Source organism: Parasteatoda tepidariorum, chromosome 3, assembly GCF_043381705.1.
Source record: "Parasteatoda tepidariorum isolate YZ-2023 chromosome 3, CAS_Ptep_4.0, whole genome shotgun sequence".
Classification (NCBI taxonomy): Eukaryota; Metazoa; Arthropoda; class Arachnida; order Araneae; family Theridiidae; genus Parasteatoda; species Parasteatoda tepidariorum.
Genome location: NC_092206.1, coordinates 22,350,097 through 22,494,275, shown reverse-complemented (window position 1 = coordinate 22,494,275; position 144,179 = coordinate 22,350,097). Strand labels below are relative to the sequence as shown.

Here is a 144,179-nt window from a genome sequence, read left to right as displayed (position 1 = left end):
GCTTAGGTAATATACATAAATACTAGTAATAACTTATTTATCAAATGCGTGTATCAAAGATAAGACAAAGAATTAGAACATTAAAAAATAGTAATTTTGCTTTTTGAAAAACTTCGAAATAATATAGTTATAAACGTGCATAAACAAGCATTTTATAATTCAAATTCTTAGGTGTTGTTTCTATTTTTTAATCGTGGGCAAAAAAATATTTTTTTGCTGAATCTGTTTCTCTTGTTAAAAGAAAATACTTTTTAATATGTATAAGGAAATGTCTAGAAATTGTATATGAAACATTCTTTTTCATTTGAAAATTCTCTCTTTTAATAAACATGTTCGAAATTTGCAACTAAAAGTAATATGTTCATAAATTCAGAAACAATGATGTTTTGATGTTTTCATACAGCATTTACTAAGTTTTTCAGTTGTTTACTTTGATTTACTTTGTTTATAATGGATTTTAACGTGTAAAAACAATATAAATATTCTAAAAGTTACAAGTAGGATTCAGTATTATTTTCATTTCTTGAACAAAATTTTTAACTATTATATTATCAATACTTTTTACCGTAGTTTGCTCCATTTTTACTAAATCTGAACATATATTACTTAAATAATTACTTGTAATTTAAATTTGTATTAAAAGCGCGTTTCAGAAGGGTGTAGATAACTGTTTTATAGAAAATATGAAGTAATGTGTGTATGTTAGTATTTAGTAATATGTTAGTATAATGCTGTGCTGATAAAAAATAAATGTTTAATGTCCTTAGAAAAGGTAAAAAATAGTTTTAAGCAAAAATTTTATTACTCAAAAGTATTTGTGATTCTATTTTTCTTTTTCTTAAACAATGTATATATTTTTATAAACTGAATTACTTTCTTTTGTTCAAAATTATAAAAAAAATCATGTTAATGCTTATATACAAAAATATATTCAATTAATAGCAATAATTGAGGGGAAATAGTTTAGGGAACAGATATATGAGTTGTTTCAAGCTTATACAGAAATTCATTCAAATGAAAAGTAAATATATTTTTAACTGCTGTATAGATTTTCTCTAACAAAAAAAAGCTAATAGAAATTTAAAAAGAAATACTTAAATAAGTAAAAATAAATAATGCTTTAAGATTTAAAAAAAATCTTAAAACTAGCCTGGACGTTTTTATTGATGTTGAATAAGCACTTCTGAATCAATAACTGAATTTTCTATTTCAATTTTTTTTAATTTTAAGCTTAAATAAAATCTTAGTTATTTTCCTAGATAAGACACAAAAATAGGTTGTTTAAATTTTTTCTTTTGAGGTTGATAAATAAAATTGGACGATAGACTTTTTAAATCTCAAAGAGGAACTTTTTTATTTTTAATATTTTACTATAATTATTAAAGCTTCAAGAAAATGTGCGGAGATTATAAAGATTTTAAAGATTATTAAGGAATTACTTAATAAAATCACTTAATTACATGTAATTAAAAATGTCCCTTGCACGAGATTTTTTTCACAAATAAAATTTAGAGCTAATGTTACATGAACGAAATTTTTTATTTACAATTTGAAACATTGTATAAAAGTGCGCCCACTTGAAAAAATCTTTTTAAAAAAATATGTTATTTTTCATCCACATAAACATGTATTCTTTAATACATTTAAAGTAATATTTTTGTTCCGAAACTTATTTGTGACTGAGGTTTGAAAAATACAATTTATTTTTCAAAAATTTGTAGCGCAACGAGCTTTTTTAATTAGGTGTAATTATTTACTATCTTTGTCATTTTTTTAATATTTATCTTTTGAAAGTTGGTATAGTTTATATTCAAAGATGCCACACAAAAAATTCTGTTTCTAGCATTAAAACTGAGAATAATATTTCCTGTTCTCTTAACATTCACAAATATTATTTTCGAAATTTATATTTGATCAAAACTTTATTTTTGATAAAGGTCCTTGGAATTACTCAGATTCCAAGAAAAAACTTCAACTTTTTTAATTTAAAACTCTTTGAATTTATTTCTTTATTTTTTTCCTTAAAAAATCTACATCGTTTAATATTATAGTTTAAACTATAACACAATTTTTATTTTGGTGAAAATTTTTCGTTGATTATTTTAGTATAATCAATTTAGATATTCATTTGATTTTTTAAAACTATTTTGTACCTCTAAATCTTTTAACATTTAGGACATTTATTTTACATCGTGATTTCACTTTAATAAGACAAAGGAATAACGAAATAGAGAAATATTTAAACAAATACTAAAGCGAGGAAAAATGAACAATTTGAATGAATAAAATCGTGTATTTCTAAACTCTTAAAATTTTTGAAGATTCCCACAAAATCGAAATTATTAGCTTAAAAAAAATAATTTCGGCACCCTTCTATCTTGCTGCCGAATTGAACAAGGCCTGACCCTTGATTTACGATTGCCCCTATGTCTATAAGTACATATTTACCCTTACTTACTGTTTTGGTTGCTTTTTGTCATTTTGAATTAATAATTGAATATTTGTCTTCTTAAAATATGTTTTATTAATACTTTTTAATTTTTTTTCTATTTTAAATAATAAAAGAAATATTTCAAGCTTTTACTTAGTTATTTTGAGTTTTAAGAGTATGAAACAATGCAAATTTTTTTGTTATTTTTATTAGCAGATTAAATGTGCGTTAAACATTTAAATGACAGCAGATATACTTTTCTGAAAGTGTGATGTCCTTGTCTCATTTTAAATTTTATTTTCGATTTAACAGGATTCACTATTGATCAAGACAATGTTTTAATATATTTTAAACCTAGAAAAAATTTTCACCAACCTTATATTTCAATTCCATTTATGTAAATATTTTTTGAGTGAACAGAAATATTATTTAAAAGTTAGAAATTTTTTATAAATTAGCCAAAGTAGCTAAAAATTAAGTCACTTCCATATTACTTAATTTATATTTGCATGCAAATCTTATCTTGTTTTTTTTTATCTCTCATTATAGTTACTCTCCTTTAAATCTTAAAAACATGCCTTGTGGATCCTGCGGACCAAATTGCACCTGCGAAAAATGCCGATGCTGTGGAGCAGGACAGTCAAAGTGTAGTACCGGATGCACCTGCAGTAACTGTAAATGCTGCAATAAAGCACGCAATTGCCGTTGTGGTGATTGCAAATGCTGCGGAGCGTCATCATGCTGAAATTCTCTTTCTGTTTGATTTCAAATATTTTCTCGCTGAATGTTAATTATTTTATCTATTAATCTGGAATTATTTTACACTTCGTAAAATTTCTTGTTTTATTTTCGCTGATGATGTTTGAAATCAACGTGTAATTTTATTTTTATTTAAGTATATAGTTTGTGTAAACCTTTCAAAAAACGAGCAAAACATTGGTTTATTTTATGTTAAGAAAATCGTGTGTTTTAAATTTTTGAAAATTTGCATATTTTTTAAACTCATAGTAAAAATATTACATGTTAAAATTATGAATTTTATATCAATGTAACACATTTTTCTTATTTAATAAAATTTATAAAAACCATAAAATGTATCTCAATTCTATTTACTGCTTATTTTTTAGTTTCATTTCAAAATTGCTCATAGCATCATTATTTGAATAAATATGTTATTAGAATAAATGTTGTAAAATGCGACTGTTTAAAAAGAGTCTTAAGCGAATGGTAATGAAATGCATTAATGAAGTTCTAAGTGATTATTGACCAGTTTTCAGACAGTTATTTTAACAAAAGCAAATTTCAATTTAAAAATATTTTTACAGATAGAATAAGAGCAAAACAGATTTTATTTTAGAACAAATTTATCAGAATCTTTCGTAACATCAAAAAAAAATTTAGAGTGACCCAATTCAAGTAGACGGTTTATTTTTATATTTTTTATTCATTGTGCAGATAATAATGTTATCTCTCTATATATATTTTTAAAAAATAATTGTAGTCTTACCATTTCATGAATAGAAAAATCTAATAATATGGTCATTACTAAACAAAGACGATCTGTGGCTAAAACCAGCATAAAAGCCATTTTACTTTTATGAATTTTTACCATAAGTAATTTATTTATCCCTTGTTCAACAGTATTTACTAGGAATATTTCATTATCATCCCTTTCTAGTAGATAGAAAAAGCATTCACAGAACAGCCCACTGTGGCTAGAGGGATGAGGCAGATAAAGGCTTTAGAATTTTGAGACGTGTGTTGGTTCAAGCCATCACAGGGAATCGAATCCCAGCACTTCACAATGTCAGCTCAGTTACTTTACCTATTTAGCTTTCACAGTTCTATAGTCAGCAATTATAATCTCCGTAATTATTATAATTTTTGTTTTAATTATTGTTTGAAATGAAAAGCTTAGAATTGCAAATGTTCCTCATTTTAACATAAACTAATTGCATTATATTACCTGAACATGCAGCATATTATGATAAAGCATATTGTGATAACATGCAGCATATGATAAAGATGTTAAGTTACTGTTTTACAATTATTACTCTGTAAATAAGTTGTATTTACGTTTCAGTTAAATTTTTAAATAAAGCTTTTTTCAGTCAACCAATGCAAATTTAAAAGGGAAAAAAACATTCCGACTTTAAAATGACTAGTTTAACTAAATAATCTTCTTTAAAAATTCTAAATTACTCTTGTCCTCATAAAAATTTGTACTTTTCTTATTTCTAAGCAACTGCCTTGCGCTATTTTATAAAAATGATTCAAAAATCAGGTAAATTTTTCTATTAAATTTTGTGGATGCTCCTCTTGCAATTATAATATTGCTATTTCGTAATTAAAAATCTTTAAAAACCTGGAAAAAAAGGCATTAAAAGTAAACCAATTGCGAAATTCGTTAGCAGAAATCGATAAAAAAAAACAGGCGATCCAATATCTTTTCAATACATTGCAACAGCTTTAAGAGATCTTTTTTCATAACTATCCAATGAATATAAATGTACACTCTCAGAAGATTCGGTTCATTAGACGTTAGATTAGATATAATAGATTATATATATAGATTAGGTAACAAAGCGTTAGATTTAATTGTTTTTGCATTCTAGTTGAACTGTAGTTTTGAGTAATCGAGTTAACCCTTTCAAGACTAATTTTTCATTTTCCAATAACAGGACAAATTACGACTTTAATAGATCAAATAAGATTTTTAAAAAAATAATAATTTTCTGGCAAAATAAAATAAAAAAGTAACTATTTGGGCAATTGTGGGAACGGGACATATATGTCCTACTGGGTTTCTAAGACGGGACACATATGTTCCAGTGGAATTTTTTAAGTTGAAAATATGTCCAGGTGGGATCGAAAGGATTAAAAACGGCTAATTTTTACGATAATATGTTAAAAATTGGAATCTTATTTAGATTGTAGCAAACTTAAGAGACACCACGGTTTAGGAGACTTCAAACTTTTAAGCAGTATAGCATCATTTGAAGACAGCTCTGGTTATATTTGTGTAATATATCATCAATTACAACTAATTTCAAAAATTTAATTAATAACTTTATGGTATCAAGTAAATAAAAAAATAAAAGAATATTTTTTTAAACAGCGTACAAACATTTCCTTAAAAATCAATTGGATATTTTATGCAAGCAAAGTCTTCGTTGCTCTTGTTTTATTTCGAACTATTTAATGATTCGCTAAAGTTTAATACCCTGAACATGAAAGGACAGGAATGGAAGTATTTGGAGCTGAATGCTCTTCTCAAATACAACAGATACTCAATTTTAATCTCGAGGGATCATGAACAAAAGGTTCACCCGTATAATCCTTATTAGATGCCAGACTCTTAATGTTGTCCCGATGCAAGGATTATACGTAACGTTATCTATGCATTATTCACTAGGAAATTTTCGACAGTCTTCAGAATAATTACCCATCCACCAGAGATTATAAGACCATAATTTTCACTCCCCTCATTGGTTAGCCGCTTCTGCCAGTGCACGACCTTTGAAGAATTGCAACGTATAATTGTGCTTGTATTTGAGGATTAAAAATGGAAGCATGTAGAAAAATTTAATTATTCCACTTTAATATGATAGAATGCGAAAATTAATTTTTTAAGCAATGTTCATTCCAGAAAATAAATATATTATAATTATTACTATGGAAGATGCCAATGATATTTACATTAGTACAAATGATTGATTTTTTGCTTAACTGGAGTTAGAATTTTTTCTTTAAAGAAATGAAAACTGGCAACAAACCACTCTGTGTCAAACTAAAGTATAAATCGGGAAATCAACATAAAAATTGCAAAAATCGGTATCATTACAAAATTTACAAAAAAAATATTACCACATTTTTGTTACACAATAAATCTAAATTTAGTATCTCTTAATATTTTTAATTGCATTTTTTCACATGGTCCTTGCATTGAGAAAAAAAGTATGATCGAAAGATCCAGAATATGGTAAATTTTACCGTATTTCTGTCTCTATGGGAACACCAAATAACTCGGTATTTTTTAAAGAAGTGCTTTGGTAAAATTAACAATAAAATATGGTTTTATCATATGTGATAGCATACGGTAAAATGTGGTAATTTTATCATGATACCTTAGAGCGTGGCATAGAAACCATTTATTTACTTTTCAGTTTTGTACTTTTTACTAAGCGTGTGGTAGTAATTTTGAAAACCAGAATCCGGTAAACCGTTACCATATGAAAAGGATTGCCAACTGAATGGTTTATGTACCATATATTTTTATTCTTTTAACTAGCAGTATATTTTTTTTCTAATCTGAAATATTCCCACACAATACGGTAATCTTAATTAATCTCAATCTTAATTAACCAGAATCATGGTGTCTTTTACTAAACATGCCATTACCATAGAGTACAGTAATTTCAGATTTTTTTCTACATGTGTATATTAAGAATCGACATCAGTAATTTTATCTATATTATAATGTATTAAATATTTTGAAGATATGATTTTCAAAATGTCGGTATTAGGTATTACACGGAGAAAAAAATTCTAGTTAAATTACCATAGTCTATGGTAATAACATTTCTAGCAAAAAAAAAACAAAATTGTGGTAAAAAAATATATGGAATTTAAACCATTTATTTAGTAATTTTTTGTTCAGACATGTTCTTATTACCTCACAATTAGTAAATATACTAAACTAGAAAGTAAGTTGAGACGAATAAATGGTTTTTCATCCCATGATCTAAGGCTGTAGTTCCCCAATGTTGCTCAGCGGAACCCTAGGGTTCCGCGTACGAGGTAAACGGGTTCCAAGAGTTAGGAAGTTTTTTCAATTCCCTTAACATTTTCTAAACACATAATTATATTTTAATCCAATCAATAGCCCATTATTTACTTAATAATTTGGTTGCTTTTACAATATTATTTAAAATAAAATGCGCATTTTTTTGGAAAAAAATACACAATTTTTCAAATAACATTGTATTAAATAAATTATGAAAAGGACATGCATTCATAAAATAATACATTCATACTTCCTATCACGCTTTTCAAACCAAAATAAAGCAACTAGATTGAAATAAAATAAGGAAATATGTTTCCCTACTATAAATTTTCAACATTTGCAGCAGCTCTTTTTAGTTTTCATTACGACGAAAACCATAATTCCGATAATTTCATTCATTTTTAACTTATATTTAAACACCAAAAATAAATTCACAACAAAACTAGATTCAACCCTTGGATTATGACTTCTACTGTCGGATAAGAAAACTAATTTTAGATTATTAATGATAAAACGATGAAAAAATATCATATTCTTCGAATTAAATATTTTCAAACTAAAGCAGTTGCTTTTAGATTAATGCGTTTATTGTCTTTATATAAAGTCGGGGTTCCGTCAAAAGAATGTTGATCATTTAAGGTTACGTAGCCGGAAAAAAATGGGAACTGCTGCGAACTGCTAAGGTATTATTACGAAATTACCAAATTTTACCATATTTACCAAATTTTAACACAGGTAGCAAAATGATATTTCACAGTTAATTTTCCCAAAATTATTACTAAAGTGCATCGGTAAAAATTACCAAAGTTTTTGGTGTTTCCATAGAGCCAGAAACACGGTAAATTTTACCATATTTATTCTGGTAGTTCTGACCATACTTTTTTTCTCAGTGTACAAATCTACAGCAAACACTTAATACAAAATGCCAAATCAATCTTCAATAATCAATCAGAATTAAATTTTCGCGCACTATACAGGGTGTTCTAAAAATCTCTCTCAATATACATTTTAAAAAACCTTAGCAAGCTATTAAAACAAAAAAGTATAAACATCGAATTATTATTAAAGCAGGGATAAACAAAAATCGTATCAAAGTCTGACAAATCATAGTAGATATTAATGAAAGTAATTAGCGCAAAAATAGCTTTAGTTTGAGGTTGAAACTTAAAGATGTTTACAATAATCATTCTTTCCTTTCTTCTTTCCTTCCAACAATCAAACCTGTTTTGTTGTTCATTACACTCGCCTTCCTGTATAGTCAGATTTTCATGCAATTCATATTTTTAATCGGTTGGATGATATTTAATGGCCCTCAAAATGTTTTTTCTTTTGTTGCTTTGATTTTTGATAAGCATTCGAAAAATACACAATACTTGAAATACATATTAAGGGCAGTCTTTACGAAGAACCCTGTATAGTTGTTTCCGGCATATTTAGCCAGGGTTTAAAACTATTTGTATTAAGAGTGATCATTATGGAACACCTTGTATTTATGAATTATTTTACATGCAATTTAGAATAATATTTTCACTGTGTAATTTTTTTATTAATTGAGCATCATACACTTTCATCTCAGTGCTAAAAAAATATAATAAATATTTTAGTTTACTTTTTTTAATAAAACATGCATTGCTCTTTTTTCTTTCGTTATATGAGAACACTTGAAACATAGAAATACTTAATTTCAATAGAAATACTTAGTTCTTAACAAAAGTACCAGTATCTAATTTATATTAACTAATAACTTATAAAGGTTTTGATAACTTTTATTTATCAACATCAATAAATAAAGTAAAATAATATCAACATAAATATCTTTAATTTATAATTTAGACTGACTCATTTTAAAACTAAAGCAACAACATGAATACGAAAATGCTAAATTAGGTATATGTTTAAATAGTAATAAATGTGGAGTAGAATTTTCTAATATGAGCAACTAAAAATGCAGTTGCAGCTGTCAGTGGCATTCTAAATTCTCAGGCAAACTAAATTCTTATCACGCAACCTCAAGCCAATGCAGACAATGAAAAGTAAATGTGTTGCAGTAAAGTCTTATCTAAACAATAGTTTGGTGAGTAATGGGCTCGTCAATCAAGCAAATTGTTTTAATAAAAAATAATAAATTACTTTTAACTAATGAAATAATTGTTAGAGTAATGATAAGTGATAATTAACTAAAATTTTAAGTTATGAATACATAAGAAGAAAGAAACTGAATAAATTAAAGGCAACAACAGCGCAAATAATGTCACATAAGCATACATGCTATTGGCTCTGTGCTATATTGAAGCATTTTTTTCAGTGTCGGAGCACAGATATGTGTCTTGGCACTGAAATCTCGGTATTTTTTATATCATTATAAATGATTTTAGTGTCATTATAGATCATTATAGTATCGAAACAATTGTATGTCTGCTTATGTGATATTATTTTTGCTCTTTTTATGTGGCATTATTTGTGTCGAAATGCAAATCTGTATTTCCATACAGATTTTCATTAGTACTTCATTATAGTATTAATAATCACATAAACAATAGTGTGTCTATTTATGTGATATTATTAGTGCTTTTTTTAAGTGGCTTAATTTGTGTTAAAATTCAACTTTGCATTTTGATACTGGAGAGAATGCTTCCTTACAGTGAAATGCAACTCTGTATTAGCAATCACATAAACAATCGTGTGCTTATGCAACTCTGAAATGCAATCGAAATGAAATGCAACTCTGTATTTTATTAAAGAGAATTCTTCATTATGGTATTGTGGGAATAGCAGCTTTCGACCATGTCAACCTTCATCCATGAAAAAGTACCCCATGATTGAATCAAGCTAGCATGTCTTATATACCACTGAATTGATGTTTTAATTTTCGTAGTGGTAGTTGCGCCACAATACTGTGGGGGGGGGGTTATCAACCATGCCAACCTTCATCTATCAAAAGGTACCTCATGATTGAATCAAGGTAGCATGTCTTATATACCAGTGAATTGATGTCTTAATTTTCCTAGTGGTAGTTACGCCACGGTATTAACAATCACATAAACAATCGTGTGTTTATGCGACTCTGAAATGCACCTCTGTATTTTAATACTGAAGAGAAAGCTTCATTATAGTATCAACAATCATGTAAACAATCCTGTGTCTATTTATGTGATATTATTAGAGCTCCTTTTACGTGGCTTAATTTGTGTTAAAATTCAACTTCGTATTTTGATACTGAAGAGAAGGCTGCATTACAGTATCGAAACAATCTGTCTGCTTATGGGACACTATTTGTGTCCCTTTTAATTTGTTTTAACTTTCCTCGTATACAGTATTTAAAAAAATGTAATGGCAGCATAAAAAATAAAAGTTATTTACTCCAACCGTATTTGACTAACAGTTATTAACAAAAAGTAAGTGAAAGAATTGTTACAGTAAAAATAATTAGTATTAAGCATTTAGAGGATATTTTGTAGATCCAGGAATGTTTTGAGAAAGGAAATAGTTGTGAAGAACCACGGCCCTGATTTAGAACTTTCCTCTCAACAGCGACACCTATCTGGAAATATTTCTACTATTCATTTTAATAAATCATGAGAGCGTGGTATTAATTATCTATGATGCAAACTTTATACTATTATATAGTATGCAAAACCTTCAGAAAACTGGAAATTTAATTAAAAGATGCCTGAATTTAAAAAGATTTAGCTTTTTTAAATGAAATATTATCTCAACTTTCAATTACTTTTAAAATTTATATTAATCTAAATTATATTACCCTCAGTAATTAATACAATTAAAAATTTACCTTCATACTACACAGAGAAAAAAGGTATCATCAAAGTTACCACATTATGGTAAAATTTATCGTGTTTCTGAATCAAAAGAAACACAAAAATGATGGTTTTTTCCAAAGCGCTTTGGTAAGGATTTTGGTAACAATTAAATATGGTTTTATAAGATGTGAATAAATTTGGTAAATGTGGTTAAATTTAGTAATTCTAATTTAATACCGTAAACCATGATATGAAAAAAAAACATTTATTAAGTTAAATGTAATTTTCATCTTTGTATTTTTTATTAAATGTAGGGTATAATAAGAACTATAACAAAGTTGTTTTCAAGACATTATTTTGAAAACCTATTATTTTAAGAAACATTTACATTTTATGAACATTATTAATTTACTGAACATTAGAACATAAATGAGCAAACACAACTTTGAACTTAAAATCTTAATCAAATAAATTTATTAATGCTAAAATTGAAATATTACTTGATTCGAACAGTTTTATGCTCCCATAAACTACGTTTCTTGTTATTTCTTTCAACTTCAATTCTATTATTTAAATAAAGAATATTCACATCCCTTGCTAAAGTAAACTAATTTAAACTTTAAATTTCACCGAAAGCACAGAAAGAGCAATAAATTGGTGTTTGGGTGGCGTAAATCTTCTATCCCTTCCACAAATTCTAAGATTTTTAAGACTTTGAAATATTAAAGCAAATAATAGTAAATTACTTTGAGGAAATAAATTTTAGTATGAACGCTCACAAAAGTTTCTCGGGTGTTACAAATGACGCTCGAGAAAATTCCAAAGTGTGTTTAATCAAGTGCGAAAGATCTCATAGAACATACAGAGACCATGACGAAGTATTGCAATATTCTTTCCAGTAATTTATGAGAAAGTTGTAAATCAAGCGTGATTCGCATTCAAAGAATACAGTTATATGATTTATGTAGGTATTCTCTCTCTTTCGTTTAAGAACTTCAACACTTGAAGCATTTCCGGAAAATTATGAAAAATTGCTCATTATATTCATGGAAAAAGTTTTTAAGATTCATTTCTCGCAGAAATCCGTTTAACGATTGATATTATATGTAAGTATTTGCATATTGTAAGATATTTTTACAGTATATTTACTCTCATTTTGGTAATGAAATAAATAATCTCTACTCAAATAATAAAGTTTTCATATAAAATTAAATAGTCCAGATGGTTACTTAAGTTGAGTTTCTTCCAGCTACGCGAAAATATGAAAGAAAAAGAAACGCTAAAGTGAGAAAAATCAAAAAATCAAACTGCATTCGTTTGACTACTTTTTGACCACAAATGACCATCTTTTAATTTTTTTTGACCACCTTTATTTTGGACATAATCCTAAAAATTAATTTCGGGGGCTAATTTTGCATTTTTACGCCAAATAAATAAAATCCAATTTTTATATTGTATTCGTTTGACCACTTTTTGACCACAAATGACCACCATTTAATTTTTTTTTACCACCCTTATTTTGAACATAATCCTGAAAATTAAATTCGGGGCTAATTTCGCATTTTTACACCAAATAAATAAAATCCAATTTTTATATCAAATTATATTTTCAAATTCAAAATCCATTTATAAAGGTATGTAAATAGAAAAATAAATCTAAAATATTATTTTGAAGATATAAAACTGTACCGAATATTGCCCAATATATTCGACGCTGGGTCTCTCACAGATTAAAGGGAATATCAGTGATAAAATGTTAGAATATGCATATTTTTCACATATTTTGTCACACGAAGAAAAAGCCCTAGTAAAATTACCGTATTGTATGGTAATGACATTTCTGGTAAAAAAAAACTATGATTCCGCTTAATAAAACCAAAATAAACGGTATTATACCATTCTTTTTCGAATTTTTCGGTTCATATTGTAACGGTTTGCCGGAAATTCTGGATTTCAAAATTTTAGTTCCTATTACTGCACTTTTCGTATATTTACTAAGAAATTCAAAGCTGAACCTTGCTCTAAGACATCATGTCAAAATTTAACAAATTGAACCCCTTTCACCTAATTTTTTTCACATATTATAAAACCATATTTTATTGTTAGTTTTACCAAAATCATCACCAATACCCTTCGGTAAAAATTACCACCTTATTAGTGTTCCCATACACAGTGAAAAATTCCAGATCAAATTGCTGTAGAAGCATTGGCACCCTAAGTGCAACATCCGTGAGATTCATTTTTCGTGAAATTCATTTTTATCGTAAAATATTATACTGTAATTTTTACAGTGGTATTTGTTTAATTACAGTGAATCAGTGAGTTCACAATAAATATTGCTATAAATATTACGGTAAAGCAGATTTTTTATTCGACAAAATTTTACAGTAAAAGTGAATTTTAGGGCACATAGTCCCGACATTGTGAGTTCTTTTTACTGTAATTTTTTACAATGGAGAGCCAAAAACATGGTAAACGTTGCTATAATCTGGTGGTTTTGACAAGACTTTTTTTCTCAGTACATGATACAAATGTGATTGTATTTAATATTTGTAAGCATAATCTCTAACTCAGATAAACCCTAAATTAACAACGCATTGTATAATTATTGAGGAAAATGTCAAATATCTAAAAAAATTCTCATCGAATTAAATATCAAAACAAATAAAAGTAAATTACTTTGAGAAAATAAATTTTAATCTGAGCTCTCGCAGAAGTTTCTCGGGTGTTACAAATCACGCTAGAAATAATTCCAAAGTTTATTTGATCAAATACGAAAGATCTCATAAGACAAACAGATTTTAAAATTTTTTTAGGTCTGTACAAGCAAAATAAAGGTACATTGTGATAAAAAGGACTTGTTCGGAAGATATCTTGTTTTTCCCGGAAGGGAAAAAACGTGAGATTTTTGTGTTACGAGTTTTTGAGTTTTGTGTTAATTGCAATTTTAAGCTTTTAGATTTAAATTGCACGTAGTATATAAATGCTCGATAACGTAGTATATAAAAACTCCAATCGTAGTATATAAAGGCTCCATTTGGTGTTAACTTGGTGTTTGGTGTTTGTATTGTCTTTTGTCTGATGTGTGCTTCTCGATATATTTGATTGTTTTTCAAGCAAAATAAGGCATTTTCTTTATTACCCAAGGATTATGAAACTTACTTAATTTTGTTCTTTAATTTTATAACCATGATTTCCAATGCACTTTTGATTCAGTATTTGATATAAACTTATTTTTAGCAGTTGTTTTGACCATTAAATTCAAAAAGATTTGAAACTCAGCATTCTTTAACTTCTGTAAAAAATTAAACCAAAAGTGAGAATAAAACAGGTAAATTGAATAAGCTATAAATGCATTAAAATTATTGAGTAAATGAAGTTTTAGACATCCGTCATGCATATTAAATAGTTGCGCATAAAAAAAATGCTTATATCAAACGATTGTTCTTTCTTTCGCTCATTAGGCAGAAATAAGCTTGACTCTAGAGAATTACCTATCATTGATGCACGTAAGTCGAATATTTACTTTAACTTTCCGATTTTATTTTTTTTCGCGAGCAAATGTCAATAAACTACGCTGCTGTCTGTAAGATATTAATAAATGTAACTAAAGAAGTATACAACAAAAAAATTATTATTTTGAAGACTTTAAATTTAAAGAAATTTTTTGGTCCGAATAGTCATGTTTAAAAAGAATCACCCACATACCATACGTTTTCCTTAATATAAAATCGTTATTATGTATTAATTTTTTAACAAAATAAAGATTCTAGTTTTTACTATATATTTAGCAAAAAGGAGGATTAGTTTAAATTACGTTGTTGAATTATTACACAGTTAGGAATATTGGAGCGTGTTGAAATATAGCGTGTTTCAAATTTGTTACTACCATAGCATAGTGTCCCTCCCCAACATTATTCTTAAAATTAAATCAATCTGATAGGATAAACTAGGATTTGTATTAAAATGTATTAATTGTTAGCTTTGATGCAAAAAATATTGCTTCGTTATAAAAGAAATCTTAAACTGGTATAATATTGATTAAAACTTTTAACCTGACTTAATAAGATAAATTACAATTAGCTTTAAAAAGAACAAAACAATAACTTTTACGCGAAAAAAAATATTTGTGATTTATTGAAATCTTAAAATAATAATATAACGTAAGAATACTAAGTCAATATACTGCAATAGGTGTTTATCAACTATGAAAAACTAAGAAAATTTTAAAAACTGAATGAAATAAGGCTTTTTACGCAAAAAAAAATATTACTACTTAATTGAAAAAATCTTAAAATCTAATTATAATGTTACCAATTTTCTGGGCAACCTAGTAAGAAAAGATTGATTTACCCTTACATATAACTTATTATTATGCTTTTTTTTAGTTTTTTAAAATTTTTAGTTCTTAAGTCAATTTTGTTTTTGTTTTGTTTTTAATACCGAACTCTTTAAACTTTTTAAAAAATTCTCTTCCCTTCTAAAATACTGTTTTGCGAACTTCTACAGGTTTTATCAGCTTTCTACCAGGGTAAATTAGAACAAATCCCTAGTATTGGTCATTAGACAGTTTACTGTCTCAACTTTGTAATGTATACAATAGAGAACAAAAGTTTTGAGACCTTACGTTTTTCTGCTCTAACTTTTTCTGTAAGTCCTTTGTATATAGGTAAAAGAAATTCATTATATTTTAAGAGTTCATGAAGACAAAAATAATAATAGATTAAAAAGTAATTATTTCATGATGAATTCATATTATTTTATGAATTTTGACCCTGTTTTTTACCTTGTTGAATGAGTCAAATTTTGTGGTAACTAAGCAGCATTTATGTTTCTGCTTTAATTTAAAGAAAAGTGCAGCTGACGCGTATCGAATGCTTGTAGAAGTTTATGGTGACAATGCTCCAACTGATAAATCATGTAGGTAATGGTTTGGACGTTTCAAGAATGGTGAAAGGTGAATGAAGAATCGTATACTATGAGCTGCTACAACCTGGCTATTCCATTACGGGTGTATGGGCTACAATTGATTCGTTTGAGCCGTGCATTACAAGAAAAATGGTCAGAATACGAGCAAAGACATGACAAAGTTATTTTTCTGCCTGATAACTCTCGGCCTCATGTCGTAAAAGTCGTAAAAAACTGTTTGGGAACTCTCAAGTGGGATATTTTACCACACCCACCGTATTCACCGGACATTGCTCCTTCTGATTACAGGTTGTTCCGACGGATGTAGCACGATTTTGCAGGTCACAGGTTCACTTCTTTCGCAGAAATCGAAAATTGGCTCCTAACTTGAATCGCCTCAAAAGATGAGACATTGTTTCCAGATGGAATTCAAAAATTGCCTGAGAGGAGGAAAAAGTAGTAGCCAGCGATGGACAATACTTTGATTAATCTGTTCAATCATTTTATTCTGAAATAAATGCATTTTTGACCACAAAATGCGGACTGAACTAATTTGTACTCCCAATAAATGGTAAAAAATACATATTTTTACCCTTTTTGATCTATTTTTCTATTAAATTATTACAAAATTATACTTTTAACGTTAAAAAATTTATTACAGTTTAAATGTGGATGATAAATGAAATAAAAGTAACAATACAAAGTATTTTAAAATTTTTATAGAACTTACTACTTTTGATCCTGGTGTCTATAAATATTGTGAATAAATTATGATTCCAAAGTAGAAAATACATCACAGTTTAAGTTTCCATGAAATAACAAAATTGTTTTTAAATAGTGAGAAATAACGGATCATACCATTTTTGATGCATTCCTTCCTTATTTTCAGAAAGAAAAAAAAACTTCTTGTTTAATAAGATATTTCAGAATTGTTGGCAGGCATGGCTTCACTTTTCAATGGAAACTAAAAAATACTTCTTTTCTTCAACAAAAAAAAAAGCAGGAATCCGATGCAATAAAAAAATAAATACAAGAAATTTATTAGATACATCGCTTTAGTCAATATGTTCCTGTTATTTGTGACCTACTTCAGACTTGAAGGACTTTTCAATTTTTCATGATTTCAGTTCTCGAGATTTTGTTTCTTGGCTTCTGCGTTTAGAGAGCCTGAAATCAATTTTCCCCTTACGCCGAGATATTTTCTATTTCGAACTCAAGAGTAAAATACTATTCTTTTTTCTCTGAAATTTATGAACTTTTGCAAGGAGTGAGAACATTATAAAATATTTTTTATCTTGTACATAAAATAAGTCTCTGCACATTAAACCGGAAATGCACTTCGTAGTAGTATTCAGACAAATAAATTGATACATACTTGGATTTATGACGGACTGTCTGAGGGAAATTAAACCATTTTTGCGTTAACGGGAAAATAAAAAATAAAAACCTCACACGTCCAGCTCGACTACGAGTGAAAGAAAATATTTTAACAGAAATTCAAGTAATACTAGCCTATTTCAAAGGACTAAATTCACGGTGACCATCGATGAAAGGGCGACTAAATACAACAAATGGCGATTAAAAAATTGTATACCAGTCGCCACCCGATTGCTTTTTTCAACAAAAATTTACTCCATGTGCATAGTATTATTTTCTTAGTAAGGGCTAAGATCATTATGAAGATTTTATAACATTTGAAAAATATTCAATTTTACGGTTGTTTATTGGAATTTTTCTTCATTTTAAAAATGAACCCCGTTGTGTTTACCATATTTAGCCTAATACTTCAAAAGAATATCGACAGTTTTTTTAATCGTCAAAAATTTTAAATTTTTTAAAAGAGAATCATTATTAAAAAGGCTACAACTGGCCTTACAGCAGCTTGAATCATAATTTTATCCTATTTACTTAGAAGCCTCATATGAGAATTTACTCGCGAAACTTTACGCTTACTCATATGTAAGGATATCCTACGCTTAATACCCTCGTAACTTGAATGCAAATCTTCATACAAATAGAATTCCTACATTATAGGAATAAGCATACTTCTATGAAGAATATATAGTTTAAATTAACTTGCATTTATGAGGCATTTGAGAGAAAATATGGAATACACTCAGTTTGGCCACAGTAGAACTCTAAACTTATAAGTCGTACACTATTCTTTACTCATTGTGACAAAACCAGTGTGAGACTATAAATAAGCTCCTTTTCTAAATATAAAATGCTGAACATTGTTTAATAAAAATAGGTAATACACTATTAAATAAAGATAGGAGAAAAAGACTGCTTAATAAACAAAATTATTAAATACTGCTTGATTTAGATGAGTGAAAGATAAGCATGATTTTTTTATAATAAAGATAAGCATGAAACACTTTTTCTCACTTTCTGAATATAAGATGTTGAATATTGTTTCGTAAAGATAGGTGAAGCACTATTAAATAAAGATAAGTGAGAGAGGTTGCTTAATAAAAAAGATATTAAACACTGTTTGATTTAGATGAGTGAAAGATTCTTTTAATAAAGATGAGCATGAAACACTTTTTCTCACTTTCTAAATAAGATGTTAAATATTGTTTCGTAAAGATAGGTGAAGCACTATTAAATAAATATAGGTGAGAAAGGCTGCTTAATAAAGAAAGGAATTAAGCACTGTTTGATTTAGATGAGAGAAACACTTCTTAAACAAAAATAAGCATGAAACACTTTTTCTCACTTTCTAATTATAAGATGCTGAACATTGTTTAATAAAGATAGGTGAAACACTATTAAATAAAGATAGGTGAGAACGGCTGCTTAATTAAGAAGGATATTAAGCACTGATTGATTAAGATGAGTGAAACGCTTTTGAAATAAAGATAAGCATGAAACACTTTTTTTAATAAAGTTACACTATAAGGAAATTCCTTAAAGATTACGATAAAAAATACCAGTACTAAGGGTATCAGCTTTTCTAACATGCAATTTTATGCCATAATCTTTTCAGTAATATTTATATGTCTGTTTCGTTGTATTCAGTTTTATAAATTCCATGTGATTTTAGTAAGAAAAATTTGTAGTATGCATTTACCTAAGATTTATTTCAAAACTGTTTGTTTGGAGCTTTCGTGTCCTTTTGTGGACTTTGTGCCATTAAATTCTACATTCAATTCAATTCAATTCAATTCAACATTAATATTTAGTGAATACAGTGATTCAATAAACAATTCTGAAAAAATTACTGTTAACCAGGTTTTTTGCTTCGCAAAAATAGATTTGAAGGTAAAAAGTGAGTACCAGTACTTTTAACGGTAATTTTTCTAGATTTTCTTTTTACAATATAGGCATAGAACACNACTTCCAGTCTGTAATGAATTTCAAGCCAGGTGATGTAAAGATAATTTTGGAACACCCTGTATTTAGTGAATACAATGATTCAATAAACAATTCTGAAAAAATTACTGTTAACCAGGTTTTTTGCTTCGTAAAAATAGATTTGAAGGTAAAAAGTGAGTACCAGTACTTTTAACGGTAATTTTTCTAGATTTTCTTTTTACAATATAGGCATAGAACACGTTTCAATTAGAATAGGAGAGTGAAACACTCTTCAATAATTATTTTTAATAATTTCAGAAATTATTTTTTTTTTTTTGTCATTTTAATTATAAAATCTTTTTTGTTTTTGTTTTATTAGTAATAAAAATTCTTTAACAAAACTAAAAGAACATTGAAAAAATTATAGAATACTATAATGAGAAAGACAAAAGGAAGCAACTTTGATTAAAATCCTCAAAAATAAGTGCTGCTATTTTCCAAGTGAAGAGAATCTTAAATATTTGAATGATTTCTTACAGTTTTTTAAGCTCAACTTACAAAATAGACTTAGAAATTTCTAAAAATTTCGAAACTGCCTCAAATAAACTAAGATAGAATTTCTGCGAAACTAGACACTTTTCGCAAGCATTTAAGAAAAAAAAGGTTATAAACGTAGGAGTTTTCACAACATTTGAATAACAATACTTTGCTCCAAGATTTCCAAAACACGAGAGCAAGCTTCCTGAATATATATGTTCATACGAGAAATAAAAGTTTTGTCAGAAAAATTCTTTTCCTCATGTAAATCAGTTTCTACCTATAGAAATATTCTCTTAAAAGGTAGGAAGAAAATGTAAACTAAATTTTTGAGGAAAAAATATGCAAAACCAGTCGGTAAATTCAATTTTATTAAATTCATTTAAGAATCTTAATGTAACATTGGTTCTCTTACCTTATCTCTCAATCACAAAAATCCGTTCTTGATACATAACTAAAGTAATTTTTTTATATTATCAGTTTTGAAATACTAATATTTTTGTTAAATGTTTTTATTATACGAAGAAAATAATTTTTTCCAACAAAATACTATATATCATTCCTAGTTTTTTATCATTTTACCATGATGCATTCATTCAATATAGTTTTAAGGAGTATTGCTTATGAACAACTTTGTAATTTAATACTGTAAACTGAAAACACACAAGGGCTCGTTGTTTCATTAATAATTAATAAATGCATGAAGGATTAGATAACTTTAATTTTTTTAATGATAACAAACTTTTTTCTGGAATAATTATTCTTCATAACTTGGATTGAACGAAATCAACCAACTGAAGGTAATATGGAGCAGGTAAAAGAGTGATTCACAAAATCGTGACAATATTTTTTAAAACGAAAACGAGCTAGGAAATGTTATCCATCTTGTTATTTTTTAATATTGAACTTGTCTAAAATGAATTAAACGATTTTGTTAAGAATGAGATTTTTTTTTCTTTTGGCTGTCAGGAAATTTCAAATTTTAAAACCTTTCATTTTTCGTAAATGTTTTTAAGTAAAGACAAAATTGAAAATTTTCTTACAAAAAAATTTTTTTTACTGCACATTTCAACATTTTTGAGCATCCTTCTTTAAAACGATGTACTTTACTGTCCGAAAAGAAATTTATGATATTTTGATAAATATAACTAAAAAGTTTAAAATTAAATAAAGCCTTAAATTTATTTAAATTTTCTCATTTTCTAGCACGTAAATTATTCTTAATTTTTCATACATTTATTTTCCTACTTTCAATTAATTCACACAGCTTTAAGAAATGTTGCTTTTTGACAAGTTTAAAATTTAATATTATAAACTGAAAGCACGCAATAGAACACATTACTATAACAACAATAGAATATTACGAGTAATGTTAGATTTTATTTTTTTATTTATAAAATTTTTCTAAGCCTGGAAAAATGTTTTTCATGATTTGTTGAATAGAATGATATCAATTAATTAAAAGTGATATGGCGAAGTTAAGGAATGATTGACAAAATCATGGCAATATTTTGAGGAGCGCAGACCAATTTGAAAATGTTAACAATTTTATCTTAAAGTAATGAAATATTTTTTTCCTAAGAATGGGTTCCTTTTTTTTCTTCTTCAAGTAAACTTTCAGTAAGTTCCACGATTTTAGATGCTTACAATTTTATATGCTGCTTTTAAGAGTATCTGCCAGATCGAAAATAAAAGAAAAAACTTTTTAAAAAAATTACACATTTCACAATTTTTAATGTGTTTTTTATTGAGGTGTACTTTGCAAAGCAAACTATTTATCTCCGAATGTATTTCTTTTAAAGTAACCTTTCATTATATTTTAATTCAGGGAACATCCTATAAATTCAGAGTGTTTCGTCAAAAACGTTCGTAATGTACAGTTTAGCTATAAAAAATGAAGTCATGAGGCTGTTCGCATTGTATGTCGAAAATTAATATTTAATCAAAGGGAAACCAAAATTGTTATTAAATCTGACAAATTACAATTAAAAATTGCTGATGTTCATTCCAAACATCAAAACAACTTTGTTTGCTGATTTGGTTAAAACTTAAAAGGTGTTTCTAATAAATCGTTTCTTAACATATCCTGTTTCAGCCTACAATAAAACAGGTTTAAGTGTCGCCTTCACCTACCTTCAACGACTGTAATTTGTCAGATTTTATTAAAACATTTGTATTTCTTACTTAAATATTAATTTACAAGCCCCAATGTATAATTTTTTTATTTATAAATATTCTAAAAATAAGAACGTAAAAGTTTTTAAGGAATCTACAGTATATGAAATTAAATTGAAGCTCTAAGCTATTTTTTTAATAATGTTAAAAAGAACTTAAACGAAGTTTTATATATTTCATTCTATTAAAATAAGCATATAAGTGGCAAGAGTTTGGAAAGTACAAATGTTAGAGAATTTATTGTTCCTCAAATATTTTTTATGGAAAGGAAAAAAAACAATTGAATTATGTAAATGTCTTGTTAAAATGTATTCGTATAGCAGCTCACACTGCATATTAAAATATAGAAATAAAACTTTTAGACATTTTAAGACATAAACATTTAGGGTTAGCTTAATAATTTTGGTTATTATGACACAAATCTATTAGAATGTAACTCGTTTTTCTAAAAGGTACCCAAAATATTTATTTTTAGGGTTATATTGAATAACTACAGAGAGAAAAAAATTTGATAAAATCACCAGACAGTATAGTAAATACAATTCTGGTAAAAAAAACATAGTTCTGGTAATAAAAACCAATGTATACGATATATAAACCTTTCATTTGGTAATTTTTCAGTTCATTTGGTAACGATTTACCGGAAATTCTGGTTTTCAAGATTATAATTCTTATTACATCATATTTATTAAAAGCTACAAAATAGAAAAGTAAATTTAACCATTTTATTAATATATTTATTATCAGATAAATACATTAATACAAATTAATACATTTTACCCCATTTAACAAGTTTTATCACATAATTTAAAATCTTATTTTATTGTTAATTTTACCAAAATTATTACCAAAGCACTTCGGTAAAGTTTACAGAGCGTTTTGGTGCTTCCATACAGCCAAAACCACGGTAAATTTTACCATATTCTGATAGTTTTGACCATACTCTTTTTCTCAGTGTAGTATAAAGGTAATTTTTTAATTGTATTAATTACTGAGGATCTATGAAGAACCTTTTTAATTATTTTTTATTTGTAAATAAACAAAATTATAGTTTAGTTAACTTATGAATAACTTTCTTTTTTTCTGTTTTAAGAATACATCGCATGCATACATAATCTTATATTCTTTTTTAAGTATTCTAACGCTCGCTTTCTATTTTTAAAAATAACCCTTTCAAATTTCTATCTTCCATTATAGACTTCCATTATTAGAACAAACGGGAAAATATTCATTGCTCTTCAAAATTAAGTAATTAAGGAAAAACGATTTTACTAGTTAGTACTAAGTGAACTAGTGAGTCATTAAAATGACAAAAAAAAATGTGTCTTTTATTGCCTTTGGGAAAATGTTTGTTTTATAAATGTAAAACAGTAAAACAAATTTCGTTCGCTTAATCTAATCTTATGTATTTTTGACAAGAACAAATAACTACGCACATCATAATAATAAAAATAATCTACTTCAAATATGTTAGGAACAGTTTTTATTTTTTTAAATAAATACACACGCATTAAACAAAAAATAATCTTCCATAAAAGCAATTATATGAAATGTGGCGAGTCTTATAGCAATATTTAAAAGCCATTAAGACATTAGTTTTTGAGTTAAATATATTTTTTCTTTTAAATGGTTTTAGTTCAAATAGTTACAAGAGAATAAAGATATTCCAAAAAATAAAAATATATTTAAAGATAATTTAATTTATGCTGATTTAAAATGTTAAAGCTCTTCATATTAACTCAACACTCCAATGCATGAAGTAAATTTTTCTGCAATTAATATTTTTCATTATTTAAATTTTCAATAAAGTGCGATAAAAAGTACTGCGTTTTTTAAATTGACTAAAAGGAAGAAAATAATTTTAATTGGGCGTAAAACAATTTTTCTTCTTTTTAGTTTTTTGTCTGGTAGTTTGTTTAAGTAGTCTAAACTTTGATTGGCTATAAAATTGCGATAAAATTTGCTTGCACCATTTACAAAATATTCGGAGCTTCACTCTAAAAAATTTCAGTTAAACTTGGAGAGTTGACCGTTAACTTATGTGATCAACTCCTTTCCTTGAGGATAAAAGCCTGGTACCCGTGATTGTAATGAACTTCATAAATATTTATAGTGCTGACCAATAATTCAAATGGTTTTAACATGAAACTTCCAAAGCACGCCTTTTATTTAAGGCATCAGGCTACAGTAAAAAAGGTCCCAGGCTCAAACCCAGCTGAGCATACGGAACTCACTCCTCAATATAAAGCAGCACTACAATATTTCTCCTCGTTTCATGGTTCCCATTGATTTTACGAACAAAACGCTTGGTTCTCAAATATAATATAATAAATTCTCAAATGTAATATAACTTTTACGAGCATAACTTTAAATTACGGTCAGTCGCCATATATTTTACGAATAAAAAAAATGAAGGGAAACCTGTACTTTTATGGTCATGATAGCTTCACGGGCATAGGGTTAAGAACACTGTGACTGGAATATATTTTACCAGTTGCTGACCGTAATCTTGTAAATTTTTTTAGAGTGTTGCATTGACCTCGCGTACAGTCAAAATGTGAAAGCATCAGCTAGTCCGAAATCAGACAAGCTACTTGATTGGCGATAAATTTCCAATTGGTGATAAATCCTGCTAATAGCATTCACAAAACCAATTGACATTTAAGATTGTCACAGGCACAAAGTTTCAGAGGAGATTTAAGACCTCTAGTTTGTAGGAATTTTAATAGAGGATAAATTCTGAGTGGCGATAAGATGACATTAAATTCCAAACAAAATATGACTGTTCAGAAAACGAGTGAATCTTGCATTACTAATACTAAATTCTGAATAAACTAGAGCTAAATGCTAATTCCAAATCTGATTTCTAAAGCCAAAATTAATGGTAAACAAAATGCTGCGACTAAGCGTAAATATTACGTTGTTTTGTATATTACAAAATAAAGGTCACTTTATGCAGATTTAAACATTGAAATTTTAGAAAATTAATTAAAAGCATTTGAATCCAAAACAGCTATTTTTTTAATTTGAACACCATTGCAAAAAATTTTCATTAAATATCATTACGAAGTGTTTAAGAATTTTCTAATTCCGCAATTTTAAAGGCGTAAGAGAAATCACGATCCAGAGAATATAACTGAAATATTCAATGACGTGAAACATTACTTTTTGTCCGATACAACTTGACGTCAGAGCGAAAACTTTCCGTCACAAAGTATTGAAATTCAATAAATTTATGAACCTCCGTTTTCATAAAAGCCGTGATTTAAAACTGAAACTTTCCTCCATTTAACCTTTTGATATATTTTACAGTCGATTCAAAGATTTAATCATAATTCTATTGGTTATTCTATCGAGAAAATTTTCAAAATTGTTATAGATAATTTGTGGAGGAAACTGCAATAACGATTTTCATAAAAATAGACTGATAAAAAAATGAACTAACTCATGTTTATTATGAATTTTAGTGCATAAGTAAGAGATTATATTTTAAGTTTGAACTTGCTTTGAAAACTGTTAATTATTTCTTCAAAAAAATATTTTACTTTATATGATTTATTAGGAAACTCCACTGCTTTCTTAATTTCTTTAACTTAAATTTTTAATTATTATTAATTTTCCCATAAAAATAGTATACTATAAATGTTTGTATTTTTTGCATATTTTAGAATGTTTTTTAAACCTGAAAAAAAATCCATTACATTTATATAATAAAATATAAATCCGCCATAAAATTGTTCAAAATGTTAAATGAATCAAATTTCTTACCTTTATTTAATTCTAAAACCGTCGTTAAACAGCCGTCCTAATTTTGAGGTAACTGTCAATATTCAACTCCATAGTCTTGTAATTTTGAACCCAACCCAGAAGACAAGGGAACTCCAGGATTAAGCTTCAGGACAAACAAACCTTTCGTGGAGGATCATTTGATGGAGCTAATCCGCATTTGCGTTACATGCGGAAAAGAACCACGAAAACCTCCCACGGAAAGTACAATGTGCAAACAAAATTTAAGTGTTTAATAACGTCAATTCTTCTATTGAATGAAACAAAAGCTGTAAATCCAAAGAAAATTTATAAATATGCTCTAAACTTCAAAGAGCAAATTAATTTGAATCTTTAACAAATCTAGACAATTCTTTTTTCCAAATTCAAAAGTTTTTGATATAAATTAGCAATTAATTGGAACAAATGCAGCTCAATACTCGAATATAATAGTTGGCAATATATATGTGGTAGTTTATCAATTTGAGATTCATTAGTGTTGTATTGAACTCTAGAAATTGCATGCGTCTATGAATGTATATCACAGTAATAGATTTATGCGTATTTGTTACGCTGAAGATTACCAATAGGGTGATCAGTTAAAGTGCCAAAAAAATTTTAATTTCTCAAATGACCTAGGTAATCTGTAAACTACCTAGATATCCTGCGCATTAAAGAGAAAATAAAACCTTTGCTGGAACATCAACGGTTTAATACGATTAAATTAACACAATGTAATTTTTATAATTTTCTCTACCTAAAAACCAAATTACTACAACCAAACACATTAGTTGATAGAATCACTTTAAAAAAATAAAAAACAGAGAGTCAAACAGCTTAAAATATTGCAATTAGGGAAATTAACATGAAGTCATTGATTTATTTTTCGAAATCTGAAGAATCAAGTCAAAACAATCAGCAAATTAATTGAGAGAATAAGAGAAACAAAATTTTTGACTTCGATGATACGGAAGACCTTGACGTGTACATTACCTAGGTTAAAAGCAAGGAAAAACCCTTGATTCCGAACTTCAAAGGCGAAAATCTGTTAATTTGCAAATTAGCTAGGTAATTTGCACGTTAAAGGCTTTAGAAATTTAGTTATAACATTTTACAAAATGTTCTGTAAATACCGCTATTAATATAGTTTTAGAAATCTATAGTCCCGGTTTACTTCATTGGGAGGCGAACGCACTATCCCCTGAGCCACCATGACTTCCTCCAAAATATTTTATTTTACTTTATAACCGTCGCTGAACAGTCGACCCAATTTTATGGGCTTACAACTACTAATGTTCAACTCCGTAACCTTGTAATTTTGAACCCAATCCAGAAGACAAGGGAACTCCTGGATCGAGTATTGGGAGAAATTTGCTTTAGTGGAGGAATTTTCGATGGAGCTAACCCGCATTTAAGTTACATGGAGAGGAAGACCATGAGAACCTCCCACGGTTAGCCTGACGGCAAGGAGACTCTACCCCATGATCCATTTACCACTGAGGATATTTTACGTCAGCACTGTGATCGGTGCAAGCCGGATGCGAAATTTGTATCGATCAGCCATCGCCAGGATCGAACCCCGGTTCACCTCATTGGAAGGCGAACGCTCTACCCCCTGAGCCATCGCAGCTCTCCTCCAAAATATAGTGGGTATCCGCAATCTAGGAAATATGATCTCAATAATTTGATTAGAAGACTCCTTAATGTTGATACTGCGTATTTCGCCATATCTTGAGAACTTTTTACGCTAATTGAAATAAATTTTTCACACAATTATAAATTCGCTTAGACGAAAAGATCGTTTCTGGCAGAAAATAACTTTTAGTAAATATTCATTATACATCATATTAAAGAATGCTGTTTGCAAAATGCAAAATTTGAGCGAAATCGGTCGAATAGTTCCTGAGTAATCGAAATTTAAATTTACAACTTTTTTTTTTAATTTGATTTCTCTAGAACTGTTCAGCCAAATTTGCTCAAAGTTAGCATTTTGCCATATGAAATTACAATCTTTAAAATGATCTAAAAAAATTTTAATTTTCAAAATTTTTTCGTCTATTATTAAATAAGATAATAAATATTTACTAAAAGTTATTTTTTGAAAGAAATTATTTTTTCGGATAAGCGAGGATTTTGGATAAGCGAGGAATTCTTTTTGAATTTTATTATGAGTACGAAACTTTTTTTTCTCAATTTTTTGAGGTATAGCAGACTGCGCGGAAAGTAAAATGATGTGTATGATATTATGAGTTCCAAACTTTAAGCCACACTTCTAAAAACATTGGGACTATATTTTTAACTTGCGGCTCCCCTGTTTATGTTTGGGAAGAAGAATCCAAATTCATAGAAAAAATATAAGTTTAATCAGAGAAAGTAAGTTTGGTATCTGATTTCATATCCAAAAATATCATCGTCACAAGTAACTTACCATATTTGAGGTTACCGCGGTAAACCAAGAAGTTAGAGTCCTAGCACGTTAAAATTCAATCATTAGAACAAAAGTTATTCAGGATGTTTAATTTTATCAATTACGCTCTAAGCTACATATTAAATACAAATCGTAGATTCTGTCAGCATTTAAAACTTGATTCTCTGGTGGATATATAAAGTGTGATGATTACAGAACACCGCCTATTTTTAACTTTCACAAAAATCAAATTATTGCTCTAGAATTTTGTTTATTGTTTTAAATTTCTGTAGGTTGTTGTTTTAAATTTTAAATTTGTTATTTAAAAAAAATTAAATAAAAAAAGGTATTGTATCGAAAAGATAAAATAGGAATTGAAAACCTGAAAGAAAGTTTAAATTCTTGAGTTCAAATAACCAGAAAATTCTGAAATTCTGTTAAAGTAAAGGAAAGACAAATCAGAAAAGTTTTAAGATAAACAGTAGAAGTCTTTGAAGTTAAGGAAATGTAAATTTATTCTGATGTCATCCTTCACATTACTCGAATAGGATAATGATATGTTTGCTTAAAATGTTATGGAATAAAAGTGTTTGCACGAAAAATATTAGAAAATTAAAATATATTTATACAAATTCTTTAGGTTGAAATAGTTCAACCTAATATTACCGCTAAATAAAGTATGAATATTCAAGATTTTATCTGAACCACAAAGTTATAATTCAATATGATTTTAAAAAAATATTATTAATATTCGTGTTATAACAGATAATAAGTAAACCACAAAACTAGTTATTCAATATAATTTAAACAAATTATTAATTTTCCAGATTAAACCTAAATTACAAAACTAATAATTCAATATAGTTTAAATAAATTATTAATATTGGAGATTTTGTCTGAACGGCAAAAGTCATAATTCAATATGATTTAATAAATTATTAATTTTCTTGAAAAAAATGATAATATCAGAATCGCAAAACTACACTATTAGAAATTTCCTGAAAAAAAGGTTAAATGACAGTTTATTTAACTGTTAGTTTGCCTTTTTTTTACCAAATTATCAAATAAACATAAAAAAGATGGTATTTCAACTGTTAATTGTGATAAAAAATTTTTAATAACTATTTTCAACTAATGCTGTCAAACAACCGGAATTTTTTCCCGCACCAACTAGGCCCACGACCAGTGAAAATTAAAATCGAATGCCAAATAATCTTTCAATAATAATTGCAGGATGAACATCTTATGAAGCCAATTAGTTCCTTTGAGCTGGGTACATACTTTAACCGAGAGGGTTTATCTGTAAATATCATGACCGACAGCAAAAAGATCCGAATCCCAGCCTCGACACCACAATATTTCCTGATTTTCTTATGCATATGAGAAATCTCCAGAGTCCTGCACTCCTTAATTGGTGATCTTGGACTATTGGAATACATAACTTTCCTTCACGCATAGATGTCAAGGTCACAGAGCTGCTTAATACAAAAAAAGTCTAGTATTTCCCATCTCTCACTATGGATGACACCACTAGATAAACTAATTAAGACACATTCCCGCAGTTCACTTAAGAAAACACAACTCAACCACTTCCTAACTACAATGTGCATTACTTAGCAAAAACTCTAATACAACCTAATTCCTATGTCAAGTTAAATTTCATTTTTACGGTTTTAAAACCGTAAAAATGGTGCTAGTTGTAATTGGCTAAAAATGACAAATGCTGGTTGCAAATGGTTTGAAAACCGAATACATAACTTAATTAAAAATAGATGTAAAGACTATAAATTAGATGTAAAGACTTAAATTAGATGTAAAGACGGTAAATTAGATGTAAAGACTGCTGCCAGTTATTTTACTTTAACATTCGAATGAAAATTCTAACAGTGTATGTTTACAGTTGCTAGGGTGTATTTTAAAATTTTAAGCATTGCATTTCAGGTTGCAATTTATGATCGAATATGCCTTACAAATAAATTAAATTAAAACCAAATAAAATAAGTTGCGTTTTTACATTGTAGATTAGATTTACGTATATGCGACACACTTTAAATAGCCGTCAAGAAATAACTTGATCAAATGTAAGGAGATGGTTTCCTTAGAATGTCTGTAAAAATTTAATGATAAATCCCCCAAGACCTTAACCTCTAAATTCATGTTTGTAATTAATCCAGAAGAAAGAGATTTGTTGTCAATGGTACTTTGTTTGATGAATGGTATTTGCCGTTATCTGATCCAACATCGATGTCTTGCCAAACAATTTCGAATGGAACGATATATTTTTCTTCTACGGTATCTACTTATCACAGAGTTTGGCCTGACCGCTATTTATAAATATCTCCGAAGGAAGGAATTCTTCTGTCGGTAAAATGGCTAAAAATCCTCACCTGCTATTCAACGACCATATCGAACAGGAAAAGTTCCATTAAGGAAAGTGGCAACAGTTAAGTGTGACGGAAAAGCTCCAAACGATTTGGGAATTTTTAGATAAGAAGTTTAATGGCAGTTTGGCGTCTAAATGATAACTTTACCGCGAGTCTTAGTTTAAAACTAAAATAGCCTGTCTTAGTTAAAGCTCTCATCTCGGATGTTTTAGTTTTCAGTAGTTTTGTCGTTGTTAACAATGGTCATCAAAATTAATCTTTTTGTCGATTTACTTTTATTTCCAAATATATTTAACGCACTTATTTGAACTTTCAATATCGCATGCATATTTCAAATGAATCTTTCATTACAATTGTGCTATATATAATAAACTGTTAAAAAGACTAAAAAAATATGTTCTAAGAAATTCGGTAAAATTTAACACTCCCGAGATTGCCAACTTTTTGCATGACGTGCACCATCATTACTTAACATTCATAACTACTAAAAATTCTATTTTTGCATGGAATTATTTTTGGTAAAATAAGTTTTAGAACTGTATATAATATTGTTTGCATCTATTTCAATAGTTCCAGAGACGTGGAGAAACAAGCAAAAAGTGGGATTAAATTTACGTTAAGAGGCTCAAACTGTCCAACGTTTTATCGAAACAGTTCTTGGAAATATATTTTCCAGATTGCAATTGTCCTTCATATTATGAGTATAGAAAATGCAACCTATGGAACAAAAGGTATAGGTATTGGTTCAGAGAAGGTACGCTTTCGGGTCTGATTTAGTAACTTAAAACGCCGGCCAGGTGGCCGAGCGGTCAGCGTGCCTGACTGTGAAGCCAATGGTTACGGGTTCGAATCCCGCTCAGGACATGGATGTTTCTCTCTGTGTGAGTTCACTATTGTGTGATGTGTGAATGTGGCCCACCCTATAAACGGGTATGTGGCAGTGTGGCATGGGTAATGTTGCTCGCCTCCGTGACTTGGGTTCACAGGTGCCCACTGGGTAATGTTAAATGAGTAACAACTCCGGCATCTCCCTAGGTGAAGAACGAAAGTTCGGTGCCTGCCGTTAAAAAATAAAAAGTAACTTAAAACGTCTGCACGTCTGTTCGAATTAATTAGCAAGTTTACGGTTAGCCCCATTACTCCATTGAGATTGAATTATTTAGTACATGACAATCGGATTATTTGATCAAAAATCATTAAGGTGTTTCGTTGCGTAACTTCCAAATATTTCGATATCACCTGCAACGCCTCTTCTCTGAATGGGTTAATGGCTCGCCACATGCTTTTTCCAAAAACATGAAAATTAAGTGTAACTAGGATAACGTACTTCTGACTACAAGGAGTTCATGCTGGAGGCTAGCATAACTGAACGTAAATCCAGACGCGGGACGCTTACACTAATTCAAACAAGATTTTAACGATTCACTCCCTTTTTCATAAATGCATGACAAAAGGGATAACTCATAAAGTAAATATGATATGATGACAAGAACCAGGCTTTAACTAGATCGCGTTAGTGGTTACAACAATACTCCATAAACAGAAGTAGTACGTTGACGGCATAAGCAATAAGCATTGTGATAAGCCCATGTAACTCTCTCATGATTTACACAATGTTGATGCCACCATACCTTTAACAAAAAAAACTATTATTATTACATCTCTTTTTTTATATATCCGGCGCTGAACAGCTGACCCAATTCGGAATTTACGACTACCGAAGTTCAACTCCGTATCCTTGTAATTTTGAACCCAATCCAGAAGGCAAGGAAACTTCTAGATCGAACACTGGAACAAACTAGAATTCGTTCAGGATTTTCTAATGGAACTAACCCGCATTTGCGTTACATGGCAAGGAAAACAACGAAACTCTCCCAAGGATTCTAATCCACTGAGCATATTTTACATCAGTATTGTGTTCAGTACGAGCCGGAAACAGAATTCGTAGGAAGGAATCACCACTGGGATTCGAACCTGGGTAACGTCATTTGGAGGTTACCGTTCTATCCCCTGAGACTCCATAGCTCTATTGCATCTTTTTCAGAAAACATTTGCAAATTCTGCAAATTTGGCATCGTCGATCGACGAAACGTTACACGTTCTAATATAAAGAGTTTCACTTGAAGTATTGTCATACTGTTATAAATGTTAGTATAGTTTAGATTTGTGATTTTTTATCTTCTTTTAAGAAATTCACTTTTGAGAACTTTATGTCAACAAATATTCGAATTAGAAAGTTTTATAAGTCTTCCACTAAACACAAAGCTCGTACAACGTGAGTTTAAATAAGCTATCCTCTGTAATTTATCAACTAAGGTAAAAAAGCAAATTTAATCTAGAAAATGAACCACAAAATAATTTATGATCTTTTTTTAATTATTATTCAGAAATAAAAAAAGAAATGTAAAACCATTCTTTAAGAATAATTATTCTTTTAAGTGTTTTTCAGATCCGAAAGTCATTATAACCTAATAAAGTCATCTAGATAAGAACAAAGAAATGGATTTTAAAGCTTAGCATCACGGTGGGCTTAGTCATTAATCAAAACTGTTAAGAAAGTATTAAAAAATATTTTTTTTAAATATTATTTTTAGAATGCGCAAATCCTAATTTTTCAAAAGATTTATTTCCGATAGTACCGCTTTATATTACAAGTATACATCAGAGTAATATTCCATTATTATATTTAGAGCTCAGGGTCTTACGTGACCTAAAATTGCTCTGATAATAGCAAAAAATACCCTTCAAAATACCAAAAAAATGCCCTGAAAAACATCAGTTTTTTTTTAAAAGTTAGAAAAATTCCCTTTATAGTTAGACAAGAAAGAATGGCAATCTGAAACTTAGCTATATTTTTTTGAAATTTTTTAATTAATTTATCAAAAAACAGTTTATCAAAGTGCAGTTTTTGTTAAAATTTCAGATTTCAGAAATTTTTAAACTTACTTAATAAAAACCAAAAAAGTAATAAAATATTATTTCAAATATTATTTATAATAACATTTAAAATATTATTCAATAACAAAATAATCTAATAAAATATGAGCAAAACTGAAAAAAAAATCTCTGAAATTAAAAAGGAACTCTAAAATCTCGAAAAATACCGCAATAAAGAGTAAATGCTAATGTCACTAAAATCCGTTGCTAAAAAAATATTAGGGAATATTTATCTGATTTGAAACAATATTATAAAAATACTCTGTAACTATAATATCAAAATGTAGAAAAAATTATTTGAAAAGATATTATTCACCTGAAAATAATATTAAAAAATATTATTCACCTGAAAATAATTTTAAAAATATTTTTTTCATCTAAAATATGATGTAAAAATAATATTTAATAAAAATTTTACTTACCTGGAAAGATATACTGACAAAAAAATTCTAAATGTCAAAGACATAAAGTTCCAAAAAAAATTATTAAAATCTAAAACAAAAAGTGTTCTTATAATTTTAAATATAAAAAATTTTTTAAATGCAAGTAGTAACTAAACTTGTTATCCCTTTTCTTTTTGACATTACAAAGAAATGCTTTTCAGTCTGACTCGAAACTACAAAGTGTACGTACAATTTATAAAAAGAGCAACTAAAAATAATTTACGTACATTTTTCGTTTTCAGAAAAAAATAGTTTCTGTGGGCTGACGGTGTACGTTTAAAACTTTCCTTAAAATTGTTTAAGAAATAGAAGTGTCCAAAGACACGCTCAAGTCAATGGCTATTATCATTCAACCAATTGGATACCTACAAGTGACGTCATGCGTGGGTAAATCGTGAGCATTTGCTTATGCCACGATTCAGCAACCAATCAAGTTCAAAACACATGCGTGACATGGCTTTCAGGTATCCAATTAAATCTGATCTGAAAATCAATTCAGTGTGATAATAAACCAATCAATACTTAGAAATGAAACGTATTCCAATCGGTTGCTGCTTGTAACTGGTTGATAAAAAATTTTCAGTAAGCAGGTAAGTGAGGTGACGTCAGCTTAGACATCTGTATATTTTGCGAACTATTATTATTCTACTTAAAAGTAAAAACACAAAAAAAATTTCAAAAAATTTATCATTTTAGCTTGAAATTCGATAATTTCATTAACGTTAGTCTGAGAAGGCTTTTTCCTTCAACGAAATAATGCACTTTTAAGAGAATAACTAGCTACTTTTATAACTGGTGTGAAATCGTAACAGTTATTCATGACTGTTGATTTTTGTCAGTCTTTAAGCAACCTAGTATTTGTTTGCTGATAATGGAAATGGTGCAAAACTTTACGATGAAGGAAAACCATAATAAGAAAATAAACCATAAAAATGAAAAGAGTTTATAAAGTTTTTTTAAAGCGGAAAAGTGGCTTTAACTTTTCAATCCCTGAGTTCAAAAAGTATACAAAGTATTAGAATTATTCATTAATTTTTTATTAGAAATCTCATTCGAATCAATAGCTGTTAGATTAAGTTTTGCACCTCTTTACTATGCTAATAATGAAAATGGTTAAAAATGCAAATAATAAAAAAAACCACTGTTTAGTGAGAACTCAAAGCGTTTGTGTTGTAAATATTTTTTTAAAAATTCAGAAATTATTCAAATGCTGCTTTGTTTGCATTCATCAAAATAAGCAAAAAGTTGAGAATTATTCGGTTGTTATCACTTAATAATCATTTAAAATGTCATCAAATCGGAAATGTTTTATAGAGTTTAATATTTATTTCAAGCTTCGTGCCTGTTTTAATTTTTAAACTATTCCTTTCAGGAAGATAGTCTAAATAGTTTAAAATTAGCACTTTGCTTAAAATTCCAGCTGTTTCTTTCTTTTAACTTCCTTGGCGAAATTCAATAAAAAAAACTCTCAACTAATTCAAAAACATATCGCCAAAATGGTGATATTTTTTAAAAAACTTTAATGCTTTTTAAATATTTAAACATTTTACCCCATATAAACCAAGATAACTCTCAACTAAATAGTACTGGCAGCATTTCAATCCAACTATAAACCAAGACGACGCAAGGGAAGTAATTTTAAGGAACTCTAGCTGTAAAATTTTTATTTTCGTTTTCGAAAAATTCAAAAAACTCCCTTGGCGACATTTACAGATTTAATGATATGTAAACATTATTTCTAATTACAGTTTTAAAAAAATTTTATTTTCGAAGTATTCAAAATATGTATTTATAGAAGTACCATAATGCACACTTTTAGAAAAACTAATAATCTTAAAATATGTGTTTACTTTTACAATATATAAATATACAATAAGAAGCTATTGGATATTTAAATATTCTTTATGCTTCCAAACTGTCTAATAGAATTAATTTGTTTTCAAATGTGATCCTCGTTACGATTCAAAATTCATGGAAGGTAATTATATTACTCAATGGATAATTATCAGGCAAGAGATAAGGACTATTAGAAGCATTAGCAACTCTCCTGAATTTGCTTTAACTGTTTCCGGATCAATGATTTCGATTCTACTTAAGTAATGGAAATGAAAATAGCTTTAGGGAGAATCCATCTTCCTTTAAAGGATAAATTAAGTAAGTAAGCTTTTACAAACTTAACTGCATATTATTCTACTTAAAACATAGCTACTAAACCCCTTAAAATCCAAACATTTTCCTTTAAAGTATCGAAATTGAAAACTCAATATTTTCTATTGCAGTACGTTATTTGTAATTGTCCTTTAAATGTAAATCAAAGAGAAAATTATTTTTCTTAATTTTATATTCTGTTAAGTGCTTTTTTAACACTAGAAAGACGGAAAATTGGTATATACCTATGTTGCCCAAAAGCAGTCAAAATGACTGGATTGTAAAAGAATAAATAATGTGTGAAGAAATTTATTTAAAATTAGTTTTTTATATTTTTTATGTTATTTACAGTTATTTAACAAGTTATTAGCAAATATTAACAATAAAAAAATTATATGTTGTACAAAATTCTAAAAAATTGTGTCATTATATACATAATTGTTTTTCTAATTGAAATTAAAAGCAGTCAAAATGACTTCCTTAGGCAATCTAGTGTTAATATATAATAAAGTAGAGGGAAATAATCTTATTTGTGTTTTTGACAAAAAATTTGCCAGTTTCCAATTTGTTCAAAATTATATATAATAACTGTATCTTGTTTATAGTACTCATGTATCTGAATTAATAAAATTATCAGAATAATATAATATCAAAGCATCAGATTACTCTTTTTATCTAAAAATTATTAACTTGGAAGAAAAAAAATGAAATGTAGTCCAAATCTGTTTATTTAGATATTAGATATTAGGCTGTGGTTATTAGGTTAGATATTAGACTGTGTATTTTCTTTATCTGCTTTTTATATTTCGTGTCTTTTTTTTTCATTGATAATATTTAAATTTGTGTTGTGTGCAATAAACTAACCTAAACTAATATTGATTGAAAATTTTATATATATATATATATATATATTGAGTCAACAAAAGCTAAATAAAGTAACCATCCCAAAAATTAAAGTAAAAAATTTTTTTGTTGAAACCAGTTATCTATTAAAGGAGTGCCCAATTTTAAAACCTCTGGAAAATTAGTTATTTTTATCTGTTGTTGACGCAGAACTAAACAAACACAGGTTTGTACCTCTCGCATAAAGAAATAAACAGCGTCTTACGTAAACTTATGTGCTCTTATGTAAACTTATATTTCTACAAAAATCTTGTCAACAATACTAAGAGGTGTTTCGAATAATCGATTTTCAACTTATCTCTGCGGTCAGTTATGTTTTTTATTGTTTTCAGTTCCTTCCTTCTCAATAACGGTTTGACAGTACTTTTGTATTCCCTTCACTATTTTGTGAACTCTATATTCTTTTAATTATTATTTNGCCCAAAAATGGATGTGAGCAAGGTAATAATATTATACTGAATAATTTAAAGTTTATAATTAATAAGGTTGATACTTAACTATGCAATTTTAATGATCTTAGAAAATTAACACTTCCTTTTTCTAATTAGTTTTCGAAAAATTCAAATAACAAAGTTGGGACAGCGGTGATCCCCGCAATAATGGCAAATTCGGCGTGGCTGGAAGGTGTGTTTGGAAGGTTGGAGGGTGTATAGTTTGTCTAAAGTAAGAACTCCCCTAGCCATGCGTCTGAACCTGTGGCGGTGACTATGGTAACGAGGTATAGTAATTTCAAGTAGGGGTGTGGGCTCATTATTTAGGACAGGTTTTGGCTTGGGTCGGCGAGAGGAAAAGAATATTTTTTTTCGGTCTAGAATATTTTTAAGAATATTTTTAGTATAGAGGTAAGAGAATATTTTTTTTCGGTCTATTGTGTTAGCCCTAGAGTGAAGAGAAGCTAACCTCCCTGAAATGCGCTATTCTTGTTTCCATAGCAACAGACGGCCTCAGACTTTATGGCGGGGGGAGTTCTCACTGTAGACAAACTATATAATTGAGGTAAACAATAAAAACAGGATCATGGAAATGATAGTTTACGATGAAAATAGAATCATAATCATTACAAAACTTTTATTCAATAGTAGTTATTGAGCTCGAGATACAAAATTAAAGGAATATTTTATCCAAATGACTAAGTGAAATAATAAATTTTGCATAATAATATCAATAAGGACAGGCCATGATAGATAAATCTCCCATAACCTGTCTAGTCCAAAACCATATTAAAAAGAAATATTTAACCAATGCTTTGTAATGCAGGGTAGATCCATCATAGACGCATTATCGAAAAAGGACAATGCCAAAAGAAAAGCCTATTTAGCCAACTTCACGGCTATCTCATATTAATATTTAAATAATTTGGCTACAGCTTAATCAACAAAAAGATCGTGAGAAGTTAATATAACCCTGTAACTGAAACATTATTGTCGTTAGAGAAATAAAGCAACTTAAGAAATAAGGAGTTAAAAGTAGATTTTGATGTTCGATTTACTCGCGACAGTGAATTAATAAGTTATGCATTTGTATTGAATTAAAAAAATTATACATTGATTAGTTAAGAATAAAATTAAATATTTGTATTTGCTGTTTATAAAATGTAATTAAAATTAAATAATTAGTTAATTTTAGTTAAAATTGGATTAAGAATGATTAAAAAAATAAATGTATGAAATTAGAGAAATTTTAAAAGCTAGGAAGCATATGCAATGCCTATAATAGCATCACACCCACATAAATACAAAATTCTAAATTTTGAAATATTTTTTAGGCCGCAATAATATTTCTCTAATTGATAGAAATACGGTTACAAAGCCAGTTGACATTTTTTAAGGAATATAAATACAAAATTCACATTCAATTGAAGTTTATATTCCATCAAATAGAAGTATGGTCCATAATTGATTAAAGTTTTAAAAAGTGTGAAAAGTAAAAATATATAATAGTAAAAAACTTTTAATGAAAAAAAATTATTTTTCTTTTTAATCTAATTAACTTCATCGGACTCTTAAAATTGATTCAGAATTTTTCTTTAACAATGATAAAGTCTTCATCTTCAGCACTATCTAACGGTAAGACATCCGAAAAGTTTATAGTTATATTTTATAACTGTCGTTGAACAACCGACCCAATTTTTTGGGCTTACGACTACTAATGCTCAACTCTATAGCCTTGTAATTTTAAACCCAATCCAGAAGACAAGGGAATTCCAGAATCACATTTTGTGAGGATTTTGACTTCGTTGAGGACTTCTTGATGAAACTAACCCGTATTTGCGTTACATGCAGAAGATTGTTGTAGTTCATTTACGTCGCACTAAAGCTGCACAATGGGCTATTGGCGACGGTCTAGGAAACATCCCTGAGGATGATCCGAAGACATGCCATCACAATTTTGATCCCTTGCAGAGGGGATGGCACCCCCGCTTCGGTAGCCCGACGTGAAGTCGAGCACTTTAACTAGGACCAACACTGCACACCCTCGGTCCCTACTCAGACTGATCCAAGTGGTCACCACCCTCACGCTGACAGCAGTCAGTGATGCTTGACTTCGGTGATCTGCTGGGAACCGTGTCTTAACGATCAGTCCACTGCAGGACTACATGCAGAAGAAAATTACGAAAAACTCGCACACGGTTAGTCTGATGGCTAGAAAAATCTAACCCATAATCCGTCTACCACTGAGGATATTTTACGTCATCACTGTGGTCGGTGCAATCCAAGTGCGGAATTTGTAGCAACCAGCCATCGCTGGGATTCAAACCCGGTTCACCTCATTGGGAGGCGAACGCTCTATTTCCCTGAACCTCAACGGCTATAGTTTATTGTTATAGACAGAATTGAAAAAAGGAAAAGCATTTAATCTTCAATCGAATTTTTGCCTTTTGATGGATTTTTTTTTTCGATTAGGAAAAAAATCTTTACTTGATGCGAATTCTCCCACGCAATTACTACTTAAACTTTAAAAAAATATTACAACTAAAGAATTATTTTATTCTTGCAGCTAAAGAATTATTTTAATCTTACAGCTAAAGAAAATAGGACATATAACAACACATTTTTAATATTTTTAAAACTTGCAAGAAGAGAAAGAAGTATATTTTTTTTAGTCTTCACATTCTCAATAATGAAATTACTGATTTTTAGCTCAAGGCATTACTTTTAGCCCCTTACCTCAAAACATGACTTTGCTTGTCAAGTAATTATAATCCGCAAAATTCTTCTCTAATTATTCCTTTATTATTTTTGGTAGCTCGTGAATAATCCAAAAACACAAACTCACCTTGGGAAAAAGAATGTCACTGAAGGAACTTTATAATCAAAGTAACTTCGGGAGCAGAGCAGAGGAAAAGAATTAAATGCTTCCAACTTTGGGTAATTAATAAACGTAAAAAACAATTACCTTTAAGGGACGCAAATGCTGTGGTTATTGCAAAATAATGTTTACCCCAAGGAAACAAACTTTGGGGAAATTGTTATTTCTTCAGTTGGCATGCTTTCTTATTTAATTATGTTTCATCGCCAAGTCATAGTTTGGTTGCTTTCATGTCTTTCAAACTAACTGAAGTTTGGTGGATTTCACTCGTGTTTTTGTAATTAGTTTTCATTTCGCTTAAAATCAACTTCAAAGTAGAGATGATTTAAAAATGCTCTTTCTTTTTTGGATACTTAAAGAGATTTAATAAAGAAAGTTCTTCTTTAGATAAAAATTGCGATGTAAATATAAGTTTATCGTTGGATAATACTTCAGTGACACATGAATTCATGTTATTTAAATTAACGTCCCTAATGAGTGAGTGAATAATTGGATTGTTTTAACTTCGGTTGTTTATATGTTAAAAAATTCAATCTAACACAGAAGTTAAATTCAAAACCTGATCCTTATCTTGAAAAAGGAATTCTCTCTCAATGAAGTATGCTTCTCTTTAAAAAATAAAAAAACAAATTTGATTAAAAAAACAAATTTCATCAAGCAGTTTGAAACAGGTAATATTTTATAAAGAACCCTCACACGAAAGTTTGAATAATAGCATTTTCTAACAAATTAACTTGTGCAGTTACTAACTAAGGCAAGTTGGACAATGATACAAGAATTTATACTATTTAAATTAGCTTCCCTAATGAATGATTGAATCATTGGGTTATTTTAACATCAGTTATTTATACTTAAAGAAATTCAGTATAACGCGGAAGTTGAATTCTTGTCTTGAAAAAGGAATTTGCTCTCAATGAAATTTGCTTTACTATTAAAGAAATACATTTCATTAGATTTAAGTAGTTTAAAATAGATATTATTTTATGAAGAGCCTCAATACAAAAATTTGACAAATAGCATTTTCTTATAAATTAACTTGTGCAGCTAATAACTATGGGAAGAAAAGTTGCCACCTTAAAAGACAAGTTTTTTTATATCATTAAACATTACTTTTGAGTACCAGTGTTATATGTTTAACTATTAATATCTCAATAATTATTAGTAAAATCTTTTATCGAAATTTTTAGTTCACATAAACAAGTAATACTTTAAGTTCTTAAAAAAAATCAAGAACTTAAATTTAAAGATTACGAATTTATTATTATTTTGTTAATATTAATAGAAAGTTTTATTTTGAAATGAAGCAGATTGGATTTTAAAATAACCTTTAATAATGGCAATTGTCCTATTATCAAAATATCGTCGGATTCTTCCATAATTATAATATTTATGCTTAAAACGTTATTTTTGACCACAATATACAGTTGTTGACTAATTACCAACCTTAATCTTTATTTTAAGGATTCTTATCAAAAATGAAGTCAAAAAGACATTCCCGTAAGTATGGAATAAAACTAAAAAGCTATCGAATTACCAGGGAGTGAGCAACGATGAAAACACCAAAACCAGTTTTATTGCTGCTGAAACTTAAATGCGTTTCTAAAAATAGTCTTTCAATTCATCCGTGCTTTACCCGGAAAATAAATAAGCTTTGGTTTCCTCAATCCCACATCAGATTATTTTTTATATCAGATTTGTTTCTTATACATAAAAATGAATTTTCACAGCAAAGATTATTTTTCATCTCACATTTAAAAAACAAGCCTAAAATATTACGGATAGGATAAACAGAGAAATTAATTTTTATTCCTAAACTTTCTCAGTTACTATTTGTTTCAGATCCTTACCAAAATTTGTTTACCAAACTGCAGAAATATGAGCAAAAGAAAAGTGATGACTTTCCAAATTAAAGGTCTTTTATTAATCGAAATGTTGGAAAATATAAAAGATATGAAAAATATTAAAAAATAAATTCGTAATTTCCCAAAACTCTAACTGCTTGGTATTAGACTGTAAAAGGGACTTATTCCATTTTCTAAATTTTAATAATTCCATTCCATTTAATAATCGGTAATATCAGTAAAATTAGGTGTAAATATTTTTTAAAAACTTTAGCATTTTTTAAACAAAAATACTTTGAAATATCACTGCATGTTCGTACATGCCAGTATTTTTTTAACATTTTTAATACCAAATAGGGCAGTGTTTTCAAGTGATATAATAAACTAAGCATCTAAGTCTGACACAAAGAATAAAGAAACAAAGGTTTGCTTACGCACCTTTGGAAGATGGAACTTTGGTGATTTGGTGATTGATTTATTCGATAATTTTCAAAAATATGAAACAAATGTCAAGATTTTTCCGAATTTTCAAATCTCCAGCAACACATGACACATTCTCCCACGCATCAGTTTTTCAATGTATTAGTTAATGGTAGGCTGAACAGACGTTGCTATAAACTGAATCTGACAACAACAAAAATTAAATTGCTGTGCAAATTGATTGAAAGCATGAAAAATATTATTTAAAATTCAACTCAAAAAGGACTTATCACTTAACTTTCTGTCAGCCTTATTTTTTTATTATTATTATTTATTTATGTAGCTTTTCCCACAAGCTATTACTGAATTAGATCAGTGTTTTCAAACGAAACTATACACTGCGCTTGACACCTCCTGATATGCTTGCACCTAAATTTAGCAAATGTACTGCAACGGGATTAAAAAGAATTTTCTGTTATTAAAAAGAAAAAAGGATATGACGTAAGCCCGGTATCCATTTCAAAGACTCTTAAAGATTTTTTTAGACACTTGGAAACTGCTTCAAATGTTTTGGTTGAGTTATATGGGTCTATATGGGTCATGCTTTTTTCCTTTTTCCGTACCAAAGGTCACTTAATTTATAAAAGGAATTTGTCAGTTGGACATTTCGTAAAGTTTTTCTAATAATTTGAGCCCGCGTAAATTGTTTAAAACCGTGTTAATATGATGAGGGTCATATTCTATAGAGATGCTCACATTTATCTAGAAATTATTTTAAAACAACTTTTTAAGAAATTCTGTATTCTCCATTACGTTAATTCGTTTACAATATGCAAAATGCAAATCATATATGGCTCTAAAATCACTAATTATAAAATTATGTTTTCAGACAAGTGTGTTGTCTTCAAATTAAAAGATGCATAAATAGATCGTATTTTGTGTCATTGAGAGAAAACATAATATTGAGATCGAATCCAGAACATCGAAACTACATCGAGATCGAAACTACATCATTTATCCCTAACGTGTTAGATTTCTTTCCTTTTTTTTTTGCATTTAATATCAAAACTATTATAATTTTTTCCTGTGTTCTGATAAGCCAAATTATATGAATGAAAAATCATTGAATGCCTGGTATTATGGTACCTTTACAGAACGAGAGAAAGTCTTACGGTGCGCCAGCAGCACACATCTCAAAATCGATGTCGTAAAAACGTAGTTTTTAACATCGCACAATATTGTTGCGAAATATTCTTCGATGTTTTAAGAAGCGCTGTAAAATGTCGATAAATATTTCCCAACATTTACAGATACTGTAGAATGTCGACCGACATCGTCAGCAAGATATTCACAAAGCCAATGTTGTGGAATGTTAGTTTGGTCATTATCACCATTGCGTTAATTTTAAAAACTAATAATTTAAAAAAAGGTGTTTATGAATATTTAGGCCTGTTTGTAGCCTATAAAAGGTCATTTCCAGTTCATTTTCAAAAGAAATAAAATACCCTTCAATACTGTAACATTTTTACAGTTATTAACAGTTTTAACGTGCATATTTACATCTGAAAAATTTACATGTGAATTACAGCCCTTATTTATTTAATTGGTAAAGCCTTTTCGATTAATTATTAACTAAACGCCACTATTTACATTTTTCAGGATAAGAAACTGCCCTGTACATGTATGCTATAATTTTAGTATTGTCAGCGATATTTTCTTATTATTCCCGAAAATAATGCAGCAATAAAATGGCTTTGCTACGAGTTTTCTCTCTTTTCCGGGGTACAAACATTCCTTTTATAATTTTAATTTGCCATTTCTTTAAACTTTATTTCTACAGTATCTAAAACTTATTGCTTTAAAAAAAAATACCAAGATCCTGCAACTAAACCTAGAGAGAAAGAATTGCGTTTAGGACATTTAGTAATATTTTATTCACGTCTCACTGAATCTGCACAATGGGCTTTTGGTGACGATCTGGGAAGACAAGTATGCTGAGTAGGAATAAAAAGTGACAAAAAAATTTTGTAAATTTTTTAATGTTCTATTTCTGTCAACTAAGCATAGATAATAACAGAGATGATGATCAAGATCACCCTTCATTGCTTTTATAAATAAATGTTTACAAAATGTTTTGTATTGCTTTAGCTGCATAAAAATGTAAGGATATGATATCAGAAATAGTCAAGCAATTTTTTTTTAACGCTGACGTTAAGCAATATCTCCAGCTTGTGAATATTTATATTATCAGCATTGTGTTTGTTACTTTAAATTTGTATTATTCCTTTTAAATTTAAGACAAGTACATATTTTTTTTTATCTCGTTTAAAATACAGTACTAAAATAATGGTGATAGTAAAACATTCCCTTAATTGACTTAATATTTTAGCTTAATATACACATTATAATGGTCATAAAAAAAGTAAATAAATCAATATTAGGAAGAATCTTGTTTAAATTTTCCTCTGAAAAGTTCTGTATGTTCTTAACGAAAACAAATTTTGTGAATACATAATATAGCTTTTTCTATTGGCGATCGAAATGGGCTACAGGTGGCACATAGCATACCTATGGCAAAATTAGCCATGTTTTCACCATTAGCGTGTGAGTAGAGATAGGATTTCGAAGTACGTTTGTTTCTGTCTTGATTTTCACACCGATTAAAAATTTTTCAAACATGGAAATTACATGAAACTAAACATTTCATGAAACATTATGCGTAATGTAAGTATCATGGAAATTTTGAAAACTATTCTTAATAATCTAAGCACGAAAAATGTTATGGATGGGGGGAACATCGTTCTACATTCCCATACATGTGAGCAAATGAAGAGAAGGAGGCTGTAAACATGGAAACGATCCTCTCCCTAGATTGCGTAATCGAGTGTTGTGATAACTAATGGCTAATTAATGAATACTGGAAATTGCCTTGCTTGAAAACGCATAGTTTTTTGGAGGAAAGCTCTTTACTTAAGGCTCCTATACTATCAGAGCTGACCTATCAAGCAATATTGGAGCAAACAAGTTCGCAAGTTAACGTTATGTTAGTATTGTGCTTATGTTAGCCCTTTGCTCCAAAAAGAGATGATAAGTCAGCCTGTCTAATTCAGGGGCTCTATCTTTACTATGCTCGTAATGCGTAATCTCTTATCATTAAAATACAAGCAATGGAATTGGTTTGACAAAATATATTTTCAATATTAATTTGTTTAATTAGAAATACTAATTAAACAAAAATATATTTAGTGGTAGCAGCGTTCTCAAAATAGCAACTGGTGGTACTTAAATTTCGATCAATATTAATGGCAACTTTTAAAAGTTGATGTAAAAATAGTATATATGTTTTTTTGGCACTATCCCGTATGCATGCTTGTGCAAATCTAATTTAGGTAAATACAATATTTATAAATTTTTTTTAATTTGAATGGTATGTAAATGTTTTTGTCAAAAATTGTTGGTTTAGTACATAATAGCTTTAAATAATTATAGAATTAAAAATTTCTGATGAACCCAAGTAAAGTTTATTTTTATGGGGATATCTGTTTATATCTGTTCCACTTGACTCAAATGAGGATATCGTTGCTCGAATATCCGAAGCTGCTATGCGCGTGTGTGAAATACCTGGCATCCTTGAATGAATTAATCGCTCCACCGACGCTGCCAAGCATGTATCGCTACTGGAGGACGCAATTTTGAATAGTTATTGTAAACATTACACTTGTCCGCAACGCTTTCAACAAGCACTTTGTCCTCCCTTTCGTCTCTTATTTTTTTGCGTTTGCACCTCACCGCGTCACTTACGCCCACACATTCCTATACGGTAAATGATTGTTATAATGTCCTGTATCTACCCTTAAAATTTGTACCATTAATTCGGGACCACACTGTATATTTTATTTAGTATTTCTGTATTGTTAAGTAAATAATGCACGGAATGACATTATAAAACCATTGTTCTAAGTTTTACTGCTTCACAATAATGCAGAAAAATTAATTCCAAAATCTTATTCTAAGAATAAAAAACGAAGCAAGATGATAACAGAAAATATAAAATCTAATACTATGTGGCGTAACTACCACTATAAATATTAAGTACCGAATCACTAGTACATAAGACATGTTAACTTGACTCTATCAGGAGGTACCTTTTGATAGATGAAGGTTGACATAGTCGATTTGTAATTCCCCCACAACTATACAGCATCAAAAGAAATGCAAAATAATGTTACGTTGAACGTTAGATAAAATATGATTTTGTGTAGAATCTAACGTTATGTAACGCAGGGAAAATAGCGACCTCTTGCATCTGTCTAATGTTCGAAAGTTGAACGAAATATCGTTATTTTTTATTTTTTCTGAAGCTATTTAATATTATCCGTTACTTACATGGGAAACTAGGGAAGTGTGACTCGCCAATTTTGAAATAAACTAGTGGGATGTATGCCTTATGAGGAATAATTTTAGGGGCCAACATTCGTTTCGGCCCATAGAAGGTCCTGTGAGAGATAAAAAATAATTCAATATATAGAAAGATCAGTATTTTATTACTTCAATGCAGACTATTAGTTATTGTAATTGTCTCATACTCCAATTAATTTTGTGGTACTTTCACGTACTATATAATGCATATTTATTGTCAAAAATGATTTCGAAAATTTTATATATCAGTTCAGGTTTTACCTAACAGGTATTTCAGAAAAACCTGTTAGGTAAATTTAAAAAAAAAAATTTGACATCAAATTATTTTAATTTTTTTTTCTTTAAAAAACTTTCCAAATTAATTTAAGCATGCAATTATTGCAAATCAATTAATAATTAATTAACAATTAATTAACAATAATTTATTAATTAATTATTTTTTAATTAATTTATTAATTAGAAAATTAATTAGTTATCCAATTCATTACAAATTAATTGGATTATGAGACAATTACAATAACTAATAGTCTGCATTGAAGTAACACAACACCGATTTTTCTATATATTGAATTATTTTTTATCTCTCACAGAACCTTCTATGAGCCGAAACGAATGTTGCCCCCTAAAATTATTCCTCATAAGGCATACATCCCACTTGTTTATTTCAAAATTGGCGAGTCACACTTCCCTAGTTTCCCTTGTTAGATAGAAGAACAGAATTTATGTTGCAAAATGTCAATATTTTAGTCATTACAAATTATAGAAGGATAGATATTTTACGTAGTAAAGATGAATCCAATATATTCTACAATATATTCTCTTCCCAATATATTCTCTTAGAAGAAAATTAATGGACAGATATTTAAATACCGCACACATTTAAATTATACAATCTCAAACTGTCAGTAAAATTACATAATTAGCTATATTCCTATATTTACTACCAGATGGCGCAGCTGTAAATCCGATGTGCATGAATAAATAACCTTTTGCTTTCAGTGAGAATATAACTGATCTAAATGTAAAAAGAAAGCTATAAGCTGAACTATACTATAAAGCTGAGGTCTGCTAATGCGTCAACCCTATCAACAGTTCTGTTATTCGAGTTACATGAAAAAGCATCTAAAATATTTTACTTCTCTTTCATATACCCAATCAACTTACGACATTTTCTAACGTCAAACAATTAAAAAATTTAAAAAGAATTTTTAAATTGCTTTAAATTATTTCGTGAAAGTTTAAAATGTCTAACCAAGTGTATTCTGGCTGCTCCACATACCTAAAAAGTGTTCTTCAAAACGGCATAGGAAGATATATTTGCCAACTTCAGCGAGTAACATTCAGATTTTCTAAAAGCCACGGTGGTAGTAGAGGATTGCGTGAGTTTTTAGAGAAAGACTTGATGGATCTTGTAAGAAATAATCCTGGCGTTGTTGTGTATTTAAAACCTCGCCGCATTGGTCCTCCCAGTATAACAGCTGAATATCTTAATGGCCATTCACACTATCATTCTTTTCCTAGAAAGCCTAGAGAAGAAATTGTTAAATGGGTTGAATATATGTTTACCCAATCTGGTTTTCCTACATCACGTTTTATAAACAATCATCACACAGACACTCCCAGTATTCAAGGTGTCTGGACGCCATTTACTCACAAACCTACTTGGTTAAACATGACACAATTTCCAAACGAAGATTTGTCCAAAGCCAAGACATTTTTTCCTAATGCTACAGAACAGCTTTTGGACATAGCATCAAACTGCAACTCCGAGACTGTGGAAACTGAACATATCAAATCAACTGAGTAAACGAAACAATAGTTTTTAATTTTATTTTGATTGTTTATCTGTTGTTTTGGTCAAGATTTATAATAGAAATAAAATGCTAGTTTTTATCAGAACAGATATAGTGATTGTGATAATAAACGGTATAACATTTAAAATAAATTGTTCAAAATTAGTGATGTTATTTTTATTCTGGTTAATGAACTGAATATTAGTATGTCATCTCTTAATATCAACTTATTCTTGATGAATTATGAAAAATATTGTAATTTGTTCTACATCGGCAGGACCACACTAAGCATTCGCCACCTCTTCAAATGCGATAAAATCGTAAATTTGGCACCAAAAAAATTTTATTTGGCAGATTTTTTCTACAAAAATGAAATATATATGTATATATTCATTTTGATCTTTAGAAAAAAAAAATAAAGGGAATTTTTCTGAAGAAATCTTGTATTTTTTATTTGTTAACAGTAATTTCCGTTAGATACATCCCATAACCAATTAGAATTATTAAGTCCAGATAATGTAAGCAACGAGAGATTATGTAAGCATACGACAAACTATGGTAAAATACAAATCACCACACCCGTGCCGAATTATTCAGTATCATGTGACGAAATTTTCCCCTACTGTTTGTATCAATAAAACAGATAAGAGGGTAGCAAAATGTATATTATCATCCTACTGTTTTTGCAGAAAATATGTTTTCCATTACAGTAAAATATACAATAATGTGGCGATAACATAATGTCAATTCAGGTTTATTTTTATATTACTGCTCTAGTCTGTGAAATTATCAAAAATAAACCTCAACCTTTTTCTTCTCCTCAATGATGTTAAAACAACTTCTACATTTTTCATCCTCTCTCCCATTCATTGCTCATCCTATTCAATAACAAGCATTTTGAGCTTTTTCCATTTTCTTAAATACACATTTTGAGTTTCATGCATTTTCTTAAGAATACATTTTAAGCTATATTAATTTAAAAGTGTATTTATATGCTACACTCATTTCTTGAATTAGCATTTTGAGTTGTGTCGTTTTTCTAAAATACAGATTTTGAGCTATGGCCATCCTTAAATATGCAGTCTAATTAAAATTTAAAGCTCAGTAACTCTATGCTAGATGTTTTGTGCTTGTTACCACTTAAATTGACATAAAATCGTAGGAATAGGAATCGCGATGGGTGATTTCTAAAACATCTTAATGTGTAACTTCTAAATCACGTTAATACGACAAGTGATTTTTGATATGAAAATCACAGGATGTATATTTTCATTCGATATCGATTCATCTTGCGTGTCATTGCGAATCGCAATGTGCGATATTTAAACCACAAGGATATGATTTGCGATATTTGATTTTTAAAAGACATGAATTGAAATTGCGCTGTCTAGTTCTAAAATTGAGTGGATACGACTCTGAAGAATTATGATGTGTGATTTTTACATTGCTTGAAAAATTGCTAGGTCTGATCTTTAAATCATGTGAATACGAATAGCAATGTTTTATTTGTGTATGAAATGCGGTCAATGTGGAGACTTAGTGATCAAACCAGACTTGCGAAAAGAGATGAAGTGGCGATGTACACTTTGTAAATCAGTTCAATATCTTCATTAATAGCAAAACATACAGTTAAAAAAATATATGAAGTAAGGAGTTGCAAGTTAGTTGTTAGTATAAATCATAAATCAAAATAGTAATAAATCACTTTAATGCAAATCTTGATTTGTGGATCAATTTAATGCAAATCGTGATGTCTATTTTATAAATTGCTTTTATACGTTTTTACTCAAGGATGTCAAGGAATTTGGTAAGCAGAAAAAAATATCAGAAAAATCCCTCCCTTAGGATATATCATTGCTAAATTAGATCAATTTTGTTTAAGTATAGAATTTCTTTAAACTCTTTTTCCATACTTTCATAAATAATTATAACCAATGCTTGTACAATGGAAAATTTATGTTTTAATACATTTTAATAATGATTCTATAAAAATAATAATTACCAGTGGAATTTTATTTATTTTTTTATTGTATTTATAAAATGGGTATTCTCAAAATGCTATTATTTTTTTTCTCGGCTGACATTTAATATTAATTTGCAAAGTATCAACCTCAGCCTTCCCTGCTTTCTTGTTTCAGTGGGTCTAAAGAGCAACTTAATCAAACTTACTTCATACTTTAGATCAAAAATCTAAAAATGAATGTACATCAATCATAAGATCAGGTCAGATTATTAATCAATGTCATTATCTTCATAGTTGACCAGAACCCCCAATGCCTTCCTCTGAAGATTTCTCCATAACAACTTCCAATTTATCTTTGATCTCCAATTCTTTTCATTAATTGCAAGAAAATCAGACTCCACTGAATCAGCCCGTGTCAACCATGGCCTTCCCCGCTTTCTTGTTTCAGAGGGTCTAAAGAGCAATATTTTTTTTATGGTATTGTCATCTCTCATTCTAATCACACGGGCCATTCAATTCTTTCTATTTATTTTTATGTATTTAATAATATCAGGTTGTTTATGAATCTGGTTATTGTTCAAAGTTACTCCTTCTCCAGTTATGGTTTTCATTTACACCGCCAAATAAACTCAGCAAAATCTTTCTCAAATATTACGCTACAATTTTCCTCCAAGTTTGTCATTGCACAAGCTTCAGAAGTATATGTCAAGACCAACCGGACAAGGGTTTTGTAAATTGAGAACTTTGTTTTTCTAGCAAGAAACCTAGATTTAATAAATCTTCTCAGCCCTATTTGCCAGATAGGGTTGATTTTTTGTTTCAGGAGACATTCTGTTATCAATGATCCTAAGTAAGTATAACTCCTTACTGTTTCAAATCTATAAGAACCTATTTTAAGATAGGAGTCTGGGACTCTGTTTCTTGAGGATAACATGTATTTTGTTTTCTCTACATTTGTCTTGCAGCCACCTCAAGGGCAAGAAATACTTCTTTCAGGGCAGGAAAGGAACAAGCAATTACATCAATATCATAAGCATATGCAAATAGTTGTACTAAATCAATGTCATCAAGCATTTGTAAATTTTTTAAAACTCTGTGCATCAAAACTTAATGATTCTGTTTTTTGTAGTATTACATGGGGTCTTTTCTGAAGCCTTTTTTTCACAGACTATATTTTTCCCGAAATTTTTGAAATTCACGCTGTTGTAAATAAAATAAAAAATTAACTTTCCTTGGAGAAGGCTGAATTTAAAATTTTTCTTAAGAATATTGGTATTTTATAAAAATGCCTCTAAAAAAATTTAAAAAGTATCTGCAAAATTTAAGAATATCTGCTGGTGGTATCTGTGCATGGTGTATGCAACTTCTTTAACTGATAGCTCTCAAAAATAATTAAAAACAAGGAACATTTTTCGAATGTTTTATAAATAAAAAAATCTATTTAATTTTCACATTAAGCACCTAATTTAATAGATCATTTGAATCTATTGCAAAATAAATAAACCACACAACTTTTCCATTGTTGCAATATAATTTATTACTTTATAAAGTTTATCTTGCATGTCATCAAAAAAAAAATAAACAAAAATTTTTAATTTTCATGATTTTAACTATACAAAAACAATTTAACAAGGCTAAATCTAAAGAAATATTCAAATTATTAATAATATACCAATCATGCTACATTTTTAACTTAAATTTATGGTAAATTTCCAGATAACTCAATCCACTATGAAATAAATAAAATAGTACTGATTATTCTATTAACAAAGAGGATTAAAATATATGTTTCCGTAAACTCCATCTTTTCAAAAATATATTTTTCTTAAAAAGTTAATAAAAAAAGTTTTTTTTTTTTTTACTTTTCTGTTCCAACTGCATGTGAAAAAAACTGCATTATGCTTTTTTTTTTTAATTTTTATTGACTATTTTCTCAGCTCACACATAACATGCTGAAAAATCACTTTTTGCACACCAAAAATCTAAAGCAGTGTAATAAAATTTTAGTTGTTAAAATATTTAAAAAGTTTGCAGTGATATAGAAAATAAAATTTTTAATTAAAGCAATTTAATAGATTTTGTAAAGAATTTTTTTTTTTATTTATAGCAAAAATGTTATAAAATACTTATTAAGCATTTAAAAATAAATATATTGAAATAATTTCCACATTACTTTAAATTATAGGAGGGAGAAAACACTACTCAAAATTCATAGTATGTAAAAAACAAAACCCTGATATTAATTCCTGACACTTAGTAATAATATAAATTTACTCAAAAATAATTTAAATAAAAATTACTCAAAAATAGTTAAATAAAATTAAATAAAATTTAAATAAAGTTGAATGTTNCCTTATCAAGAAAATTAACAACACAACACAACTGACACTTAAGCATTTCAAAAATTTTATTACATATACAAAATGCTTTAAAATTACCAAATTTTTTTCTCTTACATATAATCTGTGAAATAATTGCTAATAGAATTAATAGTTTTAATAAATATATTTTAAAAATTTGTTCGATTATAATACTTTCTATTTTAATGTGTTTTTAAGCAGTTCATAGCCAATTATTTAAAATGAAAAAAACATTTAAAAAATTATTAAATTTTATTCATTTTTACTGAAATTCTTAATGATATAATAAACAAAAGTTTATAGTTTGAATCACAACACAAATTGTCACATATATACAGTTATGCATTCAACATATATGCATTTTGTAGAACATAATATGAGTTACAAATAAAAAGATTCAAATATCCTAAGGATCCTAAAAAATATGGAATTAATTTTCTTATTTTGTATACACAGTTATCAGAAATGGTGAAAATGCGGAAATAATTATTTTAATTCAGGTTTTTATCTATTATATTTTAATATTTTTCTTGAAAAGGTAATTTTATAGCTGCTAACATGCATGGCTGTACGGAAAGCGTTTCTAAAGTGAAGTATTAATAACAACACAAGTAGGAACAATTTTCTAAAAATTAGTCTTCTTTGACAACTCAGTCTTGAAAGCAAAACTGCCTAGTAAACTTTACATGCATGTATTTTAATTACTGATTATTCATGATGGGTAAAACAGTGTGCTTACGAACTTCATAAGATAAGTTTTATGCATAAATGATACTATCACTAATTCCAGTTTTATTCATTAGCCATACAAGCAGTTATGTATTTTAACGTGCAACCGTAGAATTTTTTAAGTATATTTTCTTATATATATATATATACGTACACACAAATATGAATTGATATGTATATTTTAATCCAGGATTTATAGAAAAATACTTATAAAATTTGCTATTTTTAAAAATACAAAAATATATGTTATTCACATGAATGGATTAAATATTTAAGCACAAATAGGTAAACAGTTAATATTTATATGTTTTACTACCAATGTATATTTTAATGTGTAACTTACAAAAATATGTTAATGTAATTCATAAAAATATTTAGAATGAACATAAATAGTTTACATTTCTACAGCACACATAAATTAAAGTGGAAAATCCTTGCTATTAAGGTTTAAAACTTGTTCTTTCTTTAAGCAAGCAAATATATCTTGGAATGGTTTAAATTGTATTAAAGAAGTTTTGCAACCAATGATGATCAGTTTTTTTCTAGCTCTTGTGATAGCAACATTTAGACGCCTTTCATCATTTAAAATGCTTCCTTTCTGAAAAAAAAACAGATACGTACACTATATTATGCATTGTATAATTTATTAGAAGTATAATTTGCAAACACAAACATTGCTTAATTTACAAAAACTAACATTTGATATTATTAAAAGCAACAACTAGAACAACAACAGCTTAAAAAAGTTTTACATTTTAATGAAAATTATTTTTAAATCATGAGTATCATTGGTACAGTTTTTTTTAAACTTGAAATTTTGGCAAAAATTAATATACTTTTAATTTAACACACTGCATAAAAAAAAATTCTTCCCTTTAATCTAACCTTTTCTCTGTCTAACCCAGGGATGGGGAAACTACGGCCCGCGGGCCAACTGTGGCCCGCCGGAATGTTTTATCCGGCCCGCGGATATAATTTTAATTTGCCGATCAGTGGCAATATACATAAACAATATACATCCATTTTCTTGTCAACTATTTAAAATTATTTCTGTTTTTCCTTTTTCAACAAAGTACTGATGACCTTTTTACTTTCTCTATTTTTGTTCTACAAAACATAAATTGATGGAAATAGTTAGCACAGACAGCTTCAATTGGTAAAATGTTGAAAGCAGAAGTTCTTCATAGAATAGTCTTAGATTGGCTCTAACTAGCGTTTGTCTTTCTCGAGGAATCTAATACGAGGAATAAATTGTACTTCACATTTGGCAGACTATGCATTTTAAGATCCAACGAGCGGACAATCTAACAATCATCTGAAGCAGTTGTTTCTAAATATGCCAAAGTTTTACAAATCATTATCAAAAGCTAGTTTCCAAAATTTAATATTTCATGCCCAGAAAATTAGCTCTATGTTTGCTTAATCTTATATATGTGAACAAGAGTTTCCAACTTTGAACCTTAGAAAGAATCATTTCAGAAGTGGACTAACAGAAAAGCATTTAGCCTTGTTCCGTAAAATAGGCACATCTCGCTTCGAACCTTAATATAAGGAACTTTTAAAAAACGAAATCGCAATTTCATTCATCTCACTAAATATTTAAATTAAAACTTGTATATCGCTTCTTTTTTTTAAATTTTGAAAGTTTTATTTGTCCCACTAAACATTTTTTTTCTCGATTTTTGGCCCTCAACCAAAAAAGTTTGCCCATCCCTGGTCTAACCTGTTCATTCAATAATAGTCATTTATAAAATTAAATTATGCTGGAGTTACCACAGAAAATTGTAACACAAAACATGAGATTAACTTTATGGAACTTAACAATCGTCTACTACTTTACCTATTTTTAAGAACAATATGTTCATTTACAAACTTGATTTGTTATTCGTAATTTAAACGTGTGCCATTTTGAAAACGCACTCAATAATGTTTTAAAGTAATTTTGAGAGGGGGAACATAGTAGTGCATATTTTAGATATAAGAGCACAATTTAGATGAATTGGAGCAAAATTAGTACAAGTTAACAGCAACTTTGACCAAAAATACTTGTTTTGGATCAGGATAGGGAAGCAAAGGTAGTTAAGGACAATTTGAGCAGTAATTACATCACTGCATACAGGATTATCAAAACAATATTTAATTATAATAATTTCTTAAGCTCTTAAATATGAAGAGAAAAAAATTATAACTCCATTTGATTGTATTATATTTCAACCAAAAGGAAAAGTCTAATGATTAAATAGACTTCATGATTTTAAAATTTAATACAAATGCAACATACCAATTTATTTTCATTTGATGATTCCTTACACCTGACACAAGATATAATTATGATATCTTTATCACGGCCTTGATACTGATCAACAGTATTAACTTCAATATCACTCTTCTGAAATTCCTTTACTTTCCTCTTAATTAGGTCAACTTGCTGGCGATAGGGAGAAATGATGCCAATATCTCCACTTTCAATATTATTCTGTAAACATATAGCAAAAAAAATATTAAACAAAATAGTAGTTTAAAAACAGTAATAATTTGATATTCATATGGATTATAAATTATAGCAGTATATAAGCTAAATTATTATCTGATGTCCAGAAAATAATTTTAACAGATTATCCACAGCGACAATTTGCATGTTTTTTTAACAGATAATCCATGAATTATACGTAGGAAATACAGTAATTTTAGACTAATTTCAGCAAACATACAAAAATAACTTTTTTTTACTAATGTTTCGTATTTTACTGAAATTGAGAGAGTAATAAATAATAATAAAATATCCTTACAAAATGTTTCATCTTTCAAGTCCTTAAAACTGTGTTTTACTTTTCTTGTTACACATTTTTTCTAAGGCATACAAAAATTAAATGAATGTAACATTTTCAGATATTTTTATTATGAGTGTAAAGTGGTTAATCAGTGTTCTGGGGTAATTATAACTACAAAATTGGCAATACAGATTAATTAAATTTCAGTAATCTTTTTTTTTTTTTTTTACTCTTTTGTGTTTAGAGAAGATAAAACAACCCCTAAAGTTACCTCTCCTAAACAAATTGTTATCCTAAAATCATCACTTTTAGCACTTTAACTCTTTAAATACCGAGCACTCTAAACCACAACATGTCCAGAATACCGCAAACGCCCGAAGTTGGAAATCAGGTAGCAAAAATTTCCCAGCTTTACTCTGAAATGACAGAATGACTGATCATCTTCTTATTCACTTGGGGAAATATCCCTAAAATAGGTGTGGGAAGAAAGACTACTTGAAGCAAGAATATTGCTAACATAACAAGATTTATAAAATGTTAATAAATGTTTTTAATCATTTGTTTGTTTGTTTTTTAATTTTATTATTTACATAGAAAATTAAGTATGTAATTCCTTGCAATCCAGTTATACAATTTCTAAATAAAGCATTTATATTGAAAATAATATTCTCGCTCAAATAAAATGCTTTTTTTCGTTGTAGAACAAAAACTAATATAATTCAATAACTTAAATAATTAAAAAATAAACTTTAAATTTCATAGAAACCAACATTTAAAGTTAACATCTGTCATTAAGGAGAAATAATTTTGGTGACAGTATTAAAATAGTATTCACCCTAAATGTGTATGTATTCTATATCATTTTACAATTTGAAATAAGAGAAACTTTTCTGATTATTTAATAAAGCTCTGAAACTGTTAAAAATATTATCCCCCGAAATCACCCCTAGGTATAAAAAATATTTTTCGCTAAATCGTTTAACTAATTTTTAATTATTTGAAAGTAAACGGTTCGAAATAGATGCCAAATTTTGTATATGTCTTTCCATAATTTATATAAAAATATTTCAGTTTTTGCAATCCGGATATGCTTTTTATACGCTCTGATTATATGTAGTTTGAGCAAAGAGTAAGTCATATAAATTTCATAGTACAATATTTCTATATAGCTTCTAAAATAAATGAATTTATTATGGCTTCAAATTAATGAGATATAAAAATTTTAAATTTAAATGTGGTGACTCCCGATGTCGACTCAGTGTTATCGGAGAGTAAAAGATTAAAATTTCAATATGTATTTTGATTTAAAGCCTAAATGTTTTTTTGTTTTTTTTAAATAATGTATTTACTGTAAAATGCTTATTTTGTTATGTATATATTCTTGAAAAATTTTCTCTCTTAATTTTTTACTTGTTTGTCTGATATGGTATGAGGTAAAAGACCAAAAAAAAAACTATGAAATGTTTATTTGTAAGTAAATTAGTACTTTCTTTATTTTAATTTGCAGAAATATATATATATATAATGTCTAAATTTTTATTTTATTCACTTATTATTTTTTTTAAAATTTCATTTTTAAAAAATTTTAATGACTATATTTAATAATCTATATTTAACTACTATATTTAATGCATAATTTTTTAACCTCTAATCCCATCGTTAATCAGCCAGACAGCTATTCTTTACGTATGCTAAGGAACACAATTACTTCCTATTTCAACACTGCCTTCTAGACTCAGATTTATCTTTCTGTCACATTTTACTCGTAATTATTTCTTTTTGAGTAGGCGACTAAATTCTTCTGCATTTTACTGAAGAGTTGGAAATCAGCATCTGTTTATCGACATGTGGTGCATTATACATGGCTGTGGTGACAAGAAATTTCTTGGTAAGAAAAGGGGAATGTAGAAGAAATTTCTTACACTACCGCACCATAATTTTGGTGACAAAGATAGCAGTCCCAACTTCAAGTAGAAATAGAGAAAATCTACAATATAACATGTTATTTTTCATTCAACAATAGCCTTTAGAAGATATGCTGATAACGCTTATCTTCTACAGAAATGAATGAGTTACTAGTAATATAAGGATATGGGTAGCCTGACAGCTGAATATAGAACATTCATTATAAAGGAAAGAATAAGTTTATGAGAAATTACAGTTTACTCCCGATTATCCTCAGGCAAAAAATCCCTTTCCTAGGAAGATAGCATTTAAAATTGAAAATTAATGATTTTTGGAGATTTAACTATTTTAAGAGTTTTGACACCAACAACATTTTCAACTAGTAAACATTCGTGTTCTTAGACCAGGTGTTAACAATTAATAAAAAAATGGGTCCTTTCAGCTTCAAGTGCAATAGCTGTCCAACTGCAAATGCAAAATAAAGTTTAAATTTCAAAGAATAGTTTCGGTAACCATCAAAGCAGTTTTTTCTCCTGGATCCTTATAATATAAAATTGATTGTTATAAATATATAACCTGGATTGTTATAAATATAAAAACCATTTTTTAAGGCATCAAAGCCTACCCTCTAATTTAAAAATAATAATGTTTACCTATTTATTTTATATTTAAAATTCGATTTATAATTAATTGTATTTAGTAATCTTTCAGTCTTGTAGAATTTCTAGCAGTTCATAATTTTGAACAATTGATATAGTTTTAAAGACACAATAACTAAATAATTAAATGTTTTTTTTAAAAAAAAAACTTTGACACCATTACTCTAAGTATTTTCTTTTCAACGTAAGTAACCCAAAAAACTCTGATAAAAAAGGTAGGCAGTTTCATAATTTAAAATGTTAAAAACAAATGAATTTAAAATGTTAAAAACAAATGAATTTAAAATGTTAAAAACAAATGAATTTAAAATGTTAAAAACAAAATAGTTTTAAAACAATAATTTCACGTTAAATGAATTAAAAACAATCCAGATTTTATTTTAGCTGATAAACAATATGAACTTTTTAACCTCTAAAGAAATAATTTTCAATCAAAAAATCCGTTAAAAAAATTGACGCGCAAATCAAAATAGAAAACAAAAATAAGAAAACATTTCAAATTTAAGTACAAGTATTATAATCTATTAAAAATGTATAAATAACTCTGCTTGTGCCTATATTTTACTTAATTTCAGAATTGTTAAATAGCCGTATAATTTTTGCATGCATTATTAATGTATAAAATATTTTTAATTAACACTTTTAAATATAAATAAATCAAATAATATTAAGAAATATTTTCTGAATTATTCAAACAATTTCTGAGCAACAAATATATATTTATATTTGCAAAGAATAATTTAACATGTGATTTATGTTATAAGGTCACAAACATGTAGCGTATAAAATTAAGAAATAAAACTTTTATAAATAATATTCAAAGTAATAATTTAAAAATATTTTATTTGAAAATTAAAAAAAAGAGTATATTAATTAGTTTCTTACATTTTGCTACAATATACTAATTTAAGCTTCTTTTTTTAAAAAAAAAAAAAAAATATTATTTTTAATTTAGATACAATGTGATATTCAAAATAGGTGTAAATATAAATAAGAGACAAATATACATGCTCTTTAACAATGTTAATGAAAACAAAACTGCATTGATATCTAAATTTAACAAAATTGTTTAATAGCGCAATTTTTCACAGGTCATAGACGTGCAGAATATTATTAATTCACAACATAAAGTAAATTAATCAAGCAATATTGAGGCAAATTTTCTGAAATTTTCAAATAATGTCTGAACAATAAAGATACATTTATATTTGCAAACTATAATTTATCATTTTTATGCTATAAAGTCAAACTATGAAGTTTAGAAAATTAACTGAAAAGTGTTTTGTGCAATATTTATGATTAACAAAATATTTGACATAAAAAGACAAAATAAAGCATATTACTTAATTTATTATATCTCGATACCATGTATTTACTAATTTAAGCCCTTTAAAAAAATTAATAAAAAACTTCTAGCTTAAATACAATAAATAAAACATGATATTCAAAATAAGGTAAAAATAAATAAAAGGCAAATATGCATCCTCTCTAACAGTGTTAATGAAAACAAAATGGCATTGATATATAAATTTAACGCAATTTAAAAATTGCTCAGAATATTATTATTCACAGTATAAGAATATCAATTAATCAAAGCATGATTTACACAGGCACATTTTACATGTTTCGCATTCCCAAGTGCTTTGAATGCTATTATCCGAAAGAGTTTTCATATTCTTATATTTCATGCAGATTCTTTTACGACTGTCAATCTTTCTTCTTTTATGCACATAATTAGCTGAGGTTGGTGAATAATCTAGAAAAGGACGTTTACGTTGAATCAGATGACTCGTTTCGATGTTGTGAATGAGTTCATTTTTAAAATGATAAAGAGAATTTTTATTTTTAGATTGTTCTGTAATCTTTTTCAAAATAAATGCATTATTGATGGCGGTGTCTATTACAAAGGAAAAAATATAATACCACCATTTTGAAGATTTTCTACTAACAGAATAGTATTTACGATTCTGATCAGCAAGATCTACACCGCCCATAAATTTGTTATACATTTCAAAGGATGCTGGGCAACATACATCAATCTTTTCTTCCTTGGACTATTTTGTTTTCATTTTTAACGTTTGTTAAGAGCATNTCTGATCAGCAAGATCTACACCGCCCATAAATTTGTTATACATTTCAAAGGATGCTGGGCAACATACATCAATTTTTTCAGATCCTTTTCTTCTTAGAACTATTTTGTTTTGATTTTTAACGTTTGTTGAGAGCATGTATATTTGTTTTTTGTCGATCCAGGTTGTGCAGAGCATATTTGATAATGAAAGGCATTGCCAAGATGCACTTTCATGATCGTTTTTAAATTTGAATTGTTTTATGTTTTCCGACAAATTTTTTCTGTTCCGCATAAGAGTATCACATGCATAGTGACCCGATCGATATAAAGCATACATTAAAATTGAACTGGAAAAAAATCTGTCAAAATAAATAACGTGTCCAGAATTTTTTTAAATTTGCGTCATATGCATCATGCATCACTACGTCATATCCCAAACCTTTTCCACTTCTCTTGACATTATCCTGTTTTCCTCCATATAGATCAAAGCTCAAAACATACCCATGCTTTGATGTACAGAGCATCCATAATTTTATGCCACGTTTTGCAGGTTTAAGGGGAATATACTGTACTATGCCAAGCCTTCCTTTATACTTCAATAAAGCTTCATCAACTGTATGGAATTAAGTGCTTCCTAAAATTTTCCTGGATTTGATCAAACATTGGCTGAACTTTTTGCGAATATCTATAGTTTTCATCCGTTTTCTGCAACTCTGACTCTCTGTCAGAGATGTGAAAATAATGCTTGATTTTCAAAAAACGGTTCCTACTCATCAGTTTTTTTGTCATAGAATTTCCGTATATGGTGTCTTGGGACCAGTAATCACTAAACCCATTTTCACTAAACTCATGATGAGTAAAATGCCAAAAAAGCACCACAATTCGTCAATAGAAGTCAATGGCTCCAATTTGTTTTCTCTATGTTTTTCTGTTTTTAGCAAAACTCTGCATATTTTTTTGTATTTTCCATAACTGATTTACAAAGCTCATCAGTTAAATAGAGCTTTAGATTATCTAACGGTGACGAATCTGGTAGTAATCCTTGGTTTGGCCCTGAATTTAGACAAAAATCTTTAACAAGAATCTTTTCATTTTTTAACTCAGATGTCCAATGAAATTCTATTGGATTTTCTTCATCATCTTCCTCATCACTATTACTGTTATCGTTAGGGGCAATAGTGGTTTCAGTTGGAGCTACATCATCGAATTCTTCATCATCCCCTGATTCATTAAAATCAGACTCATCTGTATCATCATTGAAAATTATTTTCAAAGCTTCTTCGGTCGAAAGACCTTTACGGCGAAAAGACATTTTTGTTTAGAAAGAGAAAGCAACTTTACAAGAGCAGAATGATATGAAACAAACTTTTGTTGAAAAATCCCTCTATTCTCTCCCCTTTTCGTAAAATTCCTTCAAGGACGATTACTGCCACACCTCCCTCATTGTGCGTCACTTTTCGAAAAGGGGGGGAAATTTCTAACTAGCTTCACGGGCACTTAACTAACACCTAAATTTCTAAATTTACAGACATTTTTATAAGAATAAAATGTAAAAAATTCCCCGCATATAAAACATGGTACACTTACATTAATGAGAAACTCTACAATTGATTTGACAATATTTGCTTCATATTCATTAGTTTCCTGTCTTTGTAGGCTTATTTTACTTGAATTGACTATTTCATCTGTATTTAGAAAAGTAACAGAATACATTAAGTCACATTTCATTACAGTAAGAATCCATGATGGTGTTTGAGATTTCAAAGATTCAACAACACTCAACTGTATAGTAGATTTGGCAATGTTTTCTGAGCCGCACTGCAATATGCCAGCATAAGTAATTTCGTTACACAATCTCATAATTTCCCTACAAAGGCAAAAAAAGTTTAATTAATAAAGGACATTCTATACTTTTGTACTGAAATACAAACGCAAGTTACTATATAAGTACAGGGTGAATAAATAATAAATTAACAAAACTACATCTTTTTGCTAGTGGAGTACACGATTAAATTATATTAAATACTGTCGACAAATATTCAAAACAAATTAAACAGTATCTTTGGATTAAAAATATTATTCTATAAAAAATTTAAGCAACACTAAAAAAAAAACAAATATGTTTTGTAAAAGTACATTACAATATAAAAGAATTTTAAATTAATTTTGTGCAAAGGAATTACAAAACATCCATGTTTTGCTATTAAATTAGCTTCCTTAATATTTTATGATGTTTTTTTTTATTTAATTAATTTACTTTTTAATAAAAAATTTTACATTTCCCAATATTTTCGCTGTATTAAACATTTGGCTACCATTTGAGGCATATTTAACTTAGCATTTCAGGGGTCTGTCCAGACATTTTGTGAAAGGTCCGTTTTTACAAAATCGTATAAAAATTATTCGTAATTTGTGAATATAAAATAAACGTTAAGTCAAATTCTTTCAACCAGGGTCCTGCTTTTGTGAATTTGTGCAAATAGGGTCCTGTTATTGCAAAAACCTTTTTCAATGAGTTTTTAAATTTAAAGCTCAAATTAATTATGCTCAACACTGTAAAATTATAATTTTAAAAAATAAACAGCAATTGCTGCTACTAAATTAGAGATGCACCATACAAAGATTTGGTATTTAGCCTATACTGCTGAACGCAGAATATTCATTTCGGATGAATAAAGGAAGAAGCGTCTACCGAAGACAAAACTTGGTTCGTTTACATCTGTCTTTCTTTCCCCCCTGGGAAGGGTTTATTCGATTAACAAAACAATAATGAAGATAAACAAATTTGTGAAGAGTCCGATTAAAAGATAAACTATTTTGTGAAGGGTCCGTTTAAGTTAAAATATTTTGTACAGGGTCCGTTTTTATGAAAAGATATTTTGTGAAGGGTTCGTTAACAGACCCAAATTTCTTCTGAACAGACCCCTGCATTTAGTAAAGCTACTAACACTTGCAACTTTTTTCATAATAAATAATTATCTAGGAAATACAATGGATATTAAGACACTTCATCAAGACAATATTAAGACATATTAATTAGAGGTTAACTGCTTTTTTACCATTGTAAAATTTTTATTGCAATTTTTTTCTAACTCTCATTAAAAAGTAATACATGAAAATTCATATTAAATTTATTTTATTGAACATAATGTAATCTGCTAGATTCTTCACAGTTAAGCCTCTTTCAATATGTTATTTTTAGCTTATTGTAAAACAAATTTAATTAAGACAAAAAATGAGGCCAATATTTGATAAGGAAACAAAACAAGTAAAAGGCTCTATTCATGACGCATAGTCCATTGTAAGGGAAAGAATATTAATTATACTTTCATGCATACTGCCTAAAGAATTTTAAAGTAACTTTCTTTCAATAATTGAAGTTTATTTATTTTAAAATTCTGCTAAACTGAGGAGCTTATCATCACAATATTTAAGGTAACTAATTTGTACAATTGCTTTAATTACATATTTTACATAATTCCATTCAAAGCAGTTTTGTTCAAAATATTTAATGGAAGTTGATGTATATTTTGAGCTTCCCTTGCTCAAAGTAGGGATAAAAACTTACTTAATTGTTTGAAAATTATTCATATTTTACATAATTTAATTCAAAGCATTTTTGCTAAAATATTTAAAAGAAATTTGTAAATATTTTGAATTTCAGTAAAAAGTATAAGAAAACTTATTGAATTGCTTGAAAATTATAAATTTTTCATTTACCATAGTTAAGTTTACCATAGTTAACATAGTTTTGGCTCAAAAAAATAACAAATATTTTAATTTGAATATAAACTTTTGTTCTTAATTAAAAAAATAAAATGTATTAGATCATCATTTGTTTTTAAAAAAACTTAATTGAACATAATACTGGAAATTTATTGCATACTAAAATACATTGAGATAGCTATTAAGATAGATTAAATGTTAAGATAGATTACATTTATTTCAACAGTAATAAAAAATTAAAAATGTAATATAATTTGTCTAAAGTAAAAACTCCCCGAGCCATTCGTCTGGACCCGTGGTGATGACTATGGTTACAAAGCGTAACTATTTCTAGCAGGGGTGTGGGGTCATTGTTTAGGATAGGTTTTGGCTCGGGTCAGAGAGAGAAGGGGAATTTTTCTCTACCCTCCCATAAATGCGCTATTCTTGTTTCCATAGCCGAAGATGGCTTCCGATTTTGTGGTAAGAGGAGCTCTTACCACAGACAAACTATAGTAAACCTTTGCAATGTGATTATTTTAATGTAATCTATAAATAAAAGAGAATAATGAATATGCAGGAATTTAAACTGAATAACTTGAAATAAAAATGTATTTTTTAGTTAGAAACTTGTAATAATAATTTCAAGAATAATGACATTTTAATTCAAAAAAAAAATTTGTGAAAATCTGTGAATATGCAGTGAAATTAATTTAAAAAATGCTTACTCATTCATTCTGTATTGTATTACTAATTCAATACTATTTTCAGGATTTGCTAATCTCTGAAAAAGACTTTCTTCCATTCCTTTACTCCTAAATATAGAATTAAAAGAATTTGAAAATATATACATATCTACAACTAACACTATTTATCAAAGACATTCTATTTTTTAAGGAATAAATTATCATTGAAATTTTATAAAAGTACCATTTGTATGTTTGATTCTTATCTATGTGATACAAAATTCACAAAGTTTGAAAATTTCTGCCACAGAATACATAAACAGTAAATACTTACCGTGCTTTTTCATTTGTCACAAGAGGTGGAAGCTGTTTGTCATCACCAACTAAAATGAATTTCTTAGCATGAAACAAGGGACCCAAGCAGGCAATCTGATTTATTTGGGATGCTTCATCCACTATACATACATCAAATTTCCTTACACTGAATATGGCATGATTTATTCCTAAACATGTTGTGGCAACCACCATCTGAAGAATTTAATACAAAATACTCAAAACTCATTATAAAAGAAAAAATATAAATATCATATATAATAAATAAATTAAATAATGAAATTGGCATTAATATTTTCTCTAGAATTTTTTTTTTAATTCAACAAGTTGTTTTAGACAACAATCTCTTTCACTTATGGCCTTACCTCTTTCCCTCAAAAAAATATTTTTTTGAATTCAATAACTCAGGATATTTGTTGTAGGGCATGATATACATAAAAGAATACCTAAATTTCAATGGTATATTACAACTGTTTAATTTAGACTATTTACAACAAATCATGCATCAGACTGAAGGTAAACTAACCTAATTTTTCATACAAATGTTCAATAAGTGCACCATTAGTTACATGACAAACATCCAATTTTAACTTTGTTTTAACTTCACACACTTATGAACCATATTGTGGATACTTCAAGTACAACCAACTAATGACAAGTACAACTATCTTACAATTCACCAGTTTTCTTGTATTCTTGAAAATATTATCTTTTATGCTGCACATGAATCATTATATCTAAATATTTAATCCAGCCATCTGATATTTGATGCTTTTAAATGACAGTTTAAAACAATGATACAAGCTTTTAAACAATAAGAAATTAAGTTGCAGAGGAAATAAAAAATTTATTTTAAAAAATTATATAACACATTTAAAGCATAGTTTAAAAACAAACAATTTTAGTCAATAAGTTAGACAATTTGATTAGAAAAAAGAAAAAGTCTGGGAGAATATCTTATATGATATCCATTATAAAGATGAATTTTGAAATAAATTAATCCTTTTGAACGAAATATTTAATACCTGTTCCTTCATGAATGTTTGAAATTCTTCTACTGTCTTAAAATGTTTAGTTAATGTTTCAAATGAAAACTCTTTCACTCCAGAGTGAATTCTTGATCCTTGGCCAATTCTTACAAATTGAATGTGCTCCTTAAGCTTCAATAGAATATTGTCAACTGCAGAATGGGTGTAACTAGTTAACAGAACTGATAAGCCCATTTTCACAAATAGTCTCACCAAGGCAACAATTGTGGATGTTTTACCTAATGAAATATTTCACATAATAAGATCAATATATTTTTTTTAATACAAATACTATAAAAAAACACAACATATGCTTTTATAATTTTCTTATTTCACTAAAAATACTACTAACTGAATTGCCAATTAACTTTTTCTTTTGGGAAGACAAAAAAAGGTGTCTAAGGGGTAGAAACGGAATTTTGTGGCAACTATTAGCTTCCTTCCGTGAGAAGTTATTAGCAGATTCAACTAATATGAAAACAGAGAGTAAAAATAAAAACTGTTATGGTAGTCATTAAGCTATTATGTGCTAAGCAAATTTCTTGCTGTTTTGATAACTATTTCAATTAATTTAGATAATTTTCTGAACAAGTGAGCATCTAAATTATGTATGGGTATTTGAAAAATTAGAAATTTACAGCCTTTTGTGAATCGAATCATAGAGCACTTCATTTAGTTATTACAGTAAAAAAATTCAATGATAAAAATAATCAAAAGATTGTTAGATTGGCAAAACCAGGACGGAATAATAAGTCGGAAAAAGGAGACCAAATAAAAATACCATTTATTATGTAATTAATTTATTCTTAAGAGGATTGTGACATAATAGAAATGAAAATAAATAATAGTATAAAAAGAAATGAAATGAGACGTTTATTAAAGAATTCATACAAAAACGCATCACAAAGCTTTTTAGAAGAATTTATTTTATTAAACATTGTAAATTGTTGATAATTTTTAAATCATATAGCTCTAACAAAATGAAACATACAATAGCAATCCTTTACCATAAAAATGTTTTAGTATCAAATAATAATATATAACTATATAAAATAATAGAAAAAGAAGAAAAGTATGTTTGTCAAATCTTTATTGCCAATACAAGATAATTCCGATCCAGATTTTTTTTTTTTTTTTAGAAACGTTACAATTGCATCACGGGATATCAATATCTGAATTACAAAAAAGATAAAATCTATAGACTTAAAATATTTTAAATGAAACAAGATGTTGATTGGAAATGGAAAAAAATAGTCGAAAAAATGCTTAATTTGAACTGATTTATAACAAAATATATAAAAAAAAAAAAAAAAATATTAAAAATATTAAGTGTTTAAGTCACTAGCAATAATATAAGAGGTAAAAATAATAGTACACAGAAAATATAGTTTAACTGTTGTTAAAAATATAAACTAAATTTCTATAAGTAATATTTTTTAATTTAACAGAAATTTTTAAGGATATACTTTGTGCAACACAATTCTCTGAATTTCTGATTTGTACATGCTTTGATAATAAATAACATTAATTACTCATAAAATAACTTTCAAATGAATTAAACTGTTGAAAGCATTCTCGAAGTTCAAATACTTATCTTATACATTAACAAAAATAAAACTTAAAATTTAATAACAATACTTGAATAATTCACACCTAAAAATAATTTTAAAAATTTCTTAAAAAAACAATAAATTACCAGTTCCCGGCATTCCTTTGATTAAAAAGTAATCTTCAGCCATCAAAGATTTGAGAATAGCTTTTTGTTGAATTTTGTTCAGTACTTTTAATATAGAGCGACCCAGTAACACTACATTTTTAGGTAGTGACTTCAAAAAGTTAGGATTCTCTTTAGACACAATATATTTTCTAAGTCTAGCAGCTTGTTCATCATCAGACATCAGCAGCATCAGGTTGTTTCGAATGCAAGCAGTAGCACTATTTGAAACTTGTTTGTCGATTCGAAAATTATAAGTTTTATAATGTGGCACAGCATATAAATCTCTAAAAAATACAGAATAAAAGTATTTTAGTATAACTATTTATTTAATTCAACATAAAATGTAACAAAAAACTATGCAGAAATACTTCTATAAAATTGACTTATGATTTTTTTTTCTAGCAAAAGTATAGCATTTCAAAGGATATGCATCCAAAGTATAATAATACACAGTTTAAGAAAGTTGAGTTCAAAATATTCCTTTATGAAGAGCAATTTTTAAAATATTATCTCTTTCTTAGAGGTAGAGATGGGAGCAAACAAGTACTACAAAAAGAAAAAGAATAATAATTAAATGAAGCAAAATGTGGATAAAGGTTTAGACAATTTGAAGATATGCCTGTTATTTTTTTTTTTCCTTTTTATACGGAAATATATAAATTTTAAAGCAATCAATGTCTTTAATACTTACTATTTCTCTTCACATTCTGATAAGTAAAATAAAGTAGTTCATAAGTTACAAAATAAGTTTGGTATTTCTATATATTAATAAAATGTATGGAAAGTTTATATTTTTTGCTATTTTGTAAGCTTTCACTTTCAACCCTCAGACAGTTCAGAAAGTTAACTTTTATTCTTGCTCAGCATGCTTTTCTCAGAAAGTAAGCTTGTTTCTACCATTATTCCAGGGAGAGAAAAAAATGGTTTGTAAAGAAGAAACATCCTTACAACTTACAAATTTATCAGTGCAACGAAGAGATTGTGTATAAATGATGAAAAAATATACATACTTTAAAAATTCAATGTTTTATAACATTAAAAAACAACATACCTGTCAGTACCAACTTTGATGCAAACGTCATTGACATCCAAAATGTATCCCATTGAAATGGCTATTTCATCAGAATTATCTTGATTACTTAATGCAACATAATCCCCTGCCCTTAAACCACCATTTAAATGCTGCTCAAAAACAGGGCTGCTTACATTTCGATTGAAAATATTCATATAATACTTCTCTTCCGTTTCATTTATAGGTATGCATTTTTCCAACACCATCCAACTTAGACACATGCCTTTTTTCTCTCTGAAAGAAAAAATAAAATTCAAAAGTGTTGTAGACTAAAAATATTTAGGAACTATCACAATATATGTTTAGCAAAAATACTATTAATTGGGAATGATTTTAAAAAGACCAAACCATTTTCATGTGTATAAACTAAAATCAAGAGTATCTAAACTAACTACGTAGTTAATCATTCAACTCATAGAATATGCATTAAAAACACATTTTTATATTTTGTATATGTATATCCAAGAAATCAGGGCAGCTAAAAGTGAATGCTCTCAAAATTTTTATTAAAATAAAGATAAGTGATAAAATGTAATCTTTGGAGTATTTGAAGATGTTAAAGTAAAACAATAAGATTCCGATATTGTAAAACTGGCAAAAATCATTATAATTATATAGAATCAAAGAAAATAAAAGTATTGAGAAAATAACTGAGTAAATAAAAGTGTTGATATAAGAAAGTGTGTTATAATAAAGAGTTAAAAAATAACTTAGAAAATAAAAGTGTTAAAAGGATACTGCACTAAAAAAGTAATCAGAAATAACATAAATATTAAGCATAAAAGTGTTATAAAAAAATGAAAAAAACTAAATTGTAACTAAAAATTAAATACAAATAAAAATTTAAATATTTCTTAAAACTGACTTGATCTTTCAAGATAGTATCAAAACTGTGTATACTGATTTTTCTGTTTATTATTTAAAAAATATCATGCAATATTTATATACATATATACAGGGCCTGTGCTAAGGATTTCTAATTATTAGTCAGTGAATTAGCCAAACATTAAAAGTATTCACCAATTTTGGAAAGTCTTTGCCTAATGCAAATCTTAATTTTTTATGATTAATTTTCCCCCGTAGAAAACTGCTTTGCGGTAGTTTATTTCAGGCTTATATTACTTGAACCCAATGCTAATTGGTTATGCAACACATCTACCAAAAATTACTGTAATCGAATAAAAAATATTGATTTGTTTAGAAATATTCATTTTGACGTAATTTTGAAGATCGAGTTAAATATGTAATTTCCTTTCCAGTGGAAAAAAATCATTTGCCAAAACATAATTTTATTCGCCAAATTTATGATTTTATTGCATTTGGCGAGCTGATGAATGCTCAGCGTGAGCTATGTATATATATATATATATATACATTAAAAAATAACTAAAATAGCACAAAGGTGTGGTAGAAAATATTTTCAATCTATAAAGCTTTTGCAACGCCTTAAAATGTCCTTTACATGTTCATTTTTCTTCTTATTCAATGACAAAGTGTAGAGAAATTTCAATACAAACTAGCTTGAATGCTAATATTAGTTTAAAAAAATTGCATTTTTCATACGTTTATAATCAGTAAAATAATATTTTTAAACAACAGAAACACAACAATTTATGAAATTTGTAGCAAAGTAACAATAATACATAAACTTTGGAACTTTAATAAAGAAATATTCTTTTTATCTATGGTCAGCTGAAAATATACCTGTATCAAAATTATTCAAAGTTATATATATAATAAGCATATTATTGTCTGACAAAATAAAGTACTTATATCTCAATTTAAAAATATGAAGCTTACCTAGAAAAAGCATCTTCCGTCCAAAATGCATTAGACACTGCTGAACTAGTTGATTCTAAAAGAAGAAGATTTGACCAATGTATGAAATATTCCAGATGACTAGAAGTAAGATGACTAGTAGTTGATGGTATCAAAGAGACCATAGCATGATTTGGATCTAATTTGTTAGTTTCTAAAAAAGATCTGAAAATTATTTAGAATTATTAAATGTTTTCAATACATTAATACATGGTTAGATAATTCCACATGGTTTTTAAAAACAATGATTAAAATTTTCATGAATATTTATCCCTGTAGCAGACATGTCTATAATATTCATGAAAGGCCACATGAATTTTATATGTAAAATTATGGAATGCGAATTTTATGAGTTGAATTATTAAAACCCTATGTCCCGAATAAAAATGGACATTAATGGTGCTAAATGCTTAATACAATTTTCTATGATTTCTGTTGATGATCAGTTTCATAATACAATAAAAAAAATTGCCAAAACTTCTGTTGTAATCCTGTATTCTTAACCAATGATGCATATATATGTTTTATTCCATCAAATTTAACACACAGTATGGCGAGTCATGTTTGCCCATCATGGCTTAAGCCAGGGTTGGATTTCTCATTCTAAAAGCCGGTTGTCTGATCTCATTTGCTTTGATCACCATCTGCTCCCTGACCCAAATTTTAATAGAGTAATATGCACACAGACTAACATTTTCTTTGAATCATCATTAAGGATGAACCTCTGATTATCATTATTTCACCATTAGTGGATTTTGTGCAACATTGACAATCAAAGTAAGTTAAAATTACGAGAAAAGTTTCACTAAGGATAAATAAAAATAAAACACAAACTAATAAAAGCATTAATCAATAATTTAAATTGTGGGAGCCTTGACCTCCATCACCCTAAGGCCGACAAACAGACTAACATGGGAGAGCTTAATTTAATGAGTGTATTAATAAGATCTCCTCAGCACTTTCATTTTAACTAGCTACTCAAACAACTTTTGCATTAACTACTTACTTTTGATAAACTGTACATGGTAGAAGATAAGGACACTTTTGGCACATTCTCTTATTATTTATTGGAGTTGGAAGATGGCAGTGCTCAATATCTTCATTTTGGTACTCCGTTGAAGAAAACCACTTATACGTATAAAATGCAAGCTCATTTCGAAGCTGTATTAGACCTCTTCTAGAATTATGGTCTGCAGATACTAATTTCATGTTAGTGGGATCCTTTAAATACAGCAGTAATCCTTCAGAAACATCTTTCATTCTCTCATCCATCATAAGAGTGTATAAATTAACCTGACCCGTGTGTTCAGCAGAAAAGGTAGGGCGACCAGTTTTTAACTCCAAAGGTAAGATCTAAAAGCAAAAAATATTTGTGTAATTAATTAATAATATTATAAAATTAATAATTAAAAATAAAACTTATATCATATAATTCAAAAATATATCTTTTAACAAAGAAAATTATACTTGCAATTTGATGAAGAAATAGTGCAAATTACAATTAGAAAGATCATATATGGGGAATAATTAACATTGTAAAAGTTAATCTAACTTAAAAGCGAACAAACTTTCTCAGGGAAAGGCTGCAAGAAGTGGTATAACTTTTAAACAAAGAAAAAATGTTTTGTAATATAATGAAGAAATATTGTAAATTACATTTTCAAAGATAATATATGGGGAATAACTACTATTGTAAGAGTCAAACTAACTCAAGGGTAGACAGTAATCTAAACATTTATTTAAAATTTACAGCAGTAAAAGGGACATGTTCTAACAAAAGAAAATTATACTTGCCACTTAATAAAAAAATATTGCATAACTCAAAAATAATACATGGGTAACTATTGTAGAAATTAATATAACTAGAAGGTGCACAATTTTTTGGAAAAGGACTGCAAAAAAGCTAGATTTTAAGGTTTGCAGCAAATTTAATTTTTGTATCAATTGATAGTACTTTAATTATTCCAAATGTCATAAGAACAATATTAATTTGTGTAAAACTCCCAAGACAAGCACAGCAAAATTTTCAATTATTTTCAAATGTATTTATATATACAAATATATTTATAATATTTTTATAATATATTAAAGTACATTAAAATACATTCAAAGCTTTGCACATTTTCTATTCTTTAAAAAGAATTTGATTATTGCAAATTTTAACTTGAAAGGAAAAAATAATTCAATTCAATGGAAAAATAATTCTTTCTAAATGGAAAAAATAATTAAATATATCTTTTGCAGTGTATAAACTTTTTCATTTTAAAACAAATTTTTGAACTTAATTTCATTTTGCATGTTTAAGTCTAAGAAATTTTCTTAAAAGTAAAATCAAAATGTTGAGAGATTTAAATTTTTTTAACACTTTACATTGGAAACCTTACATTTTAAAAATTTCATTTCAATTTCAGTGTAGTAATTCTATTTTTTTAAATGTTTATTAAAATAAATTTGAATAACAGTTATAAAATGATTTTAAGATAGTTATGCATATTTCCCCAGTTATATTTTGGCTGTATGCCACATTTACTAGCAGAGTGTCATATTTCCCGTCATACATTGGGCACCCTTAGACAAACTAATAAATAAAATCTATTCAAAGAAATTAATATTAAATAATTTTACAAAATGTAATTCCACAGAAGTTGTTATAATTATATATTTCTTCGACTAACAAAACACTAATCTGATAACAAAAAATGCCAAATTACAAATAGCATTAAAAAATAAAATAATGCCAGATAATAAAAAAATAATTAACCTGTACAAATAAATCTATTAAGATAATTAGTTTCTATCAACTAGCAAAAAAACAACTCCAGTTATGTTTTATGGTTATTTGCTTATATTGATATAACTTCAACTGGTAAGGTGAGTCTAAAGAAAGTTAAATAAAAGAAAAAAAAAATAAACTAAAAAATCTGGTTTAAAACTTCAAGCGAAATATTAGTTTTGAGTTTAAAAATTATTTTGATACCATATGAAGAAAACACTTAATGGTGTCAGTTCAAGACAGCATTAAGTGTTTTATGTCAGTTAATGTAACAAAGAAATAATTTTTTAGAACATGTATATTTACTTTTAGACTTCTTGAATATATCAAAACTGCTTCACAAAAAAAAAACTCTTAGTGATTGGTTTAAAAAATTGGTTATTCTAATTTTAAAAAACCAAACTGAAGATAAAAATATGCAATTTTTTAAATCCATTTTTTACCAATTGATCAAACTTTGTCTAAACATACCAATCTTAAACATTAAACTAAACTTTAACTTTAAAAAAATGGCACATTTCTGCAATACATATAATGTTACTGATTTTCCAAGGTTTTTTCTGGGAAGAAATTTTTAGTCTAAAATAAAATCTACATTAATTTGAAAACTAATTGCCACACTTCAACATCGTAAAATTTTAAAAATATTTAACATTTTAACATAAAACAATTCTAAATAAATTCATAGCAATCAGGATATTTAACTTTGACAACAATGAATTCTAAATTAATATGGAACTTAAAATAATCATTCACCCAAGTGAAGTAAAAATAAAAACAGAACGAATGGGGAAAAAAGGGAAACAAATTACTTTATGTTACTAGATTATTTCATCATAGGAAAATATTTCAAAATTAATACAAACAAAAACTATCTTAAGCACATGATAAAGGCATTGACAACGTATGATTTTATTATGACAGATACTACAAATTAGATACTATATAAACACATCAAAAAAAAATCTAAAACTTAAAGCTAAGTAAACAAGATGCAGATATTTTGCAAATATTACAATAAAAAATCAGAAGAAATGGGCATTTTTAAGGAAAATACAAATCAGCTTCACAATTACAAATAATGTAAAAATGTAAAATAATACTTTAGTTTTCTTCTGGTCACGAAATAAAGTGTTCACGGTTAAATCAATTTTTCCTTTAATTCCATACTTTGGACACCATACATTGTCTTCTATACCCTCTACACACGTGACTTGTATATTTTCAGATGCATTCATTTTATTTAAAGAAGCATGCCTTTTAATCCACAGAGCAATATTTGGAACATATTCTTTTACTTGTTCCTTGATCTCAGAAAAGGACAAATTTTGGCAACTTCTAAAACATAAAAAAGAAATTTGAAACTAAAAAGTATACATTTTAAAAAAAAATGATAATCTAATTTTAAATTGTTCAGATCCTAGTAGCCAACATTTACTCAAAGCCCTTTAAAACTAAATAAATTGAATATATAAGCAGACTTTAAAAATAAGATAAATGTGTACGTTTTCATTAATAAAATTTATAAGTTTAATTATTGATTTTAATTATATGAACAAACTATTAAAATATGTAAAAACAAAATATATAAATGCATAATTAATGCAAAGAACCATTAAAACATGAAATAGAAACAAAACATACAAAAACATAATTAGTAACATCAATAATATATGAATTCAATCAAGAATAATGTATGTTATATTGTAAAATAACATGACATATAAATCTGAAATTTATAAAATAATTACACTCACAATGCTAGTAAATTCTCCTGCTTCCATAAAACTGAATCAAGAATTTTATTAATTTCTTCAACAGAACCAATCCCTCCATTAACAGTCTAAAAGAATTAAAAAAATATGCAATTAGTTACAGAACTACTGCTTTTATGTTAGTTAATAAAATTAGCAGATTAGTAAAACCAAGAAATAAAAATTGTGTAATATTTTATATCAAGAAAAGAAAAGTAATTTAAACCCTCTTTCTATATCCAGATGCATATTTCTAATAAACTTCTTTCTCAATAATGACAAAAATTTATTTGTTTTACAAGAAAGCATGACGGTTAAGAGTCAGAATTTTACAAACAAGGCCACTTAAAGTTTAATAAAGATTTTTTGTTGATTTTGTTGATGTACAATTTGTGTTGACTAAAAATTTAAATTTTTTATAATCTAAGTTTCCGTAGACACAATTTTTGTATAGTAAAACACCACTTTTGGAATTGTTTAGCATGAATGAACAAATTAATATCAAGCTCAATTTCGCAGATTATCCATCTTAAATAAAACTCATTTTTATATTTACTTTTAAAACATATGTTAAGTTAGAAGATGTAATAAATGAAAAATAAGTTAATGTACAATAAATGTAAATTTCAGAAAACACCTAACATATCCACGTGGTGAGAGAAGGAGTCAGTCAGGTTACATAATACTATAGAAGATAAAACTTTACATTTTTAGATTTAACAATAAAAATATTTAAATTTACACTATAATTCTACAATAACAATTTTCAGACACTTTTATTTTAAATTAGTTACTTTTTTAAATTTTATAAAAAATTTTAATACCTTTTACCTATCACTTGTGGCACAAATGTTAGACTGGTGTTTTAGTTATTGCTCTGATTTTCTATTTGACGTTAAAACTCATTTTTTACTTTTGTTTTTATTATTATTACTTTGTATAGGTGCTAAAATATATTTTTGATTAATATTGTTTTGTTAATTTAACCTCCCAAAGATGGATTCAACCACTGTTAGATATTGATTTATGAAATATCTATGATTTTAAAAAAAATTATGTGGATTATTAAGTCAAATTAAAAATATTTCAGATCAAACTACTAAAAGAGAGCTCCAACTCATCTCTAATGTGCATACTAAAAAGATAACTGATATATAACAATGTTGTTTCTGTTTTATGCCACTTGACAATGCTGACAAGACTATTTTAAGGCAGTGGGGTGCACTTCTCGTTTATCAGTGACGCATTCTATGACCAAAAATTCAACTTCTGCCACACACATACATCACAGCCCATTTTACAAGGAGGACACATTCACACACCATCCATCCATTCACAGATCGTAATTTTGGCCTGAACCAGAGTACAATTAATCTCCGATCCAGTACCCCCAGAAGAGCTTGAAGGGCTTTGTGACCCCAACAGATTTAGCCTGCGCCAGATATAATTTGTACACAGGGAGTCTTCTGCCCACAGGAATCGAACTCATGACCTTTTGGATTATAACCCAGGCTATCTCAGCCCATATAAAACAATAAATATGATATAATAGAAACCTGTTGAAATATATCATGAACTAAATTTCCAATCATCATAACTTTATTCCCTGAAGACCAAGATGGCAGGATATGGTTGAGGACAGCCTTCCTCATGCAGAATAATGTTGAAACAATGGCCGTGCTTGACAATAGGAAATCAGGGTTGACAACAAGGAATCCAGTTTTGTCATTTATAACACATGTGTCCTTTTCAAACTCAGACATAACATGCACAATGTCTCCAACATTGACTAAACTATCAATCCTAGAAAAAAAAAATAATTTTTAAAGCTTTGAATATACAGTCAAACCCCGCTATAGTGAACCATCAAGGGACCGAAATTTCGGTTCACTATAACCGAGTGTTCACTATATCCGTTCCGCAGGCAATTTAACTAATGGTTCCCAAATTCCTCCCTTTAATTACACATTATTTAAATAAATGACTGAAAAATATTAAGTAGTAGCAAAAAATGTGCTATTTTTCATTACTCTTCGTCTTGCGTACAAAAAAAAAATTTAGTAATCTCTAGCTGATGAGCAATCCTCAACATCAGATATGGAAACACTTCCCGACTCTCAGCTCTCAGACAATTTTTCCTGAATTTCTGTTATTCCGTTTTTTAAACATGTCTAACTTGCCATTCGAGCACATAAACATAGTCTCATAAAATTTTGTCCAGATACTGGAAGATTGCGGCTTCTCTGAACTGAGAGCAAAAAGGAGTTGAAATGAGGGCCTCATCAACACATATTAGTGTCCAACCCTTTGACCAATAAGGAATAATTACTCATTCAATCTGACAGAAATCTGTCTGGCTTGGAAACATCTGCTTGGTTTTTTCAGGGATGGGGAAGTGAGATAAAAGTAGTAAACAAGAAAAATGCTTATCACTATATTCCCCCCTATAGATGGTTTTAAAAATCGGTATATGTATTTATTTTGAAGTAGAAATTTCAAAATTATTACAAAAAAAAAGTCAATCGAACACAGAAAAAAGTTCCTTATATCCAACTTCCTCACTTTTTTGGTTCACTATATCCACAAAAAATAACATTATGCGTGTATAGCAAGGCACGGGACCAAACATTTTGTTCACTATATCCGGGAGTTCACTATAAACCGTGTTCACTATAGCGGGGTTTGACTGTAATAATAAAGTCTTTAAAATATACACATCTATCAGAACTAGTTGTGATAACATAACAAATCATTGTAAACACTATAGTAATTAGTAATGTAACATTAATTTATAATGTAAACATAATGATAACATTTAAGAAACAATGTAAATATTATGAATGACAAGCAGATGCAATAATCTAAGACAAATTTCACAGACATAAATAAAAATTTGAAACACATACCAAAATCCTCTAAGATAACATGACTTTAAACTGGAATCTTGAGCTTTCAAAATCAATTTAACTTCATAAGGAACACTGCTTCGATTTACATCTTGTACTCGAAACAAAACAGAACTTTTTTGTGATGAGCTAAATCTATAAAATATAAAGAAAACATAACTGATACAATATTTAATTAAATAAACAATGGTAATGTCTTTCAGAATTTGGGTCTACAATGCTGTGAAATTAATAAAAAATCACTAGATAACTCAATTTTTTTTTCACGTCAACACTTTAATTCGGATCTTTTCTAAGCTTTTGTATTGTGAAAAACACAAAAATTTGAAAAAATGAAAAGCAGTAGAAACCAGATTATATGAATGCTTATCCAATAACCTGAGTAGGTTATCAAACACCCCTTTTGATGCACATTAAAAGGTCCCGACACAAGTTTCGAAATTATTACAGTTAATGTCACCTAATAATTTTTTAGTTTTTGTACCTTGTGCTAACTAAATCCAATTCAATTTATTTATCTATTTAGAATATTGAGAATGAAAATTAAAAACAATTTCTAATCAAAATTAAAAATAAAATGAATACTGAAATCGTACTATAAAAAGAATAATTTAAAAAATACACAATGAAAATAGACCAAATATACGGTATCTGACATAAGTTGCATTGCTAATTCATGCAAGACAGGGATTTCTAACCAGATGAAGGGAGAGTTTAAAAATATTACACCTAATGTTGCCCAATAACTGTTTCCTTTTTGGGGCCACGTGCTAATTAAATCCCTCACTAAATCCAATTCAATTAATTTTATTTTAAATATTGAGTATGAAAATTAAAAATATATAATAAAAATTAAAAATAAATTAATAATGAAATTGTAATATAAAAAGAATAATTAAAAAAAATTCTAATTAAAACAGGCTAGATATACTGTATCTAGCTAAACTGACATTGCATCACTATCTTTATAAGTAATCTAGTTGAATTCTTCAAACTTTGTTTCTGCGTGTGTCTTTTAGAACATAAATTAACAAATTTTAGATTTTAACAAATATGTGTAAAAACTATTTCTAACAATGTAGAGTAAATAAAATGATTTCAGATTATCATTTATTAAATCTATTTAAATTTCCACCAAAAAATTTTTTTTGAAAAGTAATTTTCAAAATAATACTTAGCCGAAAATTCAGCCAAAGGACCGAATACGCTGAATAGTGGTCGAATATTCATTGCATCCCTAATTTATACCAAATGTCACATTTTGTATTCACATAATTTAAAAGCCACTATTATGATTCGTATTCAAGGGACTTAAAAATTATACATCAGAAATCATATTCACGCGATTTTAAAATTATAATAAATAAATACACTGATAAGATTAAATGACCACAAATAGCAATAATTTATCACAGAAATGAATAGAAAAAATCAGGACAATTTAATTTTGAAAACATTAAATGATTGATAACATTAACAGAGATCACATTAAGCTGAGTAATGTAATAAGAAAAAATATATATTTATTATTTAATTCCATTTATGTTTCTTCTTACTTAAAATCATTTTCATCAACATGAGGTTCCAATAAGGTGACATCTTGGATAAAAGTATCATTTTTCCATTCTAGCTCAGTCATCCAACTAAAAGAATTTTCCATATCACAAGTAATATTTTTGGAAGGAGAATCTCTGCATTTAACAACTTTATTATCAGTCTCATGACCAGCAGAATCAAGTCTCAGATTTTGAACCTCAGAGCAAATGCTTGTATCAATTACTTCTAAATGTGAATTTGTTTTAATGTTTTCACAATCTTTGCCAGTCAAGAAAGTAGAGTTTGATTTATTGTTCATGTTTGAGGCAACATTTTGAGAATCAGTCTTACTAGAAGTGCTTAGAAGAGGTGCATTAAGATTGTGACTTAGATCAATTTTTGCATTAACTTGCGGTATGAGACATGTTGATGCAGATAATTTAGAAGTATTGCATTGCAGCTCTGCAGTTTCAAACTGGTTTATTAAATTCGTTTTGACAGATTTATTCACAGAACAAGTCTGTCTTGCACTTTCTAAAACAGATTTATCAAATATGATATTAACAGAGCAATCATTTTTTGCGGTGTTATGATGTTGATTTAGTTGCTTTTCAGATGTATGTATTTTTATATTAGAAGAAGATGTTCTATAGACATCACTATTGTCTGACGTTCTGTTTTTCATCATGTAGTTAAGCAAAGAGACTTGCTTGCTCTTGTTCTTAAGTTTTTTATAATCAGGAGATCTTTTAGTTGGAGAACTTGTGATTTTTTTTCTCTTGTGGGGTTTTGAAATTTTAACATTAGATCTGGCAAGTAAAGATGCTTTCTCTTTTATATTTTTTGGTGTAGGAGGAATGAAATCATCACTATCTGATATTGGTTCCATGTTAAAATATAAATAAATCTTTCCACTGATGAATAAAGATTTCTTTTATAACTTACATTTTTTATATATTACAAGTTAATGAATAATGTATCACAATTGAAAGTTTTGAAAAATAAAGCAAATAAGTCCATATATAAAATATTGTATTTGTTTTTACGAAAATACATCTGTAACAGAGAAGATAAATACAATAGTTTACTATCTAACGAGAATCAACCTGCGCGGGTATAGGTGGTAAGCTTGTAGCTGACTATTTCTATGCAGTAGAAAGACTAGTTGAGAAACGATTTAAAAAAATTTAAATACAAAGTGGTTAGCAACAGCATGGTAAAAAATTGCAAAGATTGATTTTGTTACAAAATTAAACTTTCGGTACTTTTGTAAATGTTTTATTTACATTTTTAACAAAAGTTAATAGTATTTTTTATAGTACTGTAATTCGAACTAAACATTTATAATTTAATTCGATTTTATAATGGTTTTTTCCACTAAAAGATAAATTCTATTTGGTTGGCTGAATTGAAAATAGCTTTTAATTCCTAATATGTTGCGTTCAATGTTAAAAAAAAGTTCAAACTTTTTGTATAATATACCTTCCTTTAATAAACTAGCAATATCAGCAAATATTTCAAATCAGGTGATTTTTTATGAATTTAAATAATTACGTAAAATACTCCTAAATGCATGGATGTAATATTGATTTTCGCAGTATATTAATTTTAACAATTGTTTTAAATTAAATATATTTTACGAGTATGCCAAATTTATGATGCTTAGGATACAATAATTTATAGATTAAAATATACTTTTTTAGTTTAATTTGGGGATATTTCCGTATCGTGATCTGTAGCAGAAACTGCTATCGCCAAGGTGCCAAAGAGATTTTAAACGTGCAAATTTTTAAAAAAAAGATGTAGATGATGGCTACGAGTTATATCTTTCGAGTTGGTCCCTTTCTGTGATGTTTTTTATAGTGGGCTGCTGCCCAGAAGTTGCCAAGACTTGGTGATTATTCTTCCACAGACCACAATGTGAAAATCTCCCTCTTAATTTAACTTTCGAATCATGTTGAGAATATTCATTAAACAACTAATTATTATAACCATATTCCGTGTAAACGGTATTAATCTTCTTCTCCCCCCCTTTTTTTGCAGGTGCAGCCGAAGCTAGATGATCTTTACAAAAGTGTTCTTGTAGAAGTCAGAGGTCATGATCAAGCAGTCTTAAACAGTTATGAGTGGTTTGCTAAAACATCTGCAAATGAACTTGGATTGAAAATTGCTAAAATGTAATTTACATTTCAGAAATTTTACCTTAAAGTAATTTTCATAATTCTCTTCAACTTTTTATATGATTTAATGCCAAGGTTAATTTAATTTCCTGACTTAATACAAAAATATATATATATATAATTTTATGATTGCCCGTGTAAAGCTAAGCACAGATGGCGGTATTGGTTAAAATTCGTCGTAAGGCTTCTGGGTTACTATTTCCGATTGGTTATTATGCCTGAGATTGAAAAAAGGTGCAATCAAATATTATTACACTTGAAGTGTTTACAATATAACACATTTTTTCAATTTGAATTTCGACCAAGCAAACAACATATAAATTTGAAAGACTCTGCGACCATAGTATGCTCTGCAACAGTGTTTCCCAAACTTATGACTTTTGTGTACCCTTTCTAAATTTTTCATAATGCTGTGTACTATTAATAAAAAAATTAATGTATTTTTTTCTGTAAAGAAATTGTCCAAAAGTTAAAAATCACAACTGGCTGTTGATACCCCTAATTATTAATTGTTGACTCTGCAAAAAATATACGATATCGTAAATTTTTATGTCTAGCTTTGTTTTTAAATAAAATTTTGTAAAATTTTCGTTTGTTCCAAGATATTTCGCATACGAACGCGTACCCCCGCTAAACTGTTCCCATACCCCTGGGGGTACGCTTACCACACTTTGGGAAACACTGCCCTGCAAGATGCAACCCAAAAAATAACTAAAAGTGATATTTTACACAAATATAGCAATATACAAATAAAGGAACACACTCAAAATATGGCATGCCTTACACCTTATTTATGTTGTGATATTTATTTTCTTAAATTTGTTTTAGGCTAAAACCAGTTAGAATTTATGAATTATAGGAAATTCTTATGAATTTGTAAAATAACACGTAAATTTGAGCGAAAATAACATTAATAAAATTTCCTAGAGTATTAAGCCTTTTCACAACTCGCCTGATAAGCGGAGAGATATAATGAAAATTTTCTAAATTTCTTCCAGTTTTAGAAAGCTTGGTATTGTTTACATTCAGTCAACCATCAATATTCACTGATGGTACCAAGTCATTGATGGCATTGATACCAAAAAACCTGTATGTGGCCATTGTAAATTTTATGCCTTATCTTGGAAATAATATGATGTTACATATTTTGGAAATAAATAATTTTACCTCTATAACAAAATTCTTTAAGTCAATACATTAACAGATATGGATAAAATACACAAACACTATTTTGGGAAAATTTTTCATCATCACAGAGCATTTTCCTAGTATTAATTACAGAAAAAAAGCGTCAAAATTCCTCTATATTTTGTGCATTCAATATTTTTAGTATCAGGGACACACTTAATTTAATCACTTAATTACTCACTTGAATTTAAAAAGAAAATGATAGAAAGAAAAAAAATGGTCAAAATTCCCCTATTCTGCCTTGCGGTCAATCAATCTATCAGAAGAGAAATTTTTCTTCTCTGTTTCACGCAGCGTACTTTTCCTTTGTTTATCTCATTGTTTTTTACTTTCAGGCATCGAAAATTTAACGGGCAGCATTTACGCTCTCAATTAGTGCACTCACCGATGTGTATATTATCAATTATAGGCAATGTTAGGGAATTTAAGCATATGAACTTATGGTGCATTCGTTAAACCATGATCTAGTTAGAACTCACATATTTTGTAATTCATCTGTTTTGAAAATGATGAACAATTTTCTAAGTATGATAATCATCGAAGAGTTTTATAAAAAATCAGTGATTTTTCTATCAAATGTCATCAATAGTAAGAGTCAATAATTTGTTTATGGAAAGTTTTTTTAATTTAAATTTTGTGTTTGCAGAAAGTTTTTCATTTTATTTTAATCTGTACATAAAAAATTTTAATATTGTCTATCAGCTTATGGAGTTTTATCATAGTCTTTTTTTTATTTTATTGTGTTTTACCATTCTATTTCATTCGTTTTCATTTTGCATGTTTAATAGCTTTATTTTATACATAAAATTATAATATTTATATGCCTAATGTCATTTGTATTAAATTGCTCTTAAAAACATATATACTTACTCTTTTTATCTGGTTAAAGTAACTAACAATAATAAAGTTCTCAATGGTCTGCTTTCTTTTCTTTTTTTTAATTTCTAACAATTGGATTTTTAAAAATAAAAAATTAAACCTTGATTTTGTAGTTAGATATTTTTGACTATTTTCTCTTTTTTTAGATGGGAACCTCCAGTTCATAAGAAACGCAGGACACTGCTAAAATCAGTATTCATTTATAAAAAGCACCGAGTGCAATATGAAATGAGAACTTACTTTCGTTTATTTGAAGTGAGTACTTTATTACATTTATTTTAAACATTTCTTTTTCTAAGCCCTATTTCAAAGCCCTAGGCACACATTTCACAGTTGCATATTGCTTGTCTAATTTGATGCTTTTAATAATTAAGTTGCAGATATTTTTTTGTTCCATTTTTTTTAAACTATGCTAGGAGGCACCACCCCTAGTTCACTCTGCTCACCAATCCCCATGGTTGTTCTTCATTCATCATTGTTTTTTTGTAAAAGTCTATAAAAAAAACATCATTTTGTTTATAAAATATGCAACTATTATAATTTTATGTAAACACATTTTATTAATATTTTAAACGTAGTGAAATATAAGGGTACCGGGATTTGAAAAATATCAGCTATATGTGAAAAAAGAAAATTAAACTTAGGAATATAGAATGTGCGATACAATGAGAAGTAGTTTTACTTAATAACAATATATATAAGGATGACATTCACAGCCGGATTAACCTATAGGCACACTAGGTACGTGCCTAGGGCCTACGAAAAAATTGGGAGAAAAAAATTTGTTGACAGCAATAATTTAGCTTTAAAAACAACAAGTGTATTTTGCACAAAATTATGAAGATACAAATAAAAATATAATATTTTTCGGTAATAAATTATTTTGCAGAATCTTATGACCTAATTTATTACTTTTTTGCGATTTTTGGATTCAACGAAATCTTGTATTATGCTGTCGAATTCCAAACTACGCAAAAAGTTCAATAAACAAATTTTTAAATTAAAATCCATATTAATAAAAATCTAAAAAAAAAAAATATGCAAGAAAATTTTAGCATATATTTTGAAAAGAGGGGAGGAGTGGGGGAAGGAGGGGAGGGCCCAAAAACGGCTATGCCTAGAGCCTACGAAAGGCATAATCCGGCTCTGATGACATTATATTGTATAACAATTAGCATTAGAAACACATTTTGTTTCCCTAAAGATTTAGTATTCTTAAAAATTTCAATCTAAGTATTAAGATTTATTTATGGCAACATTTAATCAATCTCTTTTTTTTCACATATTCATTTATTTATTATTATATATTTATATAACTTTTGACATCAAGTTAAACTTGAGCTAATGAAATGAAATTCGCGCGAGAGAGAGAGAAATTTTTCTACGACAATGGGTAAACAGGGGTGGCAAGGTTTAGGACAGAATGGATTAATCCATGGTTTAAACCGTCCTGTCCAAAACCCCTTTGTACAAAACTGTCTTAAACTGTTCAAAACCCTTTTACTCAAATTATGTCACAATTTTATCTGAACAATATTTAAGAGGTAAAATAAACATAGAACTAATAACATATTGATAATTAAATATACTAGAGAATATTTGTTTTTAAAAGTATAATGTTTTATTAATATTGTTTGACTCTTCAATTTAAACAAAGGAAGATTAATCAGTAATCAAGTTCAATTGGTCCTCTCATTCAATAGTACATAACTGAAGTTTGGCCTTGCCATACAGGTTAAAATATTAGGGACTAAGTGCTTGGTTCGTCATAAACAGGTTTATTTATCTATAGTACTATTCAAGAATACTTTTATTTCATTCATGTTCAATTCTTTTAGCATAGTGGTGATACATCACCAGTGTCAGTAACTGAAACTGATGTTATGCCCTTCAAAACTGTTAATACATTTTTCAGTTATTTTGTATTTTCAATTTAAACTAATATATTTATATTTAAAAAAATTTTTTTTAAAAATAGATGTTTTTTTTATCATCCTGTGATGCAGAAATTATAACATTTTTTTAAAAAAATATTGTGAAAAATAAAAGGTTAATTTTTGAACAAATTTAGTTTTTTTTTAAAGAAAAATTATTATTTTTTAATATTGCCATATTTATCCTTATGCAAAAATATTATTTATCAGTATTAAAAGCATATTTATATTTAAAGGATTAGGTATTCACTTTTGTTGTTCAATGAATTATGGAGCTTCAAAAATTATAAACCTTTTTCTATTATATTATTTTCTTTTGATAAGTTAAAGTAAATTGTATTAAAAATTTCAAATATTTATTGATACATGTAATTATTATGTGTACAATGGTTAAACCTATAGAATTTTTACCTTTTACCAAAGTTCAAGGTTTTTGACAGTTTTACCCAGTTAGGGACAGTTTTACCCAGTTAGGGACAGTTTTACCCAGTTAAGGACAGTTTTACCCAGTTTAAGACAGTGAAACCCACGTATCCTGTCCAAAACCAGTTTAGGACGTCCAAAACCCCAACCCTGTGGGGTAAATAACTATTATTTAATGATAAAAAATTAAAAAAATACCTTAAAATTGCAATAACTTTTGCAGGAATGGAAATTTTGCAAAGAAAAACTCTCATTAATTTTATAATTCAAAACGGCCCTATCTTCACTTCAAATGTTAACTTTGCAATTACATTTCAGAGGGCAGTAGATCGACCTACAATTATACTTTTTTTACTGCAAGTTTAACTATTAATATTTCTCAAACTAATAATCTAAGCATAAATTTTTTTATTCCATTCTACTCCTTGAACATTTTTCTACATACCATTGTAATTTCAAGTTGTTAAGTTTTGTAGTTTTTGCAAGACAAAATAAAATTTTATGTAAAGCAAATAGGTGAGAAAAAATTTGCAAAAAAAAATCATTTAAAATTGCAGTAAATTTTGAATATATTAGAATCATGAAAAAAATCTGTGTTAATCTCATATACAAATATGGCCCTTTCAGCATGCCAAATTTTAAATCTACATTTTCATTCTTGCAACTTATACAGCCACCTGTATTGTATTTTATCCATGAAGTTTAACGGTTAATAATTCTTGGAGCAATTGCCTAATGTTACATTTTTTTATGCCATCATAATGTTTATTTTTCTACTCTTAGTAATTTATAGTTTTTAAGTTTTTAAATCTTATTATCTCTGCATAGCAAACCAAAATGTAATGTTAACTTGAACATCCAAAATACAATAAGTTTGTCAATTACCCTTAATAAGAGAAAAAAAATTTGTATAAATGGTGGTAATCTTAGTTTGTGCCTAGGTATGGTATTTATGGATTGAGTTTATGTTATAGAGTTGTGAGCAAAAAACCACCATACAAACCTGCCCATATGCTTAGTAATTTAGAAAGTTAATTACCTTTCCACCAAGGAAATTTCACTTCTGCAGGTTAAAAGTTTAAGCTGCTACTAAAGATTAATTACAATTAACTGTTAATTAAGTTACCTAATTACATAACATGAAGCTAGAATTGACAAAAAAATATTGATCTAATGATACGGTTTTAATATTCTTGTTTTCAATAACCATGGTTTGAAAAGTATATTTATACTTATATTTGAAAAGTATGTATATGTGTGCTATTTGATTAGTGCTGACTGTTAATTAAGTTTTAAAATTTAAAAGTCAAAACAAATTTTCTCTGAATGTCTAATCAATGTAAATTCAATAAGAAAGTGTAGTTAAAGGATACTATTAATAATACAGTATAGTAAATATACATTACTGTGAGGTAAAAAATAAATACAGATGAACCCCGCTATAGTGAACCATCTACGGACTCAGTAATGTGTCCACTATAACCGATGGTTCACTATATCCAAATTTTTTGAAGAATATTTGTTGCTTAAGACAGTTGAATGATTGAAAATTGGGTTTGCAATTTTACATAAGTCATTTAAAAAATTATTAACTTATTAACAGATAATAAAGCAAAAATTGATGAAAAAAGTACTTACGGTTTTTTAACATTTTTAAAGCACCTTGGTTTTTGAGATTTACCTATGACAGTTAATTTTCGCTTTTCCGAGCCATTCNGAACTTGGCCCCGCCTCCTAAGCTTCAAGGTTAAGAAAGAACCAGTTTTCTTTCTTCACAAGGAGGAAAAACAAAGTGGTAGAAGAATTCCTCCTCCTGAGGGGATTCCCCTTTATATTCTTTGTTATCTATACTGAGCTGATAAGATTGACTGGAATTTCCTTATCAGCTATGAACTTTCATTCACTCCCCACCCCTACCTCTTCATCTACTGCTTCATTGTTGGAGAAGAGTTGTGGTTTTGCACTCTTGCATTAAAATTTTTATTTTAAGTGATTTTTTTAAACTTTTTCTTTTGAAAATTTTTTCTGACAGAACTGGACGTATGAGTCGGATTTTAGAGATTTCCGGATTTCAGAAGTCCGGATTTTCGAGGTCGTACTGTAATTCTGTATAATACTCGGCCACACTTCAGTTTTCCACTTTTCCACATCCGTTGCATCAACACTCGCTTCTTCTCCAACAATCTTTCCTGAAGAAGTATTATTCCGTTTTTGGAATCTATCCAGCCATCCATTGTAGCACACAAAATCCCTTTCCTCTAATTTTTCAGCAAACTCATTCGCTTTAATTTGAACCATAGGTCCGGTCACAGAAAGATTTCTATCCCCCTGAGTGGTGAACCATTTTAACAAAGCTCCACGCAGTTTTTTCGATGAAATCAAATTTTTGTCGTATGCGGCAAGAATTGCACTTCGATTTTTCCAAATGTTTGAAACTCTAGATTTTGACAAGGAAAACTCCTTACACAGTGCCGATTGATTGTTCCATCTTCAATACGCTTTACAATTTTAACTTTGTCCTCTATGGGAAACTCTTTTCTCTTTAGAGAATTTGCCATTTCCACTGCTTTTGAAATAAAAATCTTGTCTCAAATAGATAATGTAAGAATATGAAAAGAGCAGCTGTAGAATTAGTTAAATTTCCCCCTTTTTGATTGTCAAGGGGTGATTTTGAAAAGAATATGGTTTGAACAGATAAGAAAATTCCAAAATTTCAGCAGGTGGCCAAGTTAACTAGTTGTAGAGCAAGCTTGGTGAAAAGAGACAAAGCGAGGCTTGTCAGGGAAGGGGGAGTATAAGATTCTGTTTGACATTTATTACAGTATAGTTAAAAGTGATGAGCATAAAGGAGTGAAATATGACACATTTTATAGGAATGCATTCATTTTCACTCCCAACACCTACATGAAATTTGCGTCCACTATAACCGAGTTTCCAAGTTCTAAGCTGTTCACTATAAGCGTTAAAAATAACATTATTTAAATAGGAGTACGGACGGGACTGCTAAAAAAGTTCACTACATCCGAGTGTTCACTATATCCAAGGTAACTATAGCAGGGTTCGACTGTACTATTCCTAAGTTTTAATGCAATCTTTTAACTTGCATAATTATTGTTGGTCAAATATTCTAAGGATAATTGTTTGAAAAATGTTTCCTGTTTTAGTGCAGTATTTGATGTGCTCACATGAAACATACTTATACAGTCTGTTTGATTATTATAGATTAGAGATTTTATTACAAATCTCAGTTTTCTAATGATACTCTTTTGATTACTACCTAATTCTATGTCGGAATTAGAATAAGTTAAGTTATGTTTAAAAAATATCCTTTAAGCATTCTTTACCTTAAATATTTTATTTTTAAGCCTAAATCATGTATAAAAATATATATATTTCATTATGGTACCATAGCTCAAACTATGTGCTTTTAGTATTCTAAAAATATGCATTATTATTTTTTTTAGTTTAAGCACTTAACTGGTTCAACTGCTGATACTTACCTGGAATATATTCAACGAAATCTCCCTGAGGGTGTTTCTATGAAAGTTATTAAGGTATTCAAATTAACTTAATAAGTTAAAACAAAAAAAGATTACTGTTTCAAATTTTTTTTCAATTACCTATAATTTTCTCTTTATTTCATTTTAATACTAATTTGTGCATTTGCTCTAATGTTCTTTTCTATTTTTGTTCATGTTTTTAAAATTCATTATAGTATTTATCAGCTGTATATTTTGCCTTGGTGTTGAAATGTTTAATCTTCTATTAAAAAATGACCAAATTTAAATAGATTTTTCTTCACTTTTTCAAGATTATTTTCTCATGTTTTAGTAAATTCTCATGTATTATGTTGGCCAATTTGCGAAATATTAGAAAAATTGTTATTATTGAAGATACAGATGTAAAAAAAAAACTCACTAGTTGTTTATGAAGGTTCATTGTAGGGTTTCATCTTTTTTCCCCCATAGTTATTGGATTTTAGAGGAACAATTTAACCAAATACATGTATACTAATGTTGAAAAAACAAATAGAAATTGTAACAACTCAGATGATGAGTTCCTTGGCATTCTTAGGTCTAGCATATGATGACTATGATAAAGTAGTATAAATAAAAACATAAATAAAAAAGAATTTTATAAGTATGAAGTGTGACCAGAAACTATGGGATTCTAGATGTGATTTAGTTAGCCTGATAAATTTCTTACTTAAAAACATACAAAAATCAAAAAAACTACAAACAGAATTTTTTTTCTTTTTTGTATTACTCTTTCTTTATATTATTTGTTTTTTGCCTAATTTAGCTAATGTAAATTCTAAATCAGTCTTCTTACATAATCATTTTTACATATCTATCAACCGACATTAATGTTTAAAGATGCTTGTAAATTCCGAAACTTTCTTAAAAACTTATAGTTTACTAGCCTTCTAACTTTTTACCTTTAAGCTAATCATGGCCAAATTAAGAAGGAGACAACTGGGGCTGTAGTCAGATCCTCAATTATTTTTAAACTCAGGTATTTTTAATTTTATCTTTTAAAGTTTATGAAGGAAAAATTTATTTGCGTAATTTTCTAAAAATTTAATTGATATTTTCATGTGTAATATTTTACAATTTTCTTTTAGAATCATTAAAAATGTATTAAGTATTTTGAATGTAAAATTCATAGAGGAAAAAGACAATTGGTCATGCTGTTTTCTTCAATTTGTCTCAAAAACTTGATTTTTGTAACTAATTTTCTGTAACCATCTACTAAACACTCAAAGTTTTCTTAGTAAAAATATAATAAATCAGTAAAAATTGCAAATTTTTAATTTTTTTCTTTTGATACTTAAAATTTTGTATGTTGGATAGTTCTTGCTACCACATAACACTTATAATTTAATAAAGGATATTTTTGCTGGCATGAACACTTAATCCTATTTTAATGTTTAATGCAATTATTTGCTTTAATGAAATTATTGCTAAACCTTTTGTCTTCTCAAATTTTTGTAAAACGAGCTCAATTGGATTTCCGTTACATAAAAAGTTTCAATATTTTAATATAGATAACTTTTTGATGATTTCCTAGGCTTTGTAGGTAGTTCCCCAAGTTACACATCAGCCACAGACCCCATCATACTTTAATCCATCCCTGAAGCAAAATATCTGTATTGTTCTTGCTTTAAGGAAATGAATTTTTATAATTTATTAAAAAAAAAATTTTTAAAAAACTGCTCCAAACATCATAGTTTTTTTTATTTGCAATGATTTTATTAATTTTGGCACAATTATTGTTAATGTTAGTATAATCATCATTACTGTATTAATAATAATATTTAATATAATATACTACAATTGTTTTTTATATCTTTTCTAAAATTATAATTTTAACTTTATTCTAAAAAATGTATTATCAAAAGCCTTATTTTTTTCTTTAAACCGCTCACTATTTTTTATATTAATCTGTATTAATATATATATATATATTATAATTAATTTATATATATATTATAATTAATTTATATATATTTATATAAATTATTATTAATTTATATATAATTTATTATTTTATTTTTTATTTATAATTTATATATTAATTTATATATATATATTTTTTTTTAAGGGACAAAAAATCTGCTGGTAAAATTAGGACAATTTTAAGATCAGTTTTTGTAGTTATTGATAGATATTCAAACATCATGCAGGATAAAACTTGAACATTGATTTTAAAATTATGAACAACAATTGCAGGCTTTGTAATTGTCCTGATAAAACTATTTTGTCATAATTGTTAGCTTTTTGTTCTGATATTCCTGTATTTCTATTGTATTCAAATATCCAATTTTTTAAGAATACAAATGTGGAATTTTAAAAAATAGATTTGATTAATTTTAGTTAATTATGCTGGTAAAAATCGCAAAATTCCGTACTTCTAATTTAGGTACCATATACGCATAGAGAAAAACTCTGGTTAATGAAACCAAAATCTGTAGTATTTAAATAATTCATTGGTGATTTTTCTGTTCATCTGATAATAGTTCACCCACAATTCTGGTTTTCAAAATTATAGTTCCTATCACCCCATATGTTGTAGAAAATACTAAACTGAAAAGTAAATTAAACCGAATAAATGGTTTTTAAGGTATCATGATAAGTTATTAAATTTTACCACCTTTACCAAACTTAATCAATGATTACAAAACCATATTTTATTGTAACTTCTACTGTAATCATTACCAAAGTGTTCTAATAAAAATTACTGAGCTTCTTGGTGTTCCCAAGAGTCCCCTTGGTTTGGCTCTATGGAGCCAAAAACACAATAAATCTTACCATATTCTGATACTTTTGACCATACTTTTTTTTTCTCAGTACGCTAATATACATGATTCAGGCATATAGCCTTATCCACAGGTTTCATAGTTTAAAATGTTTTTGGAAAAGAAACTCAATTAACAATTATATCAAATTTTTATGATGCGGAATTCAGTGGTAATACACTCATTTATTACTTTAAGCAAGTGCTATAACAAATCTTGTTGGGTGGTCTTTTGAGGTTTCACAATTATTGGTTTGTCACTTTCATCTAATTTTAAAAATGCTCTTATCCAATCAACGCTACAGTAATCATATCACAAAATTTTTAAATCATGAATTGAAGCCATTAAAATTACTTTTGAAGTCACTAAAGTCATACCCCAAAATTACTTTTGAGCAAAAATATTAAGTGTCACTGTGTTTTCATTCCAAGATTACTGAAACCCTACTTTAAAATTATTTGATAAAGAAATCTTAAGTTGAATAACAAATTCTAATTATACATTGATATGAGGAAAAGTTGACTAGTTGATGCTGTTTTGTTTTTGTTTTTTTTGTTTTGTTTTTTTTTTTTCAATGCAATTTGATAAAAAAATTTGTATACATTGATTTTAAACTTTGATGAATTGTTCATTATCAATGAAATCATACTGGAAACTGTTAATACTTTCTGTTCTAAGCAAAATAATTCTGATGCTAAAAATAGTATTTTATCATTCTTTTGTAATAAAATTCAATTTTATTACACTTAAGAAATGGAAATTGTACCTTTTTTTTGTTTACTTTTTAAAAAATAGCCTGGTTTATGTATATTGTTCCAAAAAATATTCTGATTTTTTAGAAAATTGTTGTTCTGATTTTTCCTTTGGCCCACTAAGAAGCGTACAATTCTCACTCAGGATTAAGCACAAAAGTAGCAGTTGTATTGACAAACATCGCAGTTGTGCACAACTGTGTTATAATTTATTTTTTTTATTCATCAGAGGAAGAGAGTTAAATTCATGTGAGCAAAACCATAGAAATTTACATGAACTTAGTTGCTGAAAGTACAAGTTTTTTTTTAAATTAAAATAATCAAACTTTCAACAACAAAAAATTATTTTTCATTAATTTACAGCTTTGGTAAAAAAAGCTCAATATCATCTTATTATAATTCTGATCACATTGAGATTTTAATACAAACATGATCTGTTATCTCTCCACCTGAAATCAGAAATTGAACAATATAAAATTTAAAATACAAGTGTCTAGTTTTACTTGAAGTTTCTGCATAGTTTAACCAGTCAATAGCTGATTCTTTATCAGAATAAATAATGCTAGAGTTTATAGAAGAATTATAAATAATTACTTACAAAATGCTTTTTCTGACCCATAACGCTTTTTTAGAAACCCATATTAATTTAAATAAATACAGATATTTAAGTTCACAGTATTTGTTATTATTTTTAAAGTAAAATGCGTATTTTATATCAGATTTTGACGTACGAATGTTTTTTTCCCCCTTTTAACTTAGAATCAAGTTGAGTTGACTAGAGTTGAGTAAAATGAGTAATATTAGTATTATTTTTGTTTTAAACTCAAAACCCAATGATTAATTGTTAGTTTTTTTGGACTTGTTAAGTATTTGTTTTTATTATTACTGTTAATTATGAATGTTTAAAGATTAATATTATAATCTCTTACTTTCAGCACCGAATAGAAAAGCTTCCTGACCATATTGCAAATCATGTAACTGAAAAGAAAACTGAAGACAGCCAGAGCAAAAAATAATAACAAATAATTGTTGTATTGACATTGTTTAATAAATTGTTGTACATTGGAATTAGTATTTAGTTTACTGAGGTTCCCATCATAAAGAATATTTTATTAGTCATTTTTTTAAATGTTGCCTTTGTACAATAAAGGGAAAATTTTTCCTCATATATTTCTTTATATTTATATTTTTTAAATTTAAGCGAGAGAAATGCAGGATTTGTAGTTGACCTTGTATTCCTAATTTTCTTGAAGAAAAATATTTTGTCCTTACTTTTAGCTTTTTATCCTGATATTCCTGATTTTTGTATGGGTTCAGAACATCCCATTTTCTAAAAATACAAATTTGGATTTTAAATAATTGATTTGATAAATCAAAAGATTTGGAGCTTTGTTCCAACATCTTTTTTTAATTACTTATTTTAGTAAAAATCATAAATATTCGATTGCTCAAACTTAGGGATTGCTCACTATATATGCATAGTTCAGACATGTAGCTTTATTTGCAGGATTTATGGTTAATTGTATTCAAACTTTTTGTTCAGGCAATTTCTGAAAATAAATTTCAGTTAACAAGTTTACATTATCAAATTTTTCATGTAATTAAGGTATTGTACATATTTATTATTTTCTGCAAATACAGTGACAAATATTGCATTTGTAGTTTCACAACTGATTTTTCTTTTAGAATTTTTAAATGAATAATTGAGCAATCATCCACTAAATTACTTTTGTACAAAAATTCTAAAAAGTATATTCATTGTGATTTTCGAGATAATTGAATCCATATTTTAAAATTACAAACTTTAAACAACAACTTTAATTAAATATTGGCATGAGGAAATATTATCTAATTGATACTGGTGTAGCTTTGTAAAGGTCAATGTAACCTTCAAAATGTTTGAATTTTAGAAGAAAATGCACAGGCAAAAATTGATTTTTTAAGAAGTTTTAAATTGTGCCACTCTTAATGAGTGGCACAATTTAAAACAACAAATTTAAATAGATGATCAATTATGCTCCTGATTCAATCATGTTATGATTCAACTAAAATAAAATATTGCTGCACATTAACAATGCATAAAGCAAATTAGCGTTCTTTTCAACTGTGCCAGGTTTAAAATTCGGACTAATGATAAAATTTCACATTCAATTCAAAATTTTGTTTTACAAATTAGTTATAAAAAGGTTTTAATGACTTATTTATTTCTTTAGTTATCAAAGACTGAGTGGTGAGGCCACAAAATTTGGCCTTTATCTGATATATATCATGGGCCCGGGTGGACTTTGATTAAAATTCTTCAGGTTCGGACCACCAAAAAACTCGCAAAGTAAAGAACAAGGTCAAACTCGCCTCTACTGTGTATGAATAAAGAGCAGCCCAACTTCGTTGTATATAAATCTTCAAAAAGAAGAATTGAATCAATTTTCAAAAACTTTTTAGGGTCTATCCACAGTTGCTAACGTAACATATTCAGATTTTTTTACATGTTTATTTATTTAAGCAAAAATAGATAAACAGAACTTTTCAAAAAAGTGCAGTCCCGCAGTGAAGTAATGGTAAAGACACGGTTCCCAGAAGAACACGGAAGTCAAGCAACACTGGCTCTGGTCAGTAAGCTGGTGGGTGAACACCTATGTAGGGACCGAGTGTGTGCGGTGTCGCCCTTCGTTAAACTGTTCTACCGTAAAGTGCTCTACTTCGCGTACAGGTCGTAAGGGTGCCAAATCAGGGGAACCATTCTCTCAGCTGAGGATCAAAATTGCGATGGCATGTCTACGGATCATACTAGGGGATGTTTCTCGGACCGTCGCCAGTAGCAGGGCTGATTGTGCTCCGGAAAAAATCCGGATTTCCAGATTTTTCGTTGACAGTGATCCGGAAGTTTCCGGAGATCGAAGGTCCAGACGTTTCAAAAAATCATTGATCACAGAAGTTTCCGGAAATCAAATTTTCAAAAGTGGAACTTAAAAACACAATTTATTTTGTTTGTAAGGGAGAGCCAGATACATTTTTTATCAGTAAATAGTTATAATCATAAACTCAAGAAAGTAAGACATATTTGTAAATTTTAATTACTTCTCCTAGAAAAACCTAGTTTAAATTTTTTTCAATTGAAATTTTTTTTTTTTTTAAACTCAGGAAATTTTCCGGAATTTTGACTTGGGCTCACGATTACCCCTGTAGTAAGTAATCCTATTTGATTCATTACTTACCAAGAATGCCTTGAACTTGAAAGGTAGTAACATAGTGAAATATACAATATAATTTATGCTGGCATTAAACTTATATTTAATATTTAATAACATTTCATTTTTGTTCTAAGCAGAGCGCGATGACAAGGACGCAAAACTGAAAAATACAAGCCCAAAATAACTGAAAAGTTACTATTTCGGGTATTTCACTAATTTGTTGCGGGCTTCCACAGCTTGTCACGGAAAAAAGTATCCGGATTTAACAAATAATCTTTTTTTAAAAAAACAGATAATTCTCAGGCGCACAACAAATACGGCGTTGTTTGTGTCCTTTCCTAGAAACAGCGAAATACTGTATTTGTTGTGTGTCTGAGAAGTATCTATATTCAGGGCTGATTGTGCTCCGGAAAAAGTACGGATTTCCGGATTTTTCGTTGACAGTGATCTGGAAGTTTCCGGAGATCGAAGGTCCAGACGTTTCAAAAAATCATTGATCACAGAAGTTTCCGGAAATCAAGTTTTCAAAAGTGGAACTTAAAAGCACAGTTTATTTTATTTGTTTGTAAGGGAGAGCCAGAGAGATACTTTATAAGCTTATATTCATGATTAATATTCATTTTTTATCAGTTAATAGTTGTTATAATCATAAACTCAAGAAAGAAAGACATATTTGTAAATTTTAATTACTTCTCCAGGTCATCATAGATATGTGTAAAATTTTAAATATATTTTAAATAAACTAAGAAATATTGAGAAAAAGGAAGGAAAAAAACTTATTTAAATGTTTTTCAGTTTAAACTTTTTTTTTTTTTTGAAATACTTAAGAAATTTTCCGGAATTTTGACTGGGACTCACAATCACCCCTGCAGTAGCCCATTGCGCAGCTCTAGTGCGACATAAATAAAGTACCTACCGACAAAAATGTGTAATTTTTAGCAGTTATTTATTATTACTTCTCCAAAATCAGGAATATGGCTACAATAACGTAATATTTTAGACACAGTAAAATCTTGCAGCAATTAGTTTAAATAAAATAAGAATAATTCAGTTAGAGGTTCAATAAAAAAAATTGCAGCACAAAAACAAGTGCATAAACTGAATTTACGTCTTATTCCTTTGAAATACTGTATATAAAGTTTTATAATTGTTCAAGAGGAGCCCAACTTGATTCCTCAAGCTATTTTAGATCGTAATTCTATTCAATTTTCATTTGTTTGATATTCTCATTCAGAATGCAAGTTAGAAAAACTGGTTAAAAAAAAAAAAGCGCGGAGCTCCTGAATTTGTTTATGATGGCAATGTTATATACTAGTTTTAAGAAAGCTATGGAATCAATATTTTCACTTCTCTATAAGCTCTAAAATCGTTAAAATAAATTTTGTAAGGTAGTTTGCCATGATTGTAACATTGGAATGTATCAATTGTAGCATTCAGTGATAAACTCGTGATACCCAATGGAGAAATTAGTAATGCTCAAATCGACTCCAAAAAAATGCATTTCATGTTAGTATTTATAAAATCTCTTAGTCTAATTCGCCCTTTAAAAATTTTATTTTGTGTTGAAACATGACGAGTACAAAGTAACGGGNCGAGTGTTGCGATCGCGAATGCTCAAATCGACTCCAAAAAATGCATTTCATGTTAGTATTTATAAAATCTCTTAGTCTAATTCGCCCTTTAAAAATTTTATTTTGTGTTGAAACATGACGAGTACAAAGTAACGGGTTTTCTGAAAACGTGTGATGTGTCATTTCAGCTTATTACTATGAAAATGGTGTACACCTCGATCTGGGTGAGTTAAGGGCCACTCTCAGCGAATGCGTTTCACGCACTACCGATCACTGCGTAGAAAAACGGTGAAACTGATTGGTGGGTTTTTGTAGAAAAATATTTTTCACCAATCAAGTTCTAATTCTCTCTCAACGGCTGTCGGAAGTGTGTGAATTGCATTTCGTGAGGATGGCCCATTAGGAAGATTTATATTTTATTCACCGCATAAAGTTTGATTGCAGATAACTAACCAACAAAATAAAAATTCTTACGAGGTCTAAAGAAGCTCTTACGGGTTACTCCGGTTCGGAGGGGCCGGGGTTCGATCCTCGACTCCACCAAGACCCACCGAATACCTGCAATATTCGTATTCATAAGATACTACATCCATGGAATCGAAAGTCCTGTGGTCGGTCGCTGACTAGTATCAATTGTACAAGGATCTGGAGAAAATTTCGTTCGCCTTCAGCTCTAAAGTTTAAATTGAGAACATGGCCTCACAAGGGAGATCTCTTCCGCAGAGGATCAAAATTGTGATTTTAGGACTTCAGCAGATCATTTTCTTTATGTTACTCAAATCATCGCTAACAGCCCATTATAAATAAAATATCTACCTATCTTATATGTCTAATAATTTACAGTCTCATGCCAGGAATAAAAACATATAGAATGTTATAATAATGAAAACTTTTGTAAACAATAAAATGGTTTTTATTTCTTATACTGTCTGTTTTTAAGTAAATCATTTTAGAAAAAAAAAAAGGTGTAATAGAAGAAATTCTGCCCGATTTGTCCTGAGTCCTATGTTTCGGTTTTGTAGTTGGTTTTTGTTTCTCTTTCCGACCCATTGCCACTTCAGTTAAAAAACTTATTTCATATGAAAATATCGTTTAAAATCTTTTGTGGCCAGTTGGTTTATAGACAAATTTATTTCTGATGAATTATTTCATTTTCTCGTATAATTAATAATAATTTACTCACAAGGTATTGGACTTGCCACGTCAATTACATGACGTCACGCTGCTATCGCCATCACCTCTTGTGTACACCCTCTTTACCTTCTTTCATGAAACGTCGCGAAGTGTTAGCCATTTTGTAGACTATATTTTCAGCCTGTCATATCTAAAAATACATTTTTTGAAGCTAACAGAACATTTCTAATATAACTTTATATTTATTCTTGTTATGTCCACAATGAATCCTGAATAGTAAGTATTCAAATTCTTTATTCGAATATTTTTCCTTATGTTGAGACTGCTCGGAACTAGTTTTGTTTCTTATGTTATATATTTATAAATGTCTTGCATAAATTATAGTTGTTGGAAGTTTCATATTATTTAAATATATTCGAATGGTTTTTGCTTGATTATCCATAGATAGTTTTGTAATTCTAGTTGGTTCAATATAATGCATGATAATTAATTGGATAAGTAATGTGATAATGACTCACTCATCTTGTGACTAGTTGCAAATAGTTTTTGATAACAAACCAACATATATTAAAACCAAAAAAACTTCACTTTATAATATATTCTTCAAAAAACATAGCAAGCTTATACTATATAGCAAAAATCTTGACTTTGGAAATGTGTTATGATTGCATAATGGCTATTGTTTACTTATTTTTTATGTAAACTACGTATCTAACGGAAAATTTTTCTTCAATTAAATGTAAAGGTTTAAACTTAAAGTAAGTTACTTTTTGAGTTAAATTATCCTGTTTATGAAACTTCAATTTTAACATTTTCCTTCTATGCGTATTTAGTCCTAATTGCGTATTTGTTTTGACTGGTTTCATCATGCGAGTTCGTGATCGATATTCCTTATCAAAATAGTTATTTAATTTTTATTTGTATTTGATAACTTCAAATCAGTCAGAAAATGTGTTAGTGACTGTAAAAATTGCTTTTGAGTGCTAATATGTCAATACCTCTGTTTACATGTGTGTTTGAATACTTCTTTTTAAATTCCTCCTAGTGTGCTATGCTTTTTAATAAAGGCGCTTTTAATTAAATGTTTAATTTTGAAATTTATATATATATATTTGCAAATATTTAAAAATTTAGAACCTAGTATTACTTTAAACATTTACATACACTTAAATCTTTTATAATTTTCCTTAAGAGTGTAAGACTGCTTTCAACTTTTCTGATGGAAATATTAGAATTTTTTTTATTAATCATGTACTACTTAAATCTCAAATTGCTGTTGCATGCTTAATTTTTATAAATGGGATTTATTAAAGTTAACAGGGGCAGTCTAGGTTTTTCTGAGAGGTACCTATTTTAAGTTTTTTAAAATAAATCAACACAAAAATATGGATTTATCATTTCTACAAAGAAATTTTTAAGAAAAAGTAATTTGTGAAGGAATTGCTAAAAGGTAGTAAATTTGGCCTGGACAGACCCCTGGTTAATAAATTTTAAAATTAAAGCTGATTATTAAATCAACATTTTGTAATAAGTGTCTCAAATGGGAATGTTTCCATATCATGACCTATGTTAAAATAATAGCAAAGTCTTCGCGACTTCTTGGCAGTGACCAGAGAGAAACTTTAAAAATAAACCTCATTACAAACGAGTAATTTGAAGGATATAATTTATACTAACTTCCAGGCAAACCTCTCCATGTATTTTTTTTTTTTTTAAATTTGAAAGTTTAAAATTCATATAGTGCCTTAGTGATTGTAGTTTCAAGACATCGCAATACAGAAATATCATTTCTCAAATACTGTTCTTTGCCTTTTCTTGAAATATTTCAGAACTCTTGTGAAATTTAAATTTCAAACAGTACTTTAAAAAATATTTAAATATTGGCTACCAGCTGTCTTTTACTAAAAGTAGTTTATAAGTAATTTATAATATTTGATTTGTGTAAATCAGTTTTGAACATCTTGAAAGGGAAGGGTTTAGTAAACCTAGCGGCTCATTTAAAATTTCATAGATGGTAGCATGGTACTAGTTGTTAGGAAACTGCATGGAAAATACCAAGGAAGTCATTTTAAGCTGCCTAAACTGCTGCTTTATTTGAACTGCATTTTATAAATACTGAATAATATTTCTAGAAAGGATAAGTGTTATGTTTTTAATAATTATTTTGCTTGTTTATAGTTTAGATAAAATTTCAGTATTTCTTATGCTTTTACATGGAGTGTAGTGGATCATCTTAACTTGGGGCATAGTGGACCGCCATTCAATGTACCTAAAAGTACAAATTTAATTTAAAAGCTTATTTATTTGAATTAAATTTATATAAATATGGTGTAAAGTATTAATACTAAAAAATAATAAATATTGAAATAAACATAATTTCTATTTAAAGTTAACAAATATTTGGAATTATATAGAACTAATAAAAACAGTACAATAAATTAATATGGATATAAATACAATTTATTACACAGCTTTTATATTATGTTGTTATTTAATAATTATATTGTTATAACTCTTCCTGATCTATGTGTGTTCACAGAAAATTTTAATGTCATTTTCCTGTAAGTCTCTAAATATTTTATCAGCAAATTTTAACATTTCCTGATTTCTATTTATTTTCGCTTAAATAAGGTCCATTTTGTGAGTGCACAAATTTTTTTCTTAATTTCTTGGTTTCATTTGATTATTTTTTTTTTCGTGAATATTCTGATCTATTTAACCTTTTAGTAATTTTATTTCAGAAAATATTTATTTAACCAGAATAGTGGAATAATGTAATTTATGTTTAATATAAACCACTAGGGTTGGTTCACTGTACCCTGGGATAAACACTGTTGCTGAACCCGGAAGGTAGAGCACAGTATCCCATTTTGTGAGTGCACACATTTTTTTTACAAATTATGCATTGCAATAATTTTTTCAAGCATACTACATTGTTACTTTTTACTATAAAAATTTTAAAATGTAATTGAGAGGTAACGTCCCTGAATCAAAGCAAATTTTTACCTATTTTTTGCCCCTAATATATTTTGATATTTTACTTTTATTGTTTTCAGTTTGTTGTACATTTTTAAAATGTTTGAGACATTTGTAGAACTTGATGACTTTAATATCCATGCTTTGATTTCTTTTTTTTCTTCTTTTTTTTGATTGCTAAGAATTTAATTAAGCTGAAATTGGTAATAAAATTATTGAAATTTATGGTGAAAATTTAATGAACAATGTTAATGAACAAAAGTACACAACATAATGGGTGTCCCTTAATGTCAAAGATGTTTGGTCATCAATGACTTTTCAAATAAAATCTTTGGAAAGTTTATTTCTCTAAACTACAACTTAATTCCTTGAAACTCTTTATGGAAAAAAACTTAAATTGAGCCTGTCATGATTCATTAGTCTTTAAATTAATTTTAAACAATTAATGCAGGAAGTAGCTGTTTTGAAATTAGATGTTTCTTGTTGGTTAAATTTAATACAGTTATTTTATATATGTATATATACCCTATGAGCAAAATAACTTGGGCCCTCATTGTACCAATATTCGCTCAATAGGGGTTCAAAGGGTCGTTTTTTTCCGATATTGGTTCTACATAGAATCGTCTGATTCACCCGATATTTTACAACCATTTTACGCCCTATAAAATTGTTAAGAGTCGCCCGATATTTTATATTCATTATTCGGCCAATATAGGCTGTATATTGGTCCCACAAAGGCCGATATTAGCCCTATATTGGACCAATTTTAAAAAATCTAGGCATCCTAATATTGGTGCCTCGGTGCATGTTCATATAAGACCCAAACTGGAGTCAAAATAAAATTGTTAATAGGGTATGCTCTGTGTTTTAATTATCAAACTTACTAAAATGTTATGCAGCAATTATAAAAAAAAACGTCATTCAAACTATGGCATAACATATAAACTTGTATTGATGTAAGAGGTGATTGCGCTCCGCAAGTTTCCGGAAATCTTAGGTACAGAAGTTTCAAGAAATCTATCACATTTATGTATTAAAATTCTTGTATATTTTATTAAAGAATATTAGAACTAGAATTTATACTTGGCATCTTTCATTTGTAAATATTTTTTCTGGTAGAATAATAAATGTGATTAGATAAAAATAAACTTGTACTTAATTATTCATTTAAATTATGCTGTATATAATTTATTCAGAATTCAAGGTTTTGAAAATATTAGTGATTTAAATCTATAATGACATTATGTTTCTAATGATTTTACTCAAGAAATTTTCCGAATTTTTGAGTTGGACTCACAATCACTCCTGTGATGTTTTCACATTACTGCTTCTAACAAGGGAAACTAGGGAAGTGTGACTCGCCAATTTTGAAATAAACTAGTGGGATGTATGCCTTATGAGGAATAATTTTAGGGGACAACATTCGTTTCGGCCCATAGAAGGTCCTGTGAGAGATAAAAAATAATTCAATATATAGAAAAATCGGTATTTTATTACTTCAATGCAGACTATTAGTTATTGTAATTGTCTCATACTCCAATTAATTTGTAATTAATTAATTTGCTAATCAATAAAATTCATTATTGATTAATTATTAATTAATTACTAATTAATTGATTGATTTGCAATTACATACTCCAATTAATTTGGAAAATTTTTCGAAGAAAAAAATTTATGGAAATTTTTTTTTTTAATTAACCTAAGAAGTTTTTCTGAAAAACAAGATATGTAAAATTTTCAAAATCAATTTTGACTATAAATATCCATTATATAGTACGTGAAAGTACCACAAAATTAATTGGTGTATACTAGATACAAAATTAATTGGAGTATATATATAATGGAAATAATTACAATAACTAATAATCTGCATTGAAGTAATAAAATACCGATTTTTCTATATATTGAATTATTTTTTATCTCTCACAGGACCTTCTATGGGCCGAAANGTGGCATTAATGATTTTACTCAAGAAATTTTCCGGATTTTTGAGTTGGACTCACAATCACTCCTGTAATGTTTTCACATTACTGCTTCTAAGTCAGAGTACAAAGTGTTAAGGTTTTCTGAACTACGATGTTCATTGCCTTGTTGGCTGAATCCTGAAAAGTAGAACTGATAGACAGAAGATATTAGACTATTAACCTAATAGCCTGAATTTGTTTTTAAAAAATTTCAGAGAGTTCAAATGATTTTTAAAGCTTTGTCATTCATGGGTTGAGAACTTAAAATTTATACAATCAAGCTCATTTATTGCAAGCTCCGATTTAACGAAATCTCATATTATGTCAAGTTTTTGGTAATTGGTTGATTTAAAACTGATCATCTGAACATAACTTGGATTATATGAAATTTTTTATAAAATTGGGATAAAATTGTAATTTTCAAGAAAACAATTGCTAAAAAATAGTTTGTAGATAAGCAACCAAAGTTTCTTATCTTTTTTATTACGAATTGTGATAACCTACTTCAAAGCTCATTCTAGGCAGAAAAAAGGGCAGGGTGCAAAAGTTTAAAAAGGGGCATTATTATTCTAAAAAGGCAATAATTTCTTTCTATGGGCCTTACACGTTCTATTAAAAAACATTGTCAAGTAATAAAAGATTTTTTTTAATTTTACTAAAAGTAGCAAAGCAATCATATTTATTACTAATTTTTAATAATAAATTAACATATATATCGAGTTAATGAGCTAATTATCTTAGTAATTTATTTAAAATGCATGCATATACTAATAAAATAATAAATGTATGTTTTTAAGTGTCAGTAGTTATGATTTAATGATAGTGGAAGTAACTGCAAACTTTCAAAGATAAGTGCAATAAGGGGGTGTGATAGCTATTTTTCCTTTCCCATATAAATCTATGTATTGGCAGCAACGACAAACTAAATAAAAAGCGTTGAAAAGTTTAAGAAATCCATTGTAGAATTTGGTGGAAAAATAAAGAAGGGTTGAGGAAAGAAAGAGTATGGACTCTATTACATCAGGGCACTAATTTACTTCAGGGGCAACAGGGTGGATTCTTTTGACTAAAAGGGCAGCAGGGTGCTGCGCCCTGTTTACCCTGCCTAGAATGAGCTCTGCCTACTTATGTATTATCATGATAAATGATTATGTTCCGCAGTATACTGATCGTTAAGACAAGGTTTCCAGCAGATCACCAAAGTCAAGCATCACTGGCTGCTGTCAGTGTGCGGGTGGGTGACCACTTGGATCAGTTTGCGTAGTGACCGAGCAGGGGTCTGTCTAGGTTTTTCTGAGAGGTACCCATTTTGTGAAAATTTAGACATAATTTGTGAAAAATTAAAAATTATATTAAAAAATCAACACAAAAATATGGTAAAAATATGAATTTATCGTGTCTTAAGGGATACAAAAATAAAATTTTACGAAAAGTATTTTGTGAAACTACCGTTTTTCCTAAAGTTGATTTTGTGAAACTACCGTTTTTCCTAAAATTGATTTTGTGAAACTACCGTTTTTCCTAAAATTGAATTTGTGAAGGTACCGCTAAACGGTAGTAAATTCGGCCTGGACAGACCCCTGCCGAGGTTGTGCAGTATTGGTCCTTGTTGAACTGTTCTTGTGTGCAGTGCTCAACTTCGTGTGTAGGTCGTCGGGAGTGCGATCCCCTCTGCAGAGGATCAAATTGTGATGGCATGTCTTCGGATCATCCTCAGATGTTTCCCAGACCGTTGTCAATAGCCCATTGTGCAGCTCTAGTGCAACATAAATGAGCAACAAAGATAAATGATTATTGCCATGAGTTCTGTACATTCAATTATTGAAGAAAGGCACAAAATCATTCATAAACAAAGCTTTCACATTTTTCTTTTAGTGTAAATAAAAACAATAAACTAGAACCAATTTTTAAATATTTTCTAATTTTTTGTGTTTTATACCTTATATTTTTAGAATTTCAGCTGATACAGGTTTAAAGAGCACCTTTATTTTAATGTAAAAATTGCCTAAATCATGTTTTCATTAGAAGAGTTTGAATGTGTATGAAATGAATTTAATTTTAACATACTTATTAACATTTTTGCATTTTTTTAATCTAGTGACTATTTGTTTAAATTGCTTTTAATTGGGGACTCTGGTGTTGGAAAATCATGTTTGCTACTGAGGTTTGCTGTAAGTATAGTTACTTAACTGTGTGTTAAATGTTATGGTCACTTTTTTAATCAATGCTTAAAAATTAATTTTATGTATGATGGTTTTGTAATTGTTCATAATTTTGTTCTGTCAATTTGAAATGTGCTCTTGAGGAGAGCATTGAATTTTTTTTTTTAGAAAAGGTGCATTTTTTTATTAGCTTAGCAATTATATTCATGGTATCCGCGCACTTGGAAAGTCATGAATTTCAATATTAAGCAAAATTAGTCATGAAATGTCATGATTTTTTTTTAAAAAATCATGGATTGTCATGGATTTAGGTTGTCGAAAAATCTAATTTTTAAAATCGATTGCTAGAGAACTTAATTTTCACCCATGTTCAAAATTATATTGAATAAAAAAAAATTTTTTTTATATAAATATGAAAAGTTAGAGAAATGTTTATTCATGTTTACACGAGCTAGCTTGTTATTCCATACCATATTTAGCGAATTTGTTTTTTTAATAAATTTTTCTTTTCTTGGCTGCAAATATTTCTCAACTGAAAATATTAAAAGTAGTTTCCAAAAATATCCGCAAACTGTTTCCTTGTATTGCATAGCAACTGCAGTAGTTTTGTTACATGTAGTGTTCTACTTCTGACTACTGCCTTATTTTCAGGGAGTGCAGAAATCTTTTACTCTTATAAATATTTCATTTGTTATGAAATTTTATTTAAAACAAATTTTGAAATATTTAGATTATGTTTTATTTCAGAAATTCATTTTGTTAGACTGCAATATTTTAGTTAATGTCTTGAATTATTCTAAACTTTCCTAATTTTTGATGGAGAAATTTAAATTAAGTAATAAAGTATTTTCTAAATGAGTATTTTTATTTTAAATGTAATATTATTTTATTACTTCAGTGTTAACCTGTGAAGAGATTTCAAAAATTTTATTTTATTTTTCTCATTGAAAATTATTTGTTAGAGCCTCCAAATGTTTGTTAAAACAATTATCTGCGCTTTTTGTTCAAGTAAAAAAGCTTAGCAATTTGTTAATTGTTTTAAGAAAAATAATTAATTCAGTTATTAAATGTAAATTTATTTTGTTAAAATTAAAAAAATATATTTGACTTGTTAAATTTTAATATTTAAGGCATTTTTTTTCTACTTTTAGGATGACACCTACACAGAAAGCTATATCAGTACTATTGGTGTTGACTTTGTAAGTGTTGTTGTTTAATGTTTCATAATATTTGCCTAAGTGTAACTATTTCATTTCATTCCAGCATAAAAATTGTTTCAGGTTATCTAATCAGGTTGTGTATTAGTTGCCATGATTAGAAGAAAATTTTTTTTTAACGGGAATAAATTCAAATGTTGTAAATTCAATTCTACTTCAGTAAATAGTTTTGCTGAAGTAGTTTCTTTAATTAAAATATATGATAGTTATAATAAAGAATTTCAAAATATTAAATCTCATTAAAAAATGTAGTAAGGAGATATAATAGATTCATTCTGTTCAAACTTTTCCCATTTTCGCAATTATACTTTTTATGATCCAAATTGATTAAATGTATTGGTAATTATTAAATATTCAATATTTCTCGTGTTTACTCATGTGTTAAAACTTGATTTGCTACATTGTTACATTTGAATTATTTTAGGTTTTTTTCCCCAATCTGTTGTGATTCCTGTATTTTATAATAAACAAAAGGAATATTAGTAAAATTACTTTTTTCTTAATGTATATTAATAGAGGAAATATTTTAATTTTTTCAAAAACTTCAGGTTAAATTTAGTTTATTGTCTAAGCGTTAAGCTACTGGGCGAAAATTGCATTGAAGTTTTTATGCTATACTACACATTTTTTATAAATGATACGGGGGTATGCAGTTTTTCATTGTAGAGTAGCCTGTAACTTAAAAGTTTTTTAAAGAAAACAGTAAAAGTGCTATTGTGGAATATTCTTTAACTTTTATTTAGCTGTTTAAGAAGTTATTTTAAAAAAATTCTTGTCTAACACATTTTTATTTTTTAGAAAATAAGAACCATAGAACTTGAAGGTAAAACTATCAAGTTGCAAATAGTAAGCCATATCTTTTGTTTCTTCTGTCATGAATATGAAATAAATATAAAATGAATATAAAATAAAGTTAATCTGTTATTATTGTGCAGATTTAATGAAATTCTAAAAATGTCAGTAGATAAATGAGATGTTAAAAAATCTTTCTAATTTTGTAACAATTTTTAAGTATCGCATAACTTACATTATGGTCATAATGTTAGTATTATGTTTTAAACAATGAAGTAACTTTATAAACTAATTGTTTATAAAGTTACTTCATTGTTTAAAAATGTGTAACTTTAAATAACTATCAAGAACATTGTTTTTCATAAATGCTTATGCTTTATGAAAGACAATGTTTTTGATAGTGAGTTTTTTTTTAAAAGGGTTATGCCATCTTCACCTATTTACCTCTTTAATTATTATTATGAAGGTTTTTTTAATTATACAGAATGTTTAAGTTTTATAATTGATATTTTATTATTAGTTCATTTTTATAAGAAAAGATTAAAATATCTTCTGATTTTAAAAAGGTATTGAGACTATTTTAGCTCATTCTTTGTTTTAAATAAGCTTTTAACTGCATTTAATGTTATTTATTGTTACCTCTGGGTAAAAATATATTGGATTGCAATAAATAAGAGCTCCCAAATATTTGCACCAAATGTAATGTAATGCAGAAATTATACATTGTATTTTGTCAAGTTCATGAAACAGAATTTAAAATATTAATATTTTTCAATAATTTTATTTACTTACTGCAATCTAATAAATTAAAGAAAAAATGGTATTTCTATTGATACCTATATTATTTATATTTTTAAGTGTGCTTTAAAAAAATATTATAATTAAGTTTTAAAAAAAATAAAGATCAGCAACTAATATTTAGTGAAACAGATTATAATTGTATTGTGTTAATGCTAGTGAATTAGTTAATACTGTATTGTCACCAATACTGTATTGTCACCAATACGAATAAAGTTTTTATTTAAAGATTTCAATATATATCTAATGGATCAAATGCAATATGTTTTCTAACTTTTAATGTGCCTTAAACATAAATGCAAGTCTATTAATAAAGCCAATAAATATGTAAGTGACTTCAGTCAAAATAAAGCAATAAGCATCTAAACTGCTGTTAATTAATAAACCTTTGAATGTGATAGTGTTTATTTCAATTGATTGCACTTTTTAATAAGTTAAGATTTAAAAATGAAAGCAACATAGAAACAAGCATGGTTACACTGATCATACTGAAAAAATGTAATATAAGGAGGGTTTGAATATCTGTACTTTTTTTCTATTTGTATTTCATTATCAGTAGAAGGTTATTGTTATGAAAATTTGATTTGAAATGCCTTTTTATCTGCTGAAATAAATGTTCTGCCATCCATTACTTAGAAAAATTTCTATATGGTTGTGAACGAAATAAAAAAAGTTCCGTAAACTCTTAAATAAATAAAATGCTGTGACATAATAAATTGTACACTATGTATAAATAAATATTCAACTTTTTCTTTCTAAATTTCTTAAATTATAATTTGAAAGTGTGATATAAAATTTATTTCTATTAAAATATAATTTTCATTAATAGTTTTTAAAGGAAATAAAGTTAGTTTATATTTAAATTGTTAGATTTATTTTAACTTCATTACAAAAGAAAAAAACGATTCTATGAATAACATTTGTTGGGTAAATTTTCGAAAATTATGTTCTTGAATATTTTATTGTTTTGCCATTTATCAGTGGAAACAGTTACAGGGTGCTTAGCATTTTTGAAATCTTTTTAAAGGTGCTTATTTTTGATTTTAGTTTTTTGAAAGCCCCTAAAGGCACTCTTTTCATTGAGTGTTTTTAAAAAGTGCTTAATTTTTTCCCTTTTTTGAAATTATATTTTTCTTTACCATGTTGATTTTCGCTTCGAATTATGCAAAAAGACAAGACAGAGTTCACATTATTCTATTCAATTTTTTAACAATTAATTCAACCCCAATCTATTTCGGTGTATTGTCAGTCCATAGCGTATGAAAGCGCCATTTGTTTTACACGATTCAAAATTTCATAGTTTTTGACAATTGCCAAAAATAATGATGAAAGTTTTTTCTTTTCTTTGACATGACGTTTAAAACATGATAAAACCGTCAATTATCAACTTTCCAACCCTGCCCATTTATGATATTTTTTTAAAGTGCTTAAAAGGTGCTCATTTTTTGTTGAATAATTTGGCTACACACCCTGAGTTAAATTGTGCAACTTTAATACCTTTGAATTTTGAATAAAAATTTTGCTTTCATTGTATTTAAATATATTAACTTCAGGTATATCTGATTTCTGCATGATTGATTTAAGGCTCTGTAAAATTTAAACTGTTAAATCTCCAAGGTTAATATGTTATAAGTAGTTAAAAAATGTTTTTATTTGTAGTGGGACACAGCTGGTCAAGAAAGATTTAGAACTATTACTTCAAGTTATTACAGAGGAGCACATGGCATTATAGTTGTATATGATGTAACCGATCAGGTATGTGGGATTTTTTGTACTTTCAAGAGAAATTACTTACTTTTTGCTTGTTTAATAAAAAGATTTAATGGTGGTGTCGATTGTCTTGTGTGACAAAACTGTCTGTGATTTCTGTATTTTTTGTCATTATCAGGGATAAGATTTTTCCACTTTTTAGCGGATTTCCGCTTTTTTCACTTATCTCTTGAATTTCAGTTTTTTTTAATCAAAAATTCAGATTTTTCTAAAAATTTCACTTTTTTTTAAAGTATTCTGCTTTTTCAAGAAATTCACTGATTTTCAAAGAGAAACAGAAAATTCAAACTACAAAGCTAGCAATCCTTTCTCATTTTTACTTATTATAGCTATTTTCTCCCCTTTTACTCGCAGCAGATAAGATTTTCCGAATTTTTTACCCGCCCTCCAGATAGATCCGATTTTCGTAGTTCAAACGACGCTGCTTCTGACAAGCCTTTTAGAGGTCCCAAGCCTGGAATCTGCTAATATCTCGATTCTTATTCACACGATTTTAATATCAAACATAGCTTTTCATATTTGCGTGTTGCGATTCTTATTCACGCGATTTGAATATTGTACGTTGCGATTCTTATTTACGAGATTTAAAAATCCGATATTGTGATTCGTATTTACGCCTTTTTAAAAACCTATGTAGCGATTCGTATTCACGCAAGTTTAAAATTCAATGTCTTGATTTGCTCATGCGGTTTATAATATCAAACATTGATTTTCGTATTTATACGTGATTTTAAAATAAGGCATTGGGATTCGCATTCACGCATTCTAAAAATTATGCATCATAATTCTTATTTATGCAATCTAAAAATTACGCATCATGATTCGTATTTACGCAATCTAAAAATTATGAATCGTGATTTGTATTTACGCGTTTTAAAAATTCTATATCCCAGTTTGTATTTTCTCATTTTCAAAATCGTATATCTAGTTTCATATTCATGTGATTTCAAAATCCATAATTGTTATTCATATTCACGCAATTTTAAGATCAACTATCGCGATTCTTGTAAGAAGTAAATTTTTTTTAAATTAGTTACTATAAAGGTGACTGTTTTTCTAACGACGATTATTAGTATATGTAAGTGTTACAACATCAGAGAAACTGGAAGGGAATATATTCAAAACTTACATTCTGTGCTTGCAAAGAAGAAAAAATAGGATTTGTCACAAGATGTTTGAAGATGGACTAACGACTAAATATAGCAAACATAAAAGATATAGCAAACAAAAGCAATCACTTAAAAAGGGATTTAATAAAAAAAAATTTTTGGGGAAAAAGAGTTAATTAACTCATCATCAAAATTTTATTTATAATTGCTGTTATTTATGCTATAAAATGCAAAATTCTTATCAAATAAAAAACAATTATCTAAACAGTTGCTGATTGTCATGTAATTTTTCAAACTAAAATAGCAATTTTTGTATGTTAAGGAGTTACTATATATTTCTACTTCACTGTTATTGATATGTTTCAGAGGGCTCTAGTTAGATTAGACTATAATATGAACATAATGATTCGGTCCATTGTTAAAGTTTTTTTTTCCAATATAATTTAAAAAGTAATATTACTGATATATTTGCTATAAATCACATAACAGTATTTATTAAAAGAAATGAAATATTAATGTATATTCTCAGTAGTTTTAATTTGCTAAACCAGGTAGTTTTTCAAGTAATAATTGTCTCTTATGTGAACTGAGGAAAAATATAATTTCCAGCTTTATTTTTTCAATTGGTAATTTTTATTTTCACTAAATGTTAAGTAGCAATGTAATCATTTATATAATAATCGATTAGTACACAATTGTATGTCAACACATTATTTATTATCTTAAACTGTCTGGAATTTATTATTAAAGGATTGCGCTTTACGTAAAATTTACGATCATGAAAATTCAGCTTTTTTGCCTTTTGGCTAATCTCATCCCTGCATTATGCTTCAACCTCAAATTCTACATATTCAACCTCAAATTCTACTAGTTATGACAGATTTTTTTTTCTCTATTTTTTGTGTGACAATATCACCATTCTTATCTTGGCTCTTCTTTATTTCAGGAATCCTTCAATAATGTCAAACAGTGGCTTCAAGAAATTGATCGTTATGCTTCAGAGAATGTTAATAGATTGCTTGTTGGAAACAAGTGTGATTTGACACCAAAGAAAGTTGTAGATTATGTTACAGCCAAAGTAAGTAAATTTTTTTTTTTCATTATAGTTTCATTTCATTAAACTTTTTCGTATTTTAAATGTGTCCACTTTTGTTGTGATCTTAACTCATGTTATGATCTTAAAACTTATTATATAATTTCAGATTTCAATTAATATGAGAGTTGCAAATGATTATTTATCTTTGATTTTTATGTCACTTAATCACAAGTAGTATAAATGGGGAAGGCATGTAGGGGTTAAAGCTAAGACTGGCTCATCCTGGGCTGGAGAGAGCTTAGACTACTTCACTAAAAATAAGGTTTCAGACTTGAAGTGATAAAATTTTCATTAACCTTTTACTTTTAAACAAACATTTAGTAAAATTAAGTATAAAAATTTGTGATTAAAAGGTTTTGATAACTAATTTTGTTCAGGTATCCGGCATATATCTGACCTCTAAAAAACAAGCCTGAACTCATCTAGAGGCAATATTACCAAATAAGTGGTTTGAAAGTTATCTAAAACAGTATTTTATTATTTTTTTATTAATGTTTTTGGGACATGTTTTTATAAATCTTAATTTTGTTAAGTCAGTGGTAGTTAAAATATTTAAAAATACTACAGGATATATTAATGTCACAACTCATTGTGGGCATTTGCTTGATAGTGGCAGAACTTGACTATTTTACTTGTTGGCAATAGCCTTTCTAATACTGAAGGATACTGATTTTTTTTTTTTTTAGTATGTAGATGAGTTAAACTTAGAAATGTTTTTCTTTATCTAAATATATAAAGTTAGTGAAAAAATTACAAATCCATAGATGAAAAAGTTATAATTTTCAATTTGATATCTGTTGTAAGTGCCTTTCAGATTTGTGTGGGATTTTAAAGTTTTTTATTAATATTAGTTTAATGGGTATTCAATTTTCTTTTTGGCTCAAAGAACAAATTTTCTTCTGTTTCCCCCCTTTATAAACAAGGCCTCAACATTTCTGATTGGTAATATATGGGTATATATATCAACTTGTTTCTTCTATAAAAAATAGTAATGCATAATAGTATGCATGCAATTTTTCACTTGAAAGTATTAATTATGTCATGCTCTTGGAAACTGTCTTGTAATCAACTTATGCTCTTTAACAATTATGTGTGACCATGAAAAAATTATGCACTGTAATTAAGTGAATGTTTCTGTTTTTAAAAAAAAAATGGTTTGTCCAGATACATTTTTAGTGGGTTTGTACTCCCTACCTAATGGTAACAAATGATATCACTAAACTGCCTGTATATAAAATGTGAACAGAAGATGTAAAATTCTGCGACCTGTCTTATTTTTATCAATGTCTGTTTAATTCGCATTGTTTCTAATGTTCAATTGTGCATATTTTAATTTGAATTTTTTTTAAAGGAATTTGCTGATCAGCTGGGTATACCATTTTTGGAAACCAGTGCAAAGAACGCCACTAATGTTGAGCAAGCTTTCTTGACTATGGCAGCTGAAATTAAGAAGCGAATGGGACCACCAACCTCAGCTGCAGGTGCTTCTCATGCTAGTGAAACGATCAACCCCACTTCTCCTGTTAAACAACAAAGTGGCGGTTGCTGTTAGAGAGTAACTCTGATTTCAGTGGCTTGCATTCATTTTTTTAACAGTTGGTGAAATTAAGGCACTTGGCTTCAGTTCGCTGGAGGTAGATGTTATGGACTCTGCCAAGGGAAGAAAAAAAAATCATTAAATAGACTACATTTTGGCACCATTATTATATTCCCTTGTATTCTTCTGCTTATGTCTATTTAAAAATTCAAAATCGTGTTTTAGATTCCTAGATTGTTTTTTTCCCCCTTCTGTTTTGTTCAAAGATTAAAACTTCTGTATGAAATGGAAATTTTGATTATTTACATTGCCTTTATTTAACCACTGTGTCTAGTTATAATTCAGTCTTTATTTATATATGTAGCTCATTGAAAGTGACAAGACTATATCATCTTGCATTGAATTCTTGTAAACATAGTATTTAAAAAAAAAAAAAATTCTTGATGCCATGCAAGCGTGGCGTTTGTTAATTTTAGGTTTATCATTCCAACCCTGATGTGTGTATGTGTGTCTGCTTCGATCTTAGCTGTTTGTACAATGTTTAATGTTTGGAATTCTAATATGAAATAGTTCTTTATTATTTGATTTTTTTTAAATTCAAAATTCATTTGGTGTATTGTAAAGTATTTCCCGGCCTTAGTGGATATTTAAATTGCATTGGATAAAATTTTCCCTCTCAGTTCAGGTGTTTTAAAAAGCAAATTTTATTTTAAATATTTTACAATATTTTTAAACACTATATTGCAAATTAAGTTGTAAAATATTTGATATTGCTTTAACACGATTTAGACACTGTATTATAGTTTGTAAAAATATGTAATTTTTCCAGTAAGAAATGTTGATTCCATTCATCTAAAATGTTCTGTACTTACTAAACAATTTCATTAAATTTTTTGTGAGCTGGATAAAAAATTATTAAAGATTTCTGCGCATATGTTTCAAGCCATTCTTATAAATAATTTATTCAAATATTTAGTGCCTTAAGTTCATTCATTTGTTATGCTGAAAATTGTAAGCAAAGGGCTTTTCTAGGGTTTTATTTCCCCAGTATTGTCATTAAAATATCAAACTTAATTATTTAAATTATTTATATACAGGTTTGTTTTTTATATACTCTGTAATTAAGTTATGACTTTAAAAATGCTGCTCTGCAAAGTTTCCTTTCCAATTTTGCAATGATGAAATTGTCCTTTGTATTTGTAGAACTTGTAAACTGGCTAATATAACTACTGGCTGAATCGTGTATTGAGTATTTTTAATAAAAGAATTGAAAATTATTGCTTTGAATCCGTAAAGACTGCGGTGTTTTCTATTTAATTCTGAACTTTAGAAGTAATTATTTTTTGTTAATTCATTTTTGAATAAAATTATTGATATATGAAAATAAGCCTGTTTATAGTTCAATGAGATACTTCTTAAATATACTAAAAATATTGTTCTGATGAAAGTTTTTGTCATTTAATAAATATAAAATTATGTCATATATCAGCGCAAGAAAAGTTCTCTATAGTCTTTGGCATATTATTTTCGAATTATGAATAATTTTATTTCTATTTTTTTTTAGTGTAAAATTTTTATTTTATTATGCTTTCTCCTAATTTGGACAGATTTCAGTTTTACACTTAAAAAAATCTTTTTCTGTGCTTTCCTTTTTGCATAACTTGTGATCAAATTAGCTGATAAATAGAAACTAATTGATAACCCCTCTACTCAAATGACAATATTTTCTGGTCATTGAAATATAAAGTTAAATAGCCATAATGAACTCACATCTGCAATCGATATAGTGGTAAAAGTAAGCAAATGAGAATTTTAATAATTTTAGGCATTCTTTAACAGGGTGCGTAGCGTTTGTAAAAAGTACTTAAAGGTGCTTTTTTGGGGATTTCGTTTTTAAAAGCTTTTAAAGGTGCTTTTTTCAGCTGGCTTTTTAAAAAGTGCTTTTTTTTCCGAATAATTTTTTTTCTTTCCCTTCAGTGATATCTGGTGGATCCCATGCATTTCACAAGAAATGGGGAGTTTGCTACGTAATCATTCACGCGGACTTTATGTCGTACCCTTTGTTATGACTTGCGCATGCGCGCACACTTGAAACCGAAACCCGAGTGCTCCAATTTGGATAGAGAATATCAGATCCTTATGAAATGTTTTGCTTTTTAATTTATTTTAATTTAACATTTGTTCTTGTTTATTTTACTTCTAACACTTTTTTTGACATAGGGGGTAAGGGTACTTTTGTTCTGAGTTCAGGGTCAAGTTGAATTCAATCGATGACGTGGGAAAGTACTGATTGTTTCGATTTACGCCCATTTCTTTTTGGGGTTTTTTTAACGCTAAAACTGTTGATGAAAAGTTTTTGTTTTTCAATAATATCATTGATTAAATATGAATTTTTTGAAAGCTTGAAAATTTTTGTAAAGTGCTTGAAAATTTTTTAAAGTGCTTATTTTTGATTCAAAGATTTGGCTATGCACCCTGTTTAAGCAAAAATAAATTATGTAAAACTAAAACATTGCAATACGTTTACATGCAACCAAGTAGGTAGGGGGAAAGTTATAACATGGGACCATGGTATTTTCCCGAATGGGGCAATCGAGTATTCTGATTGCGAATTAGTCTTAGAAAAAAATATTCTGTTCCCCAACCTTCACAAGTCAATCCAATCAAGAGAAAGATATACTGTCTTTATTTAATAGTTATGTTTCTAAAAAAAAAAATTTCGTGCACTAAAAAAATAATGAATATAAATCGATTGCTGGACTTACATAGCAAATCAAGATAACCATGTGATAATGTTTCAGTCTAAAACAATGCTAAAAGTACTTAAGATTTAAGAATTGGACTTTGAAATTCTAAAGTTAGCTGAACAATACAGATTATCAATTTTTAAACTATAATTAGAAGTAGATTGCTGATTATCACTGAAAGTAGTGATGTAGGTAAAGATGAAATATGTACAGGTTAAAGCTGCTAATTTTTGATAAAATAATGTGAATGTATGTTTCAAACCTGTTTCTAAGTTATTGACAAAATAGCACTAAATCTAATGAAGTAAAATCGAATCATATAATTGGCAATCGAAATGTGCTTCAGATGGCTTAAAGCAGAACTCTCTTCCTATGGGGCCGTTCAAAAAGTACGTACACAAAAATGGAAAATTTTTAACCCCCTCCCCCCCTTTGAGTACGTACATTATTTTAGTCTGCCCCCCTTTCTCATAAAAGTTAAAATGTTTTAAATAAAATTAAATATTTATTTAAGGAGTGTGTAGGAAAAAGTCTAAATTTGGTGTATGCTTATAATGTACATACAGTAGAACCTCGATTAACCGAGGCAATAACGAAGTCTAAATTTTTTTTTCTTCTCTCCAAAATGAGCTTGGAAGAGATTATACACATATTAGTTCGCTGTCCGTGTTACAGGCACTTATTCCCCACAAAAGCACTCAACTTCCATGAAATATTACACGCTGAGAAGACAGCATCCATGATTGCTTTGTTAACAGTGGTCATGTGGCTTGTAAGTTTAATCATGTAAATTTTAAAAATACAATATTTTCTTGAGATTTGTGTTATTTTTGAAAATGCGTCTTTCGAAATTTAACTAAGTATAGTTAAAAAAAATTCCATTTTACTTTTTAAAATTTACTACTAGAGTTGATTTCCTTTTTAAGTCTTTTTAGCTGTGAAACATAAGTTCATATATGTTTATTTTTATCATTTAAAAAACGTTCTATTGTTTTATACTTTAAAAGTAGTTAAATTCGCAAGCACGGAAGGTTTTTATACATGGTTCCTATTAACTGAGATTTCCGATATCCGAGGTACTAGCGGTCCCAATTAGCTCGGATAATCGTACTTTGTATAATACCTCCCCATCGTACAAAACCGTATTTTTTGAACGGCCCCTATGGCAGCACATGCTTTCACCATTGGCGTGTGCAGAGTCATAGAAGAAGGAAATACGTTAGTTTCTGTCTTGATTTTTATATAGTTTGAAATCTTTTAAGTTGGGATACTATATGGATCTGGAAACTACATTAAAAATAGTTATAAAAGAAAGCATCATGGAAATTTTAAAAAATTTCGTAGTGTATTCCCAGGGGCCCCCACCAGGGGGGGAAGGTGGGCGCATGATGCGCTCACTTAAAGCTTCGGGGGGGGGATTTAGAATTTGCCCAAGAGCTTGGGGAGATGGGGGCCACTGCATATTCCTATGCAACTGAAAAGAGGAGATGAGGGAAGGGAGAAGGGCCAAAGACGTGGAATTGGTCTTCTCCCCAGATGGCGTATTTCAGCGTTGAAATCGCCTATATAAGAAATAATTATGCATCAAAAGCCATAAAGTATTAAATGTTATCTGAAAATAACTCTTTATATTTTACTTCTAGTTAGTAATCTTTTATAAGCTTTTTCTCAAAAGTTGGTATAAAATGCAATTAATTTCTTATTTATGATGAGAGGAAATGATACTACAGAATAAAAAATAATCCATTAATGTGTGATTAAGATTTTTCCTAGAAAAGAATATTTGTTTTCAAGGTTAAATATTTCTCCTCGGAAAAAATATTCTGTAAAAGTTTTAGAAAAGTTCTTGTGAAGAAATAATTAATATTTTTCTCAAGCTAAAATTTCTCTGGTAGTTTTTTTTTCTCTATAGTAATCGAATTGCTTCCATCTGGAAAATTTATAGCAAGCAAGATTTGATCAGTACTCGAATCCATGCCTTTTCAATTGCTTCTCGAACTAACTCTCTTTTGATCAATATTCAAACATACCAACCCTCCTTTAATCGGTGCTTGAAGCTGGAACCTAATGTCATTTTAATATTTCTCAATCCAACTATCAATGAAACCTTTTACAATGAAACCGTTTACGAACCCAAACTCTTTTGAACAATGAGCGTATCTACAATCTTTGTAATCGGTACTTGAATCCGCTATAATTTTTCAGTGCTTAAAACCACCATCTTTTTATAGATTCTCGAGCCTATTATCAATTGATTAAGAATCAAACCCATTATTTTTATCATTTCTCCAACGCACATTCTTTTAATCAATACTCAATCCACCTCTTTTTATCAGTACAAGAACCGACTATCTTTCAATCTGTACTCGAACTAAAGAAAAGTTTACCAATAATTGAACCTTCCATTTTTATCAGCAAGCGAGTCAGCTATCATTTCATCAGCTTTCACCAGTACTCGAACCAACTATCTTTCTATTGTTTTTCGTACCGACCATAATTTGATCAATAATCAATCCCTCTTTTCTTTATCTGTTCTCGAACCCGTTATTATTTGATCAGCACTCGTACCTACTTTCATTTATCAATAATCGAAACCACATCTTTTTTTATCAGTGCTGGAACCCACTATTATTTGATCAATACAGGAGCCTACAATCATTTCTTCAAAGCTTAAACTCACTATCACCCACTATATAAGAACACTTTTCTAACCAATACCCTTTTATACAATATCGATCAAATTCTCATTATTTTGTAACCGAACCAAATATCATTTGATCAAGTTGTTGCAGTTATAGTTCATTTACGTCGCACTAGAGCTGCACAATGGGCTATTGGCGACGGTCTGGGAAACATCCCTGAGGATGATCCGAAGACACGCCATCACAATTTTGATCCTCTGCAGAGGGGATGGTACCCCCTGCTTCGGTAGCCCGTCGACCTGCATGCGAAGTCGAGCACTTCGGTAGAACAGTTTAACAAGGACCACACCCTCGGTTCCCAAGCAGATCATTTGATCGAGACGAACTCTTTATCAATAATCGAATCCTTTACTTTTATTTGACCAATACGGGAGCCTACAATTGGAACGAGTTTAAAGTTCAGCCCATTCCCTTTTAATCCTAACTTGAACAAACTCCATTATACCATTTGATCAATAATCAGACCCCCTATTTTTCATCAGTATTCAATACCGCTATCATTTCATCAGCACAGAAACCTAATATCATTTGAATATTACTCGAATTCATTATCATGTGAATACTTTTCTAACCCACTCTCTTTTGTTTAATACAGAAACCCGCTACCTTTTTATCTTTTCTAGAACCCACCGTTACTTAATCAATAAGCGAATTTTTGCTTTTCATCAACTTAATATTATTTGAACATTAATTATTTGAACACCTAATATCAATGATCTGAAACCTGAAAAGATAGTTGGTTCAAATCCCATTGAATGAAAGAGATTACTGAAAGTAGAAGTTATTTTTTGCCCTTACCATCATTACGATATCGATTGCTTAAAAATAATTGCTATCAAACCGGCGTTCTGCTAAGCAGCCAAGTCAACACGTCACACTATAATATTTTGTTATCGCGTTTGTGTTTTTGCATTCGGCATGAAAGAAATTCAACGTTGTTATGGCTAATTAGTTAATTTGTTGTTTTTTTTCTGCTGAAGATTACTATATTCATTGTCATCTCCAGATTTTTGTATTGTTAAATATTGATTTTCCTGAAATTAATTTACGTTAACAATGGAATATAACCTAAAATTGATACCTCTGCTGTTAGCTTTCTTTTCTATAATTAATAATGTTTATTGCGGTGGACAGACATTGGTTCTTTTAGATAATTTAGCTATTCGTGAAACACATTCTATTTTCTTTAAGGGTTTACAAGGTAATGTATTTATTCTAGTTTGAAATAGGTATTTCTAATCTTCTTATAAGCATTTTTCGTAAAATGTTTTATGTGTATCATTAAAAATTATTTATTTGCCTATCGATATGTTAACCTTCTTTGATATATTAACCTAGTTTAAAACCTTTTTTACTTGTAAAGAAAATCCCGGAAACTATTATCGTAAACTTCCCCTACAAAAAAAAAAGAAAAAAATTTCAAATATTAATATAAATACGAATCGATAAATTTTGTAATAACTCCATAAAAATCATCGGGCAGATTTCTGTATCGTGATCTGCAGTAGAATAATCGCCAAGTCTTGAAAACTAAAAAAATCATCACAGAAAGGGACTAACTCAAAAGGTATAATTCGTAGCCACCCCTGGGCAAACATCTGCATATTTTTAAAAAAAAAAATTGCAAGTTTTTTATTTGGCACCTTGGCGATTGTAGTTGCACGACAGATCACGGTACGGAAATATCCCCAAATTACCTTTGATGTTTAATTTATTTATCCAGTCCCACTGTGGACTGATCATAAAGACAAGGTTCCTAGTAGAACACCGAAGTCAAATATCACTTTCTGCAGTCAGTACGTGGGTGTTAGATCACTTTGATTAACCTGTGTAGGGACTAAGGTATGTCCTCGTTAAACTGCTCTACGGTAAAGTGCTCGAGTACGTGTGCAGGTTGTTGGGTTAATAAAGCAGGGAGCCATCTCCTCTGCAGAGGATCAAAAATTGCAATGGCATGTCTTCGGATCATTCTTAGGGATGTTTCCCTGACTGTTGCCAATAGCCCATTGTGTAGCTCTAGTGCGACTAAATAAGGTACCTATTTAAGAGAAATAACTAATCTGTCATTGAAATATGCTGGCACACTAATGATGGAGTGTGTTGCAAAATGCTTTTCTTTCCCCATAAGTACCTAAGAGTTTTTTCTCTAGTTTTCCTGTATCTGTACCTGTTCGTGCCTACTTTAAGGGATTTTTTAAAATTACAACAACTTACAAAAAGAAGATATTTCTATATCATAGTCTTGCCAACCACAGTCACCAAGGCTCCAAAGGTACCTGTTGTCAAACTACAATTGCTAAAGCGCCAAATGGATTTTAAACTTGCAATTAAAACTTCTAGAGGTTTGTCCGAGGGTGAATTATACCCTTTCAATTGGTCTTCGGTGAATTTTTTTTTTTAGTTTCTCACGGGCTGCTGCCCAAAAGTAGCTAAGACTTAGCTATTATTCTGCCGCAGATCGCAATGCGAAATCTTTCTGCTTCAATTAGATTTTAAGCTTACATAACTTGCAAGATTTAAATCTAGATTTTAAGCTTGCCAACTTATAAAAATAGATTGTTAGAGGTTTGTTTCAAGTTAACCTTTCAAGATGTCCCCTTTTTTGAAGATTTTTTAGTTTTGCCCAGGTTGCTGTTAAGACTTAGTGATTATTCTGCTGCAGATCACAATTTAGATAATGCCCCCCAGAAATGTAGTGATTTGTGGAGCAGAGGGATTTTGGATACAAACTATACCCTTTGAATTGGTCCCTTTCTGTGATTTTTTTTTTAAGCTTCATGGAAGTTACCAAAACTTGAGGATTTCCTTATCAAACTTATTTTAGTGCGGGTACTTATATGAAAACCTTACCATTACTGTAAAATTATGTTGTTTGTAATCTTGTATTTTTGCAATGAAGAAATTTCTGTCCTTTGCATTAATTATTAGTGAGTTAAACATAAAATCATGTTTTAAAAATGAATGTTTGAAACAATATTTTTTTTTTGTATTTTGTTTATTATTACAAATTAACTATTGAAACAATAAAGAACTGTAGAAAAATTACTACAAAATAACAAAAAAAAATTTATTTTGCTGCCATGAAAAAAGTCCCTAAACTACTAATGACCTTGGTGAGGCTTAATCAATTGTTATAATTAATACTACTGATATTGTAGTAATATGGCCCTAATATAGAAAATGTGTTAACAAAATTTTTTTCTGCGCCAGGAAACTGAGCTGTACAAAATCTTACTGCAGTTCATATATTATTAATTTTTCTCAGTCATGGTAATGTACTTAGAGTTCTCCCTAGAAATTAAGAAAGGGCAGAGTGCTTTCTCTGAAAAAAAGGCACTTTGAATTTTCAAAGGAAGCTCACCTAACACCATAAAAATTTATGAAATTGTGTAATATATGAATTTGATCCACAACAATTCTTAAATTACCTTCATATGCTATTTTATGTCTATTTCAAAAAGTAGTTTTCACACATTATCAGAACAAGAGAAAAATTTGTAGTTTATAAAAATCAGTTATAGACATGCTAAAAGACAAATCTTTGATCATATATTTTTTTTTATTTCAAAAAAATATTGCACTAAGAAAAATGATTAATTGATAAACAACTTAAAAGCATTTTTCTATAATTTTAACTAAAAATTATGAACGTTTGAATGTGCATTTTAAAGAAAAGGATATTTATTTAAAAAATTTAAAATCACTTATAAAATTTATTAATATACTGTTTGCTGAAGAAAAAAAAACCCATAAAAATTTTACCAGTTGAGAATAATCCTAACAAAGTAAATACTTGTAATAGTAATTGGAATTAAACCTATAAACACAGATAGTTTACCAGTGTGTTTTGCAGTATCTTTAAGAGATGGCGACTTATTTTTGCAAAAATGACTCAGTTATAAAGATCAAAGGGCTGATATTGCAAGCCACCATTCTAAAAACGCTTAGGGAGAACACTGTATTTACATTGTGGCTATTCTTTTTCTTATTTAGAAGATTAAAATTTCTGAATCATCTAGAAATTAATCTAATTGTAATTGTTTTTCACATTTCAATTTAGCATTGAAGTTTTGTTGCCATTTTTTATTTAAGCCAGTAACACTAGCAAACTACAGTCTATGTTGAACTGTTAAACCCTCTTGCAGTATTTTTCTGAGGTACAAAATGGCTTTGCATGATAAATTTTGCAAGAAATCATACATATAATTCTCTATAAATGTAAAATTTTTGCTCGTTATAAATTATTTGCCATAATTTAAAGGACACAATGTGTTCTTTTTAAATTTTTTTTATTTGGTTGTCTTATTTGTGGGTCTTTTTGCTTTTAGATAGAGGATTTCAATTGACTTTTAAAACTGCTGATGACCCTGGTCTAACCTTGATGAAATATGGAGAATATTTATTTCAGCATTTGATAATTTTTTCTCCCTCTGTTGAAGGTATGCATCAAAAATCAGTTAAAATTCATGTATTTTCATAAATTCATGTATTTACATAAATTCATGTATTTTCAACTTCTCTGTGCCCGTTATTTTAATTTCCATGTACATTTTATTTATGTAAGTAAAGGAAATGTGTCTAGATGTTTGTGATGTAGATTCGATTGGAAAAGTTTTATAAATCAAATTGGATGTATTTTTAGAGAAAGTAACATCTTCCTCATAATTTGAATGAAAAATCAAATTTACTGATTCCGTACAATTATTTTTTATCCCAATAGAATTTTTTTGTTGTGTAGAAAATTTTCAAATAACCCTACAACAATAAACTACTTATTGATTGAATATGGTAGCCTTTGAAATTATTTGTCAGATTATTATAGAAGTTAAATTGGCGAGAATACAGTATTTATTTTTATCAGAAATTTAGAGATGGGAGGTGAGAATATTTTCATGAGGCTGAAATTTAGAGAATAAACGAGAACATTCTTAATTTCTTACTGATAAATTACAAAAAAAAAAAAAAAAAAAAAAAAAAAAAACTTAAATTATACTTTTATAAAAAATATAGAACAATTATTCTTAAACAGATCACAAATTATGTTTAAATATACTCATAATATTATAAATTACTGATAGTGTTATTTCTAGAATTTTATTTGAACTGAGATTTTAAAATTTTTTAACTAAACTTATGATTTTTTGTATTTTTTTTTGAAAGTAGAAAATATTTAAAATTTCTTAAGATTAAAATTTTGTAAGGCAATCTTTATTTAAGAAAAACAATACCAAAAAATGTAAACAAAATTTAAACTTGGACAAAAAGCTGATAAAATTCTTTATTAAAAATTAAGCTTTTTTAAAGTTTTCAAACAAAATTTTATATTTTTGAAAATTAAATAATATTTTCATGCTCTAAAAGTGAAATTTCATCTTCACATTTTATACTCATTGTCATCTTCATTTATTCTGTGATTAATAGCTGAATTTGGTTGTGTAATTCTTGAGAATAAATACAAATTCTAAATTAAGAACAATATTTTTACAGCATTATAACTGATTTATTTGTCCTTTAGAATTATTTTTAAAACAAGATTAGAAAATTAGAAATGTTTGAGAACAATTTTGAATGTTTTAAAAATAATGTGCAAGGAATGCTTGTTTCATTTTAATTATCTAATAATTGCTACTATATAAAATTTGTTATGCTTATTCCAATATATTTTTTTAGCCTTTGAGATATTTATTCATTCACAATAATTATTTGAACGTTTCGAGAACAATTATCGAAAAATGTTTCTTTTTCATATTTATGATTGTATAGCTATTTTATCTGATGAAAACCTAAAAGGAAATATATTAATAATTTTTAAGTTATGTGATGAAATACATTGTTTATATTTACACTTATTATTGTGTTTTCTAATTTTTAACACATGTATATGTAATGTATTCATGTGTAAAATACAATTAATTATAAAAATATTTGCTAAGAAAATATTCTTGAATATTCTCCTTGATACAAATACTCCCAAGAATATTCTCTAAATGAGTATTATTAGAATTTTATTTACTTCTTTTTAAATAAATTATAGTAATTCTCTACAAATATTTAATGGGGGGGAAAGGAAAAACTATTTTTATGTGCATTTCATGAATACTGTGCATTCGCTTATATTTATATCAGAACATATGAATCTTTCCTTCACATGCAATTGCTAATTTTATTTTCTGAAAGAATTTCTGAGTTTGGGAGTTTGTAAATGGAATGATGATGGATGAAGTCGTTATATCAGTTAATGATAAAAATTATTTTTGAATGTTATTAAAAGTTATATTTCTAGTGTGCTAAAGCGTTATTAAATATAGTTTAAGTTATTAATTAGTTTATTATTTTTAGAATTTGGAGGAAACTTGAATGTGCAAGCTATTACAGATTTTATCGATGCTGGTGGAAATGTGTTAATTGGAGCTAGTTCAAATGTTGGTAAGTATCAGTTCTGATATACTGTTTATGAAACAAATATGATATTGAATGTTTTTTGTTCTACAAAATTGTTCATGTGTGTAAATAATTCCAGTATTGTATATTTTACAAAACAATCTAGTGCTTAGCCAAATTTTCCTAAAACAAATTGTTTCGAAAGAAAGCTCTATAGACAGACAACTTTTACTGTGAAACATTTTCTATGAGAATAAAATGGAAGTTTGTAAAAATGCATGTCCCTAAGGTTTTGTGTGTGAATCCCAATTCTGATAATTTATTTTTCGCTATTCAAATGAATACATGAATTAAAAAATGTTTCATCCTTCTGATACAACTTTTCTTAAAAGTACACTGAATTCTAACACAGTTAAGTTCTTGTAACTTAAAACAATGTTAAAAAAAATGCAATATTACAGCTATTATAAATTTTTTTTGTTAATTTTTGTTATTATGAAATATTATAATTCTGTTATGCTAACCATGTCAAAACAATCATTATTCCTTTTTAGAATTGTTTAAATTATTACTTTTGTCAATGAAAGTTACTATATTATAATTGACACTTGCATGCTGTATTCTTTTGAAGTAGACTGTTGTATATTTTTCATTAAAAGTCAAGCAACTGAAATGAAGTTACTAATGTTATTTTTTAAACATGTTATTTTTTAAATAAATTATAACATGGTTATAATTTATTTTAAAATTTTGCTATATCTTAAGTAATGTCATAAACCATATGGAGATAGAATATGCGTTTGAAAATCTGACGAAATTTGAAATTTAAAAATTGCTTTATATAATAGTTATAAAAATAATACTGAAAGTTATACTTTTGATGTTTTGCTATACACACATTTTTTATATTTATTTAGGGACATTCTCTTCTGTATCTTTATTTTAAAATTCAGATTAATATGCTTTGTGCATGTTATAAATTAGTTATTGGATTAAAATAAAATACATAATTTTTAAAAATGTTCAAAATATTTAGTGAAAATTAAATACAATTTTGCCTAGAAATTCAGTTTTAAAGTTTTATTGCATACTTTATTTTGATTGTGCAATTGTTTTATAAGCCAAATTAACAACAAGGATTTCTGCGCACATGGCATTGAGGTTTCTTTTTGTGTTTTTGACCTTTGTTGGATGTTACAAATTGAAAAATAATAAAAAAAATACCATGGAGAAAAAAAAGCTTAATTTTTTTTTTGTCAAAAATCCTTAGAACTTTTATAGTTTAGAATCAAAACCTGGGTTTTTTTTTTTTTTTTTTTTTTTTTTTTTTTTTTTTTTTTTTTTNATTTTAAATATCATAGCATTTTTAGATGTTACATACAATTTTTAAAATTAATTATAGAATCTATGACAAATATATTTTTTAAAACTTTTTCCAATAATCAGTAAATTTTGTAAAATCCTAGCAAATTTTGTAGCAAGTAATCATTATTATACAATGCATTTTTAATTTTTTCTGTTTGTTTTTCAATACATCAGGAGATTTAATCAGGGAGCTTGCAAATGAATGTGGATTTGAAATTGATGAAGAAAATTCAGCTGTTATTGATCACTTGAATTATGATATTGAAGATGATGGAAAAGTATGTGAACCACATTTATATGCAATTTTTTTCTGTTTTATTTTAAAAGCCCTCCTTACAATGCTTTCGCACAGATTAAAAATTTGTTTACTGGATTTTTATGTGCATTTATATTGCATTTATTATGTGCATTTATCATTGTCTCGTTGTTCATTAAATGTTAAATCAAGATTATTTTGTAAGTCTGCTGTGTAACAACTTATGTTGATCTTAAAGTAAATAATTCTCTGTTAATTGATCTTAAAAATGAATAATTCTTAATTGATCTTGAAGTGAAAAATTCTCTTTGGCAGTAGATTGTTGGGCAATTAGATTAGCTGACAAACTCGACAGAAAAAGTGATATACCTATATGTGTTAAACCTATTTGTGATAAACATTAATTTACCTATATGCATTTTTGAAATGCTTGGTTTTGTTATCAGAATACAATAATTAAATACTTTTAACTTTCCTCTTAAAACTATATATTTTTATATAATTTTTACCTGCAAAATATTTTTCACTTTTCTAATGAATTCAGAAATTTTTTTTAAATTGAACTCTTACTTTATAACAAAACCAGTCTTTCATTATAAAGTGAGAGTTCAGTCAAAAATGTCTATGATAAGGCTTGCAATAAAAAGTTACCTTTTATTTGAATTTGATGTGTATTTCATCTAGTAAATACGAGGGTTGTCCATAAAATAAGGTTCCCAATGAATTTTCACAATGAAAAATCTGTTTATTGGCATTGAATAATACATGTTTGGAAAGCTTAGACTTCCCCCTTTTTTTCAGCATAATCGCCGTTTAGATCAATGCATTTTTACATGCGGTGTACCATCTTCTTTATGCCTGAGTCATAGAACTCTGCCGCCGATCCGCGAAGATAGCTTAAAACAGACAGAATTTGCTTAAACTTCTTCGGCTTTGGCGAGCCTGGATGCTTCCACTAACGCGATTGTTCTTTTGTTTCCGGTGTCATGTAGTGGACCCAGGTCTCGTCCCCAGTGACAACAGAGTCCAAAAATTCCTTGCCATAGCTTTCGTAGGCATGAAGAAATTCGCAGGCGGCTTCCACACGTTGCCGTTTGTTGTCATAGTCACCCGTCAGCATTTTCGAGACCCACCCTGCCCAAACCTTAGCATATCCTAAGCGGTCTCTCAAAATGTTGTGAATGCAGGACTTACTGACAACAGGGATCATCTCGCTGAGGTTCCGAACCGTCACCCATCGATCTGTCAGCATTGCTTCTTCCACTTTCGCAATCGCTTCGTCCGAAAACGATGGCCGGCCAGAACGTTGTTCGCTATGGACGTCTGTAAGTCCGTCTTTGAATTCTCTGCACCATTTGCGCACATGTTGCACACTCATACACTCTTCCCCGTACGCCTCACAGAGATGGGAATGAATGTCCACCAGAGGAAAGTTTTTTGCACTCAAAAACAAATCACAGAGCGTAATTCGCACCTGGCGTGAGAAACAAATGGAAGCTCCATCTTTCACGGCTACCAAGACTAGACTTAACGTTGTAGATACCTCGCCGGGGCGGGAACTGGGGGAAAGGGAGCCAAGTTACACGCCAGTCTCAACAAATCCCGCTTAACAGCGTTCCTAGCGTTCGCAGCTCCTTGGGAACCTTATTTTATGGACAACCCTCGTAATTGAATAAAGTAATTTTTAGGAAGCTTAAAACTTTGTAGAGATATTTACATTTTATTTTCATTATTAAATTTGCTTAATAAGGCAAATTGATAATTTTGTTCATGTTTTATTTGATATTACAAATATATGTGTAAAATTTTTTTTTAAATTTTAATAACGTATAAATTTTTTGAAAGTATCTGAGACAAATATATTTTAAGGCTTTACAATACTAAATAATATTTTAAAGTTATACATTACAAGTAAATATTTTAAGGCTATACATTACTAGTGAATGGTTTCTATTTCATTGAAAACCAAAAATTTTTTAATTGCTTTGTTTGTCTTATAGCATACCCTTATAGTAGCTGACCCCAAGAATTTAATTGATGCTCCAACAGTCATTGGTTCTAAAAACATTCCTCCTATTCTTTTCAAAGGAGTTGGGTAATACTTTTTATTGTTTATCAATTAATTATTTTTACGTACAATAGAGGTGATAGAGTGTAAACCAAAATATTTTTTTCTTTTTTTAGTATCATATCAGATCAAGAAAATTCACTTATTTTAGAGGTTTTGTCTGCTTCCTCTACAGCTTATTGCTACATTCCAGATAATAAAATTACTGAGGTTTGTATAAATTGTTTCTGAATTTAAAAAAAAAGAAATTTTAGTCTTCTATCAATAAATTAATGTACAGTATAAAAATATAAGTGATCTTTCATTTCACAACTTATTGTAAAATTTTTATACCATTTTTGCAAGAACACTTCTATTAAGATTCGTAGTTAATTAAGAGTTTTACCTACTACTGTCGGGTAATATTAAGATTGTTTGATTATTAAGATAGTTTGATCAATAGTTATAAAAAATACTTCTTAGAAAGGAAATTGACCTTGCTCTTACTAAGTCTCCTAATTTTGGAACCTTTGAATAAGATTTTGTTCCCTTCATGAATAGCTAATTAATTTTTTCTACTGAATCTTGTTAGTATTTTTTTGTTTTTGTAAATTGTTTTCTATTAGTTAAATATAATTCCTTTTTTTTTAATTATTCAAATTTTAATGAAATTGTCTTTTTTCGCATAAAAATAAATTCATTACAAGTAATTTATTCAAATGAGACAGTTTAGAAATATTTTATGAGAATAGTATTAAAAATAGTATAACAATATAATAATTATAATATAGTAATTACAATATAATAATAACAATATAAATAGGAATAATAGTTTTTAAGTAATAACCAACAAAAGGCACGAAAATTCTTTTTAATAGGGGTTTTATGACAATGAGGGACATAGTGTCTTCTGACTAACCAGATAAATTTTGATTTATTTTTGTTATAATGTTCTGCTAAAAGAGTACGTTTTATACTCTTTTGCTTGAGTATATAACTTTTAAATTTTTTGAATTCGTTAAAGCTATTATGCAGATTTGATATACCGATAATTAAGGTACTGTTTCTTATGTATTTTTACTCATTTAGTATCTTATTATGTATTTTTTCTTATTATGTATTTCTTCTCATTGAAATCAAACATGAATCAAAAGAATTAATAAATCAGAAATAAAATTTTTCTTTTTTTGTATTAAAAGTACTATTTTTGAATTGCTCTTACTATGTGGAAAAAACACGATAACTTCTAACTTGTTAATCATACGGGATTAGTATTATTCGTTTCATTATAAAAATTGTTTTTTTCTTTATTGCTTCAATTATTCTTTCTTTTGAAAATTCTGCTGCTTTTAAGTGCGTTTCTTTCAAGGAAAGTTCTGTTATTATAGAATTAAATATTTTGTATTCTTATACTATTTCATATTCTTTTTAACAATTAATGCTTTGGAGTTTTCAATTCAATGTAACAACTTCATATTTTCAAATATAAATCAGAAGGAAAATATATTGTATATTTTATTTTTTTCTTGACATGTTGTACATATAATATCAATGTTATGTTTGAATTTAAACTTACATGTAGGGATTTAATCAAAACTTTAACTTTAGAGCTAAACTGCTTTGAAAAAAAGAAAGAAAGAAAAAGGCTGATTATAAATATGTTAATCAATGTCAGTTTTCTTATTCTTTTAGTAATTTATTTCTTAAAATAGTCATTAATTTTATTAAAAAAATTAACCTGTTCTATTATGCATTCTATTTTGATGTACTCAGTCCACAGAATTTTTTTTTGTTGAATTTTCTTACTTTCTGAAATGTTCTAGTTGTTATTAAATAGCAAAAGTTCAGTATATTGCATGCATTTAAATATAGTCTGTGAAGGAAAAATTTCAATATATGACATTGTTCAATTAAAGGTAAGATATGCATATCTCTAATGTAATTTTAATCAGCTTTTTCAATATTTGTAAAATTATTATTTAAACAAATAGTTTTAAATTAAAATTATTAATATGGGGAAAATAATTTTATATTTATTTTAGTATCCTCATGCTGTTGGCAAAAACACATTATTTATATCTGCTCTACAAGCCCGCAACAATGCAAGAGTTATGTTCTCTGGTTCACTTGACTTTTTCAGTGACCATTTCTTCCAGTCAAGTGTACAGAAAGTTCATGGAGGTCAAAAGTAAGTGGAGTAAGAACTATAAATAAAGATCTGAGTAGAATAACACGTTAAGTTACTTGCTTTTTGGTTTTCAATAGAAAAAAAGTGTTTTGAAGGTGATCCGTAATTCTGAAGGATATTTCCTTCTTTCACTAAACATATAGAATAAATGTTGCAAACATAAATAAGAAAGGGATATTTTTTTTGTTGCGTATTGTTTTTTTTAACATTTTATTTTATATTGTCATAACAAAGCTTTCTTAAAGCATCAAAAAGTATAAATTTATTTCTTAACATAATATTAATTAGACACTATAAATGCCTATAGTAACCTGCACATAGATTCTTTCACTAAACATTTTAAATGTTTGTTTCCATTCATTTCTTTATGCATCTGTATAATTGAATATTTACAGAAGAAATTTAAAAGTAAGTTAGGTTCACTACAAAAATCAATTCAGCTTACATGGAGAGGGTATGAATTGGGAAATTCATTTTTTGATTAATCTTGGTATATTAATAATATAGCTAAATGGTGTTTGTAGTGGGTCTACTACTACAACAATACAATTCTAATTTACTGGTATGTAAGACATATTAACTCGATTCAGTGTTGGGGTAGCTTTTCATAGATGAAGGTTGACATTGTCGATAACTACTATCCCCACATTTGTGACCTTCGAACATGATGTGAAAGCACCTAACTTGATAGAAACTCCCACTTCCCCTTGAACACGTCTACTTCAATGGATGGTCCACATTGTACAGTTGACTTGTGACTGGGACATTATCCACATCCTCTCGCTGTTGCTACTCAGTCTCGATCACACACATCGACTTGTATACACTCTACTGCTAATGGCAACACAGGAGGGACCACGACCGCGAGCATAATACAGATTGCACTGTCAGCATTTAAAAGTACAGTGATCTTGATACAGCTCTCCCAGCTTCTCACAAAGCAGCAATGAATCAACTAGTGGTATCCGCTCATCGAATTCTATGACACATATAATTCTGATGGGGGAGTACTGTAGTGTGTGGACCACTACAAAAGTACAATTCCAATTTGCTAGTATGTAAGACATGTTAACTTGATTCTATGTTGAGGTAAAGGTACCTTTTCACAGATGAAGGTTGACATTATCGATAACTACTATCTCCACAGTGTTCATTCCTAAAAATGATAAAGCACACCAGCCAGCCAATCTAATTTTGAAAAAAAAAAAAAAAAAAAAAAAAAAAACAGTTGAAAATTAAACTATGCTAGTTTAATATATTATACTAGTTAAATCTTCAAATCAATAATATAGATTCTACTTTGATCATATTCGTGCATCTATTAAAACTTTGTTTTGAAATATATCTTGTTTTGTTTTAAGGTATGATAAATCTGGCAATGAAATTCTCTCTAAATCTTTGACACAGTGGGTTTTTAAGGAAACTGGAGTGCTCAGAGCTGGTAATATAACTCATCATAAAAAAGGAGAAACAACAGCACCAGAAGCTTACACAATTTTGGATGAAGTAGTAGGTTAATTTACTTATTTTTTTAACAAAATTTACTTAATTTACTTTATTGTAATTTTTATCTGTCTTTTTAATGTCTGTAGAATCGTTGTTATTAGTAAATAATTTATGAATTGTATTTATTTAAATTAAAATAAATACAGGTATGTGATTCTTCTGATAATTGTCAAGATTCTGTGAATCCCAAGACTGTTAATTTTAAAATTTCCACGAATCAATGAATTATGTTCTAACAAAATTTTCTGATTCTAAAGATTACATTTCGTTACTTATGCAAAATCTCGTTAATGAGACATTTATTTCACCCTTACTAGCACCCTCATTTTTTCACGTAATGGTGACTATTTTACTCAGATTTGTTAGAGAAAAACACTACCTCAGATAAACTCAGACTGAAAAAAAAAAATTCAATTCCATAATAACTTTGGTTAGAATTAAGCTACTGAGGCGATGGCAATTTTTTTTTTTAATTTAAAAAGTAATTTTTGAATGGATCATTCTAAAAGATCGTTTGCTAGAATAAATGTTTGTTTTTTTTTCTAAATTTATGTTTTAACTTTTTTACCCCAGCTATATTAAATACAGTCTTCAAATTGATAAGAAAATGAAAGAAATTTTCAATGGGGAAGAAGTATTGAGAGCATTTAAGACATCATTTCAACCTGAGGGGTCTCATAATCTGTGTGGTCCAGATGAAAAGAGCAAAAGATGCTACTGTCCTAAATATTTCAAAAGAGCTGTATCATTTTCTCTCCTTTCTTTACAAAGATAAAGCAAGGTGACAGGAGAAAGATTGATTCTTTAGTAGTGAAATAGCTTAACAATATTTTTAGTTATGTATAAGGCAAAAAATTTACATGCTTTAAAAATGGTGAAAGGGTGTATAGTTTTTTCATGCAATTTAAAGCAGAAATAGCTTCTTTTTTTTTTTCAAGTTTGGAAAAAGTAGTGTCCTGTTTGAAGAGTTCAGGGCATTTGAAGTCCGTTTCAGGGCAAAAATGACTGTTCGCGTCCAGTTACGGGAATGTCTGCTTTGCGGGGAAAGTGCATAATGGTTTAATCATGGAAGATTCCCGGAGAATTTTTCCGGTTTTTTAAATAAAATTTCATCCCTTTTTTTTTATATATATTATATAAACTGTTGTTTGTTATTTTTTACTTATTATTACCCCCCCCCTTTTTTTTCATATGTCTATAATTTTTCTTTGTTTTATTCTTCATTTTGAACTTATATATATCAGGGTTGGCAGGTTTTTGACATGTGACAGTTTTTGACAGTTTAAACCATGGTTTAAACCGTCACGTCAAAAACCTNTGACGTCAAAAACCCAACCCTGATATATATATATAACATAACAGTTCTCATTTTTAAGTGTAGAAAAGTTTTATTTTTCCTTTTAGTTCTTAATCTGAGCTTGAATTAATTTTTCTCTTTAAAAAAAACTATTTCATTAAAAATCTAGCTCATTGTTTTTAACACTTGAATACATCTTCTATATATTTTTATGATTGACAAATCTTTTTTTCTCTCAATCATCATGAATTTTTCTGATCTGTTAGATATAGATTTTAGTAAATGAAGATTTCTCCTCTTTTGCTCTTCATATTATACCATTGTCTTAGATTTAATTTATTTAAATATGTTTACACATTTATTACTAACACTTTTAACTATTTGATATTTTACGCTTTGATCAATGTATTTTTTAATTCTTAAGAATGTGCTTTTCTTTAATATTTTTTATTTTACGCTTGTGTATTTAATTCAAATAATTATTTCTAGTATTCTGATTATTAAATATTCAATTTAGGTATATTCAATTGAGGTAGAGATACTAAAAGATGGTGTTTGGATGCCATTTGAAACATCAGATTTGCAGTTGGAGTTTGTACGAATCGATCCATTTGTACGAACATCTTTGAAAAGGAAAGGTAATGTTGTCTATTATTTTATGCTTTGTTTTTTAATTATTCAATGTTTTTTACATTTGTATTTAAAAGAAAAAGGGAAAAAATGGTGAAATAGTGAACTGAACTTTTGACTTTTCTGTTTTGATTAAGTCTGCAAATTTTTCAAGGTTGCATCAAAAATTAGGTGTAATTGTATATGAGTGGTGGTAGAAGTGTAACAGCTTGTACATATTTCTGTTTCAATTGGTACATGTTTCTAGCTTACTTTTTTTTGTACACTTTTGTATCTTATACTTTTTTTAAATAGCATCAATCAACTTCAACAAAATAATAAAAAAGCATCAAAGTTATGATAAATATTATTGTAAGAAATGAAATACCAACATTTCATAATACTAATATTGAGATTACAATTCTTGGACACAAGATTTGGACCATTTTTGGATAAAAAAAACAAATAAATCAAAACAGTTTTAGGAAAATCATATATATATATATATTTTTTAAAATAACTATTTCTTAATTATTTAAACATAGAATTTAAATTTTACAAATATGTTTCGAATTATAAATAGTACTTTGTTAATAAGTAGGTTAACTTTTTTGAAACATATTGCATGAATATAAATCATGTTTGATTTTAAAATTGCATGAATATGAATCCCAATGTCTGTAAAATTTAAGAATTTTCACAATAGTATCTGTGCGCATCTATATTATTTATTATCTTATATTATCTGAGTCTTCCTAATAACAATATAAAAAATTTTGTAAAAATCAATTAAAAACTTTAAAAAGCATTTATTTGTCATAAATGCTCTTAATGAAATCTTCCGATTTTGCATTAAAGAATTAAAAAATGTTGTAGAATTTATAATTCACGCAGATCTTATGCTTTCATGAAATTACAAGTATTTATACTACCACAAATGAAGACCTGTGATTTGAATTTTTTTTTTAATCATATGTTCAGTTTGTATCTTTTTCTCCTTTTTGTATATTAATTATTGTTTACGTATGGTTTTTGTATCATGTTTCAATATTTATTGAAGAGTTATTTAGTATTATTATTTAGTAGCATTAAAATAATTGTTCTAAAATGTTGATAAATGTTTTGAAGCATCAATAAGTTTAAAGAATGTATAATTTCAAATAACGTTAAGAAGGTATGTAATGAGTAATTTGTTCCACTTTTACCATATTAAATTGATGCAACTATATATTTTTAATTATTTTAGGTAAGAAATATGTTGCAGAATTCAAACTGCCTGATGTATATGGAGTATACAAATTTAAGGTAGACTACAATCGAATGGGTTACACTCACCTGTTTGAAACTACTCAGGTAACATATATGCATTTACTTTTTTTTATTATTGTTTATTCTTAATTTTTATTATTGTTTATTCTTAATTTTTATTTAAGGAAAATATTTTTTCATGTTTTAGATCACTGGTTAAGTTGTTAAGTGACAAAAATTGTCATATCATTACGTTTCGAGCTTTTTTATTGGTTTATGATAGATTTAAATAACTCCCCTTGGTGAACTATAATTTATATTTTCTAATTAGTGTTCTACACTTATATTGTGAAATATATAAATATTTATTACAATACCTATTTTATTGGATACTGACATAAAAAAAGTAATATATATATATATACAATTTTAATTTTTTGTTGGCAACAGCATAGCAAATGGAAGAAAGATCATTGTTTTATATATGTCTATATTAGAAGTTTTATAACTTTTTTTTTGGAAATTTAGTTTGAAGGCTTTTTTTGCACATTATTGTATATTTTATAATTATTATAGTTTTGTAAATATTTTTTTATTGATATCTATTCGCAGAATATTTAGTCATCTCATTCATTGGAATTAAAAAAAAAAAAAGTCTGCACACAAAGTAACTCTAATAACCTCATGTTTTCTATTCACATTTAAACTCTATAGCAACTGTCTGACTTATTTTTTCAAAAATTGTTTTATTTATACCTTTTATATTAACAATCTGATGTTTGTAATTAGGCTTATTGTTTTACCTAAAAATTTATTTAAGCTTTCTTACTTTATTAAGCTTTTTAGTTAAATGCATTTTTTTTGCATTTGCTGTTGTTATTATTTATAATTATTTAAAACTTGATAATTAAAATTCTTTGAGCTAGATAGCTTTATGATAAATTGTTGTGCAGTTTTGATATTGTTAAAATTATAAGCAATTTATTATTTAAAGATAAGATAAATGTCTTTAAATATTAGTATTTATTTAATAATGCTAGTTTCAAATAGAAGAAATATTTACTACATGTACATTAGATATGGTACATATTATGTTTTATAATATTAAATGCTTTAGCATAATAAGGTAAAATGAATTTTTATATAAAAATCCTTATTTTTATGAATGTGAACTGAATGAAAATACATTATCTTAATAAAATTTTTGTATGTTTTGTTTATATATTAACTATATAAGTTAACATGTAATAATATATAATATAATATATATTTATTTATACTTATTTATTAACTTATAAATAAAATCTTCATTTATTTATTGTTAAATTAAACTAAGTTTACATGTTAAAGTTTCAATCAATTTATTCCTATTTTTAAAAACTAAGAAATATTATATAAAAATTCATCATGGTTTTGTGCGTTTAAATGGTCGAATATATAACTGATTTTTTTTTCTGTTTGGAAATTACCACATTATAGGCATTGTAGTTGTCCTGTTATTCTTGATTGAAAATATTTAGTCCTTATTTTTAGTTTTTTGTTTTGTTATTCCTAATTTTTGTGTGTAATCAGAATCCAGTTTTCTGTGAATGTAAACATGGGTTTTAAAATGAACTACTTGAAAAATCAAAAAATTTCTATTTTGGATCACTAAAAAAATCACTTAAAAAACAAAAGATGTCATCTTTTTAATTTAATTTATAATGCTTGTAAATATTGCTAAAATGGATAGTTTGAACTTAAGAACTATTTCTTCACGGTTCCACTAATTATGCATGGTTCAGACATATAGCCTAAACTGCTGGACTATTAGAAAAATTAGAAATGATATCTATATATTGATGATGAATAGTTTTGGTAAAAGAACAGTATTGGTAAAATTTCATTTTAACTGTATAAATGTAATGAAATGATATCTATATAAGTTTCTCATATTACTATTAATTAATTAGTACTCCATTAATAAAATTATATAGGAAAAGTTTTTAAAAAATTATAATTCGCTCATTTATGAAGAAGAAATTTATTTAACAATTTTACATTATTAAACTTTTATGCTGAAGAATTCAGGGATCATATACTAATTTCAGCAAATGTAGTAACCAGTCTTGTAAGGTGGAGTTTTGTGGTTTCACAATTATTGATTCGATTTAAAAATATTTTATCACTATCTACATTACAATAATCATAGAATTTTTAAATGATTATTGAGGAATCATGCACTTAATTACTTTTCACAAAAATGTTAAACAACATGTTCACTGTATTTTCACTTTAAAATTATTGAAACGCCACTTTGAAATTGTTTGATTTACGAAGTTTCGAACTTGATACCAATTTTTAATTAAATATTGACTTGATTCAAATTAATTACCTCTAATTGATCTGTCTTATTATTGACTGAAAATGATATTGGTTATTTTTTTATTGCAAGAGTACTACATATTAAAAAAAAAAAAAACTTTGTATATATTGTTTTCATGCAATTATGAATTATTCAGTGCTCCATTAATAAAATCATATTAGGAAACTGATAATACTTTCTTTTCTGAATGCATTAATTCTAAAGTTAAAAATATTACAATAAAATTTGCAATTATTACACTTAAGTTGAGTAAATTTTACTCTTGGGTTTGTTCTTTGTCTCTATAAATCATCTGTAGTACCAAATAATGTCCTGTTTCGCTTTTGATTTTTTGTAAAATGTTGTCCTGATTTTTTCTTTGGTCCGCTACATGGCCTGATATTATAAAGATGGAAATGGATTTTTATGTGAATAATAATAGACATATTGTTTTATTTTAATAGGGATATGAAAACATTGCATTTAAATACAAAATTTTAACTAAATAGCATTTAACTATCTTTATTTAAAATTTTTGTTCTATTACATTAGCATATTAAATTTAATTACACGCAATATTTATTTTCTTTTATAGGTGTCTGTTCGACCCCTTCAGCACACACAATATGAACGTTTCATTCCCTCAGCCTATCCATATTATATAAGTTCATTTTCAATGATGATTGGTGTCTTCATATTCAGTTTTGTATTTCTATACCACAAAGACTACACTAAGGACAAGGCGGAATAATACTTAGCTCATGGATTTCTTTTTTTGTGAACAAGAACTTTGTACATACACTTCATCTCACGAATAAATATTCTTGAAGTTCTTTATTTTTAATGGATTGTTTAAAATTTATTTTTGCACTACATTTTAGATTTTTTTAAAATTATTACCCAAGTCTACAAATATGTTTCTTAATTTTCAAGTCATTTTGTGTTCTGATTTATTTATTTTTTAATTAATTTTTATTTTCTGTTTTATATCTTTTTTTAGGATGAATATTTTTGCTCTTCATTTTTATTTATTTATTTTTAAATATTACCCAAGTCTACAAATATTTTTCTTAATTTTCAAGTTATTTTGTGCTCTGATTTATTTATTTTTTAATTAATTTTTATTTTTTGTTTTATAATTTTTTTAGGATGAATATTTTTGCTCTTCATTTTTATTTTTTTTAATTATTACCCAAGTCTACAAATATTTTTCTTAAGTTTCAAGTCATTTTGTGTTCAGATTTATTTATTTTTTAATAAATATTTATTTTCTGTTTTATATTTTTTAAAAAATATATATTTTTGCTCTTCATTTTTATTATTTTTTTTTTAAATATTACCAAAGTCTACAAATATTTGTAAGTCATTTTGTGTTCTAACTTATTTATCTATTTTATTTATTCATTAATTTTTTGCTGTTTCATTTTATAGCCTTTTGTGCTACGTAAATCCACAAATATTTTTTGAACTAAAATTTTTTTTTTACTCGTTTTGTGCTCTGATATTATGTTTCTTTCATTTCTTTTCTTTTATTTCGGATATTCACTTTTTTATTATCATATGTTCGTATTTAAAACCAAGCAATCCGAAGTTTGAAGTATTTGATCACACAGCCTTTAAAAAACTAAATTTATTTACATTTATTTGCAGTATTTGAATCTGAATTTCTTTTATTATTTTTTTTTTTAACTTGCAGATTTAAGTAAATTTTGCATACTTAAATTATGAACTAAATTTTACGATACACCCTTACAAAAAGAAAGTGTTTCTAGAATTTTTTACTGGTTTGACTATATTTGGGTCACTATTTACAAATAGAAAAACAGTTTTAATTTCTCATCTACTTTTGCATATCACTTAGTGCATGCAGTATGTTGCATTATAAAATAACTCATGATTTAGATATGTTTATCTCCTATAGTAGAGCTGTAAACAAAATTTTTTTTTCATGTTTCAAATCAGCACACCAAATACAGTCAGTTTAATTTGATTTAAAGTTTTTTGTCACCAAACCATTTATTTACTTGTTGCATAACATCAAACTTATAACCACACATGTACCAATGAGAAAGATTTGTGTCATTTTTTTTCTGTTTATGGATTTAGTATTTTAAATTTTTATTTAAAATATTTAAGAATAAATCAAGCGTTCCATATACATAGTGTAAAATTCGAACAAACTTAGAAAAGAATTTTTAATTTTATCTTCAAAACTCATTTTTATATTTCTCTATTGACTTTCGAAAGATAAGCTAATCCAGCTAGGGTAACTACGTTTACTAGCACACGCTTTGAAAAACAAGGATAACTAGGTACAGCTAGTTTTCTATGTCTAATTTGATAGTAAAAGCATTTAGAAACCATATATTTTGAGGGAAGAAGCATTAAGTAGTATTTTATTGAATGCACCATAGATATTTACTTAAATTCTAACATAAATATGACTTACAAAATAAAAAAGGATTTCAGAAAATTGTGTTGGAACATTGCAAAAATCAGATGCAAGTAAAGAATGTATTCTCTTCCAACTGTAATGCATTAGGGGTATTTACTTTCTGTGCTTCTAATTAGGTTGGGGGACAGCAAAATAGGGAGCAAAGATTAAACCCTGAGTAACACTTGTTCAGCTGATCATGTAAGGATTGTGGTTGAAGAACTTAAAAGCAGCAACTTGTACTTAGGTAGTCCCAAACATTCTCTATTGGATTCCTGTCTGGAGATCTAGCTGTGTAATCCAATTCTAGAAAACCCTCGATACGATGTGGTCTATGCGGCCTTGCACAATTGTCTACTAAAATGAAATCAGAAGCTCTCCAGAAGCAAACTTAAGAGCTCCAAGAACACACATCTGTTAGCATAAAACTAAGAATCTCTCTTTCAAAGGCATGATTTGTTGTGAGGATATTCAACATGTCGTCTGAAACCACAAATATATCACTTCCATAATGGTCAGTGGAGAATGAGTAAACTATCCTTGGTCTGTCCATCTAAAATTATCAAGCAGAAATATGATACCTGCCCAGTAGTTACATTTTGGATGCAGTGTTTTGGCATGTAGTGTTTTTAAAAAGTGCTTATTTTCGATTTTGCTTTTTAAAAGCTCTTAAAGGTGCTTTTTCATTGAGTGTTTTTAAAAAATGCTTAATTTTCCCGTTTCAAAAATGATATTTTTTTCTTTACCATATCGATTTTCGCCACGTGTTATGCAAAAGCGTGCTTTTCACACTGTTCTATGCAACGTTTTCACAATTCATTCAACCACAATCTATTTCGGTGTACTGTCGGTCCATAGCATAATGGAAGCGCCAATCAATTTACATGTTTGATGAAATACTTTGGAGTCCGCATGTGCGTCTACTTAGCTGGGCTCGGTGAGATTATTTCACTCTCATGTACAACTCTGCTACATTTTTCAAGATATTCTTAATTTCAGGCTTCATCTTTCACCCTCTGATATCGAACCGAAAAATCTCTCAAGCATTTTAAATGGCTAATATAATCAAGAAAAGAGTTTTTTTTGTTTGTCTGAAACTAGTTATTTTATCATGATCATGTAAAGTCTTTGGAAATTATTTTGCACTTTTTTAATGTATATAGTGCTTGAAAATGTCTTTTGAGTGCTTAAAAGGTGCTTATTTTTTGGTGAAAGATTTGGCTGCGCTCTCTGTTTCACTTAGAAATGTAACCTGCTGGAAGCCTGCGCCCCCTCCGTCTCTGGTAGAATCATTAAATTTTTTGAGTATATATATGTTTTTTCAGCCCTATGTTTTCTCTTTTCCGGATTTATTATTTTTTTAGATTAACGATCACTTAGACTTTATTTTATTAAAGATTAATGGAATGCGAAGATATTCACTGGATGGTTTGATTAGCCAGCCAGTTCTCCTGATCAGAATTTGATGTGGAATTCCATTAAATACTTGTTTTCGGCTTTTGCGCGTTAAGAGCCTACAGTGACTAAGTGGTTTGAATCGACGACGTTCTTTGCTTTAGATCTTGACACTCTGGAAAGCTCTTGCCCTTCAGAGTGAAAAAGCTGGTACAATATATATATAGATATTTTGTTTCTAA

The 144,179-nt window shown here is 28.0% G+C and overlaps 5 protein-coding genes and 1 long non-coding RNA gene across 6 annotated transcripts in view; 5 read left to right on the top strand and 1 right to left on the bottom strand.

Annotated features, from left to right (window-relative positions):
• Window positions 1-3,524, top strand: part of LOC107451331 (uncharacterized) — a 5,324-nt gene extending 1,800 nt beyond the window's left edge. The window contains exon 2 of the long non-coding RNA XR_001585059.3: window positions 2,981-3,524. This is a non-coding gene — a long non-coding RNA (uncharacterized lncRNA). The remainder of the gene's footprint in view (window positions 1-2,980) is intronic.
• A 44,403-nt stretch (window positions 3,525-47,927) lies between these two features.
• LOC107437511 (mitochondrial ribosomal protein L43) lies at window positions 47,928-48,826 on the top strand. The gene has a single exon (XM_016049535.4). The coding sequence runs from the start codon at window positions 48,112-48,114 to the stop codon at window positions 48,673-48,675; it is 564 nt and encodes a 187-aa protein (XP_015905021.2). The 5' UTR covers window positions 47,928-48,111; the 3' UTR covers window positions 48,676-48,826.
• A 4,821-nt stretch (window positions 48,827-53,647) lies between these two features.
• LOC107437510 (DNA replication helicase/nuclease 2) lies at window positions 53,648-81,601 on the bottom strand. The gene is made up of 15 exons (XM_016049534.3): window positions 80,468-81,601; window positions 78,912-79,046; window positions 77,562-77,808; window positions 76,009-76,094; window positions 75,355-75,589; window positions 72,485-72,831; window positions 71,461-71,643; window positions 69,640-69,894; window positions 68,568-68,872; window positions 66,869-67,110; window positions 65,845-66,038; window positions 65,553-65,639; window positions 62,707-62,986; window positions 55,995-56,189; window positions 53,648-54,311 (listed from the first exon to the last, which is right to left on the bottom strand). Exons 1-15 carry the CDS (start codon window positions 81,334-81,336, stop codon window positions 54,132-54,134), a joined length of 3,840 nt encoding a protein of 1,279 aa, XP_015905020.2. The 5' UTR covers window positions 81,337-81,601; the 3' UTR covers window positions 53,648-54,131.
• Window positions 81,602-81,688: 87 nt separating this feature from the next.
• Window positions 81,689-95,169, top strand: LOC107437509 (mitochondrial ribosomal protein S10). The gene is made up of 5 exons (XM_016049533.3): window positions 81,689-81,973; window positions 82,491-82,624; window positions 84,841-84,949; window positions 90,516-90,605; window positions 95,037-95,169. The coding sequence occupies exons 1-5, from the start codon at window positions 81,881-81,883 to the stop codon at window positions 95,115-95,117; spliced, it is 507 nt and encodes a 168-aa protein (XP_015905019.1). The 5' UTR covers window positions 81,689-81,880; the 3' UTR covers window positions 95,118-95,169.
• Window positions 95,170-99,835: 4,666 nt separating this feature from the next.
• Window positions 99,836-116,695, top strand: LOC107437508 (RAS oncogene family member Rab1). The gene is made up of 7 exons (XM_043041093.2): window positions 99,836-100,273; window positions 107,036-107,108; window positions 108,251-108,298; window positions 109,115-109,162; window positions 111,566-111,661; window positions 113,732-113,863; window positions 115,233-116,695. The coding sequence occupies exons 1-7, from the start codon at window positions 100,251-100,253 to the stop codon at window positions 115,431-115,433; spliced, it is 621 nt and encodes a 206-aa protein (XP_042897027.1). The 5' UTR covers window positions 99,836-100,250; the 3' UTR covers window positions 115,434-116,695.
• A 4,922-nt stretch (window positions 116,696-121,617) lies between these two features.
• LOC107437507 (dolichyl-diphosphooligosaccharide--protein glycosyltransferase non-catalytic subunit Ost48) lies at window positions 121,618-140,952 on the top strand. Its single transcript, XM_016049531.3, has 11 exons — window positions 121,618-122,068; window positions 125,196-125,306; window positions 127,207-127,293; window positions 128,788-128,891; window positions 130,870-130,964; window positions 131,054-131,147; window positions 132,959-133,104; window positions 134,466-134,613; window positions 136,425-136,545; window positions 137,763-137,869; window positions 140,704-140,952. Exons 1-11 carry the CDS (start codon window positions 121,924-121,926, stop codon window positions 140,857-140,859), a joined length of 1,314 nt encoding a protein of 437 aa, XP_015905017.1. The 5' UTR covers window positions 121,618-121,923; the 3' UTR covers window positions 140,860-140,952.
• Window positions 140,953-144,179: the final 3,227 nt, after the last annotated feature.

What these genes read in the sequence shown, in the direction of transcription:
- LOC107437511 (XM_016049535.4), top strand. Translation starts at nt 48,112, where the DNA reads ATGTCTAACCAAGTGTATTCTGGCTGCTCCACATACCTAAAAAGTGTT.
- LOC107437510 (XM_016049534.3), bottom strand. Translation starts at nt 81,336, where the DNA reads ATGGAACCAATATCAGATAGTGATGATTTCATTCCTCCTACACCAAAA. An exon ending in AAACATTCATGAAGGAACAG is followed by an intron (nt 66,039 to 66,868) that starts GTATTAAATATT and finishes TAAATTCTTCAG; the next exon opens with ATGGTGGTTGCCACAACATG. An exon ending in ATACAATACAGAATGAATGA is followed by an intron (nt 62,987 to 65,552) that starts GTAAGCATTTTT and finishes TTGCCTTTGTAG; the next exon opens with GGAAATTATGAGATTGTGTA.
- LOC107437509 (XM_016049533.3), top strand. Translation starts at nt 81,881, where the DNA reads ATGTTGCGTTCAATGTTAAAAAAAAGTTCAAACTTTTTGTATAATATA. An exon ending in GGATTGAAAATTGCTAAAAT is followed by an intron (nt 82,625 to 84,840) that starts GTAATTTACATT and finishes CTCTTTTTTTAG; the next exon opens with ATGGGAACCTCCAGTTCATA. An exon ending in CTTACTTTCGTTTATTTGAA is followed by an intron (nt 84,950 to 90,515) that starts GTGAGTACTTTA and finishes TATTTTTTTTAG; the next exon opens with TTTAAGCACTTAACTGGTTC.
- LOC107437508 (XM_043041093.2), top strand. Translation starts at nt 100,251, where the DNA reads ATGTCCACAATGAATCCTGAATA. An exon ending in TCCACAATGAATCCTGAATA is followed by an intron (nt 100,274 to 107,035) that starts GTAAGTATTCAA and finishes TTTTTAATCTAG; the next exon opens with TGACTATTTGTTTAAATTGC. An exon ending in GTTTGCTACTGAGGTTTGCT is followed by an intron (nt 107,109 to 108,250) that starts GTAAGTATAGTT and finishes TTCTACTTTTAG; the next exon opens with GATGACACCTACACAGAAAG.
- LOC107437507 (XM_016049531.3), top strand. Translation starts at nt 121,924, where the DNA reads ATGGAATATAACCTAAAATTGATACCTCTGCTGTTAGCTTTCTTTTCT. An exon ending in TGGAGCTAGTTCAAATGTTG is followed by an intron (nt 127,294 to 128,787) that starts GTAAGTATCAGT and finishes TCAATACATCAG; the next exon opens with GAGATTTAATCAGGGAGCTT. An exon ending in CAGATAATAAAATTACTGAG is followed by an intron (nt 131,148 to 132,958) that starts GTTTGTATAAAT and finishes TATTTATTTTAG; the next exon opens with TATCCTCATGCTGTTGGCAA.